This window comes from Tetrao urogallus (genome assembly GCF_951394365.1).
Source record: "Tetrao urogallus genome assembly, chromosome: Z".
NCBI lineage: Eukaryota > Metazoa > Chordata > Aves > Galliformes > Phasianidae > Tetrao > Tetrao urogallus.
The window spans coordinates 18,110,355-18,254,533 of NC_136816.1; the positions used below are offsets into that span (position 1 = coordinate 18,110,355).

Below are 144,179 nucleotides of genomic sequence, written 5' to 3' on the forward strand. Positions count from 1 at the left end.
TTGTGTATTTGCATTATAGTCAGAATTATGTCTCCAATTTGTGAATCAATGTAGTAACAGAACAGGAGGTGATAAATCATGGAGGGAGCATATGCATGGACTCGGTGTAAAATGCAAGAAGAGTGTATAAAACTTAAATAAAGGAATTGATGATTTTGTGTTCTGCTGTTACTGGTTCTCACGATTCTCACAAAAATGATTTTATGAGGAATTATCTGTTTAAAAATGTATTGGGAGATACAAAGTAATCAGACACAGTTTAGATACAAATAATCCTTGCTAGCCTTCATACTGAACAGTTAGTTCACTGTAGAAATTAGAATGTAAATGCATCCAGAAGGGGGGTGATACCCAAAAGAATAGCAGTTTCATTATGTTGTCAAAGTAGTTCCCTCTACAAAGTGTCAACTGGGAGAAAGTTAGCATAGACTTTTGCACAGAAAATGTACAATTAATCTGAGCAAGTGTAGTAAGGTATGATAATGCACATCCGTGCTTATCTTCTTGAATATGGAAATATTCCTTATGGGGCAGAGAAACTGTTGAAAAGGATTCTCATTAAGTTACTTTTAGGAGTGAATTTTTGAACTGTTACCTGTTTTATCACAGGTATCAGACAAGATGTGAATCTTTTTGGAAATGAATGTTAGTCACCATTTCAGGCATTATCTAGGATGTTTTAAGCTACTAATTGGATTTTTTTTTTTTTCCCGAAGTACTCAGCAAAGCTCTTTATTTTAAAAGCATCAGATGTAGACTGCAATTGCCTGAGAGAATGTGGGGCAAAATATATCATTATACTTTGTAGAGCAAACGAAGGCAGTGACAGAGCCTTTATTTGAGAAATAGTTGCTATAGGAAAAAATATCCAGGAGGAATTAACTCACCCCTCCCGGTAACAGTTTGGAGAAAAGGATGAGCTGAGGAATGCGGCCTCCCCCATTCGTACCATCGTGCTGCAGCAGAGAAGGGCGGGGGGAAAGGGGGCCTGCGCAGACCCAGATGGCAGGAGAAGTATGGAGACAGAAGGGGTGGCTCTGAACTCCCCCCCCACCCGCTCCAGGCACTCACGTACTCACTTAGCTCATCCATTGGTTCAGACTTTGACCTTGGAATTGCACTACATACTTATTATACTGTACTTCTAGCAGTAAAAGCTAGAGAAAATCCTTTTCTGCATTATCTTAAGTAGATTTTTTATGAACAAAATATGCTTATCTGCTTGTCTCTTCTCAAAACTTTGGAAACACTTACCTAGATGAAAATAGCATATAACCTGAGTAGTTTTCTTTTTTCTCTACCAAATTCTGGAACTGAATCAATATAAAGAAGTCTGTGCCAGATACCCTCAGACAGAAGTTGCAGTGCCATACTTGAAGAGTTAACTTCTTTTTTTGTGCTTTTTCCACAGATAATCTAATTAGACAAGTGGTTTGTCATCCTTTTTTCCTGCTCTTTGTTATTTTCCTGTAGTTTCCTGTGTTTATTCTTTCCTTCTGTTCTGGCAGTTTCTTCTTCCTATGATATGAATATCAAAAAAGCTGGATAAGTCAAGATGAATATCGAAGTATGAAGTATCATTTCTACTTTCTCTTCAAGCTGCATGCTGCTGCAGACATCTCTATGTTTTGCATTGTCTCAAGGCTGTAGTCACCCTGAACATTTACTTGGAGTTTAGGTGCACCCTATATCATGTGTGGTACATAGGGTTCATCCCATCAGATTCTGTGTGATTCAGGTAATTGACCCAGAAGTGCATCAACTCCTGTCTTTTCTTACAGGATGTAGCCTAAGCTTTCCATCACTAGCACTAGCTTTGTTGGTTTAAATAGAAGTACTTTTGGATGTCCTGTTAAGCAGGAGACATTGAAAATGCCAGCCAGAACATTTCTTGCACTGGGAAAATGCAGTACAGCTGTTAATACTGTTACTAGTTTAGGATGAGGGGCAAGAAAGGTTTATACCTCTCTTTTGGCTTTTTTTCAGATTAAGCATTCATTTGTTCAGGTTTTAGCCCCCACACTGGAAGTACTAGGTTTGTAATGTTACAGGCTTCCTACTGCTTGGTTTTATTCTCCAGAGGAAGAACTACAGATTACTGACAGGTGTCTGTGCTGTAGGAACAAAAGATAAGAAAGAAGATAGGTGATGATGAAAGAAAATCTCACTTGTGGGCAATGCATATTGCTGAGCATCACTGTAAGAATATTAGACACAACTCATCATGGAATGGAATCCTCTGTGAAAATGAAATAGATTGAATTTTGAATGCTGTGTTCAGTAGGGTAATTAAAAATAATATAGCCATACTCCTTTTTTAGGAAATTCTGAGGTAACATGGAGAAGGATCTCAGCTGTACTTTTCAGAATGTCTCTAAGAGATGTTTATGACTTCTTAACGCTGCCTAGATCTTTGGAAGTTAGAGATAATTCTGATGTAATTTTGCAGCAAGGGGCCTATCCAAGCTACAGGATCTTCCAGTAGGCTGTAGAGCATCTGTAGTAGGCTATAGATTCATCTTGTGTATTTTCAACATGTGCACTGTATCAAAACCACCTCTGATACCATCCTTATCTCCAGTCCTATCAAATGCCCCTGTTCCTAAGTTTCCTCACCAGTTATATATATGTGATAACTATAACAACTACCTTTCACACAGTATTTTTCTAGTCATAGATGAAGAATGCTGGTTAGGAGCTAAGCACCAGTAAGTGTTAGACCAGACAGATTGAGGGGTATGGATCTTGTAGGCTTCATGCTTACTGAGTCTATACATGCATACCTCAGTCTGAGGTGGTCAGAGAATGTGAGAAGGGCTTAAAAAATAAAAAAGCAGAACCTATCACTGGAAGCTATAGATAGCAGTTCTAACAAATGTTTTAAAGATTGACCTAGATGGTGAGCAAATGAAGTCAGAAAGTTTCTTAAATATATGTTGTTATTTGCTTACGTTGGGGTTTCTGTGTTCTAGCAATATCCAGTTTACTGCAGTATATTTTCAGAGGCATGTAGCATTATGTAAGTCTTGTTCATTGTGGTACCTTCAGTGGAACTTTGAATATGTGTATCTTTGCTTAGATCTAGCAAGAATTCCTGTCCTGCAGAACCTCAGTGGGTATTCTCTTTTACCCCTGCTGCTTGAAAAGGCGGAGGATGAAGTGTCACACAGAGGGCCTCGGCCCTCGTGGGTGCTGAGTGAGTTCCATGGCTGCAATGTGAATGCTTCCACATACATGCTTCGAATTGATCAGTGGAAGTATATCACGTACATGGATGGCGTTTCGGTGCCTCCACAGCTGTTTGGTATGTTACAATTCTTGTGTCCTAACTGATCAGTTAATTTATTTAAATGCAAGTTGACCCTCAACTGCCTTTATTGTTTGTTCCAGACCTTTCTGCCGATCCGGATGAGCTGACAAATGTTGCCATAAAATTCCCGGAAACTGTACAATCCTTGGACAGAATACTTCGCTCAGTAGTGAACTATCCAAGGGTTTCTTCATCTGTTCAGAACTATAACAAAAGGCAGTTTATCAGCTGGAAACAAAGTTTGGGCCAGAATTACTCAAACGTTATTGCCAACCTTAGATGGCATCAAGACTGGTCAAAGGAACCGAAAAAATATGAGAATGCAATTGATAGGTGGCTCAGCCAAAGGGAACAAATAAACTAAATATATTAATAAAATGAAAACGTCACAGATCTAATATGATTGAGGAGATGGAAACATTCTGCACTTGTAATTTTCTGTTGTATTTCAATTGTTAGAATTGTTATCTTACATAAGCTATTTAAAGCAAAGATAGTCCTGAAGAATTACTGTGTTGTGCTAGAAATCCCAAAGTGGTTTATATAACCGGCAAGTGTAACAAATCTAGATGTTATATGATAAAAGTCTGTAGCATGTAAGAATGCATGGGAAGAATGTTATGTAAGTTTTAATTACATTTATGGTACATATAGCTGGTTGCCAAGATGCAGAGTATTAAGTGTTAAAACTTAACAGGAATTTGCATTTTTAATGATATGTTAAAGGAAGAATTATTTTTTATGGTGGGATACCTGTTATACTGGAGTATGCCAGAGCCAACTTTCCACCAAGGCAGATTGTCCATAAAATATACATCCACTTCAGAGATGATGCAGGGGTTAGAATTTCATCAGAAAGATAGCATCTAGTGGTCTTAACATTAATGCACTTTGTTCAGTATTTCATCATTCCATTTTCGTTCATTGAGTCTTCATTTTTGAAGATAGGCCTTCTTATCTTTGTCTTTTGGATCTGGACTTATCATGCATCATTCTTCAAAATAGTTGCATAATACTACTCAGGTGCTCATAGTAGTATTACGAGTACCTCTGGTGACTCAAAGGCCATGCATTATGTATGTTTGCAATGAAGAGAAATTGGTCTTTGTTCACTGTTGGAAATTAGAGGGGAAAAAAAAAAAAAAAAAACGAAACCCAACAAAGACAAAAATAAATCCCTCACACAAAACTTGTGATTAGAGCTGTTTTCTGAAAAGTAATAATGAGATTTTGCACAGCATTAAGTTGAAAAGTGATTGAGTGGATTTCCATTGCGCAGTTAAATTCTGCAGGTAGATGTTCTAACGTGCCAAGCTGGAACATAAGATGTACACAGAGAAGATGCAGTTGAAGCTTGCAAAGAAAAAAAACAGAACCATTTCTCATTTGCCCAGGGATGTGACCGAATAAATAAATGAATAAACACCAAAGCAGTTTTGGAAGAAGGTAAGATTTAACTGGTAAGTTGACTTTTCCTAAGTGAAAAATGCTTGTAGCAGCAAGTACACTTGCTTATTTTTGGACACTGTTGGTGCTGCTACAGTAGAAATTCAGCATGACATTGTAACACCAGAATGCTGCCTGGAATTTTAGTGAAGTACTCAGCAATAATGGTAAGCTGGAAAAATATAAAGATGAAAAACACGTGTATTTTCTGATAGCTAAGCACCCTACCTGCATTTTGTAGACAACTTACCACGCTATAATTAGCTGCATATATTCATGAATATATTACCTTTTTAATTGTTATTGTTCATAGAACATTAAGGATAATCTTATACTACTTATTCATATGGCATGCCATTGTAATTTCTGCTAAGATGAGCTCAGGTCGTGATGAAATCATTTCAACAAAAAGTACAACAATGTAGTATGTGTTGGCTGCATAAATAGAGGGGAGGGGAGTCCATATGAAGGCACATTCAACAGGGAAGGTAGTAAATTGATATCTTTACAGAGTTCTGGGCAGGTTGGAACTCACCGTAGAGAATACAGCAAAATAAAATTTTGGTGAAGTGGTTTTGTGTGTGTGTGTGATTTTTAAATGTTATGTTTAAATATGTCACTATGGAAAAATGTGTTCTGTCAATTCTGTGAACACGGTGCTGTATTGGTTCTAGGTAATGTGCTCTGGGTGAGAATGCTTGAGCAGGAGTTGGACCAGATGAACCCAGAGGTGCTTCCAACCTCAGTCTGGAATTCTGTGACACACTATTACTTATTTTTGCACCTGCCTTCTTAAAATGCTTATAAAGTGAAAACATTAATTTATTTATTAAAAGCAAAAACTTGAATTTCCACAAGGCTTTAGCCAGAAAGAAGGAAAAACAAAACAAAACCCTTAAGACTTCATTGCCTCAATTTACATTAAACAATTTACTTGTCTCGGTAACTGAACTAAAACTGAACATGAAATATTTAGCAACATTGTCATATTCAGCTAAGCCATCTTAGTTATGCTAGTATATCTGCATAGTTAATTCAAGTTCGCAGCGCAGCAGCTTGGCTCTCAATCTAGGAGAATAATCTTTGTCAATCCCTCTAAATAATATATGTGACACAAGAGGATAAATGCATGGGAGATAACAGAGATGAGATGACTTGTGTGATATCAGTAATAGATAATATAAATAATAACATGCAGCATCAGTAGTAAAATGTAATGCAGGTATGAGATATAACAAATTGAAATCAACTGGGGAATGAAAAGGAGAAAGGAAAGGCTGGAGTACTGATATGGTTAAGCACATTTTTAGACAAAGTCAAGACAACAGAGCATTCCATAATTTAACCAGTTGGCTTGATTACGTTCTTTACATTTATTGTCTTCAAGAACTTAATAACAACAGCAAAACCAATCAAAATCAGAAACCAGGATAAAATGGGTGATGTACAAATGTCCTGGACAATATAAAAAGTGAATTATTTTTTGTAACTGCAGGTTCTTAGAGCTGGGAATCTACCTTTGTCAGGATGTCTTACCTGATCAGCGAGGGAAAAAAAGTCAATGAATAAATCCAGGTTTTGCACTGAAGTAGGAAACTACATTTTTTTTAATTACTTACTTACTCCCTCCCCCCCAAAAAAGTATGGAAATAGAGTCTATATAAAATTACTGTAAGTTAGAGTTATAGAATGTTTATGTTGGAATGAAGCATAATGCCCACCCAGACCCAAACCGTTGTGGGCTGTGAGGTGCCCCACACCAGCTCAGGCTGTGCTGGGCCCCATCCAACCTGGCCCTGAGTGCCTCCAGGTCTTCTTTGGGCCGCTAAATCTCTCCTCTTCTGATTTAAAAGCATTCGCCTTTGTCTTCTCACTAGGTGTACAACTGACTAAAAGCAATCTTGGCTGTAGATACCAAAATTTTTAAAGCGAAAAAGCTGATTATACAAGGCTTGCAAGAATTTGACGTAGCACTGTTTTGCATTTTTATAAGGATTTTGAATGCAAAAGAAGATTGGCCATAGTAAGTGTCATCTTGCCCTAGATGAAGAGATGTTGACCAAAAGTTACTTTGATGCTTTTTACAGCCGTCCTTTTCTGCCTGCTGGGTGGTGATTTAGGCTTCATCTTTCTTTTTTGTGAGTAAAGTTAAATCCCAATTATATAGCACACTAAAAGCTTCGCCAACATTTACAAATCTTTACCATCAAGACAGATTACTAGTTGACGTGAGTTACTCCAGTGGTGGTCTGTAAAAATGCCACACAAAGGCCCTGTTTTCAGAACAATGTATTTTTGTAGGAAAAGCCACATTAAGCCTAGCTTTGCAGGAAATTCAGTTTTAGATGCTGTAGTTACCTGTCCTGTCTGGTGCCTTAACTCTGGCATTACACATGCATCTACCATTTTTGATTCAAGACAGGATACTCATAGAAAAGAGGGAAACACAGGAAAAAAAAACTTGTTCAAGATCTTTGGACAACCACGTGTGAGTCAGAGACAAAGCATGCAAATAATGAGCCCCAAATCCCGTGTCACTGAACTAGAGCTGATTTGTGACCTAGAAGGGCCACAAAGAAAAGTCCTGCTGAAGATTCAGCACCTCTTGCCCTGACCTAACCTTCTTCCTTTCCCCATCTTGGTCATGTTACTGACACCTTAAACATGTGCACATTGCAGCAGACCAAGAGCTAAAAAAGTCCTGTTTGGCAGGCAGTGACACACCAGTAGAAGGGTGTCTGGGATTTCTTTCTGATTACAGGAGTAATGGCTGAAGGGAAATGAAAAGCAAGTATAAACAGGGGTGGGAAAAAGAGATGAATATCAAGAAGTCTTTGGTGAGCCTACACTGTGCAGTGACCTGAGCTGTTCTGTACCCCCATTTCTGCACCCTGAGGGCACCCTGAAGGCAGCTCCTGCAGGATGGTCTATCCCAGAAGGTGAATTCAGAGCCTTTTCTGGGAAAGATAGGATGTATGGAGAGTAACCATTTTTTTAGACAGAGATTTTTCTCTCACAGCCAGAGACAAGGATCTCACAGAGGCCACTAACAGAAGCAGCACAACACTCCCAAAGTCCCAGTGCCGGGCTGGGTGCCTGCTAGGAGCTGTAGGCAGCCCACCGGTCTCCCAGCACAGCGGCTGGTGGGAAGCAGAGCTGCCCCAGCAGGGTGAGCACAGCAGGCAATACGTGACTTTAGGCAGGGGTTCGTGTGGTTTGTCCCACAGGAAAAGTGCTGCTTACAGGGAGAAAAGCAGCGAGAGGAACTCTGCACTCCGATCTCCTGTTATCAGGGCAGAGCAGCTCGGCCCTACTGCTTATCAGCCGTGTCAGAGCTCGCTTCGGCCATGCTGAGCCTCTGTACAGCCTGTCCCTGTGTGCTACAGGGGCCAGAGCCACAGCTGATGGCTTTATGTGAGGAAGCGCTTTGATAAATGCTGTCACACGTGTGAACAAAGCAGCACTAGTTGTCATAGGAGCACTGAAGAGAGCCAATGTTGGACCTCATTATTCTGAGCGTTCATTTCTTCACCTGCTTTCTCATCTCTGTTTTGATCTGGTGGGGATCTAAGGTACTGTGTGACTTGCTGTGTGGCGGATAAGTGGCACTGCTCTTTGTAGCTCTTAACCCTCTTTGCAACTGGATTCCACGGGTATGTGGTTCCTCTTTGTTCTCAACATGCACAAAGACTTTTTTTTTGCCCATCTTCTGAGGAAGTGAGGGTATCAGGGTTGCACTAGGACTTTGCAACACAGCAGCTAATTGTAAGTGAAATTAGTAGGAGGATAGGCTTCATGGCGAAAGGGGAGGCATGCATATATCCTCTGCTAAGAGAGGCTTTCTGATGTTTGAAATATATAAAGGGATGAAGGCAAAGGCAGAACACAGCTGCTAAAAGCCCAGGATTAGTACATCTTCCCAAACAAAGATTTATTTCCTTTATTATATGATGTTTTTCCTTTATTATCAGCTTCTATAGGCTTGTATTTCTATCCATAGTACTCTGTTAAGTCCCCCAGCATCATTTATCCTTTGCATTGCTAAATAGTTTAGTGCTTTATATTTTGTATCAGTGGATTTATTAAAATGCAGACTGAATAGGCTCGACTTGGAATTAATTTTATCTCAGCCTCAGGTATCAGGTTTGCAGCTGTTGGTATTTCCAGTTCCACTTCTGTTAGTGAACGTTATCACCAGACTCCTGGGCTTTGCTTTATGTGCATACTGATAATATTGTACTAATATTGTACTAAAGCCTCTGCCGTGTTCATCATATGTGCTAAGTGAGCTGTGCTTTTCCCTGGAACAGGGGCACACATTTTCCATGTAGAAATCCAAACAAGAACTGTTTTATGAGGTCGTTTTTTGTGTTTGTTTGTTTGTTTCTTTTCTGTGTGTGTCTGTGTGTGTTTTAAGGACATGGTTTTGCACAGCCCAAGCAAAGGAACAGCTGAAACGGAGCCAGATGATCTTGTATTAGTTGGAAAAGAAGATGATATAAAAAAGTCCCAAAGAATAACAGCCAAAGTCAATGGCAGAGAAGTTGTTGTTTTCTACCATGAAGGGAGATTTTATGCTCTGGACTCACGCTGTTACCGTAAGAAATTTGCATACACAACATCAGTATTTTAACAATTAAGCATATAGTTTGCTGCATAAATTAATATAATATTCTACTATGTTTCAGATGAAGGTGGCCCTTTACATCTTGGAGAAATAGAGGTATGTAAGCAAAATAAAAAAAGTTTATGTGCATAGAGACTTTTGGAATCTCTGGTGCAATTTCTTCAAATAATTTTGTCAAAACAAAACATAAGAAATGGGTTTATAGGTAAAAATAATGCTTCCTGTCGTGCTTTTTTCATGTTTATTTGTCTCAGCAGACTGAAATGTTGAGATGAGGAGTGAAAATCTGATTCTTATTGTTGTGTGGATACATTCCATGATGATAGAATATTATGATTAGTTACTGTATTACAAAAAGTGTAATTAAAACTTGGTGTTATTCACCAAGTTGAGCAGTGGGCTCCAGCACCAAATGGATCACTGGTTCAGTTGCTTACTGCTGGATAAGGTACTCTTAGGAGTAAAAATTTGTATTCTACCAGAGTAGAAAGCTTTGCAGCTGAATCACCAGATATGCTTAAGATGGGAATTTCTACAAGGAAAAGAATTAGAAGCTGATGACTTGCTTTTCCTTTTCTTCTTTGTTTTTGAAGGACATTGATGGTCAGACGTGTATTATCTGTCCTTGGCATAAGTATACAATCACACTGGAAACAGGAGAAGGATTATATCAAGGAATAAACCCTTTGGAGCCATCACCAACACCACGGTGGCAGTCAAAAGGAGTAAAACAAAGAATTCATAAAGTTACAGTGAAGAATAGGAATGTTTATGTGAGTCCTCCAGATATGTCTGTAAGTTTTGACTCTGATTATTTTGCTGAGAAATACAAAAATGGTGGTGATTTAGCTATGAAAAAATAAAGCAACTCAGAAGCAGAGGAGCAAGTTTTGGATAGAAAACAGAATCTTGCTGAATGTCTCTATACAGAATCACTGCTGTGAAATGAAAATATAATACGGCTGTCAAGATTGTTAATTGTTTAGATTAAATTCTAATGTTAATGTAATGAACTCAGGGTTGTAGAAATCAGTAAGATAAGTAGATATGCGAAGCTGGGGATATGTCTGAGCCTGTGCCAGTGGTTTTTTGTTTTTACTCTGAATTTCAAAGAGACTTATTTGCAGCAGAACTCCTAATATTTTTTAAATCCTCTTTTGTTAGAATTATTTTAAGTTTCAGGATGAAATGTCATATATTACTACATACTAAATATTTATTAGTTCAAGATAAATAGTCTAGTATAAAGGTTATGTTCATATATGCAACAGTTTGTACTTAGTGCCTTCTGTTTAACTGATGTAGAATAACTTTGTAGATATGTGAGAAATTTCTGCATTTTTTGTAAATCTGAAAGGCCAGATTTTCACAAGGAGAAGTGCAAAATTTAAGCAAATTTTCATATTCATTTTTATGCCTATTTCTGTGTTGCTACAAAAATTTTATGAAAGCATTTATTTGTCTTCTCTTTATTGAACTCTTCATCAAATAATTAGATATATATTTGTCATGTGTAAATTGTTCTTCCTGATTCTATTGTTGAATAAGAAAGAAACTGTTCAGTAAAAAAAAGTGATACATAAGATCATGGTTCTTGTTTGTTTTTATGTTTTCAAATACATTGTTATATATTCACTTCAAAAAGTAAGCTACCAATTTAGTGTCAAAAGTTAGGTTTCCATATTTGAGTTCCCTGCATAACATCAGATCTGCACTGATAACTCTGCTCCCAGAACAGGGAAGCTTTCCCTCTGTGTTGTGTTGCATGAAGGGCAGTCTGTGCCCTGCGACGGTGAAATTTTCCTGCCCAACCCACAGCTTTTAGAGAGCTAAAAATACTGCATGAAAGTTAACATCATCCTGAGACTCCTGAGTTCTCCAGCAATGTTCATCTGGAAATGTGACTGCAGCCTGGCTGCAATCCTTCAGGGTGCATTTTTTTGGTGATTTGTTGGCTCTTTGCATAAGTTGTGTCTTATGGGGGAGCAGTATGAAGTTTTTCGGCCTTTATCTGTAAGTTTCTCTCATACTTGCAGTGGGTTATCTTGGTTTTAGTGTATAGGAATGATAAGTAGGCCTGTGCCAATATACTTGTAAGTAGAAAGTTGTAGAGAACTGTCAGGGGAAAACATCTGTCCCTGACTGACCACAGCGAAAAAAGCAGAGCATACTCCCAGTTTATGTCACAGTGTGATATATTCATCCTATTTAAATTTAGTTATCTGCCTCTGATCACATCTCCTTACATTGTTTTCATGGTCAACAGGGCAGTAACTTCAAGGTGCTGTTGATCTGACCTGTCTCAGTTTTGTGTTTCAGAACAACATCCAAACTGAAATGTGCTCCTTCTGCTCTGAATAACCATTAAATCACGCAGTGCCAAATAGATCCAATGTAAATATTTTCCTTCTGTTAGATGAATCACATTTGATCAACTGCTAGAAACTGTTGCTATGTACTGACCTGTTCCTTGGTTGGCTTTTCTTTTTTTCGTTGTTCTATTGTTCCTTTTTTTTTGTTTAGGTTTCAGTTTTAATTTGCTGTTTTCTTGTGTATGTATGTGTGTTTTTTGTTTTTTTTTTTAATAGTAATACATGAACTTCCCTCTTACTCTTCTTGAAGGTGAACAGCAGGTGGTAGGAAGGTGAGGTGGGTGGTAAAGTGTTACAGATGCTGCACCAAAGAGCCTGGAGCATGCATCACTATGCACATGCATGGCCACGTGAAGGCAGACAGAATCTTGCTTCCCTTTCCTCCATTCTCAGGCAACTAACTTTGCCTGTGATTAAACCTGAGCATTAGTATCCTGTGCTACTGAAAGACATGCATCCTGTAAAATAAGTCCATGCTGACTAATAATTGCTTAGATTTTTTTTTTTTTCTTTTTTTTTGCAGTAGAAAGAAATCATGGAGACATTTGTGATAATACTAGTTAGGGTATTAACAAAGTCTCAGAATTGTGTATACCTACTTTGAACTTATGCGTTTAGATGCAAGAGAAAGTAGCACACAGTCTTATCTGAGCATTGTTTAGAACTGCAAACCTGCGCTGATTTGTCATCATTAATCTGCCTAGCAAAGAACAGAGAATTGTGTTTTGTACTTTGGTTTGAAAATGTTCGTGATGACTATGCAATACATTCCAGCTCTGTAAGCCACGTTCACATGCAGCTGGAACAGAATAAAAAAGTTATATGTATCCTATCAAGAATCCACCTTGTTAAAAAAGCAGCAATTTGGAGTTCATACTACTTACTGTAACGATGGTGGTATGAGCTGCAGCTTCAGCCTTGACCTGAGGTAACTGCACCATAATACTTAACAAGATGATTGCACCTGCAGGGCTATGTTTTAACTTTCCCTTTCTAAATGTAATACCTTGTTCTGCTGCATCTCCATTTACTCCATTTCATGTCACTGTACATGAAATAAGATACTTGATACAAGGAGTGTTAAAAAGCCAGGATTTAGAAACTTATGAGTATATCCCTTAAGTAACTGCAACTTGTGAAGTGCGTACACAGGTAAGAAGACTTTGCAGGACTGGAGATAATACTGGTGACAAGGAAAAACTGCTGTTCTGTAGAAATAACAGTTTTAAAAGCAAGTTTTCACTTTTCAGTAGCATCATAGTTTTTTTTCAAGTTCAGTTTGGGAATGAAATCACTTCTGAAGCTTGCACTATTCTTTCTGCTCTGTGTAGGTAAAGAAATTCATGTTGTTACCTGTGCTGATCATAGTGCAAACACAGGCTTACAGCCAACCTTCAGCAATTCCAAAGTGTCCCATTGATCTTCTCACTTCTTCTCAAGTGTTTCTGGTGGTTATTCGAAGAAGTAGGAGGCAGGGGCTGGATGTTGTAGTGCTGAAGAGGTGCCTGAGACTTTTGTTTGGTGTGGAAGGAGGAAATGTGTGCTGAGATCATCTTTTGCTGGCAGTGCTCCTTTTCCATTTCCTTCCACTGCACTTACTCAGGTAGTGCTGTGCTAGCTGAGCAAATATTTCAGGTTGACCATGTCAAGGAGGAGGGGGATACTGAGAGTGGAGTGAGGTTTCTGACCTCCATGTTCTCCCTGCCCTTATCTTGGTGTTGGTGAGATCCCCAGCAAAAATTGCAAAAAGTTTTCTATTGGGTCAGCAGGCTCAGGCACTTTAGACAGTGGTTTAAACATCACGCTAAGGATGAGGGAAAGCAGAATGACAACGTAAAGCACGCAGGAGTGTATGCTTTGGATCAGGCCTTTGCAAATGTAAGCAGCAAACCAGCGAAATTCTATATTTATTCAGGCAAACATACTGATTTCCTAAGGTGCAAATTTTACTTGAATGAAGAAGGAATAGTGCAGCAAGCAGGAGCAGGGAGGTTACTGCCCCTCTGTACTCAGCACTGGTGAGGACACACCTCAATCGTGTGCTCAGTTTTGGGCTCCTCAGTACAAGAAAGATATTGAGGCCCTGGAGTATGTCCAGAGAAGGGCAACAAAGCTGCGAGGGGCCTGCAGCACAAACCTTACAGGGAGCAGCTGACAGAATGGGGGTTGTTCAATCTGGAGAAGAGGAGGCTCAGGGCAGACCTTACAGCTCTTACAACTGCCTGACAGGAGGTTGGTTCGTTTTCCCTTATACTGACTGAGTCGCTTTTCAGTGTTCCTAGCACTGTTGGCTCAGGGCACCCAGGAGATTGTTGCCAGCATCTGAAGCTGAAAAGCAGTAGATGTTTGCAGTACAAAGCACAGTTCAGGATGCTGTGTCACCTTGTATGTCACTGGTGACACCTGTGTCATCAGTGCTTATCATATTTTTTATAAGACTCAGCATCTGAAGAAAACCTGACACTGTTATGAGATGCAGGTGTTCATGTGAGTTTTTATTGTCAGTTTAGATACTCCAGCAGGTGCTAGACTGAAAGGACTCTTGCTGTTTACCAAAGTAATGTAACATTAGATGCTTTCTTACTGTTTCTGTTACTTTTCAAATAACTGATAGCTGATTAGTGTAAGGACGTCCACATTAGAGAGATTTTAGCTACAGAGAAGAAATACTAGCAGTAATTAAAAATTTGTGCAACTTTTGTGTTCATCTTGTCATTCTGGGCTTCACTACTGTAACTTGGATAATGTAAGCTTTGACAGCGATTATCTTTTTGTTCCTGTGGACGTATTTCACAAAATCCTACTCTGTTGACCCGTAAGGATGCTCTTATCCCTTTTGAAATCGTTTCCCCAGCCCAGAGCCCATCTTTCAGGATAACTTGACAAGCTCCCACACTTACAAGTGGATTATGCAGGGTGAGTGATTTCCTTTTTCCCATATATTGCCTGCTTTGCATACAAGATTTTTTATTTTTATTTTTTAAGTAAAACTTCATATTTGTATACTGTCTGGAAAATGGGAAGAAGACGGTTCTTGTATGCTATTATTTTTCATCCAACTTTCAGCATGAAGCTTCACAGTAAATTTAATTTCTCATAGTTTCAGTTGTTTTCATGTGGAAGCCTGGCTTCTTGTCCTACAGGTATCTCAATGTAACGAGGCAAATCCAATGAATAAATCACAAAGTTCTCCTCTGTGGTAAAGTGGAGAGCACACAGATCTAGTGCTGAATACAGAAAGAGATTTGCTAAGAAAATTGATGATGGGATACCATTTTTATTTTCATTGTCTTTTTAAAATTTTTCTTCCAATGAGTGATGGATAAAACACATTTAAAGTCCAGAACAGAATTGTTCTTGAGAACATTTAATACAGTAAAATACAGAAAGTCAATGCTGTTGTTTCATTTGGCTGTTTCTATTGTACTGTTCCTGGAAATTTTATCTAATGTCCAATACATGAACTGAAGTAAAGCAGTTTAGATAAGGTTTAGAATCCCATGAACAAAACAGTAATGTGTAAGAAAGGGTGAGGCAGAGAAATTTTGGGTTCAAGACTAAGGAATGTCATCCGGAAAATCAGTTCCCCGCATAGAAACACAGTTTCATAGCTGTGTTGTATTTGCAGTAATGTCTCTTTCCTCCTCAGATACAGGTGACTCCTTAAACTCTGTCACACACAGAAGCATACAATCATCTAGGTCAGAAATTATCTCCAAGATCATAGAATTGTAGAATGACTTAGTGCCACATCAACATACCTCTTAAATACCTGCAGGAGTGGGGACTACATCACTTTCCTGGAAAGCACATTTCAATGCTTGACCAACCTCTCAATGGAAAAATTCTTGAACCTAGGGAGGAATAACCACGTGCACCAGTCTGGAGGGATGACCTGCTGGACAGAAGCTCTGTGGAGAAGGACCTGGGTGTCCTGGTGGATATCAGGTTGGCCATGAGCCACTTCTTGGCCTTGTTGGCCAAGAATTACAGTGACAGCCTGGCAGCCTGGGGTGCATTAAAAAGAGCATGGCCAGCAGGTCAAGAGAGACAACCCTTCCCCCCTACTCTGTCCTGGTCAGGCCTGGAGTACTGTGTCCAATTCTGGGTTCCCCAGTGCAAAACAGACAGTGATATACTGGAGAGAGTCTGGTGGAGGTCCCTGACGATGATAAAGGGCATGGAGCATCTCTCTTATGAGAAATGGCTGGACGACCTGGGTCTGTTCAGCCTTGAGATAAGAAGGCTGATAAACGTCTGTAAATATCTAAGGTGTGGGATGAGGTGAGACTCTTTTCAGTGATGTATGGTGATAGGACAAGGGGAAATGGCCAGAAACTGAAGCACAGGAAGTTCCACACAAACATGTGTGAACTTCTTCATAGGGAGGGTGGTGGGGCACTGGAACAGGTTGCCCAGAGAGGTTGCGGAGTCTCCTCTGGAAATATTGAAGACCCTCCTGGATGCCTACCTGTGCAGCCTGCTGTAGGGGACTGCTTTGTGGGGGAGTTGGACTCGATTTCTGGAGGTCCCTTCTAACCACTCAGTTCTCTGATTCTGCAATTCTGTGATTATTCCTAATAGCCAATTGAAACTTTTCCTGGCTTGACATCATCTCTTCATGCTCTATCAATTGTCACCCAAGAAAAGAGAAACAAGATGAATTGTCACCATATCCATAACGGGACCTTTATGACAAAATGCTGCATCTCTTAGGTGTTTAACTTTTGAGGCATTCACTTTTGTGTCCACTGTATTATTCTAGGGAACCTCTCCTCTCCCCCCCCCACCCCCCCAGATGTTTGCATTTCTCACAATTCTTTCATATTTTAGAACATTCATGCATTACAAGCATTTTATTAGTGAAGATTTGGGCACAAGGTTGTTAATCTGGCTTAAGCTGTTGAACAGCTTAGCAGCTTTTTCTATCCTCCCTATGACCTTCAAGTCACCAGTGCCTGTGTGACAATGGCAATTGTCAACATTGTACCATGCCCATGGCATCACCAAGGCAGTTGCTTGCAGCTGTTGGCCACAGGTACAGCCAGCCTGGACTGATTTTGGTTACATATCTTTGTCCTGATGTCCTTGGAGAAGGTGGGACATCTCTCCAGCTGAACAGCAGAGGACAGGAAAGGTCCACCAAGTGGACAGGTTCTCCTGTATGCCTCTGGCACTCAAAGGCAAAGAGAGAATGAAAACCAGATGTGTTTCCCTGCCCATGGCAAACCCCAGCCTTTCCCATCCTCATCATCCTTCCCGCAAGCAGCAAGAACTGAAACTACTGCATATCAGAGAGATCTTGAAGCAAGAAAGAAGAGGATGGTTCATTATAGTTGTTATAGAAGTGTTCCTGGGGAAGGGAATTTGTAATGATTTTCCAGCACAAAGGCAGTCACAGAGCTCTCATTATAATCTCTAAAATTGCCAGTGTCTTTCCAGTCTTCTGGCACTGCTTACAGCTAGCATAAACAAGAGACAAGCTAAGGGTTGTTACACAGTAACTATCACAGTAGTGTGATAAAATCTTGCTGGCATAGGCTGAGACAAGAAGTCTCCAGTATTTCTTAAATAGTAAAACAGAACAAAATCTGGTCTGTAAAATAAAGAGGAATGCTTTGTGTTGGAAACACGGCTTTTTGCCTTCTAGCATCAGTTGCATTCCTCCAGAGAAAGCTGTGGGGCTAGATTCAGCTGTACATTCACATCATTTTGTAGCATGAGGTGTTGCTCTGATGAGCCTCTGGGTATTTAGTCACTCCCAGCTGCTGTAGGTCAAGGCTTCCTAAAGATGCAGCTCCCCTTTACCAAACAAACCTAATGATAACACCAAGTCACAAAAGGCAGTGCAGTAGAGTTTCAAATTCTGTTAAACAGTCTCCTTTATTTCACTGCATCGATTTGCCTACACAAGCAGTGCAGCCTACGGGGTCTGTAGATATTTAGTTTTCCAGATACAGGATGAGCTGAGCTACTCTTCAGGCTCCAGCTGTTGAGGTTACATCTCTGCAGACCATAACGGGGGCTGAGCTCATATATAGAAAGTATACATTGCAAGCCAAGCCCCACCCAAAATGTTCAGTTATCTTTCAGCACTGGATTGGTGCTCACACAGAGGTGTCAGGTAGGATGTGCAGTTTGAAATAACCCACATCACAGTATATGGGAACAGCAGCCATTCCAGAAAGGTGGAATACTGTTAGAGATCCTGTTCTGTATCATGCAGCCATTGGTTTCATGGCATTGCACACCTGTATTCAGATCCATGAATTCTGCTTTCAAACTCTGTGCTGATTATGTAGCTCTGGCAGCTCATCTCCGTGCATAAATGAGTGTGTAATTATTGATTCTTTCCAAAAATAGTGAAAATCCCTTCACTCTTAGAAAAGTTATTAAACTGTGTTGATTACACTTATGCATAAAATGTAATTGAGCTATGCACATCTATTATTTCAGGGTACCAGAATGGAAGGAAATTATTGTAATCACCCAGTCATAAAAGCAAGATTTTAGCTTCTCTTAGCTTCTTGGAGGTTTTTGGGGTAAGGACAGTGCCAATTGTTTCTCAGGAACTTTTCTGAAGGACATGGAGTGTTTAATTTTGCATTTAAACTTCGCATTTTAAGCTCCTTCTGAGACTTCAAACTTAAAATTAAGCCCTCGCCAAGTATTTCAGCAGTTCATGTGAGCACTGCTGCACTCCCAGCCCAGCAGGGGCACCCATGTCGGCACCTCTGTCTGTGCCCAGCTTCTCTGGGCAGCCTCACCGCTCTCCCTGTAAAGAACTTCCCCCCCCTGACATCCAACCTGAACCTTCCCTCGCTCACCTTCAGACCATTTCCCCTTGTCCTGCTGTTACCTACCCTGTCCAAGAGTTGACTGCAATAAAATCACAGAAAAGTCTCCGTGTTGCTGCCAGTGCCTTTGTCAGCGCTGTGCATGGGGAGACCTGACCTCTGTTGGGCCTGGAGGCCTGCTGTGCTGCTGTTACTGTTTCTTTAGAACCTCCCTTAACATGTTGCAAAGGCATACATCGACAGAGGAGGCACTGCTTCATTTCTATGCAGGGCACAAGGTGGGTCATCTCCACCAATAAACACTCCTGTGTCTTTACACTGTCTTCTACTTACAATCCCAAAGGTCTCACTCCACACCCATCACATACTGATCCCATTGATACATGACAGGCTTACAAGGTTACACAAGCATAACTGAGTCTTCTGCACCAGTTCTGCTTTGGCTGCATCCTGCGGTGGGCTGACAGCACAACCATGTGCCCCCTCTGCAAACAGAGGATGAGATCCATCAGCCGCACTCCCTGCCATCTAAAGATATTGTGGAAGCTGAGAGTACACTGGAGTTCTCGAGATCTTGTCATCAGCCTTCTGTGATTTGTTCTTCCATACTGCATTTCCAAAGGCAGAGACACGATTATGTTTCTTGCTTTTAGCATCATGGAATTTGTTTCAGCAATGGAAGCTTTAAAGTCTGAGTATCGTCTGTCTTGTGCCCTTGACTTTGCTCTTGCCTTTACATGAAATAAAAAGCTCCAGCACAAACATCTGTCCTGTGCAGCAGGTGTTGTATGAACATGCGGACCCCTCAGGAGGAGGCTCCAACTCCCTCTCCCATTGCCCCTTCTTCCGGTGTTGAAACATACATCTGAAAGGAGATCTCTCCAAAAATACCCCCTTCCAACAAAAGTTCACCACCCACCACAGAATTACATAATAGTGCCACAAAACACCCAAAACATTCCATTTCCTATTTTCACACTAGGTCAGAGATCTCGAGCAAAGCTCAAGCAGCTAGGGAGGAGGAATCCCCAGGTTCTTGATCTTCCAGGTGTGGTGGGCCTTTCTGATACCCCTTAGTATGCGTCACTGGATTTTAAGCCTTACCTCTAACTCATTTCCTCACTTGCCAGTTTGAAGGCTGACATCATAACACGATATAAAACTCACTGAAACTTCCTTGATCCATAATTTGTTAGCCCACTAATCACTCTGGACTGAACTCCCATACTTGCAGATAGGAAGAGTCAAGAAGCAATAGATTCCCAAGGGAGATCTGGTAGGGTATGTGCACCAAGGCATAGGTGCTGTAGAGACTTTTAATGCATTCTGTTTTATCCCATAAAGTGCTAACAGCCTTTAAACACCTTGCACCTACAATACAAATGCACCTGCAGTGCATTTATTCTTAATTAGAAATCAGAACTAATGTATCAAAATGGTAATCTTCAACTCACAAGACTGAAGTATTTTTAAAACAAATTTCAGTTTTCTAAAGAAACGTAGGTCTGAGAAATTCAGAGTTTGATCTTGAACATATTACCAGAGGAAGTAGTCACCAAGACTAAACAAATAATAAACGGTGAAGAACTGGATATCTGAAGAATATTCATCATGTTATAACTAACCAGCATTGAAATTTTGGGAAAGGATATTGCCATTATTTTTCAAGCTGTAAACCAATCTCTGTACTGCAGAACATTATAATACTTGGTTTCCTGAGAAGGTCGTTGTGTGAAGCCATTGTGTGTATTTGCTCACTGAAGTACACCTGAATGTGTCCTGGATTACGTGTTTCTATTCCTGTTGTCCAGGTACTGAACTGTTGAAACAGAGAGGTTGTCAGCTCTTCTATGAGTTACTCCATTTGTCTAATTTTCATTCCAGCTAATGAGCGTTGTTTTCAGTATTCATAACATAACTGATTTTCCTCAAATCTGAGTTTTACCATGTATGCCAACTCCAGGATTATCCCTTTTTGTTCCTGGCAGATAATGGATAACTGCATTCATAATAACCAATAAATAAGAATTGCTGTGAGTTCAGGATGGAATGCTTCCTTCTGTTTAAATTGCACACATCCAGGCCATTCAGGCATCAACTTTCAAGAAGTCTGATCAAACTTGAAGTCATTCTCCTGGTATGTCATGGCCCTTCAAACCAATGGGGATGGATCCTACAACCTATTTGGCAGTTTCTGGAGGCAAAGACTTCATATTTTTTCTGCATCTTTTTGAATATGACAGAACTTCACACTAATCATAGAGTCAGAATCGCCTGCATCAGAAGGGGCCTTTAAAAGTCATCTGGTCCAACTCCCCTGCAATGAACAGTGACACCTACAGCTGGATCAGGTGCTCAGACCTTCCTCCAACCTGATCTGGAGTATCTGCAGGGCCAAGGACGGGGTGGAGAGGGGGGAATTTACCACTTCTCTGGGCAACCTGTGACAGTGCTTCACCACCCTTTACTGTAAAAAACCTCTTCACAGAATCACAGGGGCAGGGGTTGAAAGGAACCTCTAGTGATCATAGACTCACAGTATCACAGAATTGCAAAGGCTGGAAGGGACCTCCAGAGATCATTGAGTCCAACCCTCCTGCTAAATCAGGTGCCCTACAGTAGGTTGCACAGGTTGGTGCCCAGACACTTCGTGGTAAACAAAGTTCCCTGCAAAGCTGTATAGCCATAAACATCTTCCAATGTTACAAACAGCACAGCTGTGCCAGTGAGCCATGTCAGCTACAGAGAAGGAATAAAACACTGAAAAAGAAACGGGAACTGCTGGCTAGTATTTAAGAGGCTAAAACTTCAATATTCCCCACAGCCTATTGTGGGAAAACAGCCTGTATTCACATGTGTCATGCAGTAGGCTGCATGTGAGTTATATACCTATTGATGAAAATTATTCTGAGTGGGTGGGCACTTTACACTTAAGTGCTTAAAAACATCAGATCCCCAAGAGAAACTGGTTTATATGGCCTGCAAAATTCCAGATGTGGAACTACTTTATCAGGTAAGGATGGATGGGTGGATGGATATGTATATGTAACATCACTGTGTATCTTCTCACCTTTGATATCAGGGTAGGAGCCTGCTACTGAAGATCCTTCTCTCTCATGGCACTTCTTTCCAGTTCCTTTAAAAACTATGGTCAGTATGATCCACTCAGGTTCAAGCTCATACCCTCAAAAGTCCAGGTGCAGATAATTACCCAGTATGATACAAAAGTTCAGCACAAAGCTCCACACACCACATAATCTTCTACGAGGAACCAAGACCTGATACTCACCATGAGAATGCCTGAGAAAGTTGCCTTGCTTTCTAGTGACCTCTGGGGAAAATCAGCAAATTCACACTTTACACAGTGTTTAGATCAGATGTATAAAATCCATCTCCTGTGATGTTTTTCAAACACTGAATTACACATGTACTTGGTGGGTCATCACAGTAATATGGTATGTGACTGTGTGTGGCAGCACATCCATTGGAGTCTTGCCTGAATATAAAGGAACACAGTGCTCATTAAATGAATGACAGGCTTAAAATACTCAAAGCTTTGGTTTCTAGAAGGTAGAAGAAGGAGACATTGAATCTGCATGGTTTCTGACACATTCAGTACAGCCTTGTTAAGAGCACTATTTACCCATTAATCACAGGGCCAGAGTTGCTTTGTCTCTACGTCTATACCACCTCACACAGTTCCACAGAGGTAGCACCAGCTCTAGATCTCAAGGAGCCTGGTTCCACCAGCAGCCTTTCATCTGTATCCATGCAACCCAGTGTGCTGTATTGAGATGTATCATCAGCAAAACCATCTTGAACAATATGATGTGCACTGTGTCATGCATGCTAGTCCTGAATGCTAGTTACTGCAAGTATGTGAGGTTCCAGTCATTCAGAGGGCTGATGGTCAGTACTGTGTGTATCTTTTCAGAGAAACTGATGAACTTGAGCACGATTCAAGAATGGTTACATGATGGATCCAGTGACTATCCAATACACAGAACATAAACAGCTGCAGGAAGGTAGCCTTCCAGCCTTAGGTATTTCACTGTGATAAAGCCAGGTAAGGGTAAGTGATGTGCCTTATTTTCTAGAGAACAAGCCACTGGAAAAATCTATCTTCCAAAGTCCACTGCTTGGTTTTCCAAGAGATTTCAGGATCATTTCTATAGGCTGTGTCACAGTGTTTCAAATAGTGGTCAAAAAAGGCCATTGCAACCCGCTGAACTGTTCCATTTATTTATGCAGTAATAGCAGTTTAAACTCTACAGGGTACAGAACAGTCATCAGACTATCTGAGTGTCTGAAAACAAATTTTTCTTTTGAAGCATTATAGCACTACATTCTTTTATCCCTACTGAAAAGCACTGTATGTTCCCCTGAAGCTCTGTTGCAGAGGAAGAAAAAAAAGGAGCACAGAAAGAAGAAAAAACAAATTGCTTAGATTTCTTCTTTCTTCTATTCATTTATCCATCTTCTGTTACACCTGCACTTTTGCCCCCAGTCTGTTTTGGAAGTTTTTGCTGTACTAAAGGTTAAAAACAGAAGAAAAAAAAAAAAATTAAGCCCTTTGGACAGATTCAGCACAAAAAGAAATGTGAATCATGGTGCAAGGTGGAGACATTTTTGTTTGTTTTGTTTGCATTAATGTGTGTCCTTTTCCACTATGGCACCTTTAAAATAACAAAACCGTGTGAGATCCTTAAGGAATGTCAGGGTCAGGGATGATCTGCACAGCTCATGCATCTCCTTTCCCACAGTTATCATCACCCAGAAGGCACGTGTATAATACTTCTAGGCCCTATCTGAAGAGCAATTATTTCTTTCAGTAATTTTATTTTTCAAATCTTACTCTAAAAAGGTATGAAAGCAAACCAGCACTGGATCCCCAGCTCAGTAAGGGGCATTCACAGCTCAGAGAGAGAAGTGTCATAGAAAAGCTTCAGTTGAATGGAAGCTGAGTGAAGCCATGTCTCCCGCAACGCTTCACAAGAGGGACCAACATAAGCAGCTTGTTTGTATTAGGAAGTTGCTAACTAAATACATGCACAAAAAAAAAAAAAAAAAAAAAAAAAAAAAAAAAAAAAAAAAGCTTGAATGTGTTAAAAGCCAGTTTAAATGAATGGTGCCATGGTGCCTGGTGCCTGATCCATTTCATCAGCAAGTGAAGATAAGGTACAAATCCTAACTTGGGAAACACAGGAACTTATGTGCAAGCCCTTTTCTGAATGTTGTTTGCCTTCCTTTTTCCCCTAGCTATGTACATAAATGTGAAGTCTTCCAGTGATTAAATAGCATGCCTGTTATGGTAGAAGAGTCTATTAGTGAAGCTTAGCCAAGCAACAAATATTCACAGGATATCTCAATATACTCCTGAACATCAGTGATATTTATAAGGGCACGGCAACTGCCAAAACAAAGAGAAGTATTTTGTATATTCTGTATTTACCAGGTTGCAGTGCAATCCAGAAGGAATTTTATAATCAATCCAGTATATTTTGAACAGAGTGAGTTCTTAAATTCTGTTAATAACTTTGCACATACCAGTCTCCAAGCTGAAAAATCTTGGCCATGAGAAACCTGCAGGCAATAGTCCCACTCACCTCAAACAAGATCAATTCACACACAGCACTGGAGAGATGTTTTATGAAAAGAGCTTCAGTAAGGTGGGGAAGAGCAGAGCGCGTCAGTCAATTAGTAAGTACAAAGGAAGGAGAATGGAAAATGATGTTAAGACATAGCAAAGTATGCTTTGTTATACTGCTCAGGAAATGGGGAGGCACGTTCAGGAGACAAGCTTCACCTCTGTCAGAGGTGGATTGTGTTTTTGCAGTGGAAATTTCCAGTATTTCTGTATGTAGCATAGGATAAGCTGCCTTTCATAAAAGAAAGTTGCTGAACACAGTAAAGTTGAGACTGGGGCGTTCTGACCTAGGTAAAATTGGCACAGGCACTAGGTAAGGCAATTGTGTGCAGTAGAGCAGGCACAGAACAGAACTGGTGTGCAGGTTGTTGAAAATATTGTCCTCTTATCATTATAAGAAGTACAGTACGTACCCAAAGACAGCGGGTTGGTAGCAGACATTGTATGGAAGCATAACATAGCTACGGAAGCGTAATGTAGCAACAGTGTCAGAAGACTGTGAACCTGAGACACTCAATCAATGAGTTCCAGGAGAGGCTTTACCTGTGTCAGACCCAGGCTACATAACAGAATGGATTTCACTGACTGGTTATGCAATTTTTCCCTTATCAGTGATGGGTTGCACGCCCATTATTGCAATAATGAATAAACTGCTGTTCACAGAGATCTTTGCCTGATCTGTGATTAGAAATTTTTGATTTTGAGCGTGTTTCTCACACCTTCTTCACTACAGAAGGATGCACCTGCAGATTCAGTTATTTCTGAATCAAGTTTGCTATTCACCATATCCCTGACAGATCTCGGGAGAAACTGCAAGGCAACCAAAGCTACATAGGTCGTTCTGAAAGTAATGCCTCCTATTTATTTCCATGGAAACTAGAACAGCTAAATAGAGCACAACAAGAGTGTTCGACAGAGTGCATTCTCAGCTATAAAACATTATTTTTCAACACAGTCACCACCATTAGCTGTGCAATTTCATCATCGATGAGCAGGAGCCTACATGCTGTGCATATAAATTCCTCACCAGTAGAGGTGGCCCACTGTTGCTGTCACTACTGCTGAAATGCATCACCTCACTGTGCCCACACCCACTGTGTGGTGTGTGGTAGCTGTTCCACTCAGCAGAGAAGTGAAATTCAAGAGTAACTGTGCAGGAGTGAATAAAGAGAACGGCCAGTCTGTGACTATTTCATGAAGGGCAGCCTTTATCTGGTAATGGAAAAAGGGCGTGAGAGCTCTCCAACCCTTTTTTCCAATGTTTGCAGACCCCACTGAGTCTGTGCCACATCTGAGAGGGTACAGCAATTCCACAATGCCAAAGCATGGGCTAGCAGATAGCAGAACATTCTGGTGTAATGCCTTTCATGCCTGCCTCAGATGCACTCATAAATACACAAGCATTTGCTCAGTTTGTCAGGCTTGCAGTGCATGGCTCTAACTAAGCTATGCCCCATTTGAGCAGATCTGTTCAGATCACATTGAGCCCAAGGAAAATAAGGCCAGACACACCAACTCTATGAGAGTTTACGCCAGCAGATGACCAGTCAGAGAGGGAGACAGAGAGGAGCACATCACCAACCTGTCTGCTATGTCATCCCGTGGAAAACAGAATGTCTCTGAGATGTTGATGTCTTTTGATAAAGAATATGCAATGAATTGATTCTGTCTTGTACCCCAGGGCGTAAAAACTTCTTTCCTGTTGCAAACAGCAATATTCAGACTCTGCTTTCTTTGTTTTCCTCACCAATCTAAGGCTTTGTTTACATACAGTCCTCCTGGAAGTGGACCAGGATTTGAGATCTTTAGATGAAAATTCTGTTAACACACCTAGAAACATTTTTCTTCCTGGAGGAAAGCAGACCTGTGCAGCAGAAGGAGGAGGAAAAATGTGCTTTTTACAAGCAACGAAAAATAGTGAAGCATTTTCATAGGAAGAGAAATCTGAAGAAATCATATCCTTTCATGTCTCACAGGGGCAGGGATCTGCTGTGCATGCAAGTTGCCAAGGCCTGAATTTTCTGTAAGTCCTCTCACAAGTGAGACAAAAAATCTCATGAGACCCTCCTGTGCTATGAAGACCTTCTAAGATGAGGGAGGACATGTTTCTCATGAGTCAGCATGGTCACAAGAGGAGGTCCTGTACAGAGACAAAAAAACCATGCATCACCACTTTCAGTGTTCCTAGAACCATGAGTCAATACAGTATGTTCATTTTAAGCAGAGGATCGATAACAATTTCGGAAATCTGATGATCAGTTGAAAATTGTCGAAGGTTTCCTGGAGTGGAATCTAACTTTGCAGAAGTATTAGAAAGGATTCCACCCTCAAAAACAAAACAAAACAAAACAAAACAAAAAAAAAAAAAAAAAAACCAACGATAAAATAACAATATATTTCTGATTTAGATAAAGAGGGTAAACCTGATTCCAGTGTTGTAAAATCACCTACTGAAAATTTCTATTTTGGAGCAAATATAAAAACACGAGTAAACAAAAGCTGCAAAAACCCAGCAGTTTTTCCTTAAACATATATTAGTGTTAAAGAGACTTGCCTGGACATTGGAAGTTAAGTTTTATCCATCTTAAAACAGTGCTACACACACAGCAGAAAACATTGTTCGTAAGTCTTTACTGTTTTATTCTATTGTAGAAGGTGCTTTTTATGAACCTTTATGTTTAATCTGGAGCAGGAATAAGCAGGAATTAAAAAGAGTTAAAAGCATTACCAGAAAATACTAACCTCTTCCTCCCAGCTGTGTTCATATGACCAAAATACTCTGTTCTAAAAAACAAGCTAGTGATGTGTAAATCCCCACACAAGGCACTGAAGGTGCAAAAAGTTTAACTCAGTTGGGCTCATACAGCTAAACAACAGCTATGTTATAGCAACATTATACATTTCCCCAAAGCATTATGGGATAACATGAAGTCACTCTTCTGCAAGAGAAGGATTAAATAACACTTTCATTAAAATATCTTCTCCTGTATTGGGCAGGTCAAACCAGTTAATAGTGTTAATGATCTAGGTTCAGGAAAAGGAAGCAGTTTGAGAACACCCCACAGAATAGGTGTCCCACTCACAAAGTCTTCCATTTTTATTGTTATTTTTAACTTAAGTCTCTTGTTTGCTTTTTAAGGGGAGAGCCCTGCCGCTCGGCTCCCCTTACATCTCAGTGCAGCCTAATCATATGCATAGCCAAAGTCAGTAGTGAGAGCAGAAGGGAGTGGGAGAGCTGGCGAGAGCCACTGTGTCTGTGCGAGCTGGTGTCTGTGTGAGCGGGACTGAACCGTCCATGGCCCCGGGGCTGTGGTTCCACTGTGATGTAGCCATTGATGATACGGATACGGGGAGGAGGGTCGGTGGCACTGCAAGGCAAGCGAAGAAGAACGTCAGTCCAGACTTAGCCCAGAACTGGCTGAAACCTGCACACTGCTGGCTTCTGTGCCCCACTGCCCATCTTCTGGGCACCCAAGATGCTGGGCATGGTCTCTTACACTGGCTCCATGCTCACCAAAGTACTGTGCCTAATGGCAGAGACTTGCCTTTCCCCTTCTTCAAGGGCATGGGCAGCTCTCACACAGCTGATGTATACAGAAGCCCTAGCCCACCTAAGTGTGAATCAGTCTTGGGGAAGAACATGGAATAAGCTGAGGAGGGTGGGGACTGCCCTGAAACACTAGTAGTGCTCAGACTGATTGATCTCTGCTCTTACACAGGCAGGCAGGTGGGCAACGTGACAGCTTTCCTAGCCCTCCAGCTTGCCTTACAGCTAGGTAGAAAATAAGAACAAAACCACCTGTGCTTTAGAGGAGCATCCCTGCAGCAGAATTGCTTAGCTCAGCTCTACAGGAATGAGGCACCTCCTTTCAGCTGAATCCATTCTCCCCTACCAAACTTCTCTATGTGTGCACCTTAGCCTGGACTACACTCACCCCTATGCTGCTTGTTCCCTTCCACAGGTCAGGAATTACAAAGGGTTTAAATAACATCCCCTAAGAAGAGAAAGAGACCCTGATAGAAACACTTCCTAAAAACAGAAATGCTACAGGGAAAAGATCACAGTGTCTCAAAGTATCTCTGGTGGTACTGAGGACCCTGGGCTGGTGATGAGCATGAGCTGGGTGAGAGCTTACAAAATACTATGCTCCCATTATGGCAGCACATGGTGAAGGAGAGGACTTTTACCCTGCATGCTGCTGACACGAACTGCCCAGAGCTGAGTGAGCTCCTGCAGTGCTGCAGCGCAGGTTGAGGCTCAGAAGAGGTATGTGAGTCTCTTTTTGAACAACGATTAAAGCCATGAGTGATGCCAAAGCTACAAGGCTGATGTGCCCTCCAGGGCATCACGGTGCTGTGTGAAAATGGAATACAAATTGTGACAAAGTCAGGAGCAAACTTACCTGCCAAACACAACAGCAGGGTCATATTTCCTGCATATAGTCCCTAACTGTTGTGCTCTGTTTTTGCCTTATTTTGGCTAACCGCATAAAGCAAGAATGCTTTGGGAAATGAAAGGCAATCAGCATTCTTTTTTAAAAATTGTACCCTTCTGTGCGCAAAGGTCCCATAGGAGCTCTGAGCAGAGAAGCCAGCAGGTGGCACAGCAAAGAAATACAGCTGTTAGCTGATACACACATAGAGGAGCATGAACTAAAGCAATTCAGCCAAATCCACTGCAAAGTTGCATTAGGTCACTCAATCTGCATCTTTCACATTTCCAGGCGTGAAGTTATACGTGGTTCAGGCCCATGCATCAGGGATCTGGGAGCATTCCCGTGACAAGGCACCCAGGGTGCTCGTGCATCCAGGAGCCGGGTGTCCGCAGTGCCACGAGGTGGGGCTGTCCGCTCGGCACAGGACCGTGTGGGCAGCCAGATGCAGTAAGAGCCTAGCGCCTGAGCAGGTTTACAGCTCAAAGTATGGCTTAATTGGTAGAGGACAGAAAAGATTACAAACAAAAAGGAAAGGAGGCATTTTCTGCTCTCATATTTATCTCATAGTTTTCTAAGTTGTCATAATTAGCTCTGCTTCTACTTCACTACTGTTTTGCACTTGCAATCCAGTATGCTCCCCTAAAACATCTCCAATTCAGTAACAATAACACATGCTCCAATATTCTATGTCCTGAAGGCATGGAGGCTTACTTCAGGACACCCACTGATGCTCCTGAATTTCACAAGAATAACTGCATATGAAAAACAGAAGATGATGGTGTGCAGTTAGGGTGGGAGCTTAGGCTGATAAGGACTCCAAATCATTAGTTGGTGTTTCAGCTAAACAGACTGTCAAGCAAATAGCTGGTATCAACTACTTTAATAGAAGTAAATGTAGTCTGCGGGCTTTCTCCCATCCCTGGAGACGTTCAAGGTCAGGCTGGACGGGGCTCTGAGCACCTGAACTAGTTGTGTTGTCCCTGTTCATAGCAGGGGAGTTGGATCAGATGGCCTTTAAGAGACCCTTCCAACTCAAACGATTCTGTGATTAAATGTTACAGTAAAACACAATATCAGATGTATAATATCAGATCAATATAACAATTTGTTGAATTGGCATGTCTTGGACTGTGTACATGTCTGTCAGTGGGTACGCAAACCTCCATGCACATTTGTCTCCCCCCTGCACTTCGTTTGGAAGGAGGAGTGAAAATTGCCCTAAAAAGAGGGAAAAGAGTTTGATCTAAAAAGTTTGACAAAGGCTGAATGCTTGGAACAGAAAAAGAATCAAAAGCTGCTGCACCTGTTTGCACTGTGTAAGCACTGCATTACTCAAAGCAGTGGTACAGTTGGGACAAAGAGGCATGATACTCAGGACTTTGGGGACCAGGAAGAAATATGCTTTTGAGAGAGAAAAAATGAACATAGAAACTTCAGTTTAACAGCTACAGCTCTTTTCCATCATCTTGACCTTTTTGTTCATTTATAGCACCACAAAAATAACATGTTCTCAACCTGAACATGGCAGAGATATAAGAAGAGCTGTGTGTTACTTGACACAAGGTAAACATAAAAGTTCACATTCAGCCGCAGACCTAAGCATTACTTGTGAGAGAGGAGGCTTTTTTGCAGGCTGCTGTAATTCCTGTAGGGAGAAAGCTCTTCTGTGCGAAAACTGCCAGGAGGATGTAAACCTTTTCCCCACAACGTGCTCCATTTTTCATCTTAACTCAGTCGCACTTTGGGTTGTCATTCCCATTTCCAGATCTCTGGTAATGCCTCGGGGCTTGCATGTTCTTTAGCACTGGAAGAATACAGATACTAGAAATAATGTACACTGTTCAAATGCAAAGAGCACATATGCTAGACATGAGAGTTCCCGCATACGCAGCTGCTCTTGGGTAAAAAATCCAAGAGGCTGTACATCTACCAGTGGATCCAGTCATCTGTGATTAAGATAGGAACTATGTACTCACAATCCCTTGAGCTCAAATGTAAAATGTTTTTGGCAAGGCTTCCCTGCATGTTATGCCTGATTTTTCACCAACCTAACCCTGCAGGAAGAAGCAATTTCATCCCTAAAAGCACAAGCAGCCTTGAGTAAAGGTCTCTGCAAGAATCATGGTGAGGCGGGTCAGATCCTACACCCTCAGAACATATCCAGCTTCTGCAGAAGCTTGGCCTACTTGATTAATCAGTCCAAGCTAAAATCCAATTTGCATGCCAAGCCCACCTCCCCTCCCAGCCATTAGCTACCTTTCTTCAAAGCGAACCCATAGGTCATTAAACTGCCGCAGTCTTTGCTTCTTCTGCTGCTGCTTCTTCTTTTTGTACTTCCTCTCTACCTTCTCCAGCACATCAATGCCATCAGGTAGCAGCAGGTGAGGCAAGAGTTCTTCCTCCTCCTCTTTCAGGGTATGCAACGGCAGTGGGAGCTCCTGGGACACTACATAAGGGTGATGTGCTGGTGAGGACGATGAGAAGGCTAACAAAGTTTTGGGGAGTTTTCCGCTGGAAGAAGGAGGGAACGTGAATAGTGTTTAAATGGCTTTGAGGCAGAATCTTGGTACAGATATCATCAGGACACATACAAAACAAATGTTTCCTATAGATAGAAAAGTATGGTTATTTTTCTGCCTTGTATTCCTATTTCCTCTTCCTGAAGTAAATATTCTGATCAAAATATTTGTCTTTAATTAAAAAAAAACAACCAACTTTGGAAAAGAGGTAATTTGGATCAGAGAAAAAGATGCAGTCTGGCACAGGGTATAAGAGCAGTTGGGAATACCTTTGCATATCTACAAAGAGAGGAAAGAGGAATCACTTTCAAAGTCAGAGGAGGTCAAACCATACTCTTCTAATCTGAATTCCAGCAGAACACAGAACAAGGTTTCTTTCAGCAGTCCTGTCCTGATGGGGATAAAGGGCAGGGATGGGACAACTAAGGTACACCAAGAGCTAATCCTTGATCAGCGAATTTCACTTGTAGAGAAGGCAAGCCACAAGCTAGTCCACAAACTATGGTTTTGTTTGCAGAAATGCATCTTGAAAATGATTATCTTAGGAGGAAATGGCTCAACATACCATTAGGCAATCTTTTGGACCACTTAGTCTGCAAGCAACTGGCAGCATCAAGGCCACTATCATAGGGGAGGTGGTAAGAGGCTAAGTAATTAAGCCAATCAGCCAATTACCCCAAAGCAGATGTGAGCTTTGCATGCACTTATAGCTAACGCGAGGAAATAGGAGTCAGGCCTTTAGCTTTCTAGTTGCATTGGTCCCAGATTTAAAAATGTCTGGTTTAGACTGGCAGCATTATCTGAAAGTTCAAACATGCTGCAGTCGGGCTATAAGGGTACATGAGCTTTCTCACATGCCAAGACTGAGAAGCCTTTGGGATGGTCCCTGATAACTTTAAGGCCTTTGACATGGTCCCCATAATATCCTTCTCTCCAAATCAAAAGATATGGATTTGACAGGTGCACTGTTTGATGGATGAGGACTTGGTTACAAGATCATACCCAGAGAGTTGTGGTCAGTGGCTCAATGTCTGAATGAAGAAGTGCTGTTCCTCAGGGATCAATACTGGGACCAGCATTCTTCAACAGCTTCATCAATGACATCAACAGTGACATAGAGTGCAGGCTCAGCAAGTCTGCAGATGTCACCAAGTTGTGGGGTGCAGTTAACACACATGAGGGACGAGATGCCATCCAGAGAGACCCAGATAGACTCAAGCAATGGGACCAGCAGAACCTCACAAGGTTCAACAAATCCAAGTGCAACTTCTGCACCTGGGTTGTGGCAACTCCCACTATCAGTTCATGCTGTGGGATGTAAGGATGGGGTACAGCCCCACTGAAACGGACCTGAGGGTACAGGTGGAAGCAAGCTGGATATGAGCCAGCAACGTGCCCCCACAACCCAGAAGGCCGACTGTATCATGAGCTGTATCAACAGAAGCATGGCCAGCAGGGCAAGAGAGGTGATCCTGCCCCTCTGCTCTGCGCTGGTGAGGCCTCACTTGGAGTATTGCGTCCAGATGTAGAGTCCTCAGTACAGAAAAGACATGCAGCTGCTGGAGTGTGTCCAGAGGAAACTGTTTCAAGGGATGGAACACCTCTCCTACGAGGACAGGCTGGGAGAGCTGGGGCTGTTCAGCCTGGAGTTGAGAAGCGTCTGGGGAGACCTGAGAGTGGCCTTCTAAAGGGAGTCTGTTAGAAGGAAGAAGATAGACGATTCAGCAGGGTCTACTGTAAAAGGACAAGGGGAGATGGCTTCAAACTGAAAGAGGGGAGATCTAGGTTGGATACAAGAAATAAGTTTTTTACAGTAATGGTGGTGAGGCACTGGTACAGATTGCCCAGGGAGGCCAGAGAAATTCAAGGTCAGGCTGGATGGGGCTCTGAGCACCTGATCCAGCTGTAGTAGTCCTTGTACACTGCAGGGAGTTGGATTAGATGACTTTTAAGAGTTCCTTCCAACTCAAGTGATTCTATAATTCCATGAGCCCAAGAGATCACTGAGTCAAGAGCCCAGAAATGGCTGTCAGGGCAATTCTAACTCAGTTTAGTGTAAAGGGGATGTTTCAAAGAAACAACCAACTCCACGCTGATTACTCAAGCTCTGTTTCATAATACTTCAAGCAAGCAGCATCTCCCCACCCATATTACAAGATATGCAGCCTGCATGCAGTCTCCTATCCAATCTCAGCTTTCCTTGCCCACAGTTCTCTTCCTTGTTTGGAACAGAGATTCTATCTCTTTTCTTGTTCTCAAGTTTCTGCACAAACTTACTCAATTCACTCCGTGAACAACAGCACAACACAAATATTTAACTGATCTATAGACTACTTTTATAAAGATAAGAGACACAGAAGTTTGTTGTTGTTGTTGTTATTGTTTTTAACAGGACAAAGTTGAAGACTGGATTGGACTGGAACTCAGAAGGGTAACAAAAGAGTACAGACCATTGTGCAGAAACATGACTTCAGTCAGTGAAGCCTTCCCAGCATTATGGAGTGTTTCTTTTCTGTTTTGCAAAGTCATGGAGAGCAAGAGGTCCAGTATACACCTTTTGGCATGGCTGGTGTTTTGAAGCTATCTCATCACTGTGAACACATTTCCTTTATAGACAGTAAAGAAGATCAATCCTGAAAGAGGGTGAGATTGTGGGCTGCAAAATCAAGGAAGTAGTAGATGGAAAATGAAGAGAGTGTGATCTTATTTCCTGCAAGGAAAATCACATGTGGAGTGCTTCATGTGACAGAAACTGGTGCAGAAAGATTTGTGGGCTATTCACTCCACTCAGAATCCTTGTAATTGCTATAGCATTACTTTATCACTCTAAGGTGTCACGATACTTCAGCTTTCCTCCACAACATCTCATATCCCCTAACCTTCATCTTCTCTTTACTGATTGACACACATTCTGTTGTCTCTAGGGACATGATTTATCTCTTTAAAGACCCTCTGATTATGGTCTCCCGGTTCTCTTTTCTTTGATTTTAATTCACCATGTCTGTCTTTTTATTGGTGAAAATCTCTTGAGTGGGCACCACTACTCCTCCTCTGTAGATAAGACTACTTTATTGCCTGCAGCCTCCTGTACCAAATATGTGGCCAGGAGATGCTAAAATATTGCTATAGCCACAGCCAGGACAACCTCCAAACTGTATGGCCATCTGTTTATTTAGATACCTGCAGCCTCAGAGCACCATGAACAACAGATACTCATGTACATAATCTCTTCTGCAGCACTGCCTACAGGTGATTCTTCCAGAGACCCTTTGAGCAACTGCTAGAACAGGCACACAAATGCAGAAATGCTCTTATCTTTCCCCATGGATTCTGATGTACTCTTGCAATGGGTCTTTCTCCCACTTCAAATGTTCTCCTACAGATCTCACGTTTTTCTTGAAATTCTATGCTACTGCATCATTCAGAAATGTTATCACTTTTTTTTTCAAAGAAAACATTAAAGTGTTGTTTTCTTCATGTTGCTCACTCAGTCAGCTTTAAAGTCAAGGCTCCAGGAAAAACCTTCTGTTCAGTACTGCCCAGTAAAGTGTCTGAGATGCAATTAGTGACAAACTAAGTACTTATGAAGACACAGAAGGTGATGGTTGGACACTCGGTCGATATGGTCAGAAAAATCAGGTGGCTAGCTTTCCATCTCCCTGATGCACGAAGATCTAACCTTCCCACAGTCATCTGCCCTTGATCTCCTTACACATACCTCTTTACAGAGCAGCAGATTCATAAAATCGTATAATCGTGGAATGGTTTGAGTTGGAAGGGACCTTAAGGCCCACTCAGTTCCAATCCCCTGCTGTGGGCAGGGATGACGTTCATCAGCTCAAGCTGCCCAGTGCCCCATCCAACCTGGCCTTGAGCACCTCCAGGAGTGGGGCACCCACAGCTTCCCTGGGAAGCTGTGCCAGGGCCTTACCATCCTCTGGGTAAAGGATTTCCTACAAACATCTAATCTAAATCTCTCCTGTTTTAGTTTAAAACAGGTCCCCTTGTCCTATCATCTACGTGCCCATGGAAAAAGTCAGTCTCCATCTCCTTTATAAACTCTCTCAAATACTGTAAGGCAATGAGTTCCCCGGAGCTTTCTTTTTTTTTTTTCTTTTCTGGATCAACTTAATGTGCTTGTTCCTTCTTGGGTCTTGACTGTTACTTACACCCTCTCCTTTTGTCAGTCCCAGAGCCTCTTATCTGTTGCACTTCTGGGGCAAAAGGTAGGCTCTTCCTGCTCCTACCAGAAATTAGAAGATTTTGTTTATTCCCAAGTACATATTGAGCTCTCTTTACGTTTTAAGAAGCTGCTATAGCTGCTTTTAGGAATATCTAACCTAAGAAAGTTCTTAAAAACAAAAAAGATGACAAAAATTTGTTTTTTTATTACCACCATAAACACTGATACACTAAGTCGCCTAGCATTACTTCAGTATTACAGGATCATTAAGTCTTGTGTGGAAGCACAGAGGCTCTCTCTTTGTCAGATTACCTACCCACTGGTGTCAACAGCATCAGGGGATGCATGGATGTACTTAAGGGGATGTGTTTGGTGTAGATAATGCTTCAATGCAAATGGGCAATGTCAGTAATCATAGAAAAAATCTGGCCTGCCAGAATTTAAATTTCACAGTCTGAAAAAGGCAGCAGAAGTGCTGCAAAGAGAAAGATGAAGCAATCACAGCAGGAGAAGAATATGTGTTATTATTTTGCACTGCATCTTACTGGAGCCCCTGGCATAGCACAAGACTCTGCATGTGCCCCTGGACAATCCACATAAAAGAAAAAAGTCCAATGTTAATCCTAAAAGCCCCTTATCAGAAATGTGAGGAAGGAGGAACAGAGATGCAAGCACTGAGGGAGGGAGAACATTCCTGGTGCAGAGGATGAAAGGGAAACAGTAAAATAATTGAGATCAAGCCTTTTTTCCACTGTGGCCTTTTAGCAGTGCCTCTAGGGAAGAATGAAGATATTCTGAGGGATGCAAGGACACTTCTTTGGCAAGGGACTAGAGATGGGGGAGAAGAGCATTGCAGAGTCTAAGCTGGTGGCAGGTAGTTCAGAAAGCATAGGTAATCCTTTGCAGAGTATGGAGATCATTTGGCATTTTATAGCAACTGAGATCATGGAGATAGATAAAGGCACCCACTAATAGGCTGGGGAGAGGCTAAGGGGATAACTCAAAGGACAGCTACAAGACATACCGGAACAGCAAATATCTTGGCTTATAAATGCAGGAAAGAGCAGAGGATGTGAGAGCTATCACTTTTGGTGGGGACAACTAGAAAGAGACTAAGTGGACCCTAAGGAGCCAGATTCGAGGCTGAGAGTAATATGGAAGAATAAAAAATAGCAGTGTAAGAGAAATAAAGTATTAGAAGGTAAGGCAGCTGAACACTTAGGAGGAATGAAGGAACACAGAAGCCTGTGTGATATGAGACAGTGTCCAGATCTGCTGAACCAAGAATGCATATTCTATGGAAGTTACTTAAAGAGCTAAAACCTTAGAAAAAAAAAAAAAAGTCTGTTTTTTCCAAAAAAACATACAGGCCAAACCCAACAAAATCCTGTTTCCTATCTGGCCTTATGGAAAAGTAAGCTGCTTCAGTGAACAGAAGGAGCCCAGCTCACTGTTTAGTATAGTTTCAGCTGCTACTGCCTCTTTGTGACTGTTTACAAATCCGCCCTCCCAACAAAAGCTCAGCTGCAATAAAGGCATGCATTACTTGTTGATGGCTTGTCCAGCTGGGGTGTGCTCTACATCATACCCTTCTCTCCTCAAAACATCGATCACTGTGTTGTTGCCCATGAAGTGACCTGCAGTTAAGAGAAAAATGAAATCAGAACTTAAGAAACAAAGAGGAAGAGGGAAGGGCAGAAAATAGCTTCCTGATCATAGAAAGTGTGTCACATTCAGAGCATGCAGTATTTTATCACTTCACACACCAGAAACACAGGATCTCTAACAAGGGATTGTTGAATCTTCCCAGGCTCATTTAAGTTAGCACATTTCTGCATTTCTGAAATACAGGTGTGATTGAAAAGTTGCCTCTCATTGAGTAGACTAGTACATCCTCATGCTTCTGTAGATTTCTTGGTACACTAAGGGATAAAGCTGTGAGAGAACTGTTCAGGAGCAGCAACTAGAGTATGACAGGCAGTGGTTCAAACCTGGCCTCACATCTGTCCTCAACATTTGCATCATTCTAGCATCTTTACAGCATTAAGAGCACTAGATGATATGTCAGTCAACATCATTAAGAATTTTTAAATGATTAAGAACCACATAACCACAGACAACAAAAACGGCTCTGAAAGCCATTGACACAGGTCAACCCTTTGGGTTCTTTCATTATAAGCACTGGAGAAAAAAAAAAAAATCCAATTCAGTTGTGTTAACAGAAGTTTAGGAAGGACTTAGCTAGCTCTGCTCTAATTCTGTGATTTATGGCTCCACTCCATTTTCAGCCAGATGTAGTGGCTGTTCAGCCTGTAATTTGGCACCATAATGAACAAATGATTGCACAAGTGTATAGGGATTTTGAAGGACTCTGAATGCTCTACATACTGACTGACGTTTGCAATCACTCTAGCACCTCATCAGACAAGGCTGCTGAGAAGTAACAGAGACCTTGCACAGGCCCTTATAAATCTAGCTTTTTGAAAACATTTGTCAATTTAACAGCCTATATTAATTAAAATTAGGCTTGAACAAATGTCTTAATAAAGAACTCTCTTGCTTTTATAGATCTAAGCAGTGCTAACATTGGTACTTCCAAAAAAAAAAAAAAAAACATTTTCTGCTAATATTCCTCATAAATACATAAGAATTAAACAACAAGAATGCTTCCAACAGACAGGACATGCATGGAGATAGGAAGCAAAGTACAGTGGTGACACTTACACCAAGGAATTTGATTTTTTAGAGCAAAACAAGTTGGATGAACACAAGCACCAGTTTCTCATACACAACAGCAAAAAGCATTGTGAAATGTGAAATATCAGCTTACAGCATGATACTTGGATGGTATCACTTGAGCACAAGTATTTATTAAAAAAAAGCTTCTCCAAGAGCCTAAGTAATCAAAGTAATCTAGCTCAAACTAAACTTTTTAATGTAGCAATGCAATATCCACATAACTCACACCACATTTTCTCACCCATTAACTACATTTTCTTCAAACTCCTCAGTCTTAACTTCTGTTTTCATAAGAAGCAAAGCTTGACTTTGATGTGGACCTAATTTAACACTGCTGATGCCTGTTGCATGCTAATGTTTCAGCCTCAGGTCCTGTTAATATGTGGAAAGTGAGAGTTTTGTCATGTCAGTGAAGAGACCTGTTGTGGGGAACATTAGTGATTGGAATTAAACTTTGTAAAAAAGTAAAAGTAGCCACTGGAAGTTCAACATTAGGTTCATAAGGCACTGAACTTAGTTGTCATCTCTCACCTTTAACACAGAGGAGAAATACATGCAACAGAAAGGGGAGAGGTGATTCATTCACCATTCTCCACACTCCCATGGCTGCAGGCTTCAGAGAAACTGGCACTTTCAAAGCATGATTAATCCTCTTGTAAGAGTGATATGGGATAACTTACACACTGAGAAGTGCCTCTCTACTGGTGAGGACTGAAGTAATGCAAAGAGTAAGCTCAGACTAGATACCCATCTCAGTCAGGCAGCATTGAACAACCTGATTCCCTTCTGCAGTGGTGAAAGGAAGTGCCAAGGTTCTGAATTCTTATTTTCCTAATACAAGCCCTTCAGGAGAAAGGAGACAAGACACAAAGCAATCTACATGGCAATCTCTAGTGATAAATAACTATCCTTGAGCCAGTTTAAACACTTAGGGTCCCACACATTTCAAGAGAAAGTAACAGAACATCTGTTCACATCACACCATCACATTCACTGCCTCCCCCCAATCTTCAGTTCCTTTTGCTCACAGTAGCGATTTAGACTGATATTTAGGAAATGGCTACAGCATATGGACAAATCCAATTTCCATCCATGCTCTCCTGAAGCAGAGTCTTCATCTTTTAAATTTGACGCAGTCATAAAAAAATCTTTTACATCAGTGCAAGCTTTCACAGAGAGCCTTTGCAGTGCAGTAAGTTATACGTACATAATAAGGAATAAGGCAGTGCTAGAATTGTCTAAAACACAGCAGAACAAACGAACAAATCGTGTAAAACACACATGCATATAAATACATACAGGTACGAGATACAAAATTGCTCAGAAGACATGACCAATTGGGAAAAGCTCAGGTTGGGCACATTAAAGGATTATGAGATGTCAGTGTTTTTCCATCAAAAAGATGGGTTATCCATGCTCCAATAGACAAATCTGGCCTGGGGACAAGAGGACTTACAGGCTCAACCAGAGTTTGGTATAAAATCAAAATGTGATTGAAGGTTGAAGGTTTCAGGTACAGGACTTCTCTGATCTTAGGTAGCACTTTCACCCTTTTCCTGGGCTCTGAGATACAAAGAGCCTAGTGGTATGTGAGAGACCTGATCACTCAAAACAACTGGAAGAAAGACGAGAGAAACTGACCCTGCTATCAAGCAGCTAGAATGTAAGGGAGAATTAGCCCAAAGCCATATGATAAGGAGTAGGCCTCTTTCACCTGTTTTCTGTTTTAGCCTAACACGCTTGAATGCCCCTCTAAAGAAAAGCCCCAGGCCCTGTCCCAACAGAAGGCCTACTCTTTTCTTTCTATACACAGCCCTGCATTATCCTCACAGCACTAGGTGAAGAGATGCCTCTGAGAGGTCAATTTAGTTGGGCAGGGGGATGCAGAGCCAAGAATCTCTATTCTTCTGTTTTCAAGCTCAAAGCAAAACTAAGAAGCTGTTATGTGATCGGCTCAGCCATGCGCTCTGCTAGAGTGAGACCTCTGCCTTTAATCTGCATTGAAGGGAGATGACCTGCGGGGATCACAACAAGCAGTATGCCAGAACAGCCATGCTGTGAGTCTGACGTGCTTGCAGACTGGTCCATGTACTCAAACGTGCACTGAGCACTCCTGAATTCCCTTCAAAGCAGTACCTGATCTTGCAGAACACAACCTACGATTGTTGTCAAAGATTACTGTGAAACACAGGTCTCCTACTTGCAGCTTTTACTTCACAGGGACATTTTAATCTAGGCAACTGCTAGGTTTACTGGTTTCAGCAGAGACTTCTGAACTCAAATTTCGGAAATTGTGAGTTTTTAATGTTTACAAATCTTGCCAAATGAACAAGGAAATCCTGCACAAGAGAAGTTCAATTTCTGTTCTAGACTTTTTATTTTTCATATATTTTAAAACTGGAAAAAACTGTTTTCTGAATTTCAAACAAATGCTTTGGTTCCAGATGATATACTAATTTCCTATTCCCTCTTTTAAAGTCATGTAAAAGGGAAGGCCCTAAGAACACAGAATTCTTTATGTCTGAATGTGTTAGTAGAAAATCAGTAATTCCAAATTGCACCACATGCAGGCCAGGAACTCAAGATACAGCAGTACCCCAAGACAATAAATCACCAGCCATGCATATAAAGAAACAAAAACGCTTGTTAGGAAACCTGATCTGAATTGCTACTCTTCAAGAAGCGGTGGGAACAGCTACAGCACAAGAACATAACAACACAACCACAAAATGGTAGAAGTTATTCTAGCCACTGGGGCATGCTAAAGCAGAATGTTTATCTCTTTGACAAGCTGGGAGTTCTCGGATGGTGCCAGAGACTACACGGGTCGCTGAAACAAATATTTTCAATACTGCTTCAGATGTACAGCTCTTACAGTAATTTCAGAGCAATTTGAAATATTTTAGAATAAGCTTCCTAGAAATGCCTGTGGGAAGGATTACCTGCTATCTGCTTTTCTAGACTGCCTCCAAGAATGGCATAAATTTGATTAACATGCCTCAGAACAAGACACCTGTAGGTAGCTAGATTAAAATTACTGGTCTGAGGAAAAGGCATGATATGAGGCTGCTGACTATGCTATACATGAATAAAAAAAAGGGAAACTTCAGTAAAAATTATCACTTGACTGTGAGTCACAATAGACAGCAGCTTGCTCATCCCCTTCTGTGAGCCTTTCATTGGAGTACTCCTGCTCTTTCAGAGGTGGACACCTTACAAAGTTAAATGAGTTCCCATTAAACACTATAAACAACTGAGTAGGTAGAAAGTACTCCCTTGGTCAAATAGGCAGGGTCCTGCTAACAGAATGGTGTGTCCAGGCAAGAACCTTTACAGGCAGATTTTCCTCATCCCACTCCACGGTCTGTTATTTTCTTGCAAGATCTGAATTGGATGAAGCAAAATCAAATCTGCAGAAATAAAAGAGTGCCTCCCAAATCTTTATTAAGCCTTTTGGCCCATGGCCAATGGATACCTCATGCTCTTTCAGTGCTCTTTCAGTGACAAGCAACGTCCACTTTTCAAACGTTTCACCAAACGACCTGGTTTAGCTCCCATTGGACTAAGTGGGCAAAGAAGGAGAACCCAATCAAGCACAGGTTTTACTGACAGAGATTATCTGAAGCAGTCATACTACAGAAGCAAAATAAGAGAGTCCTCAGCTTTGTGTACCCATGTTACCACCAAACTTAGTTTCTAAGAGATCCTATGCAAAATTGAAAGTGGCTTTATGCTGTGGAAAAGAATGCTAGAATGCTATTATCCACTAGCAGAGATAGGAGGAGTTGTAGAGAGTGATCAGGTCTTCCCTGAGCCTCCTCTCTGGACTGAACAATCCTGGTTCCCTCAACCACTTCCCATAAGACTTGTGTTTGATACTACTGAGTATGATACTAACAGAAAGAAAAGATGCTTGCCAGGACCAAACCAACCAAACATACACTGAAAGAGATCACAGAATCATAGAATCATAGGGATTGGAAAAGACCTCTGGAGGTCAAGTCCAACCACCTGCTAAAGCAGGTTCCCTACAGTGGGCTGCACAGGAAAGTGTCCAGGCGAGTTTTAAAAATCTTCAGGGAAGGAGACTACACAATATTTCTGGACAGCCTGTTCCAGTTCTTTACCATCCTCACAGTAAAAAAGCTCTTACTAGTGTTCAGATGGAACAGTATTCCAGTGTGTACCCATTGATCCCTGTCCTGTCACCAAGCACCATCAAAGAGAGCCTGGGCCCATCCTCTTATATCCACCTGTTAGATATTTATAAGCTTTGTTAAGATCCGTCTCAGTCTTCTCCAGGCTGAACAGCCCTGGTCTCTCAAGGTCTCTCAGACTTTTCTCATATGGGAGATGCTCCAGGCTCCTCACCATATTTGAGACCCTCTGCTGGACTCTCTCTAGAAGTTACCCGTCATTCTTGAATCGGGGAGCCCAGAACTGGACACTATTCTAAATGGCACAATAGAGTGCCTCCCTTGATTGGCTGGCCATATTCTTTTTAAATACGTCCTATTCAAACTAGAAGAAGTAGAAAAGAAAAGCACTTATCCTTGGTGCACAGAAATCCAGGGAGAAATTTCACCATTTTGCTCATACATACATATGTGTATACCTTTTAAGGAAAAGTTGGGATGCAGAATATTGAGTAATTTTAAAGCAGATAGTTGTCTCTCCAGTGTAAAAGCCCACAGTCAGCACACACCTCTTTCTTCCATCAGTACTTTCCAAGTAATTAAAAGTTCAGGTATAGGAACACAAATCAAAGCCGTTCAAATACCATTCAAAAACACAGTATTCTTTTATGTGCAATGCTGTCAGGAAAAGGAACTGAGGAAAATTAAAAGTGGCCATGGTCCAAATGGTGTTGTAAGCCAGCTTAAAGCCTCCCCACATCTCAGGTGCAGGACCAAAAGTATGCTGCATCATAATTCTGCATATGTATAGGTCAAATCCAACACAAGCAGCTCTCCCATGCCCCCGTCTTGCTGAGAATGCATACTTCCAAACATACTGCTCTGACACTGCCACTCCTCTGCAAGCTGAAATATTGCTCCATCATCTAAGGCCAGAAAATAAGAGTTTGCTTTAAAAAAAAACCAAAACATTATTTCCTTCATATCCCCTTTTTAGTATAACACCTTCATCAACTGAACTTCACTACTCTCAATCCAGATGGGATTTCCACTGATTATAAGGCCAAATTTTAACCAAAGCTAACATAAGGAAATTTTTTCAGCATCATATGATACACTTTGTAAAAACAGAGTTACAAGAAATAGCTTCTGCTCAGGTGGCCTTAGCCATGAAGTCTCCATCTATGATGGCTTTTACTAAGAGTTTTCTACTACTGAAGTCTCAGATTCATTAGGCAAGGAGAGTTATGTGGCTGATTTTGTTAGCAGGCAGCACTACCTTACACAGTAAAGGAAGCAAAAACCACTGCTATGTCTGAGATACACCTCTCACAGTCACCTCTGCTACTGGACCTGCTCCTGTTCCACACTGGGATTACTTTCTCACAGAACAGGTATTAAGGACTTGAAATTCCACAAGCTTAAAAGCACATTACAATATCCCTACTGTTGCTACCCAGTAAAGGTAGCAACGGATAAATTCCAGCACAGAGAAGAAGCTGATGGTCACTGGACTGTCAGTACATGAACACAAAGAAAGCACAGCTGTTTCACCTGGTTGATTTTGACAGTTCCACTCATATGTTCAAACAGAGGTTTGCAAAAATGCAAAGCTCCCCTCATGTCAGAGATGTCAGGATAAATGCCCTTTATGTGAACCCTGGAGCTTTGGATGCTGATCCTGTCTTCACAAACTATCTATGCCCTTTGGGGTTGCTGTTCTAATGAACCCTGTCATTAGCATTCTGCAGGCTCAAAGAAGTTACTAAGGAAAACAGTCTCAAAGCTTCAGGCCTGTATCTGGCATTCTCAGATTACAGAGGTATAGGCACACCTTCAGGGACTTGGCCCTTCCGCTCACCCAAAGAGGCTAAAATGATGCTGCATTCCAAAGACAGAAAAAAGCGGGCAATCAGCTAGTTCTTTGTGCCGAGGGAGAAGCAAGGTGATCTGAAACAGCTCATTCAATCTGTTTTATCACTATTTCAGCTACCTGCTCCTCCCCCCATTTTTGTCCTCTTCCAGGATCTGCCAAGGTTCAGCTCCACTTGCATTTTTTCTGAGCTTTCTCATTATACATTTCTTTACACAAGTCCTTTGCACAAGGCATACACATGTTCATGTTTTCTATGCATCTTCAGTTACAAATCTGCTGATGCCAGGCGGAAGTTTCCGTGTTAGTTTCAGAACTCCCACTGAATTTCAAGGGCAAGTGATATGCCATTTACCCTGATTTTTCAGGTATAAACAACTACTTAGCTGGACTGAAACATCCTAAGATTAGCACTGTTAATTATTTTGTAAATACTGGTAACAGGTCTTTTCTCCATTCTTGTATTTTCTGGAGACCATAAATACACCTCCTCTTGCATAATTTCCCATGCAAAAAAGTAAGACAGAAAAGAACAAAAATAGCAGCAAACAACTGTACATGGAAATGACATCACCTTGAACAACGTTCAATACAGAAACTCAGCACAATTCCAAGTCATCCTGGAGAAGACATGTTGTTGGTTTGTTTTTTTGTTTTCACCTGTATAATTTTGAATTTTTAGGACGTAAGAAACAAAAGAAAAACACAACATGTATGTCCACCTGTTCAATGCTCTTGGCTCCTAAAGCTGACAAATATCCTTCATGACAAACATCCTTCTATGATGGAGTGACGGCATCGGTGGACAAAGGAAAGATGACCAATGTTATTTACCTGGACTTGAGCAAGGCTTTTGACATGGTCCCCCACCACATCCTCATCTCCAAATTGGAGGGATGTGGATTTGATGGGTGGGCCACTCGATGGATAAGAAACTGTTGAAAGGCCGCAGACAGAGGGTAGTCATCAATGGCTCTATGTCCAGTTGGAGGCCGGTAACGAGCGGCATCCCCCAGGGGTCTGTCTTGGGACCAGTGCTTTTAACATCTTTATCAATGACAGCAATGATGGAATCAAGTGCACCCTCAGCAAGTTTGCTGACCACACCAAGCTGAGTGGTGTGGTTGGCACCGTGGAAGAAAGGGATGCCATTCAGAGGGACCTCAACAGGCTTGAAAGGTGGGCCCAGGTGAACCTGATGAGGTTCAACACGGCAAAGTGCGGAGTACTGCGTTCAGATCTGGAGCCCCCAGGACAAGAAAGACAGGGAGCTGTTGGAGAAGGTCCAGGAGAGCCACAAAGATGATCAGGGGACTGGAGCACCTCCCCTACGAAGACAGGCTGAGGGAGCTGGGCTTGTTCAGCCTGGAGAAAAGAAGGCTGTGGGGTGACCTCATTGCAACCTTTCAATCCAGGACTGCCAAAGGATGATGGAGAGTGGCTTGGCAACCACATCCGCCAACTCCTTCTGCACTCCAGGATGCAGACCATCTGGCCCCATAGACTTGTGAGTGTCCAGCTTTCGGAACAGGTCCAAAACCATCTCACTGTGGATCTTGCAGGGCCTATTCTGTTCCCCATCCCTACCTACGAGCACAAGGGGCTGTGTCTAGGGAGCAACTAGTCTTACTTTAAAGACTGAGGCAAAGAAGGCATTGAGTACTTCAGCCTTATCCTGTCACTTACTGTGGTGCCCTCTGCATCCAACAAGGGATGGAGATCCTCTCTAGCCTTCTTCTTACTGCTGATGGATGTATAGAAATATTTATTGTTGCAAGTTCAGTTCTAGCTGGGCTTTAGCTCTAGCTCATTTTCTCCCTGCACAGCTTCACTATGCATTTGTAATCCTCAGAAGTTGCTTGCTCCCTCTTCCAAAGACCATACACTTTCCTTCTGTTTTTGAGTTCCAGCCAAGGGTCTCTGTTCAGCCAGACTATTCTCCTTCCCCGCTGGCTCATCTTCCATGACTTGGGGAAGCTCCTGCATCTTTAAGATAACTTCCTTAAAGTATTCACAGCCCTTCTGGGCTCCCATGCTCTCCAGAACTACTTCCCAAGGGACTCTCTCAACCATGGTCCAAAAGTGACCAAAGTCCTCCAAAGTCCAAGGTGGCAACTCCGCTGACTCTCCTCTGTGACTCAGTAAGGATCAAAAAATCTATCATTTCGTGATCACTTTGCCCCAGATGGCCTCCAACATTTACATCCATCAGAAGACCTTCTCTATTAATGAACAGCAGATCCAGGATTTTGCTGCCCCTTGTTGGCTCCTTTACCAGCTGTGTCAGGAAGTTATCTCCCATACACTCTAGGAGCCTCCAAGTCTGTTCCCTTCCTGCTGTATTATAATTCCAGCAGATGTCTGGGAAGTTGAAGTCCCCCACAAGAACAAGGGGTAGAGACCTTGAGACTTTACCCGTCTGTCTATAAAGTATCTTATCTACCTCTTCGTTCAGGCTGGGTGGAATATAGCAGACTCCCTAGATAATATCCGTCTTATTGGCCTTCGCTTTTATTCTGATCCATAAGCTCTCAACCTTACCATAACCATTACTGATTTCCATACATTTGCATTCTTTCTTAACGTAGAGAGCTACACCACCGCGTTTCCTGGTTTGCCTACCTCTTGAAAAGTTGGTAGCCATCAATCACAGCACTTCAGTTGTGTGAGTCATCCCACCACATTTCCACGACGGCAACTATATCATAGTTTTCCAACTGCACAATGGCTTCCAGTTCCTTCTGTTTGTTACCCATGCTGTGTGCATTAGTGTAAATATACGTGAGCTGGGCCACCTTTTGAGTGGGAGAAGCCCTAATACCCTCTTGACCACACTTGGGTGTTTCCGTAGTAACCAATCTCACATCAACACTTAAAGGTGTGTCATCCTCCTCTTTCAGCAAGACAAAACTGTGGAATCGTACTAGCACATCCCCCTCCCACAAGCACAGGCATGTTACATACAGGCTCCCTTCTAGTGACCCTGGTTTTACACCCATCCCCCTTCATAACTAGTTTAAAGCTCAGTCAATGAGCCTTCCCAATTCCCATCGTGAAATCCCTTTTCACTGGTAGAATAAGCTATTCTCATTGGTTGCCAGCAGGCCTGGTCTCATGTAAATTGAGCTGAGGTCAAAAAAAAACAAACCCCTGCTGGGCACACCAGGCTCAGAGACAAGTATTAATTTGCTGGCCCATGATGTTCAGTCCCTCATCATGCCCTATAACTGGAGGGATAGAGGAGAACATGAGTTGTGCTCCCAAACTCCTGACCAGTCACCCCACGGCTCTGAAGTCCTTATTCATAACCCTTAGGGAAGTTCTTTCTATTTTGTCACTGCCTACCTGAAACAACAACAGAGGACAATAAACTGAGGGCTGAACTGGGGAAGGAAGTTTCCTCCTCACATCTTTAACCTGGGCCCTGGGAGGCAGCAGACCTCCCATGTGATGGAGCAGGACTTATCTCAGTGGTGCACGCAGAAGGACGAGAGACAGTGTACACAAGAGGATACATGGAAAATTGCAGTTAAATGTAAGAAAAAGCTATTTTACGATGAAAGTGGTTAAATACTAGAATAAGTTGCCCAAAGAGGTTGTGGAGTCTCCATTTTTGGAGATGCTCAGAATCCGATCATATGCAGGCAACCTGGTCTAAATGACCCTGCTCTGGTGAGTTGGACCAGGTGATCTCCTGCCAGTCTCAACTCTTATGGTGTTCTGTGATGGTTCAGTAAGCAGGCAGCACCCTTGTAATTGATCTGTAAAAGTGCTAGAACTCTGCAGTGCAGTGGAAATATGTAGCCCTACCTATGTCAGTTTGCATCTCTGGATAAGCCATAAACATATACTGCTATTAAACTGGCTGATAATGGATTAAAAAGTGCCACCAGTCACTTTGGTTTAGCATTCAAATCTTGAATGCTCTACATAAAGTTCAGAGAAATTAAAAATGAACAAAGAAAGACTGCTTGCTAAAATTAGAGATCCCCAAGTTCTACAGGCAACAGTAAGTAAGTCTGGCTTGTTACCTCTAAATGTTGATTAAGTATAAAAAGCCCTGTCCACATTTAAGACAAAATTCTTATTGACTCCAGTGGAATGTCACGGGAATTACCTGTACCCTCTCTACATACATTTTTGTAATTCCCACCAACGGACTTGAGGCTTTCCAGGTTCCCACTTTGGCCAAAAGCAAAGTTTTTTGTTTGTTTCAGCATAATCTGTAATTTTTTCTTCTTTATTTTTTGTAAACTTAAATTACTTCCAAACAAAAATAGTTCCAGAAACGTACCAGTGAGATGTTTTAAACAGAACATAGGTGCAGCGTGTATCGCCTACTGAAATCTAGTAAGAACATAAAATACACTGGGCTAAGCAAGGAAACCTACTTCAGTGCAAATTGCCACATATAATTCCATGTAAGAAATCAACATCTGTAGTCATGCAGATAGATGAGGACCTGAAAGGATGTATCAGCTTTTCTTTCAAAATGCATTACAAATCTCTAACATGCATTAAGCCACCTGGCATATAAAATAAGGAATCAGCCTTGTCTGATTTTCCCTCATTCACAATAAAAATGTCAAGAGTATTTCATACATTAGGAGGTATTTATAACACCTCAGACATCCAAAAACCATGACCTTGTCTGGATAGAATTGATGATAAAAGTGTTTTTTCAATGATGTTTGGTTAACAGAAAAAATGAACCTTCATTGCAAAAAGCATATCCATTTTAAAGACAAAGAATGTGCCACTGAAAATCTGGTTTAGCCATAAACCCTTTGAAATCCTACTACTATTTAACATGGTCTTCTCCTGCAATTTATCAGTCACTGCTGGGAGATATTTTTTTCACTGATGGCCAAAAGAAGGAAAATCACAATGCAGTGATCACTCCTACAGTCTTACTCTTTTCTCTTCTATGTTCTGCTGCTTCTCATTCTAATTTGTCCTTGTGCTATCACATTCTTGGAGCCTTTTTCCAGTAATTGAACATAAGCACAATACTCAAGCAATGCTCAAAACTTGGCACAATTTATTAGTTCATTATTTGCTGGCTCCAAAATAAATCTTCTATAGAATCACCTATCACACAGCAATCTGAATTAAAAAAAAAAAAACTACACTAGCCTGCTGGAAAACAAAAGCCTGCCCTCAGATTTGCAAGGTGGGCTCACAAGGTCTCACAACTGTATAGAAATTGATTTTTTTCCTGCATTATATTGTGTCATATTACTTATCTAATTTAGGCAATTAATACAAAGCAAATGAAGAAACCCAGGTGCAAACAAACAAGGAGATAATGAAGAATTGTCCTGTTAAAAGTGGGTTCCTGCAACACAGCTCTTGCTCACATGTATCCACACATATTAGTGTTTAATTCCCCAATGTAAAAGGGGCAGGGGGAGGCTGGCAGTGCCTTTTAGAAGAGTATTATTAGAGTATTATCTTTATTTAGAAGAGCAGATGAGAATAGAGGCCAGTCTAGTAGCAAAGCCAGAGTGTAATTACAGACAGCTTCAAAGCAGATCTAGAGTCCCCAGGGAAGACAGTGAACCTATCTGGATTCAGAAATATGCTGAAAAAGCATGCCTGGTGGCTGGAAAGCAAGCCACGTGCACACTAGCCACTGATTGTATTCACGTGGGCTCAAGGCTCCAGGCAGTAATGCAGCAGCACAATGCTGTGCAAATCTTAACTCTGCTTTACTAAAATAGGCAATCAGAGGACTGGCTATCTTCAGTTGATGCAGGTGACACTCGGGACAGATGTATACGCTAATGAGGAATTTCAGATCAGCCGGGACAAGCATTAGAACCACATTAGCTACTGCAGTACAGAGCAAAGCCCTAGTCTCAACTCAGAGACCAAGATGTACATAAGCTGTGCCTAATTCCTGACAGGGATTTGCACAGAGCAGAGTGATACCATAAGAAGATAACACATTATAATCTTCACGCATGCCTTAACATTATCAGTCACACATCATTACCTCCCTGCTCTCACACAAAGGTCTCTTGTTAAGTTTGTAACCACAACTCCCTCCTGCAAGTGAGGACATTCTCACAGACTTCAAATACAAATGTTTTTACACTCTTCAAGTAAATGTTTTCCTTACCATGCCTAGATCTTTTATCCTAACCAAAGCAGTAGCCTCTGAAGCCAGAAAACATCACATGGATCCAGACAACACTTTCAGTTCTCCCTGTCTCCTAAGGACCATATGGTTAATAGTGGACAAAATGCAGTAACTCTATAGAATCAGAACCTACCTGGATCCTCACTTCTTCACTTTCTTGGAGCTAGAATAAAGGAAGACAGTCGTGGCAAACCAATCCTTTTCACATCCTTCATACATTGCTAGTCTAAACCAAGGGTGTTAACTAAGGGTGTTAACCTTACCAGGCTAGATATGCCACTGCATTTGCCTATGGATTCCTGCTGGCTGCTAAGAGCCAGATGGAGTATTTTTTCCCTAGATGAGAAAACGTTCTGCTCCAAAACAGAGACAAAATTCCCTTGTAGCTGTGAAAGCACAGTGAAGGAGGTAATGTTCTGCAGCAGAAAGAGAAAGAGAAAGGTGAAAGCCTGCCTCTCTCCTTCTATTTATAGGGTCTCTTAGTTTCACATCCCGTGGCACATCATTCTTTTGGATGGACTCTTCAAAGGTTTATTCAATTACCGGTGTAACCTCTTACTACCTTTCACCTCAGCTCTATACTTCTGACATTCTGCTTTGGTTGGCAAGAGTCTATGAGTAAGAGCTTTCGTGTAAGCACTACAGTTGCTTCAGTATCAATGACTGTGTATAGGAAAAAAGCAAACAAAAACAAATCTGTAACTATTAAATTTTGTAATCAACGCATAGCACAAGCTCTATGCATACTGGAGAAAGCGTTCCTAATATTACACAACTCTCAGAACAGAGCTGTGTCTTGTGTCCCCCACAGAAAAAGTACTGATCCTTCTCCAAACCAAGGCAAACACTTGTGATTCTAATGGACGTGGAAAGAATGTGATTAGTTTGAAGATCACCTCAATCACATACCAGCTCCAAATGCAAAAAAGAAGCTCTTGTCAGGGTATTCTTCCAGCAGCTCCTTCACCCTCCTTCCCATTCGCTCATTTCGCTTGTAGATGAGCTCCTGACGGAAGTAGCTGTCTATCTCTTGGGCAGTAATACGCTCATGGGCTGGCAGTGTAGCATTAATGAAATTTGGGACCTAAGGCAGAAAGAAACAAGAAGTCCTCAAAAAAGGGCCATTTATTTCAGACAGCCAGCACACACAGGCATTTTGCTCTATCACTGAATGTGGCAATGGCTTTGTTTCTCAAAACACATCCAATAGAATAAAACTCACAGAGGGCCAAAAAACAACTCTACAGACTTACACTGATGCACAGTGCCCTTTCTCTCAACACATCCTTTCATAAGTGAGCCAAACTATTATCATTATTTTATGCAAAGTGAATAAATACTCCTAGTTTTCCACACCACTGATCCCATGTCCTGGCTGTTTGACTGAAGAAAGTATTTGTTCCTGGCTATCTTTAGCTATGTAACTCTTCCTGAAATTACCATGGGTATGACACAATTATAATTACACTCTTCTAGGAGAATTTGACTGGTTTCAGACCCTTGGGGCTGTCAAAAAAATAAGTGTGCACTCTTAACTAATTAACATAAAGATCTCAAAATTTTCCAAAAGAAGGAGGACCAGATTTTGTCAGAAAAGACAATTTAACCAGCTCTTAGTTTTCCTGTCATTAAGGTATCTTTTCAAATGCTGTGTTATCTCCTGGGATTCCCAGGACAGCTGTAGCTGCAACCTCTTGCAAGTAGAGAGAGTCACATGTTCTGAGTTGCAGCCATCGTGAAATCTTCCATAAGTAGCTTTGGACATTGCAATTACAGAGACTGCTAAGAAAAGGGTCTGCAAGAGGGAGCTCCTGGGAAAAAAGAGCCACTAAGCAAGGTACTTTCCTTTGCAAAGATGCAGCACCTGCTGATGCTCTGATTCATAGTCTATCATAGAAGAGTGTTTAGTCCGCAATGGGACATCTACTGGTCAAGCACAAGGTCATATACAGATGACAGAGTTCTCCTTAAAAGTGTAACCTGATGGAATCTCAGGCTACTACTGTAACTCAACTGCCCTGTGTAGAGGTCTCTTACTAAGAAAAGGCCTTTGCTTCTTAAGAGACATGCATGTCTTGGCAAGGGCTGTTCTCTCCAAGACCCTCAAGGCAACACCAGCTGTCTGCTGTCCATGACACTCCAGCAGAATAGTGATGTAGCATCTGTACGTTACAGCACTAACCTCCTTTGAGAAGCCCTTTCAAATTTATGAATGAAATGCACTGTGAAGAGCTAAGCATTATTAATGACCAGGCTGCCAGCACTGGCAGGCTGAAGGATGTACAGGACAGGAAGGTAAAACATATGTGCAAAGCGCAGTGCCAGAGAAGCAAGGGTTAGTATGACGGTATTTCCAGCTCTGTAGTACTGCACCATACATATCAAAAGCCTATAGAAAAACTGATACTCCGCAGGGAGAGCTCAGATTCCAACAGACACTTTGTCAGCACTGCCAGGCTAAAGCAACATTTTCACTGAAGTGCATGAAGTACTTGCCAGGCAGTACCTCACACACATGAATAAAGAGAGGCCTGATGTTTCAGACTGAGCCTAACTAATCTAACAGTCCCAACAGGCCAAATTGGTCCCTGCTGGGCATTTTCTTGAAGTTTAAAGATCAGAGCGTTGCATTCCACTGCGCTGCTTGGGAAACAGTTTCCATAAATGAAGTCTGTGAGGCCTCTGAAGTTTTCCTTTCCTTGACATTCAGTCAAAATCTATCTGTTTCATTCTATTTATCTTCTTTGGACTTTGTAATATGCAATCATACTCTTAGGGAAAACGGAAAAGCTTGCAACTTGCCCAGCCTTATGCAAGTGTACAAGTAAAGAGATCAATTCTCTATCACTGTTTGCACAACAGTCTGTTTCTGCTCTCCGCTGGTGCTACGCTTGATCCTACCCAAGCTGGCACAATCCCAAAGGATACCCAGGAAAATAAAGGATTAACTCATAGAGCTTTGATGCTAAAGCAAACATGACATTTGTCCACAAGAAAAAGCCAGCTGAGCCTTCACTGCTTGTGTGCGCTAAGATGGTAGTGAGCTAGTGCAGGCTCCTGGAGGAGGAGACGCAGGAAGCAGACACACTAGAGAGCCAGTCAGGTGTCTTTAGCCCCTGCCTGCAAAGGGCCTGCCTGAGGGGAGACAAGCATAAGATAGGAGTTAGCGCTATTGGGATGTGTGCATAGTACAAGGGCTGTGGTGGCAAGACTCACTTGAGAAGTGTCATGGTTGAAGATGATAGAGTTGAGGTCTCCACAGTTGTAATGCTTGATAAGATCTTCTGTCGTATAGGGGATCTGGAAACTGCCTGCTCGGAGGCTCTCCTGCTGCAAGAGAGTCTGATTCAAAGCAAAGATCACCTGGGGGAGGGGAGAGGGAGGAAAAGACAGAGTTCCTGGTGAGTTCTTGTCTGGCTCCTTGAGGTGGTCACAGACACGCAGCTGACCTCTGGGAACTTGCCAAAACTGTTCCCAGTCTGAGAACCCTAATCCACATTTCACCAACCCAGGTCTCTTCCAGGTCCACAGCTATTTGCACATCGGGTCCCACAGACCTAAGCACAGGAAATAAGCACAGAACTCCATGTGGTTTTGCCTGCACTATGATTACAGGCAAAGACACAAAAAGATACAAAAGTGCAGATTGGGGTGGGAGGGCCTTCTTTATTTCTCCAGTCCTTTGAAGGAAGGGCACTCTTGCACCCCTACTGCACAACAGTATGCCTGCCTATACAGAGCTCTAGGCGGAACTCCCTCCTATCCCCCACAGCTCAAATGAGCACAGCTTGCTCTTGTTCATCCCTTCTTCCTTATCCAGAAAACACTTTTCACTGTGCCACTTGGTACATCCTCCCAACCCCCCATCCCAGGAACTGTCAGAGTGGCTGGCAGCACCATAGGCCACCACCTTCCCCACAGGCGCAGTCTGGGGATGGCAGTCCTTGGGTGATGCTCCCTCCTCCTCGCTGAGTTGCATTCCAGGAAAATGAATGCTCTCACTCTCTATGCCTCAAGCTGAGCATACACCAGAACAACAACCAGAGTAGTGTCCTACCCTTACAGGATGACAGGAGTCATCTTCAAATGTTGTTGTGCCAGTGCCAGTTAGTGGTGGCCTCAGGGCCTAACCCAGCGAGCTGCCACCCCACTGCCTCATTCCACGAGCACACACAGATCATCAGCACTTGAAAGGCAAAAGAAAGCAACAAGCTTTCATGTTACCTACTAGCTTATCATCATTTATGTCTAGAGCAAGTCAGCTGAGGGATGTCTGATGAGGTCTTCAAATGCATTTCAGAATTACTCTTGGGAGGGTTATTTTCCAAGATGAGATTACACTGTTCAGTGTGATGATGACCCTGTGGAATTCACTCTTCTTGGAGACTGGTTTCAAACACCATCCAAAGCAATATGGAACTGGAGTACCAACATGAAATTCACACATAAGTGAACACATTCTTTGCGTACGCAGATTGTGTGAACAAATCTTGGGTTTTGAGGACAGACAGGGTAGATGTAGGAACAAATGGGCACAATTCCCTCCTTCCTAGTGCAAGCCAGAAAAGTACACAGAACTTGAAATCACACTGTCCCCACTACAGCTAAACATGCCCTTGTGACTCCAAATCACTGTGTATTGAGCCAAATATATAAAACAAAATTTAATGTTAATTCCAGAAGTGTTCTCATGAACAGTCCCATCTCACATTTTTAAAAAGGGTGAGAATTCATTCTACTGGTGCAAACTGCACCTCATTACAAAAACATCTTAAAGCGGATGCTAAGGAAAGTTACATCAAACTAACCAGTGGTGACATTGCAAAGGACATTTGCTTTATTTGGAAGACAATTAAATAAAACCAAATGGAAATTTCTTTATTTCAAGACATGAGTTTTCATGGAGGCTGGAGTTGATTGTACTCTGAAGTCATTGTTTTCCATTTGTTTGGCTTCAGTTCCCACACAGAGAAGCTCTAATGGATGTTAATGACCAAATGAGATTCACTGAGGCAGACGCCAAATCTATGCTGAAAATGTAAGGAAGGCTTCTACAGCCAAGATTATGAGGTGACGTGAGGAAAAGCTCCTATGTACAACCAGTCCAGCCAAAAACACTTCCACGAGGATGGCTTATTATGTAGGTTATTTGGATTACTGTAGCAGCAACCACTGGGATAATTTGCCATTCAAGCAATATGGTTCTTAGTAGACTCCGCAGCCTTTCAAACAATTACCAGATTGTTCCTGTCCACAGAATGGCAATAAGACCTGTAAAGGGTTCCTGTGCTGGTCAGGTAGCTCTGTCTCAATGTACAAAGAGAGGCTTTGCAATCTTTACAGTTTGTTTTTTAATCCAAACAGAAACCAGCAGAGGGTAGTCATCATCTGCGGAGAAAACACTAACCTTCTGGATGAGACACACAAAAAAGCAAACCTTCCTCTCTGCTGTACTCTCACAGACTGTGCTCCTGCTTTTGCTTTCTCCTGGCTGGCTGTCTGCAGGCTATACTCAGCTCCCCCACAGTTTTTCTCTACAGCCTCACTTTATGTTTTAGGGGAAACAGACTCAGTCTCACCCACCTAGCCTGGAAGACAGCAACCAGGTCATTTCACAGAGGCATCTTTCTTCCTCATGCCCATTCACCAGCAATAAAAAACTTGCACACAGTAAACTGCAAATGGCTGAACTGATCTGCCTTAAGGGCGCAGTTTAAAACTGGAATGACTACCTGCAGATATGGAGGATTACTGCACACATATACACAGGAATAGCAACAGTGCACTCCCAAAAGTTTCACATTTCCAGGCCTTACTGCTGACATGACAAAAACCTTTGACCGATCTCTGGACTACAGTAAGGGTATTTTTTTCTGGTGTGCAGATGGAAAACTTCATACTGAACACATGTAGAAATCTCAAGATTGTAGCAGCTGAAGGACTTGCCCGCCCAGATAGGGAAGACTCTTCTTCATGAGGTGCTTCATTTTTCACATCAGAAAGCAAATGAAGTACCCAAGATCACTGGCTGAGATTCCTACACACCGCCCTTATCACAACTGCCTGGGGACACAGCAGGTTGCCCTAGACCCCACTGCACTGCTGGTCAGCTTGCACGGCGCTGTGTGCGCTGCTCTTCTTTGGTGTGAAGGACGGCCAGGTCATATTTCCCCATGAGCTACATCCTTACTCCTTTGGCTCTTGCCAGGCATCCCATCAGTGTGCATAGCACCTGGGAGTGAAGTCAAACAACAAACACCTCGTGCTGAGGGGACTTTCTCCTTGGTGTGTGAGGGACAGAGGTCATCTTGGCTTGCTTGCTGGTAGCAGCAACAGCCTCCCACAGCACCATCCTTAATCACACCTTGAACACTGCGACACAGAAAAGTCAAGATATGACAAATGGTCAGGAATAAAAACAGTATCAATTGCCTTGATGATTAGTCCTCCCTAATGATCTACAGTAATCTTTGCATAGTTGGAGATCAGGAGATGCCTTTGTCAAAAATATTCTCCACAATCAGGTGGTCTGAATTGGACAGTGGCATCTGCTGAAGGGAGACCATGGCACACCCACTGAACAACTACACAGGATTGCAACTTAGCATCAGTGTATGCAGAGCCTTTCAAAGGAATGTCATAGCTTCTCTTCATTTCTGCATCACACGTACCTTCCTGGAGGAAGAGTGACTCCCGGACAGAAAGAAAGCTGCTGGGGTAAAGAGAGAGCTGTTAGCAGCACCAGGTGTTGCTTAAAGCCATGTCCCAAGGAGAAGGTTATCTTTGGTAAACAGTAATGGATAAACACTGTCAGGATCTCAAAGGAAAGAAGATCCCTGAACCTTCTGTTCTTAAAGGATTTAATTTGCTAAGGTGGGTCTTGCTCATATGTTGATAGCTCTTATCTATCATTATTTCTGAAAGAAAACATAAGACATGGTACAAAGCAATCCTTAAAGAAGACCACAGGCATCAACCTTTTGGGACTGGATTCCAGTTTTGTTTACTAGAGGTGAAAAGCTGAAAGTCAACAGAGCATGAGATGGAGAAGCAGGGATCAAATCAGCAGCTGATCTGCAACTGCTGTATTTGCTTGGACAAATGCAACTGTCTGTCTTCCTGAATCTCAGTTTAGTTCTGGAGTCCCTTCATTTCTAATCAGTCCAAGAAATCAATATAACAACATAAAAAGAAGAAAAAGTTGAAGAAATTTTTTTCAGCTTTGCTTAGAAACTGAAACAAAAAAATTGTGCTGTGCTGAATTCTCAAAGTATGTGTCTGTCTTCCAATTGTCTCTTGCATTGTATTAATTCAAAAATCTTCCCTGTTTTGGAATCTGCAGAAATCACTCAACATTTGTCCTCCCTGCAAGCCTACTCTTCCTTAATTCACACTCTCCACCCCCATCCCCCCTGCAACTTTACCATACCCTGCTCCATTAAGTGTATTCATACTGGCATCAAAGCATCCCCTGAAAAGATGTATTTGGAGAACAAAAGTAACAAGTTTATTATAAAGAGATTTTTTTTTCCCCTCCCACCTCCCATTTCCACTGTGATCTCTCTGTCTTCCCCCAGCCCTCTCCCTTTTTGTACTGTGGAAAAAATCGATTAAGCTCTCTGGTATACATCTTGCAGCAAGCCTCATTCTCCTCCTGGAGATTTCTTCAGCTGTCAGGAGACACTTGTCCCCTTTGCTAGCATTGTTGGAGTGGCCTACTAGGCCAAGAGGGTGGAAAAAAAGGAGGTTAGAGCCCAGCAGATGCCTTTTTTGTCAAAGACAAAAGACCCCCTGCCATCCTCTCCACTTTTCAGCACTTTCATCCACACTGGATCAAAGTGCTGTTCTGCATATGAAAGGATCCTGGCATTATGCGTCTCAAATTAGCCTATCGCCATCCCGCTAGCCTCCAAGTCCTGCCAACAAAAGCGTTCACATCTGTTCCATCATTTGCCTCATCTTCTGTTTTTTCTTTCCCCTCCGCTCTCAGCTTTCGAGGCCATTCAGCCCCTTGAATTATAGTGTGGGGAGCATCTTCCTTGCCCTCCGATCGCTCAGCCGGACAATTTGCTTTTAATTGTCTTACAGAATCATGGGCTGCTTTTGGGTCCTTCCTAGCGACTAACTGCATCTATTACAGCTTCCATTCAGCCTCTTCAGCTACTTCTTTCCTCTTTCCTACCTCTTCTCAAAAGCGTGCTTCTCTCCATGCTCTTCACCTGGAGGAAACCAGTGCTCCTCTGGGCCAATGAGCCCTACTGCCCCTAATCAAAGACAGCTTCAAATCAAAGGCATCATGACTATGAAAGTCAATAATCCTCCTTTGTTATGTTAATGATCCAGCAGGCTGAGTGCTGAGAAGAAAGTGAGATTTCTTGCTCCAGTGTGACACAGATTCTTAGATATCTGTTGCTGTGCCTCAGACTCTGGAAACTTCAACATACCTGTCATGAGGAACTCTGCAAACACCATTCTGCACACACAGGCAGAAATTTGATTTTGGCAGGGACTGAGAATACCAAGGGAAAATTTATTCTGCTACCTGTAGCCTTCAGAGGCATCTAAGTCACTTTCAGGGCTATCGCACCAGATGAGGTGCTCCTCATCACCTTTGCAAAAATCTTTTGTGGAGAAAAAAAGGAATATCTTCCCAAATCAAGACTATTTTTATGAGAAATGTTGGATTCAGGTGACTAGAAAAGGCAAATGATCTGAGAGCTCACCTAAAGAACAAGAGATGAGCAGTTCAAGTCACTGAAACCACAGAAATAGAAACTACTGTGGGTTACCTGTGAGCTTCAAGTTTCCCATGGACTTGATTTCATGCATGGTACTTGTACAGGTACTTGTACACAGAAGACAGCACAGCAAGGAGAAGGAGCACCTCTTCCATAACACCACCACTCAAGGCTCTCAGATACTCAGTTTGCTTCAAGTCAGACAACTCAGACAGTGGCAGAATTAATGGCATTGAATAACTTGGTCTTTGGTCTGTTGGCAACAAATTCACACAGGCAACTTCTGGTGCCAGGATCTTGCAGAGTGTCTTTCCAGAACTGAACTAAAAGAAGCTCTGAACATGTTTGATTATTACCTGAATGTATAATACATAAACCAGTCACTCTCCTACTAGGAGCTACAGAAGCAAGGGGCTTCCAATAATTTGTCAGGCACTGCTGAAGCACTGGATGAATTCATCATTCTCCTCCTGATGCAGGAGAGCAGTAGATGATACTGAATCAGAAGAACACTGTTTATGCTGCTGCTGAAAGAAACACCAATCTGGACTGTAATAGACTGCATTAATTCACAGCCTTTTGTCTGAGTCATTTGAACAGTTTTAAGGCTTTTATGTTTCTACTGATTGTGGGAGAAATTAACACTGCACTACGTGCAGAACGTGGAATGAGAAAAACAGTGGAAAAGACTGCTGCTGTCCAATAGATCAGTGTGCAGCTCACAATTAGACACCTCCATGATCTTGCTGATATCTGCTCTGGTCTTTCTACAGAACTAATAACATGGCTGTGAGCCCATAGGGGCTGAGGCTGCCCCTCTTCCCCAAGAACTCTGCATCCAGGTGCTGGCTGGAGTTCCTCCTGCATGGCAGGAATACCCCAAGATTTCATGAACTTCATCCAGTTCATCTCCCATGTTCTTCACTCTGTGCTGGAAATGAACTGATTATGAAATGAACTGATTATGCATATTCGCATGTTTCTAGAGAATGAATCAACTTTTATTATTATTGGTATTGTTATTATTATATTTCTAAGTAATTTTGTAAACATTAGCAAAGATTGTTGTAAAAATATTTGCAAATCAAATCCTCATCAAATACATTTTTATCTTATCCATCAGAAATAGGTACCAGCTCTTCTACACAGTCCTGTACCCAACTGAAAGCAAAAAATGGATTTTACATTTAAAATTCCTGCCTGTCTTCTACCTGGCACTTCTGCATCTAGCAATATCTAGCCCATTCTGGGCTAGCATTGCCACATATCTCCTAAACTCAGGTCTACATCAGCCCTGGGAACAATTAAACAATTTTAAAAAAATTGCTGGCAATTCAGATTTCTCTTAGGTACGTCTACTTTCCAAATCCAGGATCACAGTGCTAAGTCTTCTTTCTCATAAATACTTTACAGGACAGTAACACAGCCATTTCAACATTGTGTTAGAATAACACAGTTGCAAAATGAAAAATCTGCAACTAATGTTTCTGGGGCTAAGACTGGCTATAAATTAAAATCTGGCACCTGAAAATGCTACTGTTATTTTTTAAATAACCCTTCTACTAGAATAGGTGTTGCTTCAGTTCAGCTCCTCTTCCTTCTTTTCCACAGTACCCCTAAAACTGGTGTAAGCAAAACAAACATAGTCTAGCCAACAAAATTAACTTCATTGCAGAGTAACCAATGTACTGCCCTGTTTTCAGTTTATGTTCCTTTTTCTGTCCTTATTCAAAGCACGAGACAGAATTTTGTATCCTATCTGGATAAAAATCCTACTAAAGCAAACATACAAAGCAACCAATGCTAAACTGAAGTTGAAATTGAGACTACAGATTCTTCTCTATAAGAGAAGAATCCACTGTAAGGAGTAAGTTAGTCATGCAGCTGAAATCCAACCTAAACCACAGCTTCATAAGGAGCATTTAAAGAAATGTTTTTTTGTTTGTTTGTTTGTTTTAATCATCCTACAGCACAATCAAGGCAATTTAATAAATTTGATATTGCTGATTAGGATTTGGCCTCCAGTTTTCTTCCACTCAACCACAGGTGATCTTTGTAGTGCTGCTAATTGAAAGAATTCTTGCATTTCCCCTCCTGCATGGATTATTTTATCACTTCTCTTTAGCTCGCCACACACAGAGTAGGACAACAACAAACTTGACTAGTTTGCTAGAACAATAACATGTCTTAGAAACGCAGCACACTTTAGTCTGAAACAGCTACCATCATTTTCTGTGCCTTAGTAGAGGTAATAACAGAATAATTTAGAAAAGATATTGTACAGTGGCTTGAGTGCTTCTCCCTGTTTCTGTTAAGCAGAAGTAAGTTGCTTGCACAATTCATGTATACATGAGCAAATCAAGACTATAAAGCTAACAGAGTAAACAATCTACGCTTACTATGTGAGGAACAAGCCCAGGCATTAATTGTATGCCTTCTGGTAACCATGCAACAAGATATTTTGGATTTTCTTGAAGTTCTGCCAGCTGGGAAATGCATGTTTCTTATAAAACACTCAGCATTGATAAAGCATTTTTTCCACTCAACAGAACAATTAGGTTTGGGGACTTTGGCTTCCGTTCCAAACACAGTAAGAACTTCAAACCAGTGTTTATGTCAAAAGAAACTCAGAGCACCTTCAAGAGAAGCACTTGGCTTCCAAATGAAGAACTGCAGAGCAATATGACCTTTTCTAGGCGCATGGGTGAAAGACACAGTTTATATTAGAGGTAGATGCCAAGAAAAAGCCCAAACAAGAATCACTGAAACTGTCCCCAGCTGGCTTCAGGCAGATTGGAGACTGAAGGTTTTCAGGGCAAAAGCTTTTCAGGAGGAACTGTTGACAAAAATTCCACACAGACCTGAAACTGTTCTAAACTATGCTCTTCAGAGTAACTGTGAGTTAAGTCACGTGAAAAGGCAGACTGGAAATTTATATTCCACCAACTGTCATGCTGGTTTCCTGAGTGTGTCTTGGAAAGATGTAGCTGGTTTGCACCAGAAGACAATAACTACTTCTACCTCCTCAGCTCTCCACATCAGTACATGACTAGTAGCCCCATTTCAGCCAACACACCATGCTCCCCCTGTGCAACAATTTGAAATGCACTGCTTTTCAGATCCATGAAAACTCACCTGCTGTTAATTTAGTCAAGGAACCAAGGTATGTTCAAAACCTACAAACCTGGTTTGTTCTTAAAAAAGGTATTTGGTTTACATATTATTTCTTGTCTTTCAGTTTTACTTCTGGAAGGGATTACTGCATGCCAAGGTTTATCAGCTGTGTAACACCTTTATTGTTTTCCTTTCCCTGCTAAACACATTTTATAAAGCAGTTTTTAATTACTAAAAATAACTGCAGTCCACTAACTTATGAAGCCAGAACAACGATAGCTCAAACTGGATTGCAGTAACTTCATAGCAGACATCTACCAGCATTCTCACTAGGAATGGACTGAAAAAAGAAGCATCACAGATAAATTAGTTGAATATTTTGTCACTCAGGAAAGCCATGGAGTTTCTCTAAAATCATACCTTTTAAAATAGTTGAACACAGATTTCTTAATCACCTCAGTGTACCAGATAGACAGCAGCCCCAACAATGAAGCTAGCCTTCTTTCACTCTTCCAAATCTTAAATAGTCAAATAAATTTGTGGAAGGCCAGGGCAGGTCATGTTCCCTACATCAGCACATGGTCAAACACACTCACTGTCAGGATAAGTGTCCTGGACAAACATTTGCTCAATTACCTCTCAGAAAAAAAGAGCTGTCTGCCAAGAGCCCATCATTTCACAGAGACATCAAGATGACAAAAGTCTGTTAAAATTAAAATGGCCTACGATAAGGAGGATGGCTTTGGGGTGTGATGAAACATGCTGGTAAATACAAGAACAAAGCCCATCAAGACTTATCTCATGAGCATGTTGTATTTTGACCTTGGAGGAGAACACTTTGTTAATTTTTTGGGGCTAGGGAGAACAATGTTTTCACTGAAGGAAAAGTTAACAGTGCAGTGAGTACCGAATCAACCACTGTTCCACACGTGGAAGAAATGTAAGAACACATTAGCTAAAGGTCTGTAACTTCATCACCAAATCAAAAAGATACAGTGCACTGATAATTATCCAAAGCTCAGAGGATCTTAAATACATAGTGGTGTATAAAAACATCACTATCCAAATCCAGTCTTGGAAATAAAACAACAGTGTTGTACAGTTGTACAACAGCAGTCGTTTGGAGACTATGTGATAAAACTACAACAGTAAGAAAGCAATAAGCAGGTAAGCAAGGCAACAAAATTCTAGCAGCTCCTCTCCAAGCTGGATACAGTCAGGCAAGCTGCACTTTCAGAATAACCAGATCTTTCCCAAGAACTCCCCAGAGATTAAATTCCATTTTTTTGGAAAACAAATGCCAATGAAGGCCTGTACAGCTCAAGTGTAAGTCTTTCTCTCAAAAAATTCTGCTATTAGAAATTTGAATAAAAACACACCATATACAAATGAAGGTTTCAACAAGTTAGAGAATTCATACAAATATTTGCAGAAGGATCCTTTCCTTCTGCTTTGTTACACTTTTACACAACGTTACTAATGTGCATCTTCTTCGTGGCAGGCAACAGCTACTGGAATGCCTTCCACTCGTGTCTCTTCAGATAGGAACATTAGAGATGGAGCTCCACTACCCAGGTGTCTATGCATTGTAGTGACACCAGAAAAAAAAGTTTAGAGATCACAGAACTGTGGACTGTGATACAAAATAGATGACAAAAAGAAGCTACCTATTGGGTCAAGCTATGTTTATGTGTACAACATATTCTCACTATAAAGCTACTAGATGCTGTTTTGAAATATTCATAAAGAAAGGATTAAAATGCTAATCCCAAATTCATATACAAAGAAAATAAATTTGGTATTGAGAAGCTTGTGTCAAAATCCATAAAACGGAATAAACAATCTCTCATTGTGCATATACAACAAATCCCCCACTTTATTATCCTAGAAAAAAACACTGCCCTGTTGATATTTTTGACTAGTCTTTAATCTTTCTAAGCAGAAAGGGTTCTTGAGATAAAGCTGCCTACTTAGAACAAGACATTTGATATTTGCTACACTGTGATGTATGATCCCCAAATCAGGAAGGAAGCAACTCCAATGAGCTAGCTCCAGTCCTTGCTTGATAGCTCAATCCACTCCATCTCAGAGACTCCAGATACCTGGATCGCACAATGCACTGGTGTGCTGGTATGTTGTGCTGCTCCACTCCATCTGGCTTCTCTATTCAGATTGGTGCTTGTTCAGCCTTCAAAGCATCCCTAACACCAAATCTCCCTATCCTTTCCAATGGTTACCATTTTCCCAAGGGCACTGGCATGCTTTTTTGTACTTCAGCTCAACCTTGTATTGTTTTGTTCTGTTTTGGTTTTGCCTTCTAAGAGGTGAGTAGGGGACTCACAAAGGAATGTCAGCAATACCTCTTCCCAAATTCTTCCAGATATACCGACATTTCAGTTTGGAAGAAATGTCTACAAGAACCCTACTGAGCCTTCATAGACACTCCCTAATAACACTCATTCAAAACCATCACCACACACAAGTTGCTCTCAGTGTCACCAAATTTTGGGTTCTTCAACATTCGTGATTAAGTACAATTAAACACAGACCTAGCAGGACAACAGAGACTTTCTGTTCAAAACACATCATATTTAATAAGTTATTAAACACACTTTGATGTTGAATACTGAACCTATATGAGACAAACATTTTATTAGAGAACTTTACATAGAAGAACATCCGTTTGGCAGAGATTAAAAAAAAAAAAAAGAAAAAAGAAAAAAGAAAAAAAAAAAAGAGTGAAATTACTGCTCATCTGAAAAGCATTACAAAAGTATATATAAATCCCAAGCCCTGAAACGGTGTCAAACCTTCAGAACCTGCTGAACAATTTGGAACTAATGCAAGAATGATATTTGAGTATCCCCAAAAGTATCAGAAGGCCTTAAACTTTAGTACGCTGACAACATTATGATCTCTGTGAGGCCAGTGGAGACAGGTGTAGAGTTGTGGGAACACACACAAATTACAGGTAAAATTATGACTCCATTTAAGCAGGTAGGTCTGGCCTTCGCTTTAAGTCTACCCAAAAACAGGAAGCAAATTATTCATCAGACCTTCACTTTTCTCTGCTAATATATTATCAATTAATGAGACAGAATCTAACCAGTTCCACAGTTAATTCCATTATTCAAAATTATACAGCAAACTGAACTGAATTCCTCTCTGTCTTTAACAACTGGCTTTGTTTGGACAGATGAGCTAAAATGACAGTTTTTCATACCTTGATAAGCTCTGCAGAGCACAGTGACAAAAGTTCCATTGCAAATTTACATAAAATGCATGTTCATTATTTCCCTGTAACAAATGCAATAACAAGTCTTTAAAATAGACTATTTTAGAATTTTCACTCTTGCGGGTAAACATTTGCTAAAATGAACCTTACAAGCAGAGAAATACTCCATATTTTAATCGGAAGCGAAATTGCTCAAAATGCAGACAAAAATACTACAGAACATTATTCAGCAGCTCAAGAAAAGTAGCTTTCTTTACATCACATTTAATGCTGATGTACAAAGTTGCCTCACTATATAAGACAAACTCTGGATCTTACTAATGATTTTCCAGGTGCTATTCAATGCCCAGAGTATTAGATTTATCAATTCTTTTGCCAGATGTAAACATTCAGAAGGTTTTGAACTGTGAACTTTGAACTGTGCTGTACACAAAAGAGAAGCTATCCATGCATCAAGGTGGGAGATGTAAGGATAGAGTACAGCCCTACTGAAAAGCACCGAAGGGTACTGGTGGAAGCAAGTACCTGGAAGCTGGTGGTGAGCCAGCAATATGTCCTCAGAGCCATCAAAGCAGTGTGGTCAGCAGGACAAGAGAGGTGATCCTGGTCCCCTGCTCTGCACTGGTGAAGCCTCATCTGGAGTACTGCATCCAGGTGTGGAGTCCTTGGTACAGGATAGACATAGATTTGCTGGAGTGCATCCGGTGGAGGGCTGCAAACATGATCCAAGGGATGGGACAACCTTCCTATGAGGACAGGCTGAAAGAGCTGGGACTGTCCAGCCTAGAGAAGAAAAGGCTCTTGGAAAACCTAATAGTAGCCTTTCAGTATCTAAAGGGGGGGCTGTAAGAAGGAATGGGACAGACTCTTTTATAGGGCCTGTTGTGATAGAACAAAGGGAAACAGTTTCAAACTCAAAGAGGGGAGACGTAGATTGGATATAAAAATTAAGCTTCTTATGATACCAGTAGTGAGGCACTGGCACAGGCTGCCCAGAGAGGTCGTGGATAACCTGTTCCTGGAGACACTCAAGGTCAGGCTGGATGATGCTCTGAGCACCTGATCCAACTGCAGGTGTCCCTGTTCATTACAGGGGGAGCTCACTAGATGGCTTTTAATGGTCCCCTCCGATTCAAATGATTCCATGATCAACAATACACAAACCTCTTGGATTTTAATGCAAATTCCCCTGTCAGAAGAAAAAAAAAAATAAAAATCAAGCCACAGAATACTTCAGTCCTCTGTAACCGAGTTTCCCCTAATTGTCCAAAAAATTTAGTCCTAACCAGAATACCATCCTCCAACTGATCAGCACTGCAATTTAAGTGTAACACCCCTAGTAGTGTCTCCCTTTCTAGTTTGTATCTTCCATCTTGCACTCAAAAGCAGGACTTCACAACAAACCACTAAATTGATCTGATTCTGATACACTGGCTAAAACCCCTTATCCAAGACTGCAGCCCCAGGCTGTGCTTAAATCCCCATCTTCTACCAATTCAAGCCTTCTCAAGACTTTTCCTCTGCTGATTTGGTGTGACTTGGCAGCAGTTAATGTGAAGGCATGACTGCTCAGATAAGCCTCAGTTAATGAAATTGCTGACTTGGTCAGGTCTCTAAAGCCCAGCAAGAGCAATTCCTCTTTTTTTTTTTTTTTTGATCTGCTCCAAAGATAAGGAGCAGAAGGGTAAGGCTCATTTCTGACTGTCACATGTTCAGTACTTGACTTTATGTGCTAACTGCCACCACGTTTGCTTTTTATAACTGTTCATACCTTCCACACTCAATGGCGATCCGTGTCTGTGTTTTAGTATCAAATTCAAATTTAAGCTGCAGTGCTGATGTGTCAGATTCTCTCAACAGTGCCAATGCAACAAGACAAGAAGTACTGAGGAAGGAAGCACTTCTACGCTTGTTCTTAAGTTGTGAGCAGGAGCAGGATCCAAGGGAGACAAGTGACTCCCCTGGTATGTGCTCTATCTGGTCAACATCAACACTTGGCACCAAACTGAGAACCCCAATACCTAGCAGCCTCCAGTACAACTCCAGTGTACAACTCCTTCCAGAAGAAGGAAATTCCTGGAGACCTCTCATATGAAGGGAATAGCACTGCTACCAGACAAGCATCCAGCCTGTCTAACATGCATGCCAGGAAAGTGTGAGTTTACAAATGTAAAAATAGCAACACTCTTGGTTCAGAGGTGTGAACCTGAGCCACGCACCAAGCCCGCAACTAGTATGTTCAAATGCATGCAGTTCTCTAAATTTAATTTCAAATAGAGTAAAGTAAAACCTGAAGGCTGCATACCCCAGCAAACTACCTCCCTCATTTGTTGACCTTGGCAATGGAAACTGACAAGCCATCCAGCCTCTGGGACACTACACTTCTGCCAAGTTCTCTTACTGTGATAATCAAATAAACGTAAATCCAGTTCACAACAATTGCCTTCTAAATCTGTCTTCAAGGGATATCTAGCCTCTGCTGAGGCAGTGTCACTCTTCTGTAGAGATCCCTAGAAATATTTTTAATACGTGTATTTTACATCCAGACGGGAACATACAGATGATTTTGCTTAAGGTCCATTTAATTCAGCCCTATGCATCCAGTTTTATCAGCAATCACCAAAATTCTGCTCCAGAGGCTGTCACAGTTCTCTCAGCACAATCTGTTATCTTGAATGATTGCTGCTTAAAAGCCATCCTTCAATACACTGCACCAAGGCTACGTTTGGTACAGATATGTGCTCATTTAAGTTGTGGTGAGAGATTAGCCATCCAAGGATACCTAATGATAGTCCACAAAATGTCTACACATTTCAAAAGCCATCACCTAAACAAGATCCAAGTAATCAGAAAACAAAAATATTCAATACTTTACACCCAGCATAATTTTTCTCTGCTGATGGAATTTTTGCAACAGCACTGTACAAGATGTCCAGCAATTTTCCATCACCATTTTCCACCACTAATTTCAATTTAAAATACTTGGAAAACACTGACTGATAAACAAGCTGACTTGTTTAACCTTTTGTTACTTTTCAGAATTGTTTTAATTCAAATTGTCAGCTTAACAATTTCCTATGGTATCTTTTTACGCTGTTAAAAGCTATTCCTACACTTGCCACTCCATTCTTCTTGGATTTTATATGTCCTAGAATTTTCAAGTACGCTGGTTAGCAGCCCACAGTATGCTGTGCTCACTCATTTAAAAGCCATCTGGTTCTGCTGGTTTGAAATATTTAGTTTTACTGATTGCCCCTCACTTTCTCTCCACCAATAATTTCCACTGGCTAAACCAATGCCAGTTCTATTTGTGTCCTCAAAACTTATCCAAAACTGCACTCTCTTTAACTGCAATTCTTACTTCAGCCTGTTCACCATCCTCAGGTAGTTCTACTCTATTCTTTCGTGAGATTCTCTTTTTTTTTTTTTTCTTTCCTACTTTCACAATCTGGTTTTAAGGTTTTCTCCCTCAGCTGCAAAATAGTTCAGTAAGTATTTCTTCATTACAAAAGGACTTTATGCCACTGCAGACATACTGGTGGAGAGTTCTCAAAAATCTGGCCACCAGAAGATCCTTTTTAAACCATATTTTGCTCCTGCCTGCTCAATTTCATTTTTTATCACAGCCATCAGACTGTGTATCCTTACCCTAGAGGCAAATTTTGTGTTCAGCAAGATGGGTAAAAGGTGTTGGATGTATGTGAGCACAAATATGAAATCACAATCAGGTTTATTCATAGGAAAGGATACACCAGCAGCAATGCAAGAGGTGCAGCAGTATCTGTTTTGGTTGAACCCAGGAAGTCCTCTGAAACTTTTCTATGGTCACAGGAGGCAGGAAGGGGACATGGAGCAGGAGAAGGGAAATCCCTCGTGAGCTTCTGTAAAGTATTTTCATAGTTGTTTAAATTTCTGACTGCTGACAGAAGATAAAAGCTCTGCTTTTGTCATGAGGGCTTTCCTCTGCAGACCTTTTCTCTAATAAACCCTTAACTGAGAATTGGATGACTTTCAAAGATGTCAGCAGGTGCTACAGCCAACAAAGAAGAAAAGGCTTTGCTCTAAGCATGTGCTCTAACGGGTAGAAAAAACAAAATGCAAACATCCAGAGTGACTGGACGAATGCACCATCTCACCAGGAGCTACCAGGAACTTGGTCCTTGGGCTGCTGGCAGTTAGAGCTTCTATTCTTGAAACTATTCTGCTGTGCACATGACCTGCAAAGATCTCAATCACACCAGTACAATTCATACACATTAAATGCTTGCTGCTCCATTTTTTTTTTTTTTTTTTTTTTTTTTTCCACACAGTAACAGGTATCAAACACAGATTTCAGCCATAACTCATGAACCACTTTGTGCTATTAACCACAGGTTGGGGATTCCATGGTCATACTGTGCTGCTGTGACCTCACTGGGTATGAGATCACTGCATGAACAAATATAGCTGTGTGAGCTAAGACATCATAATCCTTCCATGTTTCATTTTATCCTTGATACATTCTAGCCCTGTTAAATAAGTGTTTCTTATCCAGTAAAGGCTTAATGGATGGCATAATTATGATTTGCTATGTTTCTGGCTGATTTGGGTCTGAAGTCTGTCACGTATCCTGAGCTTTAAAATCAAAGAGGAAACTAAAACCAAAGGACTTCTTGTGCTCAGAAACAGGCAACATGCACAATCAAGCTAACTCACTGGGTCTTCCCAAGACAAGGTCTTTCTCCGTGATCTCATTCTATCTTTCTGTAACAGTCGAAGGAGCTCAAAGCTAATTGCAAACTCTTGTCTCTCTCAGTAAAGGAGATTTATTATAAAAAAAATATACACATATATATATATATTCCCCGTTTATAAACGAAATGTCAAACAGGTCCTCAGGATTCTTTTTCTAAAAAAAAAAAAAAAAAAAAAAAAAAAAAGTTTTACTGTAACTATGGTTGTAATGATCATCTAGGAAGATAACATCTGTACATAAACAAAAGTAAGAAATTATTCAGAAAGCAGCAGTACTATCAGACAGAATCTGGGGGTGGCACAGCATCAAAAAAACGTATGAGTCAACAACATGATGCTTATGCAGAAAGCAGTTTCCAAGAGTTTCATATGCAAACGTTGAGAAGTAATTATGCAAAACACAGTGGGACTCTTGTCACCAAGCTCCCAGACATACCTTGCAGCCCTCAGAAAGACACTCCAACAGCTTCCCAGGAGCAGTAGGGTAGTGCTCCTGGCTGCCTCCTGCCCTAGCAGCCAGCATATCAGGGATGTACTACATTGCCCACTAACACCTAACAGGTCTGTGTGGCAAGGCAAGCATGGTGGCTTTTCAGCCTCTGACACCTAAGCTGTCATCTGTTAATCATCTGCCTCAGGCTATCCTTTAGGAAAGGATGCCCTAAAAATGGCTTGATCGTTTCCGACAGTAAAGTTATTAAAATATAGGTAGCAAGTGTGTCAAGGCACACAAGGCAAACAGCAGGCAAGCTCTGATTTTATAAACTATATTAGAAATTACAGGCGAAAACAAGCAGGGTGTCTCAGATCGGCATTTTCTACTTTACCAGAACCAATTGCACGGCTTACAACACTGGAGAACTTTGTACATCTGCTGCCTTGTTTTCCCAGCTATGTCTACAACATTCTTCATATTCCAGGCCTAGGTACTTTGCTTTACTTGTTTCAAGTGATACCAGAACATTCAATTTCTCCAGCAGCTGAAAACTGAGCACTGAGATAACACTAACAGTCTCATACATTGGAAGGCTGTTTCATTCTGCAGTTTCTTTATATTTTTGTGACTCCTTGTTTTAAAAGTTCCCAATGCTACTATAATACAAAACTGAAATTAACTACAGAACACAGTATTATATCTACAAAAAGCAGGTTAGAGCCATCTGTTATGGAGAGACAGTGTAGAAAATAATAGTCTTCTCAGAATAATTTCTCAGAAGACAGTCTATGGAAAACTATACCTTTTCTTGTAACTCGGTTAAACTCAGTACACCCATAAGATCAGAAAGGTTTCTGTTTGTTACACAGCAAGATCGTTTCATCTTGGAGATTATCCACATAACTGTGGTTAGCATCCTCCCTGTACGGTGACACCTAGCAAGTAAAAAACGGCCACGTCACAGGAGCTGTGTATCCACTGAAGATGGCTGCAGACCAGTTCAGTTAGAAATGTTAATAAGTGGCAGCTGCAGGCAGTTAACTTGACTTCCAAATTATTCATTTTGATTTTACTAAATTATTAAAAAAGATCAAGTTAGCATATTTATAAACCTACTTAGCACATCAGATGACACTGTTAAATTTGCTATTAATTTAGCTACGGAACAGAAACCATTTTTTTCACAGTGCTCACAGGCCACTCAACTTGCTCCTACATCTTTGACAGATCTGTGACATGTCTCTAGCAATTGGGAAGGGTTTCTAGAAGTGTGGTGGCATGGGTATCTACCACACATGACCATAGGCTGCCTGAGAGCTTTACCTGGAGACAGCTGGAAAGTATAACAAGAACCACACAAGAGCCTGGATATTAGCACTGTCTCATGGTATGGAGCCTGGGCAGCGAGTTAAAGAGCAGAGGGATTAACAATAACAAGCAGTTTGTCTGCTCGTTGCACAGAGCCAGCTTCCAAATGCAAAAAAGTTGTTGGCCAGAGGCTTGACATTGCCAACATCAGCCAGCAGGATGCAGGAGGAGAGGAGACTTGAGAAGACTGGCAGGAAAGACTGCAGAGCAGAAGCAAATGCCAAGTTTAACTCTTGGCTGGAGATGGGATTTGCTGCCAAGTTGTTGCAACGTGCATAGTTTTGTCACATTTGCATGTTTCTCTTGACTGGAATGGCATCAGCCCTAAATTGTAAAAGTTCACAGGATTATGGAAGACGAAAGCAGACATAAAAGGATTCTGTGTCAGGGCATTCACACAAACCTCAAATTCTCCAAGAACTGCTTGCAACTTCAAAAATATCCAGACGTCTTTTTTCAGAGTAGAACATACATTTTGTTTTGTCTATCACAGCACTGACAAAAGGGAAGAAAATTCTTACCCTTCCTCTCGCTCCAATTTATAGGCGGGAGAGGAGGTTTTCCGATATCTGTACACGCAGCATACGATTAAGAAACAATGGTTCAAATATTGGTCCGACCAGTTAATTACAAATCTTAATCAGGGAGATGGGGAAGGGAGGATGGACGCTATTATGAATTAGGGTAATGGAGAAGAGAAGGAAGGCGATAGAAAAGTTGGGAAAGAAGAAGCAAGGAATCTTTATAGGAAGCAAGAGAGAGATAGTCACCGCCATGGATCCAGTGTGGTTTGTAGTTCAGTTGTTTACCTTCAGTAGCGGTGGGTCATCGGGCATTGTTGTTCTGCTGACTACGAAGGTGACAATGGAGATAATGGCCACTTTTCAATGGTATTACAAACTTATTTGTAAGTCCAAAGTGCTCGAGTCAGCTCTCCTTGGAGTAGCAGCTTCTGGCTCTGGATCTCCTTTGTTCCCTTCTTTTGAACTCCTTTGTTCCCATCTTCCAGGCCTTGCCAGCAGATAAGAGGGAGCAGGGATGCCCACCTGCATCCTGTTTTTCACAGGACAAGATGGTATCATTCCCCAATTTTCCTATACCAAGCTGGAGCTATTTAGTCACAGGCCAGATCTTCCGCCAGTAAACACTCCTGAGCACTCTCTTCCGGAGGCAAGCAGCTCTGGAGGAAGGTGCTTTCACATGTCCACAAAGTGATGTTGATTGTCACACAGCAGCACCCATCATTGGCCTCCTCAATAAATCAATCAGATTCTTATCACAAGAAATACCTCAGGAAGCAAGCTTTGAGCCAAAAAACAAAGAAGGTTTCTCACACCCTTCCAAACTGCCTTACACATCTAGTGACTTGAAAGCCCAGAATAAATGTGCATACAACAGCTGGATCTTTTAATGCCAGCCAAGACAGCACGCAGATGGGTGACCTGTGAAATGCCTCAGGCAGAAAGAAATCAAACCTATTAGAATTACAAGAACTAGCCTGTAAGTCAGCACAAGGCATGTATAGCTGGCTTTCTGAAAGGCATAGAATGTTCTGATCTGGTTTTCCAAGTCTATCTAAGTTTAGGTTTCTGTAAATTAGTAGCCTACATTTAAGAACCTGTACCCCTCCAAGGACCAATTCAAATCCCTAGACCTAAAACAAAACTCAACTGTTACAAAGAAATATAATGGCACAATAATTTGAAAGGAAGTCAATCTGGAGCAAACAAAGGGATTTTTGGCTAAGTCAAAGAATTTCTAGGTCTTCAGTTTCCATAATATTGTGATTACAGCCATTCACTGCAATTCAAAACAGAGAGATCTTTTTGTAACCTACAAAATTCCCATGGAAAAAGAAATCCAACAGAGAGAGAATAAATATTAGCTACTAGACCCATGCTGGCACTTAAGAACCATTTAAGCTGCAGAACTCAAGGATATGACTCAACTTCTCCATTTCAGGCTCCCTCACTTTTACTTTCTGTAAGTACAATTCTGTGTCCCAAGAGAAGCTTTGAACTGCATGCCCAAAAAGTAATAACATCCTTCCATCTGTCTTATACCAAACCCATGTTTTCAAGAAGCCCCACAAGATCACACTGCATCTGTCTGTGTGCATTCTGCTCTCTCTTCCATATCCTTTCATTACTGAGTAAAAGGACATTCAGCAAGGCACAAGAAAGCAAGATACAACCTTCACCTCTGCCTTAGGCCCAAAAGCTTACTGACATCTTTCCCTTGCATCCCTGTAATACAGGAACACATCTAAAAGCAAAATCAAACTGACAAGCAGCACTCCTCACCCCCAGAAACCTGAGCACATACATTCAGTTCTCTAACTGCTGGAAAAATTGCTTGTTCACAGCTCCTTCTGCAGTGATATTGATGATGGGGCTGTCACAACACGGCAAAAATATCTGTGAACAGGTACTCACATCTTCTTATGAACTGTGTCACAGAAAAGAACAAGGACACTGCTTCAAAATCCATCATCACCACTCCTGGAGGTGTTCAAGAACCGTGTGGATGTGGCTCTGATGGATGTGGTTAGTGGGCATGGTGGGAGTGGGCTGATGGTTGGATTTGGTGATCTAAAAGGTATTTTCCAGCCTTAATGGTTTTGTGATTTGCCAGTTGGTATTCAGCATGTTGCCAAATGATCCTCTTTTTTGCTCTGCACTCACAGCTACTGGGCACGACTCCCTGCAGGCACAAACTCAGGCTGTTGGTGATAGTTACTGTGGTGAAAATTTACTGTGACATAGAATCATTTGATTATGGGAGACAATGCACTCAGGAACAGTAGATTCAGGCCGCATGAAAGCATCTGTCAGAAAACTATTTATTGTTTCTTTTGTTATCTGAAGGGACATGTATTCCTGTTGTCTTCCAACGCATCCATCGGTGATAGAACTCTGCAACACTGTTCTAGTCTCCAAAGCCATTTAATTCACCACAATTAGAGCCCTGAAAATTGAGAAAACCTATGATACCACCTATCCCATTCCCCCCAAATAATTATGTAGACAATCACTCTGTTGCAGTGTTACTCTAAGGTAACAATGTTTAAGAAGACAATCTTCTCCAAAGTATCAATTTAATTCCTATTCCAAGAACAGAGATCTATTAAGGGACAAAATACAACACGCGTTACAGCCTAATCTCTGCAGTGTTCAAGGCCACTGTCAATCCTAATAAAAAGTAAACCAATATAAATCAACAAAATGCAACTTCAGTAAATCATTTACAGGGTGTGTTTATTTTTTTTAAACCCTTAGTAGAAACTATCACAAGAGTAGCATCACCTGAGGTTAACAGGCATCTTAATAGAATAGTAGGGAAAATACAAAAACCAATTCCATTCTAATACTTCCTTTTCTCCAAGTCAATTATTTGGTTGTTGCTTACAGAATACATTTTGTACCCACCTACAAAAGCACCTTTTTTGTAATCCTGATTAATGTTTTCTCCTTTTCTCCAGATCAAATAGGCATTCCTAGCTTCTGAAGTAAAGCATTTGAAAACTCTTTTGCTCCCAATAACTCCAGTGCATGTGAAAAATCCAAAGTTTCTGGGCGACTAACTCCATCTTCACTTACAGCTTTCAGGCTCCCTCACACACATCCTCAGCTTCTTTTGCAGGAACAACCCCGCTTCCATATCTCTGAAGCATGACCAAAACAATAACAGCTCAGGAAAACGGATTCTCAAGCTAGGAAAGGATCAGTGTCTGAAGATCTCTCAAAAAAAGCTGAACTTGAGTGCAGCAGCAGCATTGGACATGGTACCCAGTTTGAATAGCTAGCAGCAGAAGCTTGCTGTCACCCCTCTGCTTCCTGTGATCCATTTGCTATACTATCTCCAAGTAATGGGTAGGCATTTCCATTGCAGTACTCCAAAATGGCTCTACAGCGCACTGTTAATCCTAATGTTTTGCTGGTTCAGTAATGGCAGGAATGCCATGCCAGGGCTGGGAATTAAAGCCAGATCTTCCTGTAGTAAGGTTTCAGTCTTGTGACACTGGGCTCCTTCTCTGTCACATGGCATGCCATGGTATCCTTCAAAGAAAAAGAATGTCTTAGGGCTGGAAGGAGAAAAAAAATAATAATAAATCCTAGAAAATGTGTCTTCCAAACTGAGGACTCACCACTAAGTTTTTTTTTTGTTCATTTGTTTTCTACAGAACTTTTGTTAGAAAAGGGTCCATGTCAGATGCCTAGAGCAAACCATATCAAAGACCTCCACAAAACTGCCACTGAGGAATTACACTGTTGTCACATAGCTGGCCCCAGAAAACAGGTCTAAATGTGGAGGACACCACATCAACTTTGTCATCTGAAGCATGTAGCACTTCAGCATCTGCTTCCCCTCCAGTCGATGGGAACTGCTTGCATCAGCTTGCTTTCAGCCTCCACTAGCAAATGAGCATTTCCTTCAGATTACTGAAGCCTGTCTCTGTTCTAGTCCTTGTCTTGCAAGCTCTGTTTGACATCCTAGTTCATGTCCTCTGAGCTCAGCCTCCTTTCTTTATTATCTGGTGGCAGACCTCTATTATTTGTGAGAATGTGTTCCTCTGAGTAAACAGAAACAGAGACAGGTAAGGGAGAGAACACCATTTAATATGGTGCCCTGACATCTGGAGTATATGTGTGTGGCATCTGACCTCTCCCTCTTTACGTAGCTCAGCCCAGCAAAAGCATATTGCTCTACACTTTTCACAGCAAGTTGTATTTTGCATCGTTGGGGCACTTGCAAAACATATTTCACTGCCAAAGACAGTCCAAATCATATATGGTTGCTTAAACTGGACGCTTCAGCACGCTGTTCCTCTGAACATACTACAAGGAGTTCATTATTTGACAGCATTTGTTACACTGCAATTCACTCCTATATGGGATTGCATCTCATTCAATTCTCCTTCCCATGCAAGGCAGGACAAGATGCTAACCAGGCCTCAGCTGGATGCCCAGCTGTGTTACCAGCTCTCCTGCTGTTGGGACTTCAAAGCCTATCGGCTTCTCTTGTGCAATCACACTGAGCCCCAGCTGCCTGGTAAAGAGGCCAACACTTATTTAATTCAGCTGACCTGCTTCACATGCTTTGAACTATTTGAAGAGCCGATCTATCTAACAGCAGGTCCACACAAACACCCACAAAAATCGCACTGGAGGAAGATGATTGAATGGAAACTCTTGCAGATTGTAATCAGCCCTTTTTTTAAGGCTGGTCGCTCTTAGAGTGAAGTTTACAAACTTATAATTTGAAAGATCAACACAGACAACAGTTAAACACACCCAGTGCTCCCACACAAGAGACCATTACCGGTGTTTAACAGGACAGTATTGATAGAGTTCATCTGGCTCCTCCTATCTCTCTCTTCTGTTTTCCTTACTCCCAGATACATTTTCCCCCATGCTGTCTCTGCTACCACTGAAGCCTCCATCAGCCTGGGTGCCATTTAAGAGTGGCTCTTTAGAAAAGCAGCAACATGGCTGGCTGAGTGCAAAGGTTTTGCAGTAACCCATTCCTTGCATTTGGAATTGATAAGCAAGCAAAGGCTTCAAGGTTGTAAGTGATAGATTTCCCAGCAGTACAATTCATCCCATTGCTGTCTGCTAAGCTCACATACTGTCTTCTGCATACAGTTTCCTCTCAGCTGTTCTCCTCTGGCTAAGAAACCCAGAATGATTTTGATAGGTGGCTCCAAAAAGATGTACTGCTAATGTAGGTTAGCTTCTTCTAATTCTATTACAAGGCAGTGACACAAAGCCAATGCTATTCCTTCATCTCTCTACTTAATTTTCCAGCATCTTTTCTGTGTTAGCCAAGTTAGTGAATGCATTACAACTGTTCTGACAACATCTCAGGAGTAACAAATCTCTATTTCAGGAAGTCCCTAAGCTGCTTAAAGCAGGAATTGGGAGATTGTGCAAGTAGAAGACAATTCATTCACAATCTGTTTCTTGCGCTCATTCTCCAGGTATCCAGTGGGTGAAATCTAGCTAGAACCACAACTACTAATTTTTACTGTAAAACTGTGAACATAAAGCTGTCATTGAAGAACTGGAACGTTGAGAATGACTATGTTCCCTATTTCCAAGAATCTCAGCTTTCACTGCTCTCTCCATCTCATTGAAAAGAATGTAACTGAATAAAAAGAGTCAGATTGTACACTTCGCAGCTGTAAATACCCCAACCAGGCAAAGGGAACTGATCTGCAGAATGGAGCAGGAGCCTCTCCTGCCATGACAGAGTAGGTGGAATGTAAACACAGCACATTAAATTCAGCAGATTCTACAGAACTACAAATTGGGGCAGCCTGATGGGTCCTTCCAGGCACAAAATGTGAGAGTGAAACATTCAGGAAGGCATTCACTAACCACACAGTAAGAAGATTCTCTGCTGTCAAAGGACACACTGCTAAAATTTTTTGACACAACACTAAGCAATCTTTGGCACAGTTCTCCTGACAGCTTGCTATACAGCACTGTAAGCTTGCACTCAAAACACACACCATCATGGGCTGCCCCTGCAGTACGCATCATCCCTGCCTCTCATCACTACAACTGCACTGCTTCACAGGAACACACCCTGCTCATAAGGCACTCAGCCTAAAAAGCCCTGCCTGGCAACAAGTAAGTACAGTGGCCAGCTAAGCCACTTGGCACCCCAAAGTCTCACTAGGACAAATTGTGATCATCTCCATATGGGTCCTCAAAAGATGTGGACATCTGAAACCCAAAGGGATATGTAGATTCTGATCCTGTAAGTTGTACCCTCTATCTTTAAGTCTGGTGTTATGCACTGCTTTCCCTACTTGTCACTGCATTTGCCAGCTGATGCACACATCATCTGCCTCCACAGCATTTCCTAATGCCTCTAAGACAAGAATAGCCATCTCAAAAAAATCTCAGGGCTGAATTCTGCAAAGCTTTACGTTTCTTGAAAATCAGAATGAGCAAATGTGAATGAAAGGTAAACACCTAAGAGCAACCAGACCTCCAAAGAACATGACAGGCTAGCAACTGGCAAAGCTTTCAGACTGGAGAATTAGAGGAGAATGCAGTGGTACCCAAACCTAGGAGCTGGTCTCTTGCACTACAGTCCCTGCACACACAGTCATTTACTCAGTGACTCTGCAATGCCTTTGAGGCTTAGCAGCCTCTATCCTTGAGGGATCTGACTCTTGCCTCCTTCACTCTGGCACAAACCATCTCACAACCACTTCTCACAGTCTGCAGTTTTAATGCCTTCCCCCACAGTCCCTTTGCTCTTTGACTCATGATGGGACAAGGCTGATCACTACTGCAGCTGCTAACCCTCAATAAATAAGATGGCATGTGACTAAAAATGAGATCAGCTAAAGTTGACAAATGGATTAGCTTCGGGAACTACTATCTGAGACTTAACGATTTTTCCTTTCCTGTGAGCCTGGACAACAATTTTCCTGCCACCTCATATTAGAAATCATTCCAGAGATACAGGATTACTGCTTCTACCCAAATCACTGTGAAGCAAGTAGTTTCTGTCCCCATTAAAAGCAGATGCAGCTTTCAGAAAGAGGCCTTCCCAGCAGCTTTAACTATCAGCTGTGACAAGCTATCAATAAAAGCCTCTGCTGGAACCTTCTGTAGCTAAGATAAGGAGGTTGCTATCAGCTAACTAATCTGCTATTACTCTCCTTTAGGGACTGAAATAGATGGAGGAAAACATCTTGGCCAGGGTGCATGCAATTAGAAACAGTAAGTTATCTAGAGGATGTTTAAAGCTGTGCATAATACTTGCAATACCTACGGTGAAGACTCATACATTGGTGGGTCTCCAGGTTTCCATTACATGACCTGAGGCTAGACCCTGGGTGATAAATTGGCTTGTTTGTAGGGGAGACAGGCTGAATTAGGAATCACCAGGAACAGAAAGCAAACCAGAATTCAATCAGTGCTGAAGCACACCTTCAGACTGGCAGCACAGAGGCAGACATTTGCAAGTGGAAGTGCTGTGGACAAAGAGGATATTACTCAAACAGGTGCAAGATCCCAGCTTCAAAACAGGTGCTTCTCTTAATTCAGCAAAACTGCACTTCGGCCTGCCATGGGTGACCCAAGAAGGAAGGAAAGTACTTTTTATCAATAGCCTTAAGACAGGCTCTGGACTACTACCAAGAATACAAATTTTGCCATATCCTATCCTCCAGACAGAAAGTTAAACAGACAACCTCTGGTTCATTGTGGAAATCCTTAACAGAAGTAGGAGAATACAGAACCTCAGCTGGAAAGGGAACTCTGCAAAGACACAGCAACTGCCATATTTCCAACCTTGGAAAAAGCTACACCTGTGCTCCCTCATGGGGAGGAAGTTAGAGATGCCTGCACAGCTCTCACCTTTGCTGAGGCTGGAAAGTTTTTTAACCCTTTGACAGAAAAGCATGGTCTCTGTACAGCACATACTGTGCTGAGCCCACTGTTTCTTAGCGAAAGGAAGAAACTTTTCTGCATTAAGAGTAGAAACCCAAGTCATACCCCCTGTCCTCCTGCTGGAGTGCCTTCCCAAAGCTCTGGCTGCGCCATCTGCAGATCCAGCAGAACAGCTCATCAGATCAGGATGTCTGGCATGTGGTGGTCCAAGGACATTTGCTTAATGGCTGACTTGTTTTTAAATATGAACCTTGATGGAGGCCAAAGTACCTTGCTTGGAGTCAATTCTTAGGCATGCTACTGGTTCACATCAAGCTTGCCTAATTGCTGTGGGAATAAAAGTGTCTGAATAAACTATGAAAAAGAAAAAAAAAAAAAAAAGGGAAAAATGGAAACTCTGGCCAAGGACAGCATTAAATTGGACAAAGGAGCGAGGCAGAAATGCACTTAAAACTCAGTTCTAGCTCTGCCCCCTTGTGCTTACTCCAAAAAGGGCATGAGTTTGGTATTTGGGGAGAGAAAGAAAAACATGAGAAAGTCTGCTCACTTTAATGGGGAACAGGAATGAATTTCCTGATGTCCATGGAGTTCAGAAGAGAGACAGGAAAGCAACAAGAAAGTAGAATCATGCATTCTGCAGTGGTACTGGAAGAGGATAACAGTGTGAAGCAGAGACCAGGAATAACACAAATCCCTATCCCTTTCCCTCTCCTGCTGTCCTGTGCATGCAGCTAGCACGCCTCAGGGTCTGGCACTGCAACAGAGCATTTACCTTCTGCATCAGCAGCAGAGTGTGCCCTAGACTGCATTTATATTCGAACAGAACTGAAAGGAAAGAAGGAAGGAGGAGATAAGCATCAAGAAAGTGTAACTGTAGAGTATTTTTCTTAAATACAGGTCTAAGGCTCATGACCAAATGTACAGAAATACCAGAGAAGTTTTAGGGAATGCTAAGAAAAGGTGACTGATTTGAAACTGCAGGAAACAGAAGGGTCACTTGGACAGTTTTCTAACAAGCTGGGATTAAAGAAGCTGGCTTTAGCCCATTTAGTAGTTATTCAGCCCTCATCCAAAATTCAGGTATAGGTACCCACATAAAGACTAAGGAGAGTGGAAAACAAGTAATTAAACCAATGAATCAGTGCTGCTGACTTACAAGTGAACACTTATCTGGAGATGAGTCTTTGTGACCAAGGCATTAGCACATGACTGTAGCACAGTACCTTGTAAACAGAACTTTGCCTGACAGTGGAAGTGGTACTTCACCTGTCTGGGACACATCATTGGAGTGCAGGGAGGGACAGGTGCGAAGGACAAACCCACCATCTTCACAGAGGAGCAGCTATAAGCTCACGGTACACCAGCTGTTTTTCCAGAGAGAGGCCACTGTTCTTAAAAGCATAAGGGCCTAACGCTCACATAAAGAGAACTAACATCAGAATTTATTTCTAGGACTTTTCCACTGGGCTCCTAGTCTCTAAAGCAGAAATCCACTGGTGCCTTTACACATCCATTCATGACTCACACTCTTGAGCCACTGCCTCAAGAAACAGCAGATGAATTTTCATGAAATTCATTAATACCAAGCAAGAATGACAGTATTCTGATTTTCATGGTCCATCAGCTCCACCACAGCCAATCTTTGTCCGTATGCTTACTTTGCAATGGGAATTTTGCTGGACTCTAAGTTTCACCATGGCTTGTTAGAGAGAAAGAAAAGGAAAATGCCACCACAGCCTATGGTAGCTTCCCTGCAAAATTTGAAGTAGCTCTGAGGCAATTCACCTTCATTTTTGGTTACATAGGCATCTTTCAGGACTGCTCAGGAGCTGCAGAATTCCTTTTGCCAGTCTTTCCTAACCCAAGTGCTGTCTTGGCAGGCATGTTGATCCATCACTCTGCCTACAGTTCTACAGCCATTTGTCCATTTCCTCCAGACATGGACAAACAGCCTCTCTTTCCAGAGACCAAGCAGATACCGAAAGTGCTAGACACCAAAGATTATAACTACACAGCTAGGCAGAGAACACCAAGTCACCACAAATGCTTGACTGCACTGCCTGGGGAACTCCCCTTTACGCTAGCAAACAGTCATGCATATACCCTTCCAAGCCACCAGTACTCAGCTCCAGTGGGAGCCTTCAGGTGACTCCTTTTAGAAGGATACCACTTCTTTTAGAGGGATACCATTTGCAGCAGGGTAAGCAGATGTAGTAATAATCATGGAGTATCTGTTAATGACTAAGCAAGCTCACAACTTCAGAACATGGAGAGTTTTACACTCCATTAGCCTCAGACTATGAGACAGGTGTTCCAAACGCATGACAGCCCTGAAATACTACTTGCCTAAAGGGTGCCAGAGCAAGTCAGTATGCTTGGCCAGGTACTCAATTCTTGCAGAATAAGGGGAGCATGGAAGACATCCTCACCTAGCCAGGATGCTGTCTACAGCAGAGGCACCACCACAGTGACATTTTGCAAGCAGTTTTCTGATAGCAGGAGTGAGCTCCAACTCTTGCTTTGGTCACCTGGCCAGGATTCAGCACAGACTGGAGAACTTGGCCAGGAAATGTAAGTTCTTAATGCCAAACAGGACTAGCCTAATAATAATAACCAAACTTTAGGCAAAGGAAACTGGATCACTCCCAGAGAAATCATTACAATGCTACTGCGCAGACATGCTGCAGCTCTCCCTTTTTCTGTTACCCAGGAGAAGCGGCTGACCCCCACCACCACAGTCTCCTTTCAGGTCATTGTAAAGAGCGATAAGGTCTGCCCTGAGCCTCCCCCACACTGAACAATCCCTCTTTCTTCAGCTGCTCCTCGTAAGACTTGTGCTCCCTCATACCTTCACCACCCTTCTCTGGGCACACTCCAGGGCCTCAATGTCCTTCTTCTAGTGAGGGGCCCAACATCTTTCCAGTCTTGCTGAAATCCCAGCCCTCGTGCAGAGGCTGTGCAGCACAAGGCATGCAGTTTTAAGTGATGGCACCCTGCCTCCCCCTCTCCCCCCCCCCCCTTCCCCCCCCCCCGTTGTCCTCAAATCATGGTACATTTCTTCTTTAATAATTTATTTTCATACTTGTCACTGTCCAAAGAAAACATAGGATGGTTTCAGGGCAACGCAAACAACTAGAAAACAAACTCACAAAGCTCCAACCTGAAAGATAGAAATTGACAAAAAAACTCAAAAATCTATAAGTTGCTTGAAGCTGCCTGTCTAGCCTTAATTTCAGATGTCCAAATGCCCCAAATTAGTGTTTTATAAGACAGAATTAAATGTACATTGATTCCACATATGAATCAGCAGCCTTTAAACTCCACCTAGCTATCTTTTCTCTTCGAGCAAAAGATTACTTTACAGAGAACTATTCAGTGGTGATTTGAAGCCTGGAATGACAGCAATGCCACCAGGGTCTGAGGAAATCTGTTCAATCAGTGAATTGCCTCCCCCAAAATATCAATATTTTTCAGCGTGATGGTAAGCATCCTCAGCAACTAGGCTATTGCTCTTGAGTCTTTTGCTGCATTGTCCCTGTCCCCTCAGACAGATAACTGAACATGCTCACAGAATGACTTCTCAATTTCTTTACAATACACTTCACAGATCAAGTTTCTCTGTTCTCCTTTTGTACCAGCTTGCTTCAGATCCCAAACTGATCTTGCAGCTCTTTTCTGATCCTGCTCCACTTTTATTGCTCCCAGAAGCACTGGTACCAGGATCTGGCTCCCCAGCACATTTCTCCCCTGCTCACACCATTCATTCCTTTGAGGAATCTTCCTCCTGGCTGCAGCACTGTGCTCAGCTCTTATGTTGGCTCCTTATTTTCCAAGCCCCCTGCATTGGAGGTGCATTCCAGATACGGCCCCCAGCCATGCTACCAGGACCTCCACATCTTGCTCCTAGATGTAAGACCTTGCACCTGGCAGCATTAGAAGAGTCCAGTTTTCTGGGTGGCTCAGCTCTGCTCCTGTAACTGATCTGTCCTCCATCTCCTGCAGGAACTCCGTCTCTGTACAAATATTTGCTACTTATACCACTCACAAAGCCACTGGGTAATGCAGGGCCACAATTGTTAACGTTTTGTACCTTTGAAAATACTTACTCTTAACATTTTTCCTAACTACTGGAAATAATTTCTTACTGGAGCAAAAAATATTCCCTTATGACCAAGCCATGTATACAGTCATCTTCTTTCCAAACACCAAGAAATAGTTACTGGTTATTTCTGCCCCTTCCATTTCATGAGCAACAGTTTTGCAACTGTTCAATATGGAGCCTGTACCACTGCTAGGATTTCACGAATCCCTGACACATTTAAAGAATCCATTATTGTTCCAAACCCGCTGCCCAAAGGCTCTTCACTGGTACCCTTCAGTTCTCTCATCAATTGTCCACGTAGCTTCCTCTATTTTTCCATTCATTGTATTTTGGGATTTTTATTGCTGCTTTCATCTTCTCAACCCAAACAGATTTTTTTAACTAAAGAAACCATTTTTGCAAGTACAGAATTGTGGTTTCTCAGGGATTTAATATAGGATTCTTGAATAACTCCCAATTATCATTCACATTTTTATGCTTAAGTTTTTCCTCCTACTTTATTTAGCCAGTAATTATTTTCAGCTTGGGGAAATTGGGCCCCTCTAAAGCACCAAAGATACACATTACTGGTTGAGACTCTGTATTCCCTTTTCACATACCAAGTTAAGTTCAGCCACGAGCAAACATTTCATCAGTTCAGTGATTAATCTATTTTTATTAACCTGGATGAGGTCTAAAATTGCATAACTCCCACGCTTCTCCCAGTGCTCTAAAAACCTGCTTGAAACAGAAAAATGGAAGAACAACTTTTCTCTAGCAGATTTTTAAGAAACTGCCCACCCAAGCTGTGCACAATACTGCTAACAAGTATACTCACCCCCTGCAGCAGTGTTCATTAGCTACAACACCGAGCTCTCCAGGTCATCGCCATTTAACTTGCCAACAGCTTCACAGCAAATAAACATACACAGTGCAATCCTCTCCTCTCTCTCCATTTTGGCCTTCCTAGAAAGAATGGCTGTCACCTCTTTATTTTTACACATTCCAAACATGCAGCTCATCCCACCAAACACCATGCGTAACAATAGCCCATTAATCTTCATAAACAGGCCTTATAAATTCACACAGGACTGACATCTGTGATCAAATTACCCTAGCCTAACACATTACTGTTTGCTTGCTTCACAGCAGAAACTGCCCAGAAGCATGGCCTTAGGATGTAGTGTATGTGTATTTTTTTAGTGGTAAATCCTGCATCAGCACCTCTCAACCACTCCTTCCATCCCTGTGCTTTACAGGGTCAAGCCTTTCTGAAGGCATGTGGGAAATGGAAATCTAGTTCCCAATGTGGTTTGTTCAAACGCTGAAGCTGTTATTGAGCACAAATGGCTGAAAGACTGGGAGCAAGAAGCCAAACTGGGAAAAACAGACACTTAAATATCTTAGCAAGGTTGTCACCAAGGCACATCACCGCTTATCCAACACGCACCCACTATGGTCCCAAGGAGTGAATATACACACACATCTCACCTCAGGAAGTCTGCAACCTATTGGATGATGGAATCTTAGCCTTAAAAATCCCTCAGTACCATTTTACCAGATCTGGCAACAAGACTCCAGTCCCTCTCTCAAAGAAGTACAGATGAATTTGGCATGCTTAACCAGTACATACAGGTGGTCATATTGCTGTAGATTCCCAGCAGAATGGTTAGCTGGGCCTGAATAAGGTTAAGACCCTCAAAACAAATCTTAGGCCCTCAGCAGCAAACCTGCCTGTGCAGTGCTGGCTCTGGGTAGGTCTTCCCAGCTGAGACATCCCTGCTCTAGTGTGCCAGCAGCCACAGCATGCAGTCTTCCAACAGGTATGGGGTGTACTGCAAAAGACCTGCAACAGTCAGCTTTTCACTGACCCTGTGCAACTGTAGAGAGCTAGCTGCTCTAGCTTTCTTTACCACTGACCGAGATAACTCACATGTCCTGGCTGCAAAGCAGAAGGGTAAGAAATGCAGAAAGATACCATGTTGGGGAGCACCTGAGTAATGCATGCAGTTCTCTCCTGAAAAGCAAGCAGAAAGGAAGTCCAAAGCAGTAACAAGGCTTGGATTCCACGCTCTGCCTTTAGACATGCCAGGGCTGAATGGTCTGATGAAAGATGGAGATGCTTAAGACAACACTCAGATAAAAGTTCAGCCTTTTGCAGCAGTGAAAATTTTCAAGTAGCTAACCCAGCACTCTCAGCAAAAGCCAAATCCCCATGTGAAAATTCTACCTACACTGCATCAGGGGAATCCAAGGTTGTAGTAGAGTCCTCAACACCCTGCACTGGGATGCATACAACAGCACATCTCTACAGCCCTCCTTCTGGGTTCAGAGATTCTTGTTATTTATGCAATTGGTTTCCTCAGCAAGACCAAACATTTCCTCTGAGTTTATGGTAAGCTCTTCAAAATGCCACAAGGTGCCCAGCAGAAAAGCAGCAGGAATACAATTCCATGCTGCCCTCCTTCAAGCACGAGCAATCGCATGCTTGGAGCAGGCTCCATTGTCAGCTGGGCAGAGCACATCGCTCCTTGGACAGGATGGGTCACTCCTTGCAATATTCCGGAAACCTAGCAAGAGTCAATATTAAAAAGTGGAGGAGGATAATTGCATCAGGGGCAGTTCTCAGGCCAGTAACATGGCATGATGCTCTCCTCATGAGCTATGCACCTCAGCAGAGTCTCTTGCCACAGCTACTGCAAGGATCCAGCACTGGTCACAACTCCTTCAGGGGACAACAGCTCACCAACAAAGGCAGCAAGCATCTCAGCTTTTATCTTAGTGAGAGAGCTCTTATCAACATACACTGGATGAGGTTTGCTGCCTGGATCAGGTAGCACCTGCTAGCACTGATTTATTTGCAGCAAAATGCAGAAACTGAGAATCCAGAAAATTTAAGCTTATGTATTATTTTGTGGGGAGGAGAGGGAGTGAATGAGAGACACTGATAAGTGACAAGTAACTTAAACAGAAATTAAACATCTGATTAAACAAGAGGACAGTCACATTCATAGCATTAAGCCCACCAGTGATGTAGCCTCTGTAGTAAAAACTTTGCACAGAAAGCAAAATAAGTTAACACAAAAACATATGGAAAAAAAAAACAACCATTAAAAAAAAAAAAGAAACCACCACCACCACCAAAAAAAAAAAAAAAACACCTCCAAACAACAAATCCACTATGTTCTTTGCTAGAACATTCCTGTGACACATTTACCAGATGCTTAAAGTAAGTCCAGCCTGAAACACTGTATTTTTATTTTATTTTATTTTATTTTATTTTATTTTATTTTATTTTATTTTATTTTATTTTGTTTTATTTTATTTTGTTTTTATTTTTTGCCAAGGATTCATTTGAGTGCTGGCAAAAGCTAACTATCCTACTAATGTTGTCAAAGCAAGGCAAAGGAAGAAAGAAAAGTACAACACCAGCTACATCTTCCCCTACACAGTTACACGACAGGATTGAGATCATAGTAAACAGACTTAAACAGTGCTACACATTTGGTTCTAATTGACAGGACTGCTCTTGTATGAATCCCTTCATAACTACCCAGTAGTTTCAGATCTCTCAATCAGCTACTCTCCAAGTGCTTGTCAGCTCACACTTGCACACTTTATGTTCATGCTCAAAGAAGTTAATCCTAATCAAAAGGAGAGAAATGTGGATTTAAAAGCACTCCTGCTCCTTGGCAAGGACAGTGCCAAACTTGGATGAGCTGATGCTCACATCAACAGCTTCCACACTTGCCTTTTGCTCCCAGTGAGCCAGTGGAGCTTGGAAGCTGTTGTGTCTGAGTACCAGCTTTATACTGTTCAGCATCAGCTTGTGTTTCCACCACCTCAATCCATCATGCAGAGATCACATTTTGGAAAGCCACACTGAAATGGCCCCACTGTTGTTCAGTCTCTGCAAATCCACCCTGGAGACCCAGTATATAAAGCAGGCTGCAGCCAAGTTCACACTGCTGCGTCACTAGGAGGACAGCCTGCAAGGACTGGACCAGGAACACCACGCACACAGCAGTCAAGCTCTGAAGGAAAAAGGCCATTGTACCGTCTAGAAGCAGTGCCTTGTCCAGTTGTCTGGAAAGACAAGCTGCTGCTTTCGAAAGGCACAGCATGTTCAGGGTTAAGGGGAAAAAGCAGTAAAAAGCCCAACCCACCGTGTCATTTATCTTATGAAAGTGATCAATAGGACCAGGAGGACAGGGAGCACCAACCAGCAGATGAATGCAGGCAGCCAGTGGTCAGCACTCCCAGCAAGGACCACCTGCAAGCACAGCACCAGGCTTGCCTGGCAGTGCCTGGGGGCTGCATGTGCACCAGCAATATATGCATTACTCAGCATCTCTAGGAGGGTGAGACCCTTCACTTCAGCTACTCACCACTGTCTCCTCTCCAGGGAGAAAAATGCCTCAGGTACATTGTGTGAATGATTTTCCTGTGCTCAGAGGGGCACATGCCTCCCTACCTCCTATGACGGCAGCGCACTTACTGAGTGGTTCTTCCTGTCCTCATCTCAAGGGAGGCAGAGGAATATCCTGAATGACAGGAAGCATTTGGGAAGTGTGTGAGACACTCTGGTGTGACTGTTCCTTCAGAGATCTGTCTACTTCCTTTAAAACTGCTGATACCTGTTTCAAGCATCCCTCATTCAGATATGCTGGAAATGAACAATGTATTGTGTGAATGTGCATCTACCTTGCCTGCTGATGAACAATTTCATTGAAGGATCCAATCTTTTCTGTTGTTGAAAACAGGAGTTATTCCTGCTGTTTCCTCTCTGTGTTAGGCCAGACAAAGCTACAGACATCTGAAAATTGTCATTCAGCCTCCTCATCCTACTTGCAATCAACCTTTCTAATGATATGGCTAATAAAAGCCTCCACAAAGACTATATGAAATAATCATAAGATTACAAAAAATTCTGAGTCAGCAAGGATATATGGAAACCATAGTCCATCTAAAAACATATTTTTTATGAACTTAGAAGTTTAGTTAATAAAGGCGATAAATGAACAAACCTCTGAATAGACTGTATAGCAGTAGAAACTTAGAGAAATCCAAAAGCAAGCAATCACTTGCTGAAAACAGAGGAAACTGAAATGGTAGCAGTCCTGAAAATGTAACAGCAGATGACAAGCAACTGTGTCTCACTACTGATGAATTTTGCAGAGAAAGTCCTTTATCCTCCAAGTATTCAACATGTATACCAATGTCCTACGGGGTAAAAACAAACAAACAAAAACCCGACTTTAAGTAATTGACTTTGCAGATAAAGCAAAGGCTGATGAGCAAAATAATTAGGAGAACAGAGCAGCAGTACTGTTTAATCCAGATCTCTTGTTAAAACAGATCATTTGCTAGCTTGCAGTTCCTCTTGGCAAGGGAGCAGAACAGAGGCAGGAACACGATAACAAGAGTAATATTCTCATTCCTAGTCTGAGTGAAAAGGACGTTGACTCATCTAAGCATGAACTCAGCAAACCGCTATGCCTGGAGAGCCACAGAAAAAAATAAGATGTATAAAGAAGTAAAGATGAGAATAAGAACATTACCACTGCACGCACATGACAACCACCGATACAAGACAGATGCTGCTCAACCATGGAAAGCCTGGGAAGAGCTGAGAGAACAGTTAATACATAGAAAATGCGTCTTGCTTGGAAAGGATCAAGGAGTTGGGATGTCTTCCAGAACTGAAATGTTGTAATGGAATGAGCCTGGAGAAGAGAAGGCTCTGGGGAGACTCTATAGTGGCCTCCCAAAATCTAAATTGGGGCTGTAAGAAAGGAGGGGACAGACTCTTCAGCAGGGTCTACTGTGACATAACAAGAAGAAATGGTTTCCAAGGAGGGGATGTTTAGACTGGACATAAGGAAAGTTTTTTACAGGGGTGGTGAGGCACTGGAACAGGTTGTCCAGAGAGGTGATGGATTCCTTGTCCTTAGAGACACTCAAGGTCAGGCAGACTGGAGCTCTGAGCACCTGATGTAGCTGCCTGTAGGTATTCCCATTCACTGCAAGGGAGCTGAACTAGATGACCCTTTAGTGTCCCTTCCAACTCAAGTAATTCTATGATGTAGGCTCTTCAGGAAAGACAGACTGGGGAGACAAGGAGGGATACTGCCCTTGATGCGAGAGAACAGCTGGAGTCTTTGAAGCTGCATCTGGGGATGGAAGAGGAGTTGACTTGAGAGGTTACAGGTTAGAATTAAATGATGATGATTAGATGACATTGTCATGGGTGTCTTATACAGGCCATCTGACCAAGTAGATTAAACAGTTAAGGCTTTCTTTGGACAGGTCAGAGCAAGCTCACATTCACAAGCTCTAGTTCTCATGGGCTGCCCATGAGAGTCTGTTACCTGTTTGGAGGAAAATATCTTAGGACAGAAGCAATTCAGAAGGTTCTTTAAGTCATTAATCATAATTTTCTCTACCAGATGAAAGAAAAGCAAATAAGCAGAGATTCAGGTTCTCTGCTAGATCACACATTTACCAACAATAGAGAGCATGCTGGTATTGTGGAAATGCAAAGTTCAAAGGCATCCTCAGCAGCAGTGACCATGAAATAACATATTTCAGGATCCTGAAGGCAAAAAGAAGGGGGAAAAGCAAGCTCACAACCTTGGACTTCAGGAGAGCAGGCTCTGGCCTCCTAAAAGATCGGTTTGGAAGAGTGACGCAGAATAAGGCCCTGGAAGGACCAAGGGCCCAAGGGAGCTAGATAGTAGTCAAGGATCACCTCCTTCAAGCTCAAGCAGGGTCCATCCTAGTAAGAAGGAAGTCATGGCTGGGTTTGGTCAGCCTGCAGAAAATAATGCTCCAGGGAGACCTCTTTATAGACTTCCGCAACCTGAAGTGGGCTCATAAGCATTTGGGGGACTTACTTTTTACACAGGTAGATAGGGATAGGACAAGGGAGAATAATTTTATATCAGAAGAGGGGGAGATTTAGGATAGCTATTAGGAGGAATTATTTTTTTTTTCACTTGTGGTGGTATGGCAGTGGCACAGCTGCCCAGAGAACCTGTGGATACCTCAACCCTTGAGGCACTCAAGGCCAGACTGGATGGGGCCCTAGGCAGCTTGAGCTTGTGGGTGGCAGCTTTGCCCATGGCAGGGGTTTGGAACTGGGTGGGCTTTAATGTCCCTCCCAACCCAAGACATTCTGTAACATGATTCTGTATTTCTCTATCCTTCTGAATGCAAAATAAACTGGCCAGCAAATGATTTCCCTTTTTACTCTAGCAGAAAAAAAAGATTCCTGAACTCCTTATGTAGTTAGTAAGATTTTAACTAAACTCTAGTTAGGACAACACAAACACAAAGCCTTAGCTATCTTGGTGCCCACCAGCCAGCCTACTTTCCCATCCATGATGTCTAGACAGAGGCTGCAGGTGTGTCTATACTTAAATGGAAAACAAACAAATTTAAATCCCAGACTGCATCAGCCAATGATGTGAACAGGCTTAATTCAGTTGTTTTCATTCCAGTTTGTGTGCAAAAAACTCTGATGTTCCTATCACCTGAAGAAGAAGGGTTGTTCCTTACCCTTACATTCTGAAGTTCTACTTTTGAAGCTGAAGGTTCAATCAGATTGCCACAAATGACTTCTGTCCAGTTTGTTCTCTAATTCAGCAGTGAGAGCTCTTCTCTTGAGAAGCCCCTTCATCAAGCAACATCTATGCTGGTTGCTTCAAGTCTGAATCTGAACTGCTCTTGCAAGCTCCCACTATCCAGTCATGCACCTTTCCTTGCATTTCCTATGCTCTGCTTATGCTGTTGTCAAAGGTGATACTGAACTTCAGGAATGGAAACATTAGGAGAGCTGACCTCCTTAGCCCCTCATATTAAAGACTGATATGGTATCTATTAACTCAATGTAGCAAATTAAAATTCTCTCCAATTTCTAACTTACCTATTTGGGGGTTTTGTTGTTGTTTTTTAAAGATAAGGCCCATTTCCTTACTGGCTCCCTGTATCCTACTGGCAAACAGCAAACCAAGTACTTTCTGGAGATGCAGCCATGTAACCTGATGCTCACGTAGGATCAGAGCACTGTTTTGAGGTCCAAACACAGGTTAAAACAATTCTCTCATCAAACTGTTAAGGGTTAGGTTCTTCTACAAAAAGTGTCCTAGCCTTCCTCCATCCTTGGAGGTCTTACAGGCCAGGTTGGATGGGGCCCTGGGCAGTCTAATCTAGCAAGTGGCGACTCTGCCCAAGGCAAAAGCGTTCAAACTAGGTGGTCTTTAAAGTTGCTTCCAACCCAAGCTATTCCATGGTCTTGCAAAAACCAGACTGGCCAATGCCTTGGTTAGAAAGTTGTGAGAGTTGGGCAGAGCCTTTGTCCTACACAGACACAACAAATTCTTGTGTTCAAGCTCCATACAGTCTATGAGAAACAGACTGGCACCACTAGAACGTGCCAAAGCACAGTTCCAACAGCATGGCACAACACAGGACAAGGCCAGCTCATTTTCTGAGCCAACAACAAACTGATATTCATGGCATTACTGGCCAGAACCAAAAGCAAAGCTCCACAGCCCTCAGGTTGAAGCAAACATCATCCAACAAACAAGTACAGCTTTAAATAAATGTCTGTGAGATCGGAGGGACTCATTCCAGTCAGAATATGAGGGACTGCATTTAACTGTGAAGGTCTTAGCTGCTAGAAGCTCTGATAACACTAGGAATGAATCTTGCATCCTTATAGTGTATAGCAATCAGGTAGGCACTACCCATGAAAGTAGGTGGCATGAAAGGAAAAAAAGTCTGTAACAATCCTAGGTCAGCATGAAAAAGGAAAACTAACACCAAGGCCGCAGCACAGAGATCTTACCACATTTCCAGAAGTTGTCTGAATTTGGAACAAAAGAGAGGGATTGAGGAGGCAGTAAAATCATGTGTGCACAACATGATATAGAAGCGATACTTTTACAGCTTGGCTATATAAGCAGCTGAGTTGAGCAAGAACAAAGAGATCTGGCAGGTAAAATAAGTCATAGAACAAAAAAGAGGAAATTGGAATAAATACAGACAAAAAGCTCCATCACAGGGAGTGCTAGCTCACTCTCCACAGAGGAAGAAAGGGAAGTATCTAGCTTGGAAGTGTCTATATCTTGCACTCTGTGCAAGCCTGGGAGCTAATAAATTATCAACTGCTCCAGAAATTTACCTGCAATTACATACTCGTACCAATGAGGTTCCATCTAGTCACATAGAAAAAGGGACCTAGGTAATAACAATAAAAATAACTGCCTACAAGTGGCCTCACCTCGTCACCAGGTAACACAATAAGCTGTCAGTGCACAGCACAACAGGAAAAAGAGCAAGTCTTGTGGAAAAAAAATATGAATATAGAGCAAGAAACTTATGACTTGGCTGAGGATATCATCTCTCTGCAACTTCGCTGAAACAAAAAGCCATGCTTGCAAAGGATTGTATCATTCTTCATGGTTTTCCATCTTCGCTTTCATAGAATGACAGAATAATAGAACAGCCTGGGTTGAAAAGAACAATAATTATAATCTAGTTTCAAACTCCCTGCCATGTGCAGGGTCACCAGCCTAGCCTTGAATGCCACGAAGACAGGGCATCCACAACCTCCTTGGCAACCCGTTCCACTGTGCCATCACCCTCTGTGTGAAAAACTTCCTCCTAATATCCAGCCTAAACCTCTCCTGTTTCAGTTAAAAACCACTCCCCCTTGTTTTACAACTGTCCACCCTGGTGAACAGCCATTCCTCCTCCTGTCTGTATGCTCCCTTCAAGTACTGGAAGGCCACAAATGAGGTCTCCCAACAGCCGTCTCTTCTCCAAGCCAACCAAATCCTAATCCACTCAACAGTCCATCCTTCAAATCCACACCTCTCCAGTTTTGAGAGAACAATGTGGTGAGAGACCTTGTCAAAGGCCTTACGCAAGTCCAGGGAGATGACATTCAGTTTCATGAAGAGGTCCTGGACTTGTTCCACTGTTAACAGTGGGATGGAATGAGCTCTGATCTCTGATGGAGATCAGAGGAATATTGTTGCTTTGGATTTATTTTCATCTGTTTTGTTCTGTGCTAGTCCAGATGAAAGCGCTGCAGTATTTACAGCCCTTTGCTCCGTCCAGGTGCTGTTGCAGTGCTGTGAAATACCATTTTGAAGGTTCTGTTTCGTGCAGCCTGCATATACGTGGTCCCCTGTTGGTGTGAAGGTACATGGCACATGTTTTGCTTTTCTTTGGATGCTGTCTCTACCTAAGCAAACACTTCTCACAGAGGACAGTCCAGCTGCAAAACCTTGGCATGTAAACTCAATCCACTGTGTCAGGCAACAGTTGAGACAGAGGACGGAGAGAAACCCCATGGGCTCTGGTGATGAGGTTTACACCCCAGTGTGCAAACCTGAGAGCCACACTGGAGAATGTTGCTCATTCAGGAGAGAGCAGTGCATAGCTGTGTCTACCTGCTCCTGAGGAACTCTTGCAGCACCGTTACCCATTGGCTCCTCCTAGAGAAGCTGTTGGAGTTCGGACTGGAGCAGCAGGCAGTCAGATCAGAGCCTGAACGGTCACACCTAGCAGGAGGTGGTATCAGCAGACCACGCCAACTGTTGCCATGGATTCTTGGAACACAACGGATGCTATAAAGCTTCAGGCCAAGGCTGCTGACTGTTGGGTGCTGTCCTGCTAAGCCTGAAGAATGCATGACTTGGTGCTCCACACTAAGAAAAAGGCAGGAAAGTCCTGCCTCAACTGGGAGCCTCCAGCAAAATGTCCAAGACTGAATGAAATGGTGAGGCTGAGGAGGAAGAGAAAACTAAGCAAGAAGATGGCAAACGTGTTTGGCGAACTCCAGCAAAATGTCTAAGGCTGGATGAAACGGTGAGGATGAGGTGGAATAGAAAACTAAACCCAGAAGATAACAGCTTTCTTCTGCAAGCTCCCGCCAGATGTCCAAGGCTGAACTGAAGAGCAAGGCCAGTGAGGAAGAGAAAATAAAACTTGGGAAGGAAAGACCTCCTTTTGCAATCCTCTGCTAAATGCCACAAGATGGATAGGGACCTCACACCAGCATCCTCCAAAGGAAAACTTCCAGCTGAGGCCTGGTAGCAGACTGAATCTAATGGTGCAAAGAGATGAATTGCTGCAGCTGTTGGGACACTTCCAGCCAAGACAAAGTGGCAGTGTGTCACCTGCAGAACTTAACAGCTAGAAGGGAAATCTTTGAAAGGTTGGTTCATAGTTTGTGCAGTCGTGCTGCAGAGCAATTCAGTGGTTGGAAGGTTTTTTCCAAGTGTGGGAACTTTCACAGCGCCCTTGTTGCTCCACTTCTGAAAGCTTTGCTGTATGCCATGGTCTCTGTTAAACCTCTGCTTCCTACTTTCCGATATTTCTAAGGAGTTATTGATTAGGACAAAATAGCTTATATAGTCATGTATTTGGACTTGTTAATAAACCTTAATATGTTATATTTGAACTGAAGTTCTGTGATCTTAAGTTGATGAGAGTATTCATCTTGTGAACAGGTACATGAAACTAATTTGCAAAAGCAACTGAGGCATTTTGTGTCTAATATTGAGCCTAACACAGACAGGTACTGGCAGTGTAATCTATCAGTCATTGTCATCTGGAGCACGTGAAGCCTGTGGCAGCTGCAAGAACAGTAACCCAAGCTACTGTCCTTCTGACCACCCCCGGTATTTCTGAAGCCTATTAATGGCATTTTTAGGTCTTGCCAACCCCAGATGGTGGCAATATAAACCTGAATATTCAAAATGACACTGGGTCAGTAAGTAGGGCTTTCTAAAATAATACCTAATTTTTGAGAGTTCATTTGGCAAAAAGAAAAAAAGAAAAAAAAATTTGAAATGATACAGGTTTCAACTTTATAAATGAATACGTAGAATCACAGAACGGCCTCGGTTGAAAAGGATCACAGTGACCATCTCATTCCAACCTCCTCCTATGTTACTGTCCACCCTGGTAAACAGCCATTCCTCCTCCTGTCTGTACGCTCCCTTCAAGTACTGGAAGGCCACAGTGAGGTCTTCCCACAGCCTTCTCTTCTCCAAGTCAAGCAAGCACAGTTTCCTCAGCCTTTCCTCACAGGAGAGGTGCTCCAGCCCTCTGCTCATCTTACTGCCCTCCTCTGGACCCGCTCCAAGACCTCCACATCCTTCTTGTCCTGAGACACAGGCCTGGTTGCAGTGCTGCAGATGGGGCCTCACAAGAGCCGAGTAGAGGGGGACAATCACCTCCCTCTCCCTGCTGGCCACGCCTTTTTTAATGCAGCCCAGAACACAGTTGGCCTCCGGGGCTGCAAGCGCACACTGCTGGCTCATGTCCAGCTTCTCATCTACCAGAACCCCCAAGTCTTTCTCGCTGCTCTCACGAGGTTCTTCACCCAGTCTCTATAAATACGTGGAATTGCCCTGACTCAAGTGTAGCACCCCACACTTGGCCTCATTGAACCTCATAATATTCTGATAGGCCCACTTCTCCTGCCTGTCCAGGTCCCTCTGGATGGCTTCCCTTCCCTGCGATGCATTGACTGCACAGCTCAGCTTGATGTCAAACTTGCTGAGGGTGCACTCGATGCCAACATCTATGTCACTGATGAAGATGTTGAAGAGCACCGGTCTCACTGTTACAGTGGGATGGAATGCACTGCTCTCACCCACATTTAGAGCTTCAGGGTCCTGGCAGACATGTGGAGGAGCCTGTCAGTGAAGACCGAGGCGAAGTACTTATTGCGCTCCTCAGCTTTTTCCATGTCTGAGGAAGCCAGTTCTCCGTCCTTCTTTCTCAGAGGGCGAAAACTCTCCTTCATCTTCTTCTGCTTATTTACCCAAAGAACCCCTTGTTATTTTTCACATCCCTTGCCAAGTTCAGCACTATGTGCACCTTGGCTTTATTGATTTTATTTCTACACACGAGGGCAATGTTGCTTTATTCTTCCCAGGATACACAACCCTGCTTCCACTTTCTGTACATTTCCCTGTTTTCCCTCAGTTTAAGCTGCAGGTCCTTGCTCAGCCATACTGGTAGCCTGCCTCCTTTCTTCAATTTCTGGTGCCAGGGGATGTAGAGTTCAAAAAGAGCTTTTTCCTCAAAAGAGCTTTATATGTCATCTTTGGGTGTCTGCTGCTTACTTGAAAAGCAGACAGTAGTGGTCTGATACCAGGGGTTCCCAGATAGTGGCATGAAAACAAAAGAAATCATTTTCAAAGAGCCTATTTCAAAGTCTTCATTTGATTTATATTAAACATGTAATTAACTGCTTGAACAAACTGAGAAAAAAGCTCTTTTAAATTTACAGAACTGCCAACCATAGCAGTTCACATGTCAGGTTGTGAAACAACCATGGCATTTGCTTAGAAACATAAAAAACAATAGACTGTGGTTCTCTTTTTCCTGAACATTACTTGTATGGGAAAGCTGGCAGTGAGCAGAAGGAAGTGAATTTACAGTGCATTAGCTGCTCCAGACTTGCTCCTTCTCCCTACAAATGAGCTGCTGCGTTCTAACAGCAAGCATGGGAGGAGTAGCATCTTGCATACACATCCCCAGTTACTATGGGGTAATCACAGTCTGTAATTTTCACAAAGGCTATGTTTCCTCTGCATTTCTGGCTACCCTGTCCCCCCTCAGATGGGCTCTGAAGTCTCAAAAGATGCACAATAAATGCTGCAAGGTTAGGCAACTCTGGGTGATGCAGCTCTGCAACCCCACCCCACTTGACTTCCCAGCTGATACTTTTCTGCTGGGAAAATAGCACACCAACAGCTGTTCTTTGAAAAAAGCTGCATGAAAGCCCAAAGTAAATGTCAACAGTTGCGTAGGCTTAACCAGGCCATGATTTGCAACCTATGTTTTTCAGATTCGCTGTCACCGCCTTGTAAGGCAGAGCAGAAAGCATGTAGTCCCCTTTCCTATCATGTTAAACCACAGGGACACTGTCAGCAGAAGAAAAATACAGGCAGCAATGTTAATAAAGCCTCAGCCAGACAGGAGGTGGAGAAGATGAGACTGCCTCAGCTGAAAGCAGACAGCAAGAGCGCAAGGTCTCAGAGCACTGTTCAGCAAGGCTGAACAGAAGCACGAAGCTGCCCAGCTCCAAATGATGGAAGTGAAGGTGACACATTTGAAGCTTAGGATTGTGCAAGTGATGTACCCACTGCTCTCTGCACTGCTGGAACCAGAGAAGACTAGATGGGATTGCAGATATTTAACCCCAAACTGCTGTCCTTGCCCTTGCTGGACAGCACCCTGACTTCAGCTCTTCCCATCCCGCAGAACCACATTCTGGATACTTGTGGTCCCACCAGTTAGGATGGGGGCTGCAACTGGCAGTTAGTCCAGACTGAACACCTCACAAGTGACCTGAGGTTGTTTGGCTTGCCTGGTGTGGCACTGTATGTACACTGGTACTAAATTCCAGCTGGTCTGAAAGCACAGAAGAGCCTGTACTAATTCATGAAGCTCCCTAAAGAGGCTGGCAAGGGGAGAGGGAGGGGGGTGTTTTTGCTGACCCTCATTGGGCTTCAAAGGAAGGAAAATAAATAAATAAAATAACTCTAATACAGAGGATGAGCCCCTATTCCTCAGGGTACTGAGAGGTCAGCTGAGCTACTTTTCCAAACAGTAGTACATCCCAGCTTCACTGACAATGCCCCTCCTTCCCCCAGGTAATTACATCTTTCTCCTTACCTAGCTAATACAAAAGCAAGTTTAGACAAGGAGTCCCAACCTGCCCCTGGCGCCTACTATGAACATGCCTCGCAGGGTCAGAGAGCAGATCCAAGGGTCCAGTGTCACTTGGGGTGGAGTCAGTCCAAGGCTTTCCAGGGAAGAGGAGAGGGACCTCCTCAGGCCAGGTCTAAACAAATTGAGGAGGCAGCCTGAACTCCTACAGCTAAGCAGATTCTCCCACAGGTATACAAAGAGACAAGGGGTGCAGGCAGCAAGTGCAAGACTCCAGGTACCACACACGGACAGCACTCACTCCAGGCCAATTCCCATGCTCCTGCTTGCTACACGTCTGCCCCAGCAACCAGCCCAGTGCCCTGTGCCATCCTGCAAGCCTCTGTCCCACCTGGGAGAAGTTAAGCCCGTTCAGTGGGTGGCACTGCTCCTCCACCTTCTCCACAGCGCCTGTTTGCTTCCTAAGCCGTTCTGCTTCCTGGGCCAGATACAGATCCAGGACGGGCACTCCTCGAGACTTGATGTCTACCTCCGTCAGGGAGTTCACCATCAGCATCACCCACACTGGCCTCTTCCGCTCCCAGTTGCCAGCAATGGCATTGAAGAGGTAGTCTGCATACAGCCCCTTGCCCCGCTGGTCTGGTGTCATCCAAGATGGCATCATGAGTTTGACATATTCCAGGTGCCGCTTGAGCCGGCGGTAGATGTCACGGGGCAGCAAGTCCTGAAGGTTCTCCCCCTGTGGCAGCAGCTGGCAGCTGGTGAGAGCAGAGATGGTGTAGGGGTCGGTGAGGTCCAGCTCAAAGTACACTATGTGACTCTGCTGAAAGGCCTTCTTGGAGTTCTCTGGGATGAAATCCCAGACACGGGTGTATGGGACATGGATGGTGCCAAAGAAGTAAGATGGGGGATCTCTCTTGATGGTCCACAGAAAGGAGTTCAGTTCAGTCTGCCAGGGAAGAGGGAGATACAGCTGAGTATATGCAAACACTCACAACAGGCACTGAGTAGAAGGCTAAAGGGAAACAATTTGCCAACCCAGCAGGTCACCTGGTTCTGCAGCTTGCCAGCATGTACATTAACTAAAGAGGTTATGCACACACAACAAGTCCTTCTTCAGTATCTTTCTTCTCAGGCCTTGAGGTCAAAATTCACCTTTTATTAATTAAAAGCACCTTTCATTAATTAAAAGTAAGTGTGGCTTTGGCTTTCTCCTGAGAGACAATGTCATAGCTTCTCAAAAGAAACATCATCCCAGCTCATCTTCCCAGTATTTGCCAAAAGCAGCAACGGCACAGCCCAAGCAGGCTATGCTTCTGCAAAATGTTTACCTGACTTCCATCTTTCATCAAGTCAAAAGTTGCTGTCACTTTGCTGAAATGTCAGGCTGTCAATCACCTTCACCTTGGCACCTCTTGTGTCAGCACAGCAAAGACCCTTCCCATAAGGAAGCTGCCATGACACACAGTCAGAGGGCACCTTTATAGAACTTTCCACTGAACAAGAACTAAACAAATTATTAACATCAACTACTACATGGCAGAAATTCTTGCTGGAGCAGTTAGGACTGGAGTTTTTCAAGAATGTGGCACATGGCAGACAGACATGTAGACAAGGCTCCTCAGATCAATTCGCCTTTTTTCTTATGGAGGAGAAAAACACATTCAATACCTTAGAAAAACAAGGGAAGAAACTCTGCAGGCCATATTCAGTCTGTGGTCCCAGGCAATAGAAAACCTCTTTCTTTAGATCTAGCTTATAGAAAAGTCTCCCCAAACCTCCCAGCTATCAGCAAGTCAGAATCAGACTATGTTTGTTCTACTGCAAGATGGGCTTCACACCACCCCCAGAAACACCAGAGTGTGGGGTGTCCCCCAGGACAGTAGAGCAGATAGGAAAAATGGGTCCTGCCCAGATCCCAGAAGTCATTTTACACCATCAGCAGACATGACTCCCATCACAGGTGCAGTGAGTGGACACAGTTTGTATCTCCCTGAGCAGACCAGAAGAGGTACACCGCCTTTGCATATTTAAGACGGAGGACAGGCTTCCAGATGCGCTCAAACATCTGGTCAGTCTTTAGCCCGCATATAACTCTAACCTCAGCTCCAAGGCTAACTGTGCATGTGTGCTCATCTAAGATACCTGCCTGACTGCCAAATGCAGAACAGGCTGCTTGGAGGAATTTATTGGAAACACACTGCCTATAACTTTCTGATGCTAAAGAACAAGGGTCAGGAAGGTTAATCTTAAAAGATTGCTCTGCAATGGCTGATCCCAGACAATCTTCTTCCAGAACTCCACATTGAGTCTAAGCCATGGATCAGACAGCACTTCAGCAAAGTGCTGCTGCCAATATGGCTTGCCAGCACACTGACAAATAAGTAAACACCAAGCAGTCTTCAGACACTGCTGTGCCACGTTAAAGGTCTGTAAGATACCTCAGAGACCTGAGTCTAGGTAACAAGATACATCTCTGCAAAGAGACCAAACAGACAGTCCTGGAACACTTTCCTAAATCACAGACCATAAAAACATTCCTGGAGACCACAGGTAGAAAAGAATGAATGATACACAGCACTAAGAGGGAAAAACAATACAGGACAGAGTATGAATCCAACACAAACCCAGAAAGTACATGAAAAAAAATGAATGCACACAGGAAAGCAAGAAGGGAAACCAGGCCGAATTCACTCCCGCCTTTTGCAGGAGGGAAAATGGAAGGACGTATCTCTGCTGTGAGAAAAACAAGTAGATAGCAGCCAGCAGGAAGGAATGACCAGCAGTACTGTTTTTTTTTTTTACCTACAAGCATGAAAGAAGGCAGAAGATGCACCTGGGACAGGAATGAGGTTTGTGAGGTCAACACAACTCCACGCAAGTCTGATCACGTATACGCAGCAAAAGAAATCACAAGGAACAAATGGCCACCAGCCCTCTTACATTTCAATCCAGTTCCTGCACAGAGCCACCTAGTAGGCTCAAGCCCAAACAAAGGGTATCTGGCAGTGTCGTTTCTGCTCCAGATCACTGTATACAACCCAGCTGGAAAGGTATTTGGCAGTGCACTCTCAAGTCTTTTGCTCTGCATATCACCACAGCTTTTGCTTCACATACTGCAAGCTGAGTAATGCCACCAGCTACCAGCACTACCAATGACAGAACACACAAGCCAGGCACAGAGCAAACAGGTCACACTGTAGAGTCTACAGCACAGGCATTAAAAGAAAGCAAGCTGAGACCTAGTAAAACTTATCTCTCACATTGTAGTGAGCAAGATCTTACTCAACAGAACAGCCAGGCACTCTGCATGCAGCTCCACGCCAGAGGCAGCTCTATCCCAGAGTGATGGGTCTTCATCTCAACCCGTATGGGCTCACGAGCACTATGCAGAGCTAGTGCAGAGGCTGAAGGACAGCTCTATTTTCAACTTGGTGCAGCTCCTAGAGCTTACCACATTTCAATCCAGCTTCAGAGAAAGGAAGCCTACAATCTCTCCCCAAGTCCGTAAAAGGGGAGCTCTTTAGCTACGTGTTAGGTGGCCATGAGATAGTGCAGGAGCAGTGCCAAGGCTTGCTTAGCATTGCAGAGTATGCCATCACTGGCAGCCTCTCTTTCTCACCTCACTTTCCTGAGAGCATGCAACAGATAAAGGCTACAGTTGGTTTGTAGCAGGACCCTTCCACACAGCTTTTACTTCAGAAAGGAGCATGAAACAGTGAAAGTGGTATCCTGGAGGCTGCAGAGAAAGCTGGGTTTGGCAGCTCCAGGAATTTCACTTTCACAAGCGTAACAGGAAAACAGGCAGCTTCATGTACAGACCACCATGTGTATATCTGTTTCCACTCCCAGATTTTACAGGTAGCACAGAATACTTTTTTCACTATGGCAAAAACAAGGTATGAGGGGAGAACTGGATGGCAGCCTGAGGAAGAGAGCAGTAGTCCCATGTGAGGCCTGTTGATTCACTGCTCCACTGAGATTTCAGGTAATATCAAATGAGCCACAGCACATGCCCTCTGCCACAACACATCTCCACTAGGACTGAGTTTAATCTCTGCTGGGGAGCCCCACATCCAATTATTTCTGGATGTTCAGCATGATGAGCATCTTCCCAGGGGAACAAGATCAGACAGTGAACAGATTCAGGGTTCCAGCCAAGCAAAAAGTTTGAACGCACATACACACATGCAAAAAAATAAAAAAATAAAAAAATAAAAGCAAAAGCTTTTCTTCAGTTAGCTCAGTTCTTACAACTGAAAGCACAAGAAGTACTATGAGGTGGTGGAAACAGTGGATGGAAAGGGAAAGGAAGTGCTCAAACTAACACTGGACCAACAGAAACATAGACCTATGGACGCAAAGCCCTATGGAATTCACTCCCTGCTATGAGATGGGGAAAGCCATGCTGCCCCATCTCACCATGGCTATACAAGCACCCACTCTGAGCTGCAATGGGGTGCACCTAAGGACAGATAATGGTTCCACAAATGAAAGGACAAAAGCATTAGGAATTGCAGAAAACCAGGGAAAGTGTAGCGGACATGAAGGGTTTTCCTCAGTGGCTCAGGAAGGGTTTGGAAAAGAACAAAAAAGCTTGAGGAATGGGAGACTGAAATGAAGTGTTAAGGAATGATAGTTGAACTCCAAGCGTCCAGCCCAATATACCAGCATCCTTCCTGAAACAGGAAGCTGTTTGTCCACTGGTGGCCTTGGAAACTCCCATTATCTCCTGCCTCCTTCTTTCTGCTTCAGCAGAACAGAAGCTCAGACTGAGAGGTATTTTCTTTATTTTTCCAATAAGTTTCTTCCTCCTCCTTTCAGAGAAAATTCTTTACAGTGAGAGTGGTGAGGTGCTGGAACAGGCTGCCCAGAGAGATTGTGGATGGCCTATCCCTAGAGGTGTTCAAGGCCAGGTTGGGATGGGGTCCTGGGCAATCTGACCTAGTACTGAATCGGGAGGTTGGTGGCCCTGCATGTGGCAGGGGGTTGGAGATTCATGATCCTTGAGGTCCCTTCCAACCCGGGCCATTCTGTGATTCTGTGAAAAGAAAAAAGAAGAAAAAAAACAAACTTCCAATACAGCTCATTTTAACAACCTTCAGTAGCTTGCTTTTCCAGCAGCATTTCTAGGACTACCAAGGAAAGTAGTCTTCAGGTATACAAATTGCTAATGCAGAAATCTCTTCAGGTGAGGCAACAATAATTCTTCTGGGAGAGAAGTGCCAAATAGGATCTGTTATTCTTCTTCTGACAAAAGAGCTCAAAGTGGGGTAAATGACATACTGACTGTCAAAAACAACAGTAAACATCCAGGAAATAACACAAAGAAAAACATGAGAAACAAAGAATGCCTCTAGTGACAGTACTCTGAAAAAGTACTCCAGAAAAGGAGCAACAGTATGATGGGAATTTTAAAAATGAAAGTTTTAAGAGGAACAGGTTGTGAAGATCCAGGGAACAGAGGATCTGAAGGGAAGGACAGCTGCAGTCTGAAGAGTGAGGAACTGGATGCAAACTTCTGACACAAGGAAACCTGCCTCAGGTCTGCCCAGATGACTGAGCAAGTTGCATTACTGCTGCTTCCTTCCACCTTTTGATCCTTGTTTATGTTGACTACAAGTTTTTCACCACAAAGTACATCACTTGCTGTGCAGGCAGCTGCCCTCTGGTGCTTCAGAGTCCTCTGGAACGCCAAACCCTCATAATCATCCCAACATCTAAGTCTTCCAAACAGCAGACCAGAACTGCACTGTTTCTCAATCCAAAAAATGCTCTTACATGTTTCTTGCAACAAAAGCCAGAGCATGTGGCATGCAGTGTTTTACCCAGGCAGGCAGCCTGTAGCCCTCCCTATATGGCTTTCTCCCTCTTTATTATCTACTTTGGTGTTGTGTCTTGTCATACCCATTTATACCTAATTGAGGCAAAGACTGCGCCTTTAATCACCACACAAAGTGCCCCATGCAGCAACAGTAATGCACCAAGAAATGTAAGGCACATTTTTAAGCTCTCTTAAGCTTTTGCCCATTTACATTAGTGACACTAAAACTCAGCTAAGACTGTAAGCAGAACTCACCGAGGGATAAACACTACGCTGGCTACTATTACAACTATTAAAGGAACACAACTTAGTCTCCATTTGACAGAAGTGAAAAATCAAAAATTTAAAGGAAAAAAAAAAAAAGAATTTTTACCTAAAAAGTCAAGGATTTGCAGCAGACGTTACCTGCTCTATCAAAGTAAATTCACAGGTGACTCCAAAAGTAATGCCTCCTATTTATTTCCATTGAAACTATAACAAGGAGCATAGCAATGCTATTCATTAAAGCAAATTCTCAGCTACAAAACACTGATTTTCACTACAGTCACCACCATGAGCTGTGCATTTTCATCAGTGGTGAACAAGAACCTGCATGCCACGCTCATAAACATCTGCACCAGCAGAGGTGACCCGCTGAAGCTATTGCCATTGCTGAAACACACCACCCACTGCCTCACAGTGCTCACATTCACTGTCTGGTCTTCAGAAATGTTCAGCAAGCACCAGCAAATGTCAGTGGGTGCTACTTTTTCCGTATGGGGGAAATTCAGTGCCACACTTTTTGCTTCATGTGCACTTCCACCTCAGACACCATTCTGTCTGACTGCTCTTCTGCTGCCATCTGTCACACGACAACAACGTGTAATAGGAATATTGGTGGGAAGGTTCAATCTCTACAGCCGTAGCACCAACATCCACTGCTGAAGGTGTGGGCTGACACCACAAATTAGGAGACATTACTTAGGAGATATAAGATAGATGTAAGAGAGAAAAGCAGCTATTTAAATTGGTTGGCTCCCCAACAGGAACAACATCATGAAGTATTAACTAGCTACAACCACTGGCATGCTGCTGTGGATTCTGGCTTGAAATTTACCAATGTTCTCTGATGTTAAGCAAAAAAGAAAGTACTACCAGATTCCAACATTCTTACTTGTTTTAGAGTCTTTTGCTGTGAAAAAAGAACGATGAGACTCATTACTGACGGCAGCTTTAACTGTAATATGGAGCACTTCACTTTCAGTTTTTCCACTAACTCTCATAAATCCTATAGAACCAAATCATAGAATCACAGAATGGTGTGGGTTGGAAAGAGCCTCAAGGCCCATCCGGTTCCACCTCACTGCCATGGGCAGGGCAGCTATGCAGGCAGACAGACTATTCCACTGGCAGTGCCTTAAACACTGGGTTACAGGATGTGCCACAGCTCATTGGCAGCGGGGCCCCGTACCAACAGCTGGAGGCACAAGGCCCTGAGGCCTTGGTTCTGGTGCATGGGGAGAGGAAGAGCAGGTCGTGAGGCATCCCAGGCCTTCTTGTTAGTACCAAGCCTTCTTGCTGCTCCCATACTGCAACGAGACTCTGTTACCTCCCTTGTGTAGCACCGCTGCACTTCCTTCCAAGGGTTTCTGACTCCCTTTGTGGCCATGGTGGTGGGGCTCACCTTACCTCAGCCATAAAAACATAAAGTGATCCAAGGGATGGAACACCTGCCCTGTGAGCAATGGCTGAGAGAGCTGGGACTGTTCAGCCTGAAGAAGAGAAGACTCTGGCAAGACCCAGTAGCAGCGTTTCAGTATCTAAAGGGGGGCTATAAGAAGGAAGGGGACAGACTCTTTAGCAGGGTCTGCTGTGACAGGACAGAAAATGGTTTCAAATTCAGTGAGGGGAGATTTAGACTGGATATAAGGAATAAGTTTTTCTATGAAAAGAGTGGTGAGGCGCTGGTACAGGTTGCCCAGAGAGCTGGTTGACGCCTTGTCCCTGGAGACACTCAAGGTCAGGCTGGATGCGCTCTGAGCACTCAATCTGACTGTCGGTGTCCTTGCTCACTGCAGAGGAGTTGGATCAGACAGCCTTCAAGAGGCCCTTGCCACTCAAACGCTTCTATAGCAAGTAGTGCAATACACCGCCCTCACCTCTGGTGACAGGCCGCTTCCATGTCCATTGCCTACAGAGAGCAGGGATGTTCTATCACACCTAGTAACACACAGCAAGCTCAGGATGACTTTTCTTATATGGTTCTTTGTGCTTTTACCTCAGAAGCTTCACCGAGAACTGCTTTTTCCCTATGTCTGACTTCTAACGGACATGACAATCTGCCCACGGGCTTCACATCGGCCTAAGAATCACGAGCAGCAGGCAGCCCTCGGCTGCGCTTCTCCCCCCCTGGGCTGGGCAGTCCGTGCAGCTCACAGCACGCAGACCGGTGGAGTGAGAGCACAAACAACACCCCACACAATCCGTCACCGCATTTCTGCTGAAAGGCCACTGGCACTACAGTTCTGAACCTGTCCCACCACGCTCGGATGAAGCAGGAAGCCAACCGGCTGAAAGGCCACTGGCACTGCAGTTCTGAACCTGTCCCACCACGCTCGGATGAAGCAGGAAGCCAACCGGCCGTCCCCGCGAGGAGCACGCTGCTCCCGGACCTTCCTTCTACAGCAGCACCGTCGGCCTGGGGGCGGCTCCTCGCAGGGAGCGGATTCAGGTGCAAGCGCAGCCGCCGACAGTCCCCCATCGCACCCTCTGCCAAAGCGTGGCGGTGCCTGGACTCGCGGGCGCAGAACCCCGGGGCCCCGCCGCTCCCTCACTGCCCGTCCGCAGCTGAGCCGTCCCCACCCCGAGCTGCCCCTGGGGGAAGGAGGTCCCCCGCCACCTCCGCGCTCGCCGCTTACCTTTCCGCGCAGCGGGCAGGCGCCGGCGGGGCCGCGACTCTGCCGCGCTCTGGCCAGCAGGAGGAGGCTCTGCAGCAGGCAGACCCAGCCGGGGTGCACCATCCCTGCTCGATCCCGGAGTTGGCACAATTTGGGGACGGTGTTCCTTTTTTATTTTTTCCCCCTTCCCTCCTCTCTCCTCCTGTTTCCACTCCCCCTCTACTCCCCCCCCCCCCCCCCCTTTTTTTTTCCTTCTTTTTCTCTTTATAAATACCCGACTCTTCTGCTATTTTTCTTCTCGCGTATTACTACTATTATTTTTCAACTTCTTTTACCCAGGCGGCTCAGTCCCATAGCCCTCGCGGGAGCGGCCCCATCCTCTGGCCAAGCCCTCCAGTTACTCCCTCTTCCTCTTAAAGGGTCCCGTGCCGGGCGGGGGGTCGCGGGGGGAGGAAGGGGAGGGCGCGGGGCCCGCCGCACCGGGGGCGGGCGATGCGGCGGCGGCGGCGGCGGCGGCAGCAGCGGCGGAGGGGGAGGTTTGAGATCGGAGATCCCTCGGCCCCGCTCCCCGCCGTCCGCATCGCCGTACTGTCCCGGCCCGGCCCCGGGGGCTGGGGCAGCTGCGCCCCCGCCCGGAGCAGACGCCGCGCCCCCGGCCCGGCTCTGTCTGCCCCCTGCCCTCCTGCCTGCCGCCCTTCCCAAAGGGAGGAATCGAAGTTGTGATCCTTCCCAAGCCTCTTTATTGCCCGTCCGACTTCGGACCGACTGTAGCACGCGGGAGCCTCTGACTCGTTTCAGCATGGCTGTGTCGTCGTGCAGTTTGTCCACTGAAAACGTGTCCAGTGCGCTTTGCACAAGTGGTGTGGTTTGATAAAGACAGATAGGTGCTGAAGGGCATACCGCTGTCTCTACTTGTAGAACTCACCAGTATTTTCTGAGGAAACTGATATCTAATCCTTGAAAAAGTACATATTGCTGACGATCAAATCTGATACCTGCCAGGACTGTTGGTTTTTGTTTTGTTTTTGTCATGTGTGAATTATAACAGTGAACTTTCTTACCATTTCAATTTATTTATGGCAGCGTCTTTCTAGTCGTTTTAGTATAATTACTAAATAATTAGGCTTTAGCACTTTCAGGTCTTCTCCCTCCACTGCCCACCGAGGTGAACCAAGGTGTTGCACAGAGCTTTTCCTCTTTTATCACCCACAGTTATTTTAATTAAATACCACAGGCCAGGCAGTGGGCACAGCGCTAGCTAACTGTGTCAGGCTGTGTGCAGACTTAGGCAGTCATTGTGCCTTCAGCTTTATTTCATTCAGCATCTTTTTCAATCCCAGAGATCCAGATCTCTGATCCAGGGTTCGGAATCAATGATAAACTTCCCACCAACTCCTAGAGAGCAGAGATCTCTGTCTTTGCCTTCATTTGTACAGACTGGTTTCGCAGTACAAAGCAGTGTCCTCCAGGACAAGATTTTTTTGGCAAGAGCCAAAATCCTTTGCTTTGTGTTGTTTTGCCTTTTGTGTTCATTACTATGTTTTGGGCTTGGAAGAGGAGAACGATACCAATTGTATATTAAATGTATATTAAATCTTCTTTCCTTAGGTCCTGCTGACCCATTTAGGACAAAAAAAAGCATTATCTGGCAAAGAATTTGGCATTTATGCAATATACTGTAGCTATAATCTCCACTACTTTCTTATTCAATTTTTACAGGGAGGGAGAGTGCTACCTGCCATCTGTCAGCCTGCCAGAAATTCCTGTGCCTATCAGAGCAAGAGCTGAAGATGTGACATCTTTCTCCACTGCCTTCTCAAAATATCCCTGATTCAACACAGGAGGCATCAAAGCGAGTTGCCCTCCAGTAAAGCAGTTTTCCAAACAAGTGTCACCCTTAGCAGACAGGTGTAAAACACATCAACAACATGTATCTGCCCCAGAGTGCAGTAAGTGAGACCCATGTTTGGTTGTACGCCTTCCTGGGTTTGGAAGCCAGACTGCATTCGTTCTTAGAGTGCCCAGCTTGAGCTGTAGAGAATAAGAATAAATCTTCCATGGCACAGAGATGTCCTGCCAAGCTGATTAGGTACCTTCTGTGTGACTATTTTCAGTTTCTTTCAGTTCTGAAATGGAAAATAAGTAGCAACACTTTCTGAAATACACAGCTTGTGTGCATTTAGACAATGCAGATTAAGGTGCTGCTCAGCTGTATTTCTGAACTGGTGGGAAGTGCTTTATCTGAGGTGAATTGCTGATGGAAAATAGCAGAAGAAAGGCAAAGGGAGACTTTCATAGAGACTTTCAAAGTAATTTATACTTTCAATGGAACATTTCAGTAGAAAGACATCCCAGACCTATTAATAGAGACCTAAGAGATAAAATTAGCATTTTAATTTAATAATGTTCTGTTTGTAGCTTTGCTAGGTTTACCCCATCCCTTGCAAAATGATTTCAACAGAATTTCAGCGTGTGCTTGATGTTAAGGACACGCTTTTGTACTTTGCACAGAAGGGGTAAACCAAAGCATTCTCCTGAATCAGGGCCTTAAGACCCCAGAGCCAAGTAGTGAACTGGGCCGTATACTCAGAAGTAGCACATTTTTGTCTGTTTCATAAAACCACTGACGTTTAACTGGAATCAGTTTCCCAGGCCATAGGAGCAGCTGTATGCAGATGGCTGAGAGGACATCAGAGGTGAGAGGCTCCTAGAGTGGTTCCTGCTGGCAGCAGGTCTGTAGAGGACAGCCCAGAGCTCTTGCATCCACATGCGTGTGCAGCACTGCATGAGTGCAAGGATGGGCGCTTCTGAACGGCTTCGAGAGCTTGTGTGTGTGCTTTTGCTACCTAGTACTAACCAGCAGTGTGAAAGAAAGCCACTTTGTGCAGCCAAACATAGCCAATCTTGAGCAAAAGAAGCCACTTAAGAGATTTGCACAGATTTTGGGGCACAGTATGTTCCAACCCTGTTAACAGGCTGGTCAGCTATGATTCACCCTCTGACTAGCAGAGTTGGAGTGAGTTTAGATTCAGCATGCATTTTAAACACCACAAAAGATAGTTAGGATTTCTCACCATTTACATTATAAACAGATATCATAAAGCAGAAAATAAAGGAGGCAAAGGAGCTTTGTTCATTGAGTTGAGGAAAAAGTAGTCTATCTGCATTTGAGAGAAGGTTTGCTTAGAGGTATTGATGTCTGCATCAGAGATTCAGAAACACAGATCCCCAGTTACGCCTCGAGATAAAACAGGTTAGTGAACTTTGTAATACATAACTATGAAAAAGTTACATCAGGTGGAAGGGAAATATGGGGAATATATTAGAGTTAAGTGGTTGCACAAATTATCAGGCATAGTCAACCAGAAGCCAAAAATAAAGAGTAGAGAGTAGAATTCTTTTCTCTAAACGCATCTTAATAAAAGAAAGGTCAGTTTGAATGAAGAGAGAAAGCTAAACAAAAATAAATTTCTTGGGCAGGAGATAAAGAGAATGTACATGCTGAATTGCAATAGGCCTCAGCCTTTCAGAAATACAGCAGAGGGTCATTTGAAGCCAAGCTAGAAAGAGTTAAAGGACAGTTTGCAAATCCCTTTCCCTAATTTGAAAGTATTTTTATAAGCATGCAATCACAGAATTATCTATTTAGAAGATAAGAATAAGGAACTGTTTAAAAGATGAGAATAAGATGTTAACAGAATAGCGTGAACATAATTATTCAGATATTAATTCATAACATTAGGAGGAAAAAATAAAAAGATTGTAAAAAAGAAAGCATCATCTAATGAAACACAGTAAATAGAAAACCCATATTTAATGCAAATAGAAAATACTGTGTTTATGGAGCACTTCAGAGGGGTGACAGAATCACGTTGTCATCATATGGCAGCTTGGGAAGCAGAAGCAGAGAGCACACCTCAGTGGTAAAGTTCAAATTGTCTGAGTGAATTTGACTGATTTCCTGTCACCAGAAGGAATGTCTCATCCTGATCAGTCCATCACTTACCCATTTAACTGGTGGTTTGGCGCTTGCACCATGCCTGTATCATGAAATTGAGCCCAGAAGAGAGAAGTGCCAGAAATGGCTGTTAGGCTGGAAAGGGAAATGCAGTCCCCGAAGGGTAATTTGTCTCTCTGCCTGGGAACCACAGCCCTGTGCATGGCCATCAGCCCTGCTAGCTGAAAAACATCTGATGTGGCAATGAAAAGGATGGGTGCTGCAGTCTGTCAGATCTTTTCCCCTTCTTAAGTCCTTCACTGGGTTAGACGGAAGATGCAGGAGCAGTCAGCCCTGGAAACTCCAGGTGGATCTCAGTGGTATGTACATAGCCATCCATCCAGGAAGCACTGGGAAGTCTGATCCTCCCAGGGGGGATCCACAGTTTGCAAAACATTCCATTTACATAGATAGATGTCCGATGTCTTCCAGGAAATATGAGGGGAAATTGCCTGCAGAACATCTGAAGAAAATCTAAAATGAGTAGAAACTTGTTGAATTCAGCTTATCTGCTAAATTAGTATGATTTTTTTTTCCAGGATGTCTTAGGGGGACAAAAGATATCTTATTTTTTTTGTGACTGTAATTAACAATTTCTGCGAAGAAAAGAGAAATTATCTGAGCAAAAACACTTATTTTGTCTTTTTTTCTATTTGGCTCTGAAAAATGTTAGCAAAGCTTTCAGGATGGAAGATATTGTGTGGGCAAAGCTCTAATTAGTTACAAAATGTAATTGTAGCATTGTATGATGTAGCTTTTTATTTTTTATTATTTTTACTTTTTGGGTGGAAGCAGATAAATATGTAGCTAATATCTTCCTGCAGTTAATAAGCCAAAAACAGACTCGCAGAGAACATGACGGAAGTGAAGCTTCAGCACAAGAGAAACCACATGAGTCACTGAATCCTTAAGATTGGAAAAGTTCTCTAAGATCATCATGTCTCAGCATAAGCCTATCCCTACTGTGCCCACCAAACCACACCCTTCAGTGCCACATTCACACAGATCTTGAACACCTCCATGGACAGTGATCCACCACCTCCCTGGTTCAACCAGCTGTCGACTAGCACATATATTCTTTTCCACCACACGTCTTGCCAGACACTGTATCCCAAGCCTGTCGCATTGCGTGGGATCATTGTGATCAAAGTGCAAAACTTGGTCTTGTTGAAGCTCATACACTCGACCTCAGCCCAGTAATCCCACCTATCCAGATCCTCCTGTAGAGCCTTCCTACCGTCAGGCAGATAAACACTTCCCATATTGGTGTCATCTGTAAACTAACTGAAGGTGCACTCAGTACCCTAGTTCAGATGGTCAGTGAAGATACTAAACAGGGCTGGCTGCAGTACTGACCCCTGTGGAACCCACTTGTGGCCAGTTGCCAGCTGAATTTAACATGAATTTGTTGCCAGCTTCAGTGGGGCTGAGATTTTTCTTGCAGTGGTGGTGGTAAGGTCAGGCAATCTGTACTGTCAGTGAATTCCCCTGTATGAGCTAAGTCTGTCAGGCCTGACTTCTGAGAAGCAATTGAATGTGTTCTTCTTGTGGACATTTACTTGCAAGTCAGTAAGCTACCAGTGATTCTCTTGGTTTATTTGCTTTACAGACTTGCACAACAAATGGTGATCCCTGCTTCTGGGCACTGAAAGCTCAGATCCTGCAAAGAATTATATAGACAGTTTTCTTTACATGCTGCAAAACGTCCCAGGAAGATAAAAGAAGCAAGATAGTGAAAATGTTTCATGCAGTTTGGGGTAGCCTTGATCTTTCTCAGGAGATCACATAACTGGATATGAGCCCGTCAGTGATTATCCTCTATGCAATTGTGAATATATTTATTTATGACAACTCATCAATGCAGCAGTGCTGAAACTAAATTTCAAATCCGGCTTTATTTTCTTTGGTAATTTTTTTAAGTCAGAACTTGAGTTAGTTTCAACCATCTGGGAACTTCAGTTTCTCATCAGTGAAAAAAAAAAAACAAAACCCAACAACACAAAAAACAACGAACAAGTTAATACTTCTTCTTTCTCTAAGAAACAGAACAACTGTGTCATGACATGCAGGGTATGCAATTTTTAATTCTGAATTTATGTACTGAAATATCGTTGAAGGGTGAGGGAGGTAACAATTGCCCTTCAGTCATGGCACCTGTTTGTGGTGGTTTTTTTGTGTTTGTTTTTTTTTTTTTGAGGAGCTGAGAGTGCTCAGCCCTTGTCAGGGAGGGTGACAAATTCTACAGGGTCTGCTGTGTAACATTCTCAGTCTGGATCTGAATTTGCACTCTCTCCTCTGGTAGCCCTGTCCAAAACTTTATTGATCTCTGAATCCTGAGTTGTAGATGTGCTCAAACGGAGTTCCAGTTATCTCTCCTGTGACTACCATAATGACAGTTTTTATTCATCACTGTGGTGTCTTTCAAGCTAATGAGTTGCCAGGAACAAGAAAGTAGCAGCAGTATGTAGAAACTCCAGTGAGGCTCTTGAATGCACACTTAATATGAAGGAGATAGATGGTACCATAGCTGAATCACATCTCCATTTCAAGGCTGAATCAAACATGCTGTTGTGCAGAATGCAATCCAAAACAAGAGCAATCAAATGTAGCTGGAGCCACCATTGCTATGTGGGGCTAACACTGGATACATATAAAATCACTGAGGAGAGATGATGCTGGATGAACAGTTCTCCAAGTATCCTTCCCCATGATGAAACCAATGGTACCAAGCCATCTGTATAAAGCCATTCTCAAGCCAACCCATTCTTCTTTGGCCCCTAGGTCCATCCTCTAAAGCTACTCCACCACGTTTCTATCACAGTCAGGAGCATCAGTTTTATACTGAGAAGGCTTCCTTTACCATGTAATTGCATTCTTTTCATAAATTAGTCAACATCTCCACTTAAGAAAATCACTTTTTAAAAAGCACCGTACTTAAAGGGTAGGCATTTAGTGGGGCATGACAGTAGGGCCACAGAGGGTGAGTATGGTGCCTCAGGATGAGATAAGGGAAAATGCCACTGCTCTGTTTTCGATGGTGACTTCCAGGTTTTTCAGGATAGAAAAAGGGTGACTTAGTCCCCTGGCATCTCCAATGATGAATTTATATCTGAGGTGGTGATGTCAGAAACACAGAGGCTGATTTGAGAGGTAGCAGTTCCCAACCTGTGCTAAAAAAAAACAAACAAACATCCTGCAAGGAAGTTCCCTATTAAAAAACAGCCTGCAAGGAAACTCATCACACAGCCAGCATGTTTGTGGCCATGGCTGTGAAAGGGCAACACCTCCTCACTGCTTGCTCTTCCTGTGTTGGCACAGAAAGCTTCCGGCTAGGTCTGAAAATGGCCCACAAGCTGTAACCCTAAACGCAGGGATGAGATTGCACTTCCACATGCGTGTGCCCCTGGGTGCCCATAAATTACACAGCTCCTCTCAATGGAGCTGAGAGGGCTGGCTATCTGTGTTCTCTTCAGAGCCCAGGCCCGTGTTGATTCAACATACTTGCTTTGAAGTTTTCTTCCCCAGCTTTTATGTGAGATGGCAGCAGTGCAAGTATGAAAGGCACTGGAGTACCTTTCCTAAGCAAACAAGGCTTTTAATCCTTGGCAAAACTCCAGAGAGGGAAACAGGATGGTTTACACTGCTTACTGAGATTCTCTCCATAACTCCAGGAGACGCAATTATATTTTGTGACTTCCTGCCCTAAGTACAGGTCAAGCTCTCACGGCTTTAGTGCACCCTCCTTGCGCCTCAGTCCCTACTCATAGGCCAGTTTTGTGCTGAACTCCACATATTAATGAGTCTGCCCTCTCTGACCCTCTGCATGGAACTTTGCAATATAGGAATGGTGACTTAACATGGGTTGGCACCTTGTTTGCTAACCATAAGACAGTACCTCCATACCCAGAGCAGGCTTTATTCTCCAGAAGGGTTGAAATCTGTCCTCACACACTGTGACACATTTAAGGGCCAGGTTGCATATCTGTGTCCACATGGCATTGTGCTGAAGCACCTATGCTGCTTCTAATCCTGCATCTGTTATCTATGTTCTTTTTTGATGTTCAGGGTCATGGAGCCAAGCTGAGTAAGGATGAGGTGACCACAAGGTAAAGCACTGTATTGGGTTTAACCCAGCAAGCAGCTCAGCACCACAAAGCCCTAGGCTTACTTCCATAGGATGGGGGAGAGCATTGGGAAAAAAGAAAGTAGAACTCATGAGTTCAGATTAAGACTATTTATTAATACATAAAAGGAAGAGAGAGAAATAAGAGTAATGCAAACTACGCTTAAATATATATGTGTGTGTATGTATACCATACAAATGAAATGGTGCACAAGCAATTGTTCATCATCTGTCAACCAATGTCCAGCCAGTCCTCAAGCAACAGCTGTCAATCCAGCCAAATCCCCACTGCTTTTCAAGCTTTTTTTGCATGGTGTCATATAGTATGGAACATCCCTTTGGTCAGTTTGGGTCAGCTGTGCTGGTTCTGCCCTCTCCCAGCTCCTTGTGCCCTCAATCCCCTCACTAGCAGGGCAGTACAAGAAACTGAGAAACTGAAATATTCTTTGGTCTGTGCAGCACTGCTCAGCAACAACTAAAATATCAGTGTGTTACCAACGTTGTTTTCCTCCTAAAGCCAAAACTTACCACCTGACACTATGAAGAAAATCGATTCTGTCCAGATAAAACCAGGACACTGCAATCAAGAAATGCTGGTATATTTATGGCAACCGTCACTATGCTATTGGAGAAAGCAGAAAAGAAATTTTGGACTCAGACTTGCTTACGTTAGGTGCCATGGAGACAACGTCCCTCAAAACTGGGGGGAGAGAGATGGTAGTGTTTCCTTGGAGATTTAGGACTGGATCCAAGATCTGTGTCTGTATATACAATAAATAGCTGTTTCTACAGTAAACTCACTGAGATATTATCAAGAGACAGAATGTTCCATTTACAACCAATAAGTAAGGAATATAAGAAAATTTCTGCTCTAATTTCACATTGTGCTTCAGTAAACAAGCCATGTTACCCAGTTAGCCAGCTCAAAAGTCTCTGCACCCAAACATTTGCTTTTTAAATCTAGCTGAGTCACTGGATGAGATGAAATGGATCATCCCTCCTGCAAATATTGCGCCTGTAATCAACATTGCTGAATTAGTGCCTGATCCAATTCTGTATTGAAATCTTTTCCCAAGGCAGACCAGCTTAGCTTACATTGTCCTTTAAAAGTCATTACACAAAGTCACAAGTGCAACTCATTCTTAAAAGACTGTTTTTTATTCTCTTAAATCAGGACTACATCCAGAAAAGTAAATCAGTTTAGTCTGACCTGAACACCCTTTGGTTCCTTCATACAAAAATTCCCACTTCTTATTCAGTATTCTGGTTGTATTATGCCTCTTTTGTCAGCTGAATTAGTTCCTACCTTTAAAGGCTTATCACAGCTCTGCCCTGCAGGAAGAAAGGCTGATGCTATTGGAAATCCAACGGCAACTACACTTGCTCAGCTGCTCATGGCACACTGCCCACTGGAGTAGTGGAAAGGAGGTGGTTCCTTGCATGTCTCCGGTTTTACTGATTTTTTCACAAGGGTTCTGATGCAAACTGCCGCCTTCAAAGTCCTTGAGGATAGACAGATACTCTTCTCTGCCTACCACCTCCCTCTCTGTGATGACTTCTCCAAAATAAGAGTTGTGCATTTTTGGATGCCTTGAGCGCTCCTTCATTCAGTTCAGATATTGTGCAGAGCTCCTTGCACCCTGCATGGTCACTTTCTCTGAACTGGAGTTCACTGCTGAGCCCTTTACCATTCCTCATTAAATTCAGAGAACTTACCTCAAAGCAAAACCACTTATTCCCCCAGAGACTGTCTGAAACTTTCACCTGGATGAGAAAAATCTTGCCCTTAACCTAAGCCATACTTCAAGCCAAGCTAGCCATGAAGTGGAAGGAACAGGTCCCTTGCAGCTCACATGGCTTTCACTGAAGTTGGTAAAACTCATTTCCTTTCACAAGGAAAAGGACTGAGAAAAAAACCTTCTGTTTTCAGAAAGAAATCTTAGGCTGAGAGGACCCATCTTCTGGCTGCACTGTGTACAGAGCAGCCCAGAGGCTCACGCTTGCATAAGAAGATTAATTTTTGGCTGTTAAAAGTTAGGCCAGAGACTCTCTGCCTCATATATCTGAGTCTTCCATTGTCTTCCCATCATTTCCCCAGTGTCCACCAAAATCACAAGCTGGTAACTACAGCAGTAATAAATTTCACACGTTTAAAAATGGCTGTGCCTGCAACTATCTGCAGCTCTACAATATGAATGACACAGGTGAGAGCAGCAGAGATCAGCTCCACAGAAACCAGAGGAGGAGACATGAGACATCCATGCTGCAGTGACCAACTACAGTGGTAAGAGGGCCTTTCTTCAGCCAGTCACAATGCTGCTTTTGTGCATGTAAGCATTTCTTACAGCTGTAAAGCCTCTGCTAACCTTGAGGCATGTTTTTTTAGAGATAGTGTGTAACAACAAACAGTGAGAATATGGGATTTCATGTAGGGCTTTGCTATGCAACTGGTTATGCACACTGGTCTCAGAATCCCAGACTGGCTCCACCAAGCCTGCAAAAGGAGGAAGACCACTCAAAAATGACATTTGTATCTCCTGTAGCAGGTGCTCTGAGGTCTTTGCAACAGCTTCAGAAACTGCATATCTTTACTTTGTACAGTTCTTCTCAGTACCTGCGTTCTTCCTCAAGAATACATTGGCGGTAGTGGCAAAGATCTCAAAAGCTCTCACAGAACCAAAGCCTTTTTCAACAGGCAGCAAACCATAGCAGTAGTAATAGTGTTGTTTCCAGGGCTGTGTACTCAAACCAGTGAGTAGGGCATAGCCCAGGTAGGCATAGGAAAACTACCCCTATCAGCACATGCAGAGAATGAATCATTCAGTATCAAGGGCCATTTGCAGGGGTTAGCATCCAAAAATTTCCCCAAAATCAAGTGACTGACACAATCAAGATCTATGAGAGCCTGTTGTAATCTTTAATTTTTTTAATCTCCAATCAAGCGTTTCCTGAACTCTTTGCCATTACTTATTCCTTAGGTCAGTTAGAGGCATCGTTTTAAAATCCATTCAGATCACTGCACTGCTGTTTGCTGCCAGCAGCCGTGCAAACATCTGGAGCACATTTCCTTTATATTGTGGAAGGGAAAAGTTCTTGCTAGCTTTGCATGCTGTTTGTGTCACAGAATTACCTAGTTCTGAAAGAACAAACCAAATCTCCGATTGAGATTCAATTGTAAAAGATTGTAAAAGATTGCTACTACTTTTGATTACTTGGGGATATTTCAGCTTATGTTCCTCTTCTACTCGTGGGTGATATATTAGATTTGAGCTAGGCATGCTTCCAGCAATCTCATCTTTCTCAAGCTGTCTCCAGGCATAAGGAGAAGAAAAAGAGAGGTATCTTAGAGGGTTTTTTGTTGTTGTCGTTGTTGGTTGCTTGCTTGCTTTTATTTTTTTTTTCTGGGAGGAAATGATGGAACACATTTCCTCTTTATTCCCAAGGTCAGCACTCCAAAACCACCTCATGCACTAAGTGCATTGGTTTGTGAAGCCAATCTAGGTGACTCCAAGTCAGCAGTTTCACTTTTCCAGTGCTTCATTCTACTGTGTTTGCTAAATGTAGTTCGGTAATTCTGTTCCATGTTCTGTGATGCTCCCCATCAGACATGTCTGATGTGAGTCCTTCACACACTGTAACATGTCATTCATGGTTTAGGCTGGAAAGGACCTCTGCAGGTCACTCGATCCCACCTCTGCTCAAGCTGTGACATCCAGAGCAGGCTGACCAGGACCATGTTCAGATGCATTCTGAAGATTTTCAAAGAGGGAGACTTTACCTCTCTGGGCTACTTGTGCCAACACTCCATCAACTGCACAGTAGATAAATATTTCCTGATGTTCAGAGGGTACCGTCTTGTGTCCCAGTTTGTCCCAACTGCCTTTTGGCTGTCACCAGACACCATTAAAGAAAGCCTGATTCCTCTTTACACCCTCCCTTTGGGTATTTGTGCACATAGATGAGATCCATGCTTTTCTTCCAATTTCTTGTTTCTTTGAACAGAAATATCTTTCCCCCAAAAGGATACCTCTTCTTCTAGCTAACATGATACCACTAAGTATCTTGTGTGCATTTACCTGAACCACAGCATTCTCCCATGCAGACATGTCTTAGCTCACATGCCTACAGAAAAGGGGATTCATGTGCTGGGTAAGCCAGCTGCTGAATGACTGCTCTGCTCTTATCAGGAATCAAAGGCAGTCTGCAAAGCACTTACTCAGACATCACAGTAATACTGGGAAGGTTGAAGTACTGTGCTAACAAGCTATCCTTGAGTATCAGAAAGAAGATCATTAAAGGGGTGATGGCTCTGACTTTAAACTGTGTGGCAGATCCCTTCTCCTTGCTATAATAGCCACAGAGTCCCACCAGGCTGTTAAAGCAAGCCTCCATCTCAGCCTTTGCCTCAGAAGTGTTGGGGCTTTACCAATTCTGCCTATGCAGGAAAACTCCATTCTCATCGTTCTCAGAGCAGCACAGGGGAAAAGAGTGTGGAATCTCAGCAGAGGATTTGGTTGCTGGCTTTTCAGATACAGCACATCAACAGCAGTTACAGAAAGAAAGATGTCTGTATAAAGCTGTCACTTTTTAACTTATTGCACACTGCCTGTACCACGACAGGTTGATCACATCTGCCTGAAGACCTCACAACAGTGCCTAGTTATTGATTCTCATGGTGATACAAAAGCAACACGGAGCTAAGTGAGTGAGGCAGATGTCCTCTTAGATGTTGTTAGACCTACTGAGCTGAAAATATCAAAATCCTTCTCCAATTGCTAGAAAGACAGAGGAATGTCACAGATCTGAGCTAACAGTCTTCCTAGGGCAGTGGTCATGGCCCTAAGCTGATGGAGTTCAAGGAGCAGACACTCTTAGACACAGGGTTTGAAATTTGGGTGGTCTTGTGTGAAGCTAGGAACTGGAATTGATTCTCCTTGTCAGTCCCTTCCAAGCTGGGGTATGTTATGGTTCTATGATTCTACTGAAGGTTACAGTGATTACTGTCACTGTTATCACAAAATAGCAGAATCATAGAACCACAGGAATTGGAAGGGACCTCTGAAGATTGTTCAGCCCAACCCCCTGCTAAAGCAGATTCCCTACAGTAGATCACACAGGAAAGTATCCAGGTAAGTCTTGCAGATCTGCAGATAAGGAGACTCCACAACCTCTCTGGGCAGCCTGTTCCAGTGCTCTGTTACTTTTACAGTAAAGAAATTATTCCTTATGTTAGTGTGGAACTTCCCATGTTCCAGTTTCTGCCCATTGTCCCTTGTTTTATTGCTGCATGCCACTGAAAAGAGTCTGCCCCATCCATTTCACTCCTGCACTGCAGATATATATAAATAGGGATGAGAATCCCCCTCAGTCTTCTCTTCCAGGATGAACAGCCCCAGGTTTCTTAGCCTTTCCTCGTAAGGGAGATGCTCCAGGCACTTCATCATGTTTGTGACCCTCTGCTGGACTCCTTCTAGGAGATTTTATCTTTTTTGAACTGAGGAGCCCAGAACTGGACACCAGTACTCCAGATATGACCTCATCAGGGCAGAGTAGAGGGGGAGGATCACCTCCCTTGACCACTGGACACATTATTTGCAATGTACCACAGGATACCATTGGTCTTCTTGGCTGTAAGAGCAGACTGCTGGTTCATGACCAACCTTTTGTCCACCAGCACACCCAGGTCCTTCTCTGCAGAGCTCCTTTCTAGCAGGTCAGCCCATAACCTGTACTGCTGCATGCTGTTATTCTTCTCCAGGTTCAAGACTCTACAATTGCTCTTGCTGAACCTTATTATGTTCCTCTCTGCCCAGCTCTTCATCCTGATGAAGTCTTGTTGAATGGCAGCATGGCCTTCAGGTGCGTCAGCCACTCTTCCCAGCTTTGAATTATCAAGGAAGCTTGCTGAGGGGGCACGTTATCACTTTTTTCAGTTCACTGATAAAGATATTGAGCAAGACTAGGCCCTGCTAGTTACAGGCCTTCATCTAGGCTATATAAATTCTTGAGCCACAATTTATCGCCTTACGTATTACACCATCTTACTGTCATCATGAGTTCCTACATTTTCAGAGGTCACTACATGAGCAGTGAGAAGCACAAGAGTTTTACCAACAAAGGCTGCAGCAAACAGTGCATGCCAGTGTTCCAGGGTTCCTGAAGGAAGCACAGAGAGTGGTGATGATCTGCATAAGCACGATCAAGGATCAGCAAGACAGAGCATAGGAATTTAACCTCAAACAAATAATTCTAGTACTGCAGCTGTGTTTGATTCAATGTGATCTAAACACCAAATGAAAAATAAGAAGAGAAATCCCAAACTTTTCTAATAACCAGTAGAGAAACCTGCCAAAATCATAGAATCACAGAATAGCGTGGGTTGGAAGGGACCTCACAGCCCATCCAGTTCCAACCCCCGCTATGGGCAGGGCTACCACCCACCAGATCAGGCTGCCCAGGGCTCCATCCAGCCTGGCCTTGAACTCCTCCAGGGATGGGGCATCCACAGTTCTCTGCATAACCTGTGCCAGGGCCTCACTGTCCTCTGAGCAAAAAAATTATTCTAATATCTAACCGAAATCTCTCCTCTTCTAGTTTAAAACCATTCCCTCTTGTCCTATCACTATTAGACCGTGAAAAATTTAGTCTCTCCTCCCGTTTATAAGCTCCCCGTAATCATTGGAAGGCTGCAAGGAAGTCTTCCTGGAAACTTCTCCAGGCTGAACAATCTCAGCTCCCTCTACCTGTCTTTACAGGACTGGTGCTCCAGGACTCTCACCATCTTCATTGCCCTCCTCTGGTCCCACTCAAACAACTGCATGTCTTTCTTGTGCTGGAGGCTCCAGGCAGTATTGCTGGTGGGGCATCACAAGGACAGAGTAGAGGGGACATTCTCCTCCCTGTGCCTGCTGCCACCCTCCTGTTGATGTAGCCCAGGATACTGTTATTGGCCTTCCAGACTGCAAGTGCTCACTGCTGGCTCATGTCTGTCTTTTCATCCATCTGAACCTCCAAGTCCATCAGGACCACCAAGTCATTCTCTACAGGGCTGCTCTAAAGGAGTCCTTCTGCCACTCTGTATACATATAAAATACATACCCAGTATTTCCACTGAGATTTCAAACCGGTTTCTGGAAGATCTTGTGACATTTAATTTATGCTCCTGATGATGGTAATTGCAGACACAGTTATTTTTGCTAGAAACAGCTGTGTTCCCAACATTCTGAAATGTTGGCTTGGACTTCCTTATCCATATTCAACACTGTAACTGTACCACGTAAGAAAAAACAACAGCAAAGACGTGAACAGAGTAACAAAAATGTGTGGTGAAAGAGGAGGGGCAAAAGGCAACAACTCTTAACTCTGCTATGTCATTTCTCTTCTGCTACTAGTCGGTTACCCAGCCCAGTCAAATGCAAGTCAATCAGCTGCCATCTGATGTGTTTTGCAGATGGATCAACAGCAATGCGTATCTGACGCACAGATGTTTCAGCTTGGATTGTTAGCTATCCAGCAATCTGACAGAATCCCGATGCTGATCATTTACAGATGTTGCAAACAGAAAGAAATTGCTCCATCCACTGCAAACAAATTTATTCCTTTTACTCTTGGTCAGCCACAGCAGCAGTCTCCAATGGAAAGCAAAGTGGGACTCAGTGAGTATGGTTGGGTTTTGCAGTTGGCTGCATTTTGGATATTGCTCCTTTGAAATGAAAATCCCTGAAGCCATTTCTAAAGCATAGAAAGCTTTGTTTTAGCTTTTTGAAAGGCACCTTTGACTACTGCCAACACTGAGGGCTGTGTTTGAAATCAAAGTCGCAGCTGCTAAACTGGCTTCTTCCTACAGTGGGGAGATCAGTCAGCTCACTGGGGAGCTGACTGATGTCCAAGGAGCTGTGGTCTCATGGGACTGCATCTAGGATGACACATGCCACCAGTCTGGCAGTAATGCTAAATGCACTGAATACATCAGTTTTGTGTTGAAAATATCTGCAATTTTCTGGTTCCTTAAAAATCACAGGACGGGACCCAAAATATCAGATAGAAGAGAGGTGAAATTCACTTTATGTCATTTGGGTATGAAAGCTTGATGTGTTCATTTTTCACTTTCTTTTTCATGATCACAGCAGTCAGAATCCCCCTGTGGCAGGGAACAGCAATCCCCAGCTGCAGCAGGGATGGTGATGTTTTCAGGACCCTCAATCAGCACGCCTCCTGCACCATTTCCACTCTTCAGTGGCAGGTGGTGGCCTCCTTGGCACCCACTGCACTCACTTAGCAAACTCAGAAAGCTGTAAATTCAACTTGTGCCCTTCCCTGCTTGCAAGGGTCAAAACCAGGAAGCACTGGTCCCTACTGAAACAACCAGTGTGACACTCGGGGAAGGGATTCATCTTCTCCTTCAGACATGCAGTATGTCCACATCAGGCAGCTACCTTCCAAAGCCAAACCTGTCCTCCCTGACACAACTAGACATAGACAAAGGCTAGCATCAGCTCACTGAGGTGAAGCAAATCTTCAGCCCTTCACAACCTGATTCACACTATCATGTAGATGTTAAGCAATTTTAAAAAACTGTCAGGTAATCTTCTTCTTAAAGTGTACAGAGTGAAGAAGTCAACTGATCTCTTTTTTTGGTAATAGTATGCCGTCATTTGATCACCATCAGACCTCACCTGTTCACCACAGGGAGAGTATTCCAAAAGTGCAGACTGCATGTGTAAGAGCTGCTGTTGAAAGTAACTATCACACATTCTTGGAGCAGGAAGATGATGCTTTACTCATGCAATGGTTTATCTCTTGTGCAGTAATTTCCCCTTCTCTTGTTAGTTTTGGAGGTACAGAATGAAATTAAAAATAATTTAAAAAAAATTAAAAAATGGGAACAGCTTGTGTGGGAAGAGATTGGTCTTAGTCTGCCTGATTCCCTGTGATCTCAGAGCAGAGATGAAAACACCCAGTGCATCTGCATGTTGTATGCTGCTTTCAGCTTGACAGACCAGATGGATATTATGGCAGCCTTTCTGATATTTAGGATCTTCCTGAAGAAATTATTTGCTGTTAAGCCACATAAGCTTGCATTTCCTGCAAGGAAGTATGATCCATGATTACAAAGGTTTCTGTAAGAAAATAATAATAATAATAACATAGTCTCTTTAGACAATTAGAAACATAAAATTGCTTTGTTTATTCAGTGCTACCATTCATATATGAGTACTCTACAGTAAGAAGTTCAGTATACTGCTTTTACAGAACCAGAGCTACTATTTTCCCCGTAATAAAAGAGGGACTGGATTCTGCCACCAGGTTTTTAACATACAACTAAGAGCAGTTACTGATGGTGAAATGTGTACTATGGTGAGAGATGGTCTTCATTTAATAGCTTGGCAAACACTTCCCACGGCATTCATCACAGCAGGTAGTGGAAGGGAGGAATGGAAACATGCTAGTTTTACAGTCCTGAGGAGCAGTCTGTGATTTATCTCACTTGTAGAGGGAAGTTGTGCATTCCTTATCTTTATGCCTGTCACTTCAGTTGATCAGTGAAAATAATGCTTTGTTTGGGTTTCCACAAAGCAATTAATGGGAAGGCACCTCAGTTCTGAGGCTGTGACAATAATGCTATGTTAAAAGTGTATTTTTAAGTGTGTTAAGTTGCATTTACTGCTGAAGGCCACAAAGATAATCAAATGCTTCACCAATAACAATGTACGCTAGGGCAAATGTCAAACTTATTTGCAAAGTTATCAAATGTAACAATCTCTAAAGATTTAGCAGTGAAATACATTACTTTAAAAATGCATCTACTTAAAACTCTTCCACATTAAAATGTCCGGAGGAGGGCCACTAAGATGATCAGAGGGCTGGAGCACCTCTTTTATGAAGAAAGGTTAAGGAAACTGGAATTGTTTAGCTTGGAGAAGGGAAGGCTCCAGGGAGACTTCATTGTGACCCTCCGGTACTTGAAAGGAGCTTATAAACAGGAAGGGGAATGGATGTTTATGAGGGTGGACAGTGATAGGACAAGGAGGAACAGTTTAAAACTAAGACAGAGGAGGTTTAGGCTAGATATTAGGAGGAAGTTTTTCACCCGGGGTGGTGACGCACTGGAACAGGTTGCCCTGTTAGGAGGAAGTTGTGGATGCCCCATCCCTGGAGGCATTCAAGGCCAGGCTGGATGTGGCTCTGGGCAGCCTGGTCTGGATGGCGACCCTGCACATAGCAGGGGGGTTGAAACTAGATGAGCATTGTGGTCCTTTTCAACTCAGGCCATTCTATGACCTCTATGACTCTGTGACCTCAAGACAACTAGCCCCTGCAGAGCATATCTACCAGAGTACAAATCTTCCTAGACTATGTCAGTTCTGCAGACCTCTACAGAAGTCACCTCATAGAGTTTGATGGCAGAAGTGTAGCCTCCACAGTAAGAGTTCAAACAGATGAATTCCCAAATTGTTGGTTCTGGTAGTAGAAAGACGTGACATGAATCAGTCTACAACCTGGAAATCTCGTCACTGAAAGGAAACAAGATCTTGATGGACACTCCTTAACTATCAGATCTGAAAAGTACAGAAAGCCACTTGGCTTTACCTTGCTTTGGCCCTTGCTTATTACAATTCTTATATACACAGGGTAGCCAACAGTGATTTTCATGTGTAGGAAACCTTAACAAATGTCCCAGCAGTTTCCTGCAGCAGTCAGGAGTCTGAGTCTGCTATACTGTAGTTTGTCATGACAAGGTTCCTCAGGACTCCCATGACAGGTTCAGACCTACATGAACAACCTAAGCTGTCACACCCCACAAACAAGAGTAAGCAGCTCTTCAGCTCTGTTTTGAGCACAGACTGTGCACAAGGAAACTTTGTCCCAGAAGCTGGAAGTGCTGCTGGGGATGGGTAGCAGCTGCAGGGAAGAAGTGTGGGGCACACCAGGAACATGGGCCCTTTATGGTGCTGTCAGCAGACTGGCAGCAGCCACATGTGGCTCAGTCAGGCATGCAGCGAAAGGCCATGCAGCCCTCACCTCCAATGAAGGGAATGGAGAGGATCTTTAAAGTGATTTTGCATTAACAAGAGGGAGTTACTACATCCTTACAGCTGTGTCCCTTCCTCCTGTCACCAGTGACACTGGCAGACAAGGAGGCCAGTGGCACAGACAACATACACCTTGGTACACAGAGGAACCTTCAAGCAGTTGGTGGAGGAAGTGTGGATTCACATGAAGATAGAAATCTGTATCTAGGGGTCTTCACAGCCAAAAGAGACAATAAGCTATTGTGCTTGAGACATGGTTTATTTGCCATTACTTACAAATTGGTCCTGTGATGCTGTCACCCTGAATTTCAATTTCCCTGGCATCCAGCTCACTCAATCCTGTCACAAAATCAACGCCAGGGCCCCATATGTGCTCTCAGTCATAGCATTCTGAGGAATGGGAGAATGGTGCTCGGCTCCACAGAATATGCCAGGCAGAGAAGGATTGGCAAGCAAAGCCTTAGGCTGGCATCTCCCCACTTTCCTTTATACCACATAGACCCTTACCATGCAAGGGCACCAGAAGTTACAGCATAGTTTAAGAGACGAGAATGGGAACATTCTAGTTCATCACAGCTTCACAAAAGCTTGCTGAGTAGTATTTCTGGTTCTACAAGGGAGAAGGACATCTGATCTCCTTCTGCAATTTCCAATATGCAGTTACTTGCTGTGTTTCCAATGGTGGTGTGTGTTGAGCTTTTCATCAAGTCTTCACCTGATACTCCATGTGTCACCAGACAGTAAGGGTGGCAGAAAGTCTGGCCTGTGAGTGTACGAGCAGCTCCTGGTGTTCCCCATCTGTGGCAGAACAGATCTCATTCTCTACAGAAGCCACTTCTAGCTATCTCAAACCAGCAAAACCCTTCATGAAAGCAGCATCAAAACGTGCATCTCAGGTGAGCTTACTAGAGGTGAGACGCTGTTCCCTCAAAGCTGGCAGCACCAGCTGGCAGGGACATGGGGTCAGCGTGGCTGGGAAAGGCACAGAGTTAACTGTTCACCGGAGTTAGGGCACAAGGCTTTGTGTGCATACGCTGAAATCCAGGCAGCTACTAAAAGCTCTGCTGCATGCCAGACTGGCAGGGCTTCACTGTGTGTGTAAAATTCAGTTTCTGCTGGGCCAAATTAAGTTCTTAGCCATGAAGCACTTTAAATCAGCACAGATCTCTCTATTGCTCCTAATACCTCCTGCCACATTATTCTGAGCTGACACATTCCCCCCTCAGAAACATCTAATATAAGTTACTCCTCATGGAAGAGAAAGAAGCAATACTCCCTCTGTCCCCAGCAGATCATCCAGGGATGACAGGAATGAACCTGTGCCTGTAATATTACCACTGCCTCCCTGAGACAGCTCAGAAAAATCCAATCCCACTCTCCTTGAAGCACAAAAAGAGAGAAAAAAAAAAATCTCAGCTGCTTGCTGCCCATCTGGTGTTAGAGGAACATTTGACTTCTCCCCTCCCAGAGCACTATTTCAAGGGCTATTTGAAAAGAAAGCTCCATGGTTATAAATCTCCCTGGAACTACTTGCACGCACGGCCTTCATGTTAATGTACCATGACAAACTTTTCCCTTTCCTTTAAGCAAACAAAGGGTGAAGGTGTACAAACTGAAATTTCTGAGTCACTGGCTCACAGAGCTGGGGGTATGACATATGCTTTACGTTGCTTTAAGCTTCACATTCTAAAGGCTGTGCAGACATTCACGCTGGGCTCACACTCTCTCCTCCCCAGGTTCTCTCAAGCTCTTTTTGGTAAGATGCTTGATAATGATACAAATCAAGGGCAGCATTAGAGTAGTATCGTAAGTATTTTGATGGATGTGAAAGCAACATAAACAAGAATAGCATCAGGCTTCATAACCTGAAAATAAAACACTTCTGGCAGAAACAGATGGTTTTTTCTGGGTTTCCCTATCCTCCTAAAAGAACACAAATTATTCAGACATGTTTTCACTTAAAATTCTATTCAAAGAGGCCTCATGAAACACAGACTGACATCATGGTTCTGCAGGAAATCATTTTAAGTATCATGTCTCCAATTGCCTTCTCCAGCCTTCTCAGCCCCTTGCCTTCCTCACACCCCAGACCTCGCTTCATTCATGCGTGGTTTTCAGAGAAGCAGTAATTTGTGCTTCCTAATGCTGGGAATGCTACATTTGTTCTCCAAATCAAGATTTTTTTTCCCTTCAAAGAGGCATTTAAACTCTCTCAAAGTCAGGGATTTAAGAACGGGAAGAATATTAAAGAGTTTTATGCATATGGGAGTATGCACTGGGGTGTTCCAGAGGTGGGGAGCTAAAAGTCATAGTATTTCTGAGGTAAAGCAGTTTTAGATATTAAAATCCCAAAAGTTCTCTGAAAGATTTGGCAGCATGGGGGACCAGGACAGTAGTGCCTTTCTCCCATTAAACAGCCATTCACATCACATAGCAGCAAAGGAGATCCAAAGGCAGTTTTCTGTCAGACACTTTTGGCTCCTTCTGGGAATAGCAGTTTTTCAGGCTGAGAATTTGAGGTAAGAAATTTCAAAAAGGTTCTTCTCCCATCTATACATAAAAAAATCACTAGGCAAAAAGACTTACAGACCAGACACAGAAGACTGAATACTTTTCATTGCTGTTGAATGTGTGATGTTTTTCTCCAAGAAGGTAAGAAAGAAAAACAACACTAGGAGTAAAGAGAATTCAAGGTAGATTTTCTTTTTGTTTTTCCCATCACACGGGAGACCTAACTCAAACACATCTAAGGGCAGGAAGGACTGACAAAAAATACAAAGACTATCAAAGCCCACAAAACGGAGAGGAGAAAGATGAGAAGAGTGGAAGGTCTGTCTTCATCCAAAGGTCCACTGATGAGGAAATAGGACTCCTTTTTCCTCTGACGACAAGTCGTTGAATATATAGAGGAGCCCAGCTCACAACATAGTATGTGATGCCATCTACCTGGACTTGTGCAAGGCCTTTTGCATGGTCGCACACCACACCCTTATATCTAAATTAGAGGGATGGATTTGAAGACTGGACAATTAGATAATTGATTGGAAAGTCACAGCTGGAGGATTGGGGTCAACAGGTCTATGCCCAACTGGGGGCTGGTGCTGAACTCTGGAACAGGTGCTCTCCAGCATTCTTGTCAATGACATACACAGTGCGATTGAGTGTGCCTTCAGCAAATTTGCTGATGACACCAGGCTGAGTGGTACAGTTGCTGTCTAGAGAATAGACAAACTTAATCATAACCCTTCTGTTGGAATCCCTCTTATGTCATCCAGTGGGACCTCAAAACATTTGAGAAGTGGGCCCATGTGAACATGGTAAGATTGAACAAGGCCAAGCGCAAGCTGTTGCACTTGGGCTGGGGCAATCTCAGATATGTGTACAGGCTGGGAGAAGAACTTATTCAGAGCAGCCCTGCGGAGAAGGACTTGGAGGTTCAGGTAGATGAAAAGCTGGCTGTGAGTCAGCAGTGTGCATTTGCAGCCCACAGGGCCAGCAGTATCCGGGGCTGCATCAACAGCGGGGCGGCAGCAGGGAGGAAGATGTCCCTCTCTACTCTGCCCTCGTGTGGCTCCTTCTGCAGCACTGCATCCAGGTCTGGTGCCTCCAGCACAAGGATGTGGAGCTGCTGGAGCGGGACCAGAGGAGAGCCACGAAGATGACGACAGGGCTGAAGCATCTCCACTGTGAAAAAAAGGCTGAGGGAGATGGAGTTGCTCAGCCTGAAGAAGTCTCCAGGGAGACCTCATTGACGCTTTCCAGTACCTAAAAGGGGCTTACAAAGAGGAGGGAGATCAGCTTTTTACATGGTCTGGTACTGACAAGAGAGAATGGTTTTAAACTGGAGGAGATTTAGGTTAAATGTCAGGAGGAATTTTTTTTACTCAGAGGTGGTGAGGCCCTGGCACAGCTGCCCAGAGAACCTGGGTTCTCCATCCCTGCACGTGCTCAAGGCCAGGTTGTATGGGGCCCTGGGCAGCTGAGCTGGTGGGGGCAGCCCTGCCTGTGGCAAGGGGTTGGAACTGGGTGGGATTTGAGGTCCCTTCAAACTCAAGCCATTCTGAGATCATGGGAAAAACTGCTCTTAAGGCCTTCATGTTAACAGGTCTGCATTTCATTCAAGTAGCTTAGTATTTGGAGTGTCCCTCCAACCTTCTCTGCCATAATCACCCTTTCTGCCAGCATCCAAAGTGCATGTTTGGTTCTGAAAGAGTCCCATATCTGTCCTGCAAGGTATCCTTAAGAATTTAAATGGCCTGATGATCTCATCTGTCCAAACCAAACTGAGCAGAACAGGACTCATCTAAAAAAATTCAGCATTTTTGAAATATTACAAAGTTGTTTTTTTCTTGTTATACAAAAGCTGCTAGCAATTCATGCAGGCATGGAGTAGGATTCCAAACATTACAAAGAGAGGATTTACAGTTCAAAATGTGTGTTTCCACGGCATTCATTTTAATTCTCACACAGATTGCAGAGATGAAACTCCCACTAAATTAAATGGAGGCATAATTAGTCCAGACACAATGGCTTGTTAAAGCATCTATAAACTTTGTGTATAGGTGCTTCAGCAAAGCCTGACTGAATGTTTGTTTATGTGTTTCATGTATATGAATACAGAAGAGAAATTGCTGCTGAGTAGGACACAGTGGCCTGCTGAGCATACCAAATCAAACTGATTCATAACCAAAACTATGGCAACACCAGTACCATGATGTTTGGATATTTGGGGATGGTCTCCAAAAAGTCTCTCCTGAGGCTCCAGAGCTCTCTGCTCTTCAGATGCTTTAGGCTCCAAGGCAGATTTTGGTGACAAGAGTATACCATGTTTTATGTGTGTTCTGTCCAGTTTTTTAAAAAATATATTGGGTAAAAACACAGCAGAGATTCTCTCTAAAAGCTGTTTTTCACACTCAATGCTTTCCCCTATTATCCCCTACCTTCTAAACATCCGGCATCTGTCTGTCACAGCTACAGGGCATTTAATATCCATTTTGCGGCAGCAGGATGAATACTTCCAGGTCCAAACTGTCTGAAAACTGAATCATTTCTTACTGCCCTTCCTGCTGTAAGACTGCTTTACTGTTCCCTGGTCCTATCTATGGATCAAAAAGTAAAAATGCAATTTCCCAGTAGATGGCACCACCCGTTTTATTGAATTTTTAATTATGATTATTTCTTGTGGTTAATGCAACAGAAACTAGTAGCCAACTGAGCTGCAGGACAAAAGGTTAGCAGCCCTAGAAGACTCCAGCTCTGGCCTTACTGGAACCAGACACAAGAGCTCAGCAAGTATCAACACAGAAATACCATGCCTTCAGAAGAGTGAAGACATACTACCATTTAAAGCAGTATAGCCATGGATAAGATAACAGCAAGTAAGGCCAACCTTCCTTCTTGTACCATAGGGATGGCTGCACAGGAAGGTCTTGTCCCATGCTCCTCAGACCCACTCCTTGTAGGTTCCCTGATGAAGGGCAACATGTCCCCTTTCTCAGTGGCATAGCCATTACCTCTGGCATGATGATGAGAGCATGGCCTGGGCAATGCGAGGCAACATGCTCCATAGCAAAGGTTCACAGAATCACAGAATCACAGAATGGCCAGGGTTGGAAGGGACCTCAAGGATCATGAATCTCCAACCCCCCTGCCACAGGCAGGGCCACCAACCTCCCCATTTAACACTAGACCAGGCTGCCCAGGGCCACATCCAATCTGGCCTTGAACACCTCCAGGGACGGGGCATCCACAGCCTCTCTGGGCAGCCTGTTCCAGCACCTCACCACTCTCCCTGTAAAGAACTTCCTCCTGACATCCAGCTTAAACCCTCCCTCAACTTAAAACCATTTCCCCTTGTCCTGCTGTTATCTACCGATTCAAGGAGTTGATTCCCCTCCTCTTTGTAGGCTCCTTTTAGGTACTGAAAGGCTGCAATGAGGTCACCCCACAGCCTTCTTTTCTCCAGGTTAAACAAGCCCAGCTCCCTCAACCTGTCTTTATAGGGGAGGTGCTCCAGCCCCCTGGTCATCTTCATGGCTCTCTTCTAGACCTTCTCCAACAGCTCCCTGTCTTTCTTGTACTGAGGGCTCCAGACCTCAGACCTCCTCTTGTATTGGTATTCCAGATGGGGCCTCACAAGAGCAGAGTAGAGGGGGACAATCACCTGCCTGTCCCTGCTGGCCACCCCTCTTCTGATGGATCCAGGATACCATTTGCCTTCTGAGCTGTGCGGGCACGCTGCTGGCTCATGTTAAGCTTTTCATCTATCAAGACGCCCAGGTCCTTCTCTGCAGGGCTGCTCTCAAGGACCGCTCCATCTAGTCTGTATGGATGCCTGGGATTCCTCCGGCCCAAGTGCAAAACTCTGTGCTTTGCTGTGTTGAACCTCATCAGGTTCACCCGGCCCCCTTTCAAGCCTGTCGAGGTCCCTCTGAATGGCATCCCTTCCTTCCACCATGTCAACTGCATCACTCAGCTTGGTGTCGTCAGCAAACTTGCTGTGGGTGCACTAGATTCCTACATCGATGTCATTGACATGCCAGGACTAAGAGTATCCAGCTTTGCTGGGGAGTTGTTGAATAAACAGACGCACAGACATATGTAGAAGCCGTAATAGTTATTTTCCATAAGGATTTAAGACTTCAGTTGTTGCTGTATTGTTTAGCCAGCGAGGAAGGACAAGCCACACATTCAATATGAATGTCTTGCTATCATCATCTTTATTCCACAATCCGTAACATATTTATACACATGATTACCACCTACTTGTATGACTTTGCATTTTATACAAGACAGATTTATTGTTTTTCCTAACATTTGCTAATTATAAACAAAGCAGTTTTAGTCTTGCTTAATGAGCATCTGGTACATCCTGGTTTCCCTTATCAAGCGTCTTCCTTGTATGTCGTTTACCATTTTCCTAATTACGGATGCAGCACAATATCATGATTGCCAAAGCACAAAAGTTATACTCTTAAACGATTACACATATTTAAGCTTTATATACAGAGCAAGGTCATGGTTGGCTCATACCACACTTTTCCATTAAACTTTTCCTTTATTTTAGTGCACTAAATCCCACATTCAGTATAGACCTTGAAACAATTTGTTCAGGAGATTTACAGATATCTTAAACACACAGCAGGCTGAGGAAGATTTTTTTTTCCCCTCAAAGTGAATAAATACTTTTCTGCTAATTAATTGCAGAGGAAAAAGGAACAAGCACTAGTGTTTAAGGAGAGAAAAGACAGACTAAAGGCAGCAGGAGGGCAGGTATTGTTGAGATGTGGTGTTGTGGTTGATTTGGGCACCATTTCCAGCTACACACAAGTTCTTTGTGACTGTTGGCATTGCACACAGTCTCTCTGAAGCTTACTTCAGTGCCATTTTACACCACAGAGGTCGGAGATGGGCATGCATGACTCATCACAGCCTGCGCATGTGTTGATGTGCACATTTTGTGTTCAGTGCTTCCCAAATAATTACAGTAGTCCAGATTCAGCTCTTTCAAAGCAAACCTGGAATTAGTAATAGTTGTAACCTATATTCTTGACAGTAGTAATTGAAAAAAGCATACATTGGCTATTCTCATGACAGAAAACCTACTTTGGACCCTCTATTCCCACACTGAAAAATGCCCACTAGGAATATTTTTTAGAATTTATCAGGCCTAACTTCATCTGAAAGTTTGATCTCTTTCTGATATACTCTTTCCAATACAGTTTTGTTTCCAATGAACAATTCCTAACTAATTAGAAATAAAAGTCAAACTCTTAAATGTGAGGTCATGCTCATGTTTTATGCATGAAGCATTCTATCAATCACTCACTTTCACCAACCAGGAAGGGAGAGAGTTAACAGCCTTTTCTCTAATGGGATGTGCTCATGATGGTGTGCAGGACTGTTGATATCTCTGTAAATATAAAGGAATGTCTTATCAAGCCCAGCTCTTGTCTGATTTTCGGTCTGGCACTGGGAAACTTCAAAGCCCTGTCTAAGGAAGCTTTAATGGTAGGCCATGATTGGCATGTAGCATGGAATTGTTCCTTTTCCAAGCGACAGTCACCAGGCCCCAACAGCATGGTCAGGACTTGCCAAAACAACGCTAGGCAGCAGTGGCAGTTTGCTTGTTGCATTTCCTTTGCCTGTTAAACTCTTAGAGAAAATTCACCCAGCAATAGCATTTTCTTTTGACTCTGGATTACAGTTGATTTTAAAGAGCTATCTAATCTCATTTTAAAGCCTTTGACTGCTGTAAGTCCCAAACCTGCTCTGCTGTGCTGCTCACTTACCCTCACAGCTGGGTGCCTGCCGAGACTAGCACGTGCCCCTGGGAGCTGAAGGAAGACTCCTGGCTGGAGGTAGACTGCTGGTGGAAAATCTCATTTCCAGGAGAGGAGTCTATACCTTATTTTGGAAAAATAGGCTTCAGCTGCATCATTTTTGCCAATGACTTTGAATCAATTACCAAGTTCCCGTTTTGCTTCTGATGATGGAAGAGTTGTTTGCATTTACAACCTGCATTTTGTTTTACTGAGTTTTTGCAAGATGTCTCAATTTTTTTCAAGTCATTTCAACTTACCACATAGTTAATTGTCTAATTTCACTGTTTGCACGATGGCATCTGAACATTTGCCAGAGCTGAGATTGCAGTTTATGCAGAGTTTATTTCCCAGACGGTCACACTGCACTGTTTTTCCACTGTCATCTCCCAGTCCACAAACCGTTCTTTTCAGTCATTTTCCACCTTGGCTTGGATTGTAAAGTAAGATCTAGTTAAATTGTGGTACCATTTCCATCTGTCTGTGACAGCTCCTGCAGACATTCATACCTGTTTTTATAGGTCCCTCCTTCAACTAGTGAGGCAGACTCCGTCATGCAGGCTTCACCCTTCCTCCCTGTGAAAGCCCACTAACCAGCCCAGGGCTAAAACTGTCATTAAGTTGGCCACTGGTGTACCCAATCCCAGCCCATTGCTAAATGGGTATTATGACATCTAACAGACCCCAGTCCTGCTTGTTCTTAGGACACATCCTGTGCTATATTCCTTAAATATGCCAGCAAGCAGAATTACTCTTACTGCTGAGCTCTGATGGGAAGGGATGAGAGGCAACTGGGCAGGGTTGGCTGATGCCAGTAAGAACACTTGGATAAAAGCTAAGATGCTGCCATTGTTTCCTCCCTTCTATGTATGTATATCCTCTCTGCAACAGCAAGAAGCACCAGTTTTCCCAGAACTGTGTATCTCAAAAGGCAGACATAAACCCCTTCTCCAGTATGGGAGGCCTGTGGTGGCCTGTCATTTCCATCTTAGCATTACAGTTACTTTGTCTCACAGCAACAAATCTTTCTGTACATACACTAATAAGGCTGCCTTTCAGAGTGCTCTGTTCTTTTGTCTGGAGACTTGTATTGCAATACATACCTGAACATTTCCTGATTAATGAACAACTTTGTTATAACTGATGAAGTTAATAACTGGTCATTTTCTTCATGCTTGTTTCAATGGGCAGTCTGATTTTTTTGCTCTTCAGCTTAGCCCTTGTTTTGTTCAGGATATATCCCTGCTCATCCTGAGGATGAGTTCTTTCCTCGTGCCATCCACAGCTTCCAACAGGACACTTTGTGCTTTTTGCTTTCTTTTCTGTGTCCTTTTTCATTTTTTACTCTTTTTGCCTAGATCTTCACGACAATCTTCTCACATATTGTTTTTACTTTCGTATCACACCTTTACCTCTGACTGCAAAGTACTCTCGAGCTAGCATCCAATACCCTTTCTGAAACAGTAATCAAATTCTTGGTCAGCTCCATTAGAACCAGACGAATCTATGCTTTCTCTGTAATTCCAGCAGCAATGAGTGCCTAAGCTTTCCATGATTAGCAAGGAAGATTAGAAAGTTCAGAATAGCCAGCTACCCCTGTAGAACAGCCACACTGTTATGCGGTGTTAGTGCTATGTGAGAAACACGCTCAAGATCAAAAATTTCTAATCACAGATCAGGCAAAGATCTCTGTGAAGAGCAGTTTATTCATTATTGCAATAATGGGCGCGCAACCCACTACTGACAAGGGAGAAATTGCATAACCAGTCAGTGAAATCCATTCTGTTATGTAGCCTGGGTGTGATGCAGGTAAAGTCACTCACTAGTTGAGTTCACAATCTTCCGATGCTGTTGCTACGTTATGCTTCCATACAATGTCTGCTACCAAGCCGTTGTCTTTGGGTACGTACTGTACTTCTTATAATGATAAGAGGACAATATTTTCAACAACCTGCACACCAGTTCTGTTCTGTGCCTGCTCTACTGCACACAATTGCCTTACCTAGTGCCTGTGCCAATTTTACCTAGGTCAGAACGCCCCAGTCTCAACTTTACTCTGTTCAGCAACTTTCTTTGTGACAGGCAGCTTATCCTATGCTACATACAGAAATACTGGAAATTTCCACTGCAAAAACACAATCCACCTCTCACAATTCCCCCTCTTTTTCTTTTACCCTTTTTAGTTTTTGAACTAGACTATGAAATATTTTTAATATAAGAAAAGTACCTTACTAGCCTGGCCTGATGATTGATAATAATAATTTATCAAAACTAATCATCTTGCTGTTCTCCATACTCTAATATATATATTGATTGTTAAGAATAACAATTTCTTCACCCTTGTATGGTTCAGCCCAGTATGAACAGGTGGTAAATCTCAGAGCATAATCAGCATTACAGGTTCTAAGCTACTAAGGGATGTGGGGAAGATGGGGAAGTCAGCGATAGTAGAGAAAGAAATTTTAGCAAACAGTTTACAGAGCAGGGATAGTCACCACCAGGGAACATGGGGATGCCTCACCGGTCCATAGGGAGGCAGCAGGTTGGTCAGTGACGTCTCGCTGGCTTACATGGCTGCTTTTTGGCAGATGGGATTCCCTATTCTTCCTCAGAACTATTTGGGCCTGACTACCCCAATTATCAGGGGCATCGTGTCCTGTCCACCACAGTGATGGTAGCTGTCGGGGTACCCACATTTTTGTTCATCAGGAGGAACGGCACATCTGTCCTCTTACCACTTTGCTCATGGTAGTCAGCCATTAACTTCAAAAACTTGTTGGGCAGGTCATGACTTGGATGGGTGCTGCTGAACAGGCTTTGAGCCAAGCATTCTCCAGCTTCTCATGTCTCAGATGGCTGCCTCTGAACAAACTTTGAGCCAAGCATTATTCTTGCTTCTCCCACCATCCAACGGAGCAAAGCTTGCTATCACTGTCCCACGGTGGTTTCAAGAAAAAAAGATTAAGAGGAATGAGGGGAGAAGGGAAAGATACATGTTAAAATCACACAAAAGCAAAGGAGCAAAATGTGAATGCTGCCAATGCGCATAACAGAACTTACCTTACCCATGGATCACCAGGAGGCTAGAAAAAGTTAGGAAAAGTAATCTAATACCTAGGCCAACTTTCAGATTCCTTGGGTATTTCGAGCTGGGCCAGTCGTCTCAGCATGTGCCAGACTTTCACATAAATATGATTACAAGCAATAAACACAGAATCACACAATCACAGAATGGCCAGGGTTGGAAGGGTTGGGACCTCAAGAATCATGAATCTCCAACCCCCCTGCCACAGGCAGGGCCACCAACCTCCACATTTAATGCTAAACCAGGCTACCCAGGGCCCCATCCAACCTGGCCTTGAACACCTCCAGGGACGGGGCATCCACAGCCTCTCTGGGCAGCCTGTTCCAGCACCTCACCACTCTCACAGTAAAGAATTTCCCCAACCTAAATCTTCACTCCTTCAACTTTAAACCATTTCCCCTTGTCCTGGAATTACCAACCCTTTCAAAGAGTTGATTCCCCTCCTCTTTGTATGCTCCCTTTAGGTACTGAAAGGCTGCAATGAGGTCACCCCAAGTGCTCTTTTCTCCATGCTGAGCAAGCCCAGCTCCCTCAGCCTGTCTTCATAGGGAGGTGCTCCAGTCCCCTGATCATCTTCATGGATCTCCTCTGGACCCTCTCCAACAGCTCTCTTGTCTTTCTTGTACTGCTGGCTCCACACTTGGACGCAGTATTCCAGATGGGGCCTCACAAGAGCAGAGTAGAGGGGGACAATCACCTGCCTGTCCCTGCTGGCCACCCCTCTTCTGATGGATCCAGGATACCATTTGCCTTCTGAGCTGTGCGGGCACGCTGCTGGCTCATGTTAAGCTTTTCATCTATCAAGACGCCCAGGTCCTTTTCTGCAGGGCTGCTCTCAAGGACCGCTCCATCTAGTCTGTATGGATGCCTGGGACTCCTCTGGCCCGAGTGCAAAACTCCGCACTTTGCCGTGTTGAACCACCCTGGTCCCCACCTGGAGGTTTAGGGATGCAGGGCTCAGGAACGTGAGAAGTACTGGAACTCACCCAGGCCGCCAGTGAAGGTCGAGGCAAAGAACTCATTCAGTACCTCAGCCTTCTCTTTGTCTGTTGAAGCCAGTTCTCCTTTTACATTTACCAAAGGCAGTACACTCACTTTGGCCTGTCTCTTCTGGACAATGTACCTGTCGTATGTCTTCCTATTGTTTTTTACATCCCTCGCCCAAGTTGAGTTCTGCCTGCACCTTGGCTTTCCTGATCCCACAAGAAAGGTGGTACAGAAATGTTGCTACAGATTGTCATGTTGCAATAATTTTTCTACCTAAGCAAGATTAATTCCAATTGAGACAGGTGGCAAATCTTGGATTGATGTATAATTGAACTAATATGATGTAACTGGCACTGAATAATTAAAATCACATCCCATAATGTTAGTGAAGTTACAAACACAGACATTTGAACGATTGCTTGTATCTACAGTAATATTACCTACGAGTATAAAACTGTAAGGGGTCCTCATGCACACACATCCTTTTCCAATATAAATGAGTACTATTTCAAGGGTCTTATTGGGATACCTCTAAAAATGGCAAATATTTTGCTCAGCGTCAAGACAAATGTCTTGAGTCTTGATGGTGTTACTCTCACAAATAAATCCTCCCTGTTCCCATGCAGCACATGAACTAACATCAACAGTTTGTCATTTGTTTCCATTCTGTTGAGCCTGTACTCTGTGTTCTAATGGGTAGGGCAGAACCCCATTGTGATTCAGTCCCAGTGCAATGATTGGGTACATGGTATGTACTGAAGCACTGCACATTGTTAGGACAAAAGCTGTGGCAAAGTTATTAACAGGATGAGTAAAATTAACTAGATGCCACTAAGATTGAAATTCTCTTTCAAATTTGTTTGCATTGTCCCAAATCATCCTTCAAATTTCAGAGGGTAGAGCGTTTTCTTTACCTTCTACAACTAATAGCTTAGGAAGACATGATTTTGAGTTATGGCAAGTGCATCTACAATTAACTGGTGGTCTTTTATGCTAATTCTTTCCCATTGAGATAATACATTAGAAAAGAACTGCCCATTGGTTCCCAGTGCTGACAGGGAAAATTACAGGGGTGTTGCAATGCACATAGATCACTTGTTGCATCCAGCACCCTACTTTTTGTTCTGCACCTCCCCAGAGTTGCGGGAGTCAGCCAGCACTATCTTGGCCCCATTCATTTCCTGAATATATTTCATCACTGTGCTTAACCATGGTTGAAAGGGTTAAGCCTCTGTTAGAATTAGAATTCAGTCCCATACGCCCAGTATGCCCAATATGGTCACTGTGACCAGCCAGTGAATGTGATAGGGTCAGCATAAGTAATTACAAAAATTAATCTGAAGAATATGCCTGTCCAAAACAGTGACATTAATGATACCCTGGGGATCCCAGAGAAAGGAGCAGGGTGAGAAGGGAACATGTGAGGTACAGCAACAGGATCAGCATTTGTTAGCAAGTGGAAAACAAAAGAGAGAGAACTTCCCAGTTCCAGAGGAACCAAGGTTAGAGAAAGCATAAGTGGAAAAGAAAACAACAACAACAATAACTTTCCTGGTCCCAAATGTTGGAAAGTGGGTGAAATCCAGATGGTTAATTTGATACATTTTCCCCTGATCATCTTTGAGCCTTCCAGATGTATTTGTTAAGAGGCTCTTTGAGGGTTAAAGGAACAGGACCAATGTGCAGCAAATCAATCAACATCAGTTGTCCTAGGGAGCAATCATCCCAGTAAGCATTTCTTTGAGTAAGGAACTACGGGGCACAGTGGTTGCCAGTGGTGAAAAGTATTCCAGGTCCCCAGTAACCCTCTGATTCCTTTTCAGTTAACAGGATCTGTTCTCCCTGTCAGTGGCACTTTCCATACATACTCTGTCTCCAATTCCCTAGGAGTGTGACCAAAATCTTTCAGAATAGGTGACCTCCTTGATACTAGCATCTGAATACCCACCTTCACTCTCTTCATATGCATGCCCAGTTTCTATCAAAAGGCAGAGAAGTGTCACCAGGTTTTCTGATTTGTCTTTTTGGGCTCTCACATCCTCCAGATTTTCTCCTGGATAGAAGTCACTACCTGAGGAACTCCCTCTCATTTCTCTTGACACAATTTTCTCTAAGGACTTGCTGAAGCAGGACATTTGAATGTTCTTTTTCTGACTGTCTCCTAAGATCTTCTACTTGGTCCTGCAGGTATATAACCAATTCCTGCAAGGACTGAACAATTTGGGTTTCTGCCATGTGCTGTTCAATGCGAATCTCTACAGCAGCAGCAAGAGCAGCTCCTTGAGCTGCACAAATGATTGATTTTCCCTTTCTCTCCCCCATGCAAGTTTACTTGTGGAGAGAATTTATGCGATCCACGACTCCCTCTAAGCTGGACCAATTGTTCTATGCCCACTCCAGCTCCACGGGGGAGGTTTTGGCACTGTGCTTTTCCAAGAGGTTGAAGAGCGGATTCTTTGTTTTGTTTGGTTTTAATGATCATGCCTCAAAATGTGCAGCAATCTCTTCAGGAGGGGTGGGAAACACATAAAATCAACAACTCAACAATTTCCTTACACTCCCAAAGGGTACACACATACTCTCTTCTACCAATAAGGCAGTTGCTACTATCACCTGGACACATATGGGCTAACCTCGAGATACAGGGTCTGATAGCTTAGGCAAGTATGCAATAGGTTTTCTTTTATCTTCCTACTCTTGTGTTAGAACTCCTAAAGCAGCTTCTTCAATGACAGTTAAAAAAAGGTGAAATGGTTCCTTTAAGGCAGGCAATTCTAACCCAGGTGCTGCGATTATGTCCCATTTCAGTACTTCTACTAATTATTTTTCCTCTTTTGTCCATTTTAATATGTTGGGTTTTCCCTCTAATAGTTTGAGATATTTGTGGGTTTTTTGTTTTTGGTTTTTTTGTTTTTGGTTTTTTTGTATGTATGCTTCTATTCATAATCTACAGCATGCAATTAGACCTAGAAACTTTCACAAAACTCCCTCTTTGTCCTGGGCAGAGGAAGCTGCACAATGTCCTGAATTTTTTCAGAATTCTCCATTTCCCTACAGAAATTACATACCCAAAGTATCTGACTTCTCTTTTCATATACTGCAGTTTATTTTTAAACACCCTTAACCTGTGTTCCCCAATAAATTCAGGAATTTACTTGTAGTCTCTTTTAATTTGGATTCCTCTGCTCCACAAATCAGCAAATCATCCACATACTCTAACAGCTGTACCCCCTCTTCAACCTGAAACTTTTCCAAAACTTTTTCCAGCAGTTGTCCAAATAAATTAGGTGATTCCATGAACACTTGTGGTAAAACAGTCCTCCTACTCAGATCAGGAATTGGGTAAATCGAGCCACTCACATAAGGGTTAAGTATACTAAATTTAGAAGAACAATAAGGGAAGATCAGTGGGACACGCTGACCTCTTTGCAGTCAGGACCAAAGGAACTGTGCAAACATAAGGGGAGAACAGCCTAAAGCAACTGGTTTTGACCTGTTTGGATGGGGGAGCTATTGTAAGGCAAAAGGTCAGACCGAGGAAGACTTCTGACTTCATCCCCACGACCACCAGAGGGAGACCCTTGCTATGGACTGCGCACGCGTCAGAGGGGTGGGCAGCATGTAAATCAGTTCCCGGAAAGCAATGATTATGCAGATGAATCTTCTGAATATGTATAAGATCTGCTTATAAATCTGTAGCGCTTATGCTTGCTGGTGTGCAAGTTAGGAGGAATGATCCCCCTTGCACCCAGTGTCTGCGCAGCACTGATTACAACATACCTGCTTTATAACTACTGTGTGGTTATAGGGTTTGATTCCGCAAGTCAATTTTGGCACCCCAGATGGGACAACCTCTGCTCGGCTGCAGGACCGGTTGAGAAGGGGGACGCCTTCAGCGCACCCCGAGATTTCTCGGAAGGACTCCCCTTCCTCACCCGATCGCTGTGGGAGCAGACAAGGACCATCCATCGGCGGACCAGGTATGTGTATGGAATGAGGGGACCCGTAAGCCGTGTGGAGACGTCCTACGCTGGGTACAGCCATTGCTGCTGCCCCTGGGAGAGTGAGCTCACAGCTTGGGTTGGTTGCCGGCTGGCGTAGGAAAACTCCTTGGGGAGTTCCTACAAAGGGGACCCGTAAGTCGTACGCAGGGATTGGTAACATCAGGTATTTTGTTAAACTACTACTTGGATTCTTGTGGCCATCATACTGGGAATCACAGATTGTACTGCTATCACCACCTGTTGCGTGTGTTCGGTACCGTGTATTTGAGTAACTGCCATCAAAGCACTCAAAAGGAGTCTGAACTCTGCTTTGGCAAATTGTAAAGCTGGCATTATGTGTGACTGCGAGCGAATGTGTTGAATGCTTGAGGCATGGCACAGTGTGAGTGCGGAGCGTAACGATGATTGTTGTCTGTCTGTCTGTCTTTATGTTTTTGTATGAATTTATGAATGGGGATGATGAATCCATAGAGAGATGCCCGGCCCATTTGGGGAATGACTGTCAACTCATTTATGTAATACTGTGTTCTGTTTGTGTTGAGGTGTGTGAATGCTGTTTCTGTGGCGAGGTGTTTATAAATGAACAATATGGAGTGTTAGGGGAAATTATATGGTATTAAGGGTTTATGGAAACTGAAGAACTGTGTTGTTTCATTTGTGGGTTCTGAATGGAATGTGAAAACTGTTTTGATGGTGTAAGAAATTGTTAATGGTATACAGAAGTAGAATTGAGAGTACAAATAGTGAAATAACGTACAAAAGAAAAAGGGTTAAAGAAAAAGTGAGTTTATCTGCGCTGGCACGAGAGCAACCCCCCTGCACCGTTGCCCCTGGAGCAGAACTTGGTGTGAGAGAGTGAGCCGGGGACGGAGACTG

General features: G+C 43.0%; 3 protein-coding genes across 3 annotated transcripts in view; 2 read left to right on the forward strand and 1 right to left on the reverse strand.

The window, feature by feature from the left end:
• ARSK (arylsulfatase family member K) overlaps positions 1-3,674 on the forward strand; it is a gene marked incomplete at both ends in the record, with an annotated part of 10,152 nt that extends 6,478 nt beyond the window's left edge. Inside the window, 2 exons of the mRNA XM_079548231.1 lie at positions 3,080-3,304; positions 3,391-3,674. Of these exons, the coding sequence (XP_079404357.1) occupies positions 3,080-3,304; positions 3,391-3,674 (509 nt within the window). The remainder of the gene's footprint in view (positions 1-3,079; positions 3,305-3,390) is intronic.
• Positions 3,675-8,250: 4,576 nt separating this feature from the next.
• RFESD (Rieske Fe-S domain containing) lies at positions 8,251-10,246 on the forward strand (the record flags this gene model as incomplete). The annotated part of the gene is made up of 4 exons (XM_079548959.1): positions 8,251-8,328; positions 9,174-9,354; positions 9,445-9,479; positions 9,977-10,246. The coding sequence occupies 4 exons, from the start codon at positions 8,251-8,253 to the stop codon at positions 10,244-10,246; spliced, it is 564 nt and encodes a 187-aa protein (XP_079405085.1).
• A 17,125-nt stretch (positions 10,247-27,371) lies between these two features.
• Positions 27,372-108,252, reverse strand: TRABD2A (TraB domain containing 2A; the record flags this gene model as incomplete). Its single annotated transcript, XM_079548341.1, has 7 exons — positions 107,775-108,252; positions 99,445-100,002; positions 53,447-53,593; positions 51,140-51,314; positions 36,884-36,974; positions 30,892-31,146; positions 27,372-27,567 (listed from the first exon to the last, which is right to left on the reverse strand). Exons 1-7 carry the CDS (start codon positions 107,874-107,876, stop codon positions 27,372-27,374), a joined length of 1,524 nt encoding a protein of 507 aa, XP_079404467.1. The 5' UTR covers positions 107,877-108,252.
• Positions 108,253-144,179: the final 35,927 nt, after the last annotated feature.